This window comes from Hermetia illucens, chromosome 5 (genome assembly GCF_905115235.1).
Source record: "Hermetia illucens chromosome 5, iHerIll2.2.curated.20191125, whole genome shotgun sequence".
In the NCBI taxonomy this organism is placed as follows: Eukaryota; Metazoa; Arthropoda; class Insecta; order Diptera; family Stratiomyidae; genus Hermetia; species Hermetia illucens.
In genome coordinates, this window is record NC_051853.1 from 89,742,043 (window position 1) to 89,865,887 (window position 123,845).

Here is a 123,845-nt window from a genome sequence, read left to right on the forward strand (position 1 = left end):
AAGCAAAATTAATGAATAAACAATTATTAGTCAGTTGAAAATTCTAAGCCTTTTTTTCGAGTCGTCTTGTGGGGCTGCAATTCACACCGCAACTCTGATCGAATGAATGTCCTATACTTCAGTAAGGAGTCTACCAGTCTGATCCCTATCACCTGTTTTGTATCACAAACTAATAACGTGTTTTCGAAGCTGAATTCTGCCTTAATGAACAAAGAGCTTCGACATATATAACAAAAAGAAAACAATCAAATATTTTGAATGACGTTTATTAAAAAAAACGATAATATTTACATGGTATTTTCGATTCTTTGCCAAGTTAAAGGATAATTCATGGATCCTTCAAATCTACAGCGTAACGACTATTCCAGTCCCTTTCGAAAATGCTTGCCAATTGTGTCCTTATTGTTTCCTCAGTTCCGTTCCTTTCATATTCAGGATCTTCCAGGACGAATCCAATACCGGCTGTATTGACGAAGTAGTCTCCAGACCAATTAGATGTTCCAATGTAGGCCGTATTATCAGTCACCATGTACTTGTTGTGATTAACGCGACCAAACGGAATTTTCGCCTGATCTTCAGTGGAGGGAACGATGAAACGTCTCTGTAAATAAAAACAATGTTCGCTGAATAAATATTGCATTCTCTAAAAAACCCTTTGCGTAATCATTCACTATCCTTTAGATCCTACTGCCAGAAGAACCTATCTACTTACCACTTGGATATCGACTCCTTTGTAGGAGCCAGATAGACTTTGTAAAGAATGCAAAAAGTGATCTTCAGCTGGTCGGGAGTGATTCCACCAGGATATTAACAGCTTTATGGAAACTTTATGTTCGATAGCAGCTTTTCGCAAGGCATCATCGATAAGAGGCCAATACCTGAAAAGACGAATATTGTTAAACGTTTTCTATTTTATTGTATGTATATGTGTCAGGTGGGCGACAGGCAAAGCCTCTGAGCACTCGGACCCTATATGTCAAGCTAGTGAATTATGGCCAGCCAGAATGCCTACATACTTTGCAGTATGTTTGTTTGGGTCTGACAGGAAAAGTTTGGTGTATTTAGCAGCGTTAAGGCTCTACGGCCTACCATTATGGGAAGCTAGTTCCCAGTTTTTGATAGCAGCATTAGTCAATGCTACTTAAACCCCAATTGAAATTTCCGGTCCGGGCATGGTAGAATTTGAACTCTCCTTTGCTAAAGTACCTGAAATTTCATTTCCCTCTACATCACAATCATCGGGTACCTAGAGTAGTTCCACCGTATTGAATCTAGAAACAGAATTCAATCGGTTCTGATTTCCTGATTGGTTTTTGAAATCACCAAAGGAGTGTTCAACGCTCTCACTGCAGCTTGACAATCGCTCAGATTGCGATGGGCCTGCCTTTCAACCGCTCGTCAATTACCCAGGTTGCGGCCCTTAGGATCGTATACACTTCAGCATGATAGACCGTTAAATATTGTCCGAAGGGAAAAGCCCACTTCTCGTGTTTATCGAGATGTAGACTTCTGTTCCAGAGCCCTGTACCTCCTGGTGTTGAAGACCTCCGAATATCCTGGCACGCATTCTTCTCGTTCAAACCAGTTTCCCCCACATTTCAATTGAAAGATATTGTGAAAGCTCGATTCAGTTCTCCAAATAATTCTTCCAATGCTCTGTGCGCCCATGTCCATTGCTTCCCCGTAGATCTATCGAATTAGTTTATGAGTCACTCATTGCATAAATCATCATCAATGGTGCAACAACAGGTATCCGGCTTAGGCCTACCTTAATAAGGAACTCCAGCCATCCCGGTTTTGCGCCGAGGTTCACCAATTCGATATCCCTCAAAGCTGCCTGGCGTCCCGACCTACGCCATCGCTCCATCTTAGGCATGGTCTGTCTCGTCTTCCTTTTCTACCATAGATATTTCCCTTATAGACGATTCGGACTGAATCATTCTCATCCATACAGATTAAGTGACCCGCCGACCGTAACCTATTGAGCCTGATTTTACCCACAACCTGACGGTTATGATATCGCTCATAGATTTCGTCCTTATGTAGGCTACGGAATCGTCCTTCCTCATGTAGGGGACCAAAAATCCTTCTAAGGATTCGTCTCTCGAACGCGGCCAACAGTTCTCAATTTTTCTTGCCAAGAACCCAAGTTACGTTCAAGCGAACAGAAACCTTCGGGCCTCGGCGTGGTGTTGCGTTTTAACACCGGCGCTGTACTCCTTAATTCTGTAGAGATTTAGGTAGGTCTTGCATCCACCAGTATGAATACTGAGCCATGCATTCGGTATAGACTGTAGGTTGCTGCAGCGGGGCTCTGATCAATCCGTCTCTTAAGAAGGCCATGGCATTAAGTCCCCGAGACAAGTACCCATGTAAAGCACAGTGATGTAACTGTGCCTTGTAGCTCAGCTTGGTATTGATCGATCTCCCATAGACCACCCGCTAACTCGACTCCAATATCCTCCTCATAGTGTCTAAAAGACAGTTGGGGTGATATGAAGAGGGCGCGCCAGGTGGCTTTTGGGTAGCACAACCAACCTCTTCCATTGCGCGGGAAACGCTCCCCCCACCACCTACCATTTCAATTCCGGAGCATTATTATCCTCAATTCCAGGTCCACTTTCTTCCTGTTGTTAGAGAAGAATTGCAATTATTTTGAACAAGAGTTGCGAGCATGTTACTTAGGGTGATTTTAAGCCACAAATGATGTTAATTACAACCCTGGAAGCAACGCTCCACAGGTTCGTATTTGGCTCAAGGCACAGCTGCCTTCCGCTTAATTTCCCATATGGCCTTCTTACCTTTTACCTCGAATATCGCGGTATTCTTGCCCCGTCTGCCGATGTTCTGGTTCCCCTCTTGTCCTTCGGCAAAACCTCCTCGCTCGCAACCACAATGAACTCAGGAGCGAGATTTGCTGATTCCACTAGTAGTTTGGCTTTCTACTGTGCCTCAGTTACTTCCTGACATAGCTGACTCACCCTTTCTGACGCCGTTCCCTCCTTTTTCCCTTCCTTCTAGAGTCGATAAGAATGTTTCCTCCTCGAAAGCTCTAGTGATCCAGCCAGCTATCCTAATTTTTCCACTTCTGCTGCGTATTCATCTGTCACCTATTCCGTTTCTGATGCCGGGAAAGAAGACCTGGTGGTCACTGTGGGTGTAGTATTCACTCCCCGGCCAAATCATCCCTCTCGCCAATAAGGTAAGGGAGATAAGTCAGATCGACGATTAAGCCGGTGGGCACGCGTCCGCGCAGGTTTCAAGCAGGAGTTGGCCCCAGTGTTCGTCAGTCGAATTCCCCAGCCGAAAACCCATGCATTCATATCACCACCAATAATTTTGGGACTGTGGTTTCTAATTCCAACGTCCAACATATTGCGCTAATGTGGCACTAGGAGGAACGTAACAGTTGTAAATATGCACGCCGTTGACTTTTTCCTTTACAAAGCCAGCTCCTGGGAATGCCATTGTTTCTTGTGTGGCGCCATTGTTTGTGTATGGCTTGCCTTTCGCATGGCTAAATCGAGGCATTTCCAGATGAGTCTTTCACACACGTAGCACTACCATAATTTCGATAATGTTCGCAGATTACCGGCGCGTCCGCATTCGGCTCTCGAATGGTTTGCGAGAGCAAGTCTTTAGATATCCCGCAATGGTTGAGGTTGATTTGTATCGACCCTCCTACAAGGTGACCTTGCACAACATGCATCATGGATCCAGTGCAATCTTTGATAAGATGGCCTTCTCCACACATCCTGCACTAGTACATGCTACTGCAAAGTGAACGAAATCGAGGCATGTGAAGCATCTCTTGAGAGATTTGTTCCCTAAGTCGGCACACGATTCACCGCTAAGCTAATAATAGCGGCCTGTGGACCTCCATAAGCATTTTTCATCCTCTTTATCGCACTCTCTTCTATTGAGAAGATTGAATTTATCCGTTAACGTAACAAAGGTAGCATGCCGTAATATAACCTCGTCTAGATCTTTGTACTCGATTACCATCTGTTGTTTTCGAGCTTTTAGTTCTACTTGCTCACCTGGCCACGAAAACTATTCGCTGCCTTCTTGTTGTATTTGCTTAGTTCCAGCATCAGATCCCCTTCTGCGTATGACTCAAACTATCGCCCAGGTGTATCAATTTCAGATCGGCATTAACTTTCCGGAGGATACCGGCATAAGACATATCTCCTGTTTGCTGGGTAACGAGAGGTTCACTTTGTTTGCCAACGTTTTCGCCTACGTTACGCTGAGGAGGCACCAGCGTTTCTCCCGTGATATTACTACATGATGCTTGAAAGCTTTTTCCTTTCCACGGCCTTATATGGGACAATGTTATGCCTCATATCAGGGCGCTGATATTTCGGTGGATATTCCGTCTTTCCTTAATGAACTCACAGAGTTAATTTATGCGATCTCCCAGTGAAAGAAATGCTGTTGCAGTTTGATAACGTGGATGCTCGTCTTTTACAACAGCAGCATTTATATTGATCCGGGAACTATATGCATTCCTTTCTGGGTCCTGCGACGAATCTCGACCGAGAAGTAATGTTGTAACGTTCATGGTAACGTTCTAAGGTTTGAGCTTTTACGAAAAGGATCCGCTGTGGATCTTATTTCCGCTTCACCACTATATCTTGTAGGATTAAGTGCCAAAGTAGCCAAGTTCTCTCCAACTGAGGCACTGCGGTCGCTGGATATCGACGGCCGGGAGCCCGCTTGCCTACCCCCAAAAACTGTCAAAACTGGGTATCCATAAGCCTTACCCCATAATCAAACTTCTGACTCTTTCATCTAGGAGGACACTAATCTTAGCCTGCTACACCTTTGATATTATAAGCGACTCAGTTAATGTTGATGCTCACACATATTTGACAAAAATCTAGCATAGAGAAATGTGTTAAATAGTCTAGCAGTGAGGGAAAAGCAGCCATCATTTGATTAGTACATATAAGGCTGATGTAACAACGTCGCAAGAGATGCTGTTATCGACTTTTTTAAACGAAATGCTATGTACTCTGCGTTTGCGAGGAAAATTTACAAATATAAGCCTCATAAACGTTCACACCCCTAGAGTGGATACTGCAAAGTTTGGAAACGAGGCAATTGAATGGACCCTCGAAGTCTGCCCCAAGTATGTCAGTCAGCCCTTATTCAGGTGATGCGTCCGCTCCCATGGCTTACAAAAGGATACCAATGATAATGATGTCCGGGTAGCTGAGTGGTTAGAAAACAAGGCTGTCGCACGGAAGGTCGCGGTTCAAACCTCACTGGTGGCAGTGGGATTTGTATCGTGATTTGACGTCAGATATCAGTCGACTCAACTGTGAATGAGTACCTGAGTCAAATCAGGGTAATAATCTCGGACGAGCGCAATGCTGACCACATCGTCTCTACAGTGTACCGTAGTGTACCATTACGGTCTCGAATTGGATTGTTGCACCAATGATTATTTAGTTATCAGTATCGCGCGAAATGGAAGTACCTGGTTTATGCGGAAAGTGGTCCACAAACAACAATGTCAGAACAGATAGGGGAGCAAATATAGACCCGGATCACTATCTTGTTGGCATAGTGCTCCGGGATCGAATTAAAACAACGTCTACAATCCCTTCTGACAATCAGGTGAGAGTGAATACTGAAGTCATCCACAATACAACCCTCCATGACACTATAAGGGAGAAATGGATGCCGCAATAGCCGCAATACCTGCTAACAAATGTTCTGGAAATGAAGCATGGACAAATGATCTTCACAACCAGCCGAAGGGCGTTATCATTGGTACAGCCGCAAACATACTTGGCCCAAGCCTCAAGAAAAGTCGGAGCAGCTGGTTCGACGATGAATGTAAGCTAGCAACGGAACAGAAGAATTCTGCATACCGAGTAATGTTGATTTCTCAAAGAACATGGGCACGCACAGAGCCTTATCACGAACTCCGTCGAGCGACGGAAAAAGGAAGTCTGGGAGAACCAACGGATCTGTGAAATCGAAAAGTGCAGGAATCAACTGCACCAGGCACGCAAGTTTTATCAACAAGTCAGCAGGATGAAGCCTTTTACACCTTGATACTCCCATACGCCACAACATCATTGGCCCATACTAAAGAGGCTTCACTCCAAGCAAATCAGTAACAGATCAGATCTGCTCTCTACGGCAAGCGATGGAAAATCTGTTGGAACATGGACATCAGTTGCACCATCTTTCCATCGACTTTAAAGCCTATGGTCACTGGTCAAACGGGAAGAATAAAGAAAGGAGACTACAACTTTGCGATCGTTGGAAATTTCTCCTATGTAGGGTCGAAAATCATAACCGATAACAGCTATGACGATGAAATCCGCGCACGGTTGTTGCCAGCCAACAGAGACTATTTCAGCTTACAAAAACTGTTCCGCTTGAAACGTCTCACCATGTGGTCAAAGCTCTTACTGTACAAGACAATGATTTTGCCAGTCCTCATGTATTCCCCGGAAACTTCAGTTCTTAGGAAGAAAAATTGAGAACTCTTGGCCGCGTTCGAGAGAAGAAATCTCGCAAGAATTGTTGGCCCCCTACTTGAGGATGGACGATTCCGTAGCCTACCTTCCGTAGATAAAATCCGGCTCAATACGTTGTGGTGTGCAGTTCACTTAATCTGAATGGATGAGGATGATCCCACCCGAAAAGTCTATAAGGGCAATATCTATGGTAGAAAAAGAAGACGAGGGAGACCCTGCCTGAGATGTTACGATGGCGTGGGCCAAAACGCCAGGCAGCTTTTAGGGATATCGAATTGGTGAACCTCGGCGCAAAACCGGGATGTCTGTAATTCTTTATTAACCGATTGTTGCGCCGTTGATGATGATGAATTGAGTCGACTCGCATCTCTCTGAGCGGGATGTGCAGCGTGCTCATTGTGAGCGGCGGTTCGATGCCGGTGACTCTTCTGAGGCGGTTCAATGTCATCGACTCTTCTGAGTGGGCACGTCTCTTTTGTGCTGAGTCGACTCGCTTACATCAATGGGCTGAATAGCACAGTCGAGTCGACTCACTCATGAGTTATCCATCTCCACTCGGTAGTTGTAGGATAAGCAACAAGGGGAAGCTAAGAAATCTCTTTAGTTGCTACATCGATTTTGCTAACGATTTCGACAGCATTCCGCATACCTGGCTAATCGATCGATCCCCAACTAATAAAGTTTTTGACGACTCGGTAGAGTGGTTGTAGTTCACATAATATTATCGGCTACGGATAAATCCTTCACGGCTTCCCTTGATTCCCTGGGACTCTCACACAGTCTGGTTCAAACGTTCAGAAATACACGATTCTGCATACGTGTTCGATGTTGTGGGACGAACCATCACCATCAGAGCGCCTTTATCTTTTAAGTAGATAGGATTGTCCGGGCTTAAATGCTCAGTAACCAGTCCTAGTATTAGGTGAAATTCGGCATGTACCGAAATTGTGACAACATGGAAAATGTCTTAGGAAGGCTGGATATCCTTCACCCAGAGCTCTGGCGAAGCCACAACTCGTCGGTTAGAGAATGCCAAATTCTTAGTACAATTTTAATATTACGGTTAATATTTAAATCTTGTTCTGTAATTAATTGCAAGTCTTCACTGCATCTTCAACAACACATTAGCGGAAAAAATGGGAGGGGAACCAGATTATTTTTCTGTGTGGACGTCCAGGGACACTACTGCTGTAGCTCGCTGAGACAACTGTGCTCCGACTTCAATGGAATCCGCTCAATAGTATCCGATCCTTCTCCTTTTTGAGTTGCGGGAAAGAAAAATTCGCTCAAGGCACTCGAATAGAAAACCTTCTACCGGCAACGCTAAAATGGAGGACGAAGGCCGAATTTCACCTGACTTAGCTACAAATTCATTTGACACGGGAACACTTCGGTGTTTCAATTTCAACCACTCCGTCCAGGAGCTGTAAACCGACGTTGACCTTGGACGTTCAATGTCGCAGCAGCAAAAGCAAAAATTATTTTTAAATTTCGCTGGTTCTTCAGCTTCGGAATTTAAAGTAAGGATTAATGTTGAAGTTCATACTATGACAAAGGTTCCGTACGTCTGAGAGAAAAGGACGAAAGCTTAAAATGCAATACTCACTGAAGTTTCGGTGAATAAATCATCAACGGAAAGTAGTCCATTACGGAGATATGCACAAACTTTTCAGCTCGTAAGATTGTTTTCACTATGGCTTCTTCGTCCTGTGTTCGCCCACGTGGACTCATTGGAGGTGGTGAACTCTAAAAAGGCATATGAGGGCATTTAGATGAAGAAAATGCAAATGTAGTCAAATGAAAAATATTATGTCTTACCGAAAGAAATATTTTAAAATCATATTCGCCATTCACTCGTACACGCAACGGAGTGACTATGTTTATTTTTGTGCTGAGCTCGTCGGGCCAATGTGCTGGTATATGCGAATTATTCTTTCCCATTGTCCAGTACACGGTGAAAATTTTCATTATATCTTTTGCCAGACATGTACAGTTCGTTGCTAAAACACCCAGTTCTTTTACCTGTAACGACATTCAGTAATTGACATAAAACTACAACTCTAATTAGATAGAATAGTATGCGAATGCTTCTCTTAAAATAATCAAAATTAAATGAAAACGGTCCGACGCCATGTAGATATACCGAAAGACAACTCGTGAGACCTGCATACACAGCCACAACAGGAGCCTCGGACTGGACGGATAACCCAACGACGAACCCGGCAACGACAAAGGAATAACGATTTGGGCATTTACTCATGGAACCTGCGCTCCCTGTATAGAGATTCAGCTGCCAAGCAGCTAGCCGATACCCTGTCCCAATATAGAGCTGATGTAACAGCGCTACAGGATATGCGTTGGACAGGGATCGGTTTGGTGGAGAAGACTCGCTACACCCTATATTATAGCGGCCATCCAGTAAACCATGTACTCGGAGTAGGTTTCTTAGTCAGCCAAAGAATGAAACTTGCTGTTATTGGCTTCAAAAACATAAGCGAACGGCTATGCACACTGCGCTTGCGAGGCAAATTTGGAAATATAACCCTCATTAACGTTCAAGCCCCTACAGAGAAGACTGCAGAGTCGGAGAAGGATACCTTCTACGAAGCAGTAGAACGAACCCTCGGAGCCTGTCCCAAATATGATGTCAAAATCATACTTGGGGATCTTAACATCCAAGTAGGGACGGAGCCCCTATTCAGGCGAGACATTGGCTCCTATAGCTTACAGCAAAATACAAATGATAAGGGACTGCGGATTATTCAATTAGTAGTATCGCACGGAATGGTTGTTGGAAGTATCTGGTTTGTGTGGAAAGCGGGCCACAAACATACGTGCGCCTCTCCAGACGGGACCACTTTCAACCAAATTGACCACGTGTTGATCGAACGCCGCCACCTCTCAGTCTTGATGAATGTCAGGGGGCAATATAGACTCGGATCACTATCTCGTTGGTATGATGCTCCGAACTCGAATAACAACACCACCCAGAATCCCCTCTAACAATCAGGTAAGAGTTAACACTGAAGCCATCTCCAACATAGCGCTCCGGAACCGCAGTCAACAGAGATCCTGAAGATGAAGCATCAACATATGGTCTCAAATACGACCACAAACATACTTGGCCCCAGCCACAAAAAGAGTCGGAACGGCGATGAATGTAAGCTAGCAACGGAACGGAAGAATGCCGCAAACCGAGTAATGTTGTATTCTCAAAGATCGCGGGCACGCGCGGAGACTTATCACGAACTCCGGCGAGCAGCGAAGCGACTTCACAGACGGAAAAAGGGAACCTGGGAGTACCAACAAGTCTGTGAACTCGAAAAGTTCAGGGAGCAACTGCACCAGGCGCGGAAGTTTTATCAATGGATGAAGCTTTACAGACCTCGATGTTCATCCTGCCGAGACAAAGAGGGAAATCTGATTTCCGACAGAATGGGCATATTGGAGCGATGGGTTGATTTCGATGAACTACTGAACAACTAGAACATCGGCGAGTTGGAGGTCCGGCCAACTGAAGACGACGGACAAATGCTGCCACCATCAGTATAGAAGAAACAGTCCGTCCAATTCATCGGCTTAAAAATCATAAGTCGCCAGGAGCCAATGGAATTACTGCCGAATTGGTTAAATATGAAGGCGACCAATTACACCTAGTGGTTCGTCAACTTGCGCTCAAAGTGTCGGACAGCGAATCAATGCCTGATGACTGGCAAAGAGGCATTATTTATCTCATACATAAAAAGGGAGATATCACACAGTGCAGCAATTATAGAGGTATCACGTTGCTGAGTAACATCTATAAAATATTCTCCGCTATCTTGCTAGGCCGGATAGCCCCATACGTCCCGAACATCATTGGCCCATACCAAAGAGGTTTCACTCCAGGCAAAAGCAGCAACAGATCAGATTTTTTCTCTGCAGCAAGCGATGGAAAAACTGTTGGAATATGGACCTGAGTTGCACCATCTATTCATCGACTTTAAGGCCGCCTATGATAACGTAGCCAGGGTAAAACTGTACACGGCCGGAGAGAATTTTTTATTCCAACGAAATTGATAAGACTGACTATGCTGACCTTGACCAGCAGCAGGATCACTCTCAAGACCATTCAACATCAAAAACAGTCTACGATAAGGGGATGCCCTATCATGCGTTGCGTCCTTTTTAACCTGGCCCTAGAGAAAGTGATCCGTGATGCTGAGGTAAATGCGAGGGGTCCGACCCTCTTTAAGTCCATCCAACTACTGACCTATGTTGACGATATCGACATCAAGGGAAGAACCACCCGATACCTACAAACTGCCTTCATCCAGATCGAGCAGACGACGCGAGATCTTGGGCTGCACATCAATGAAGGCAAGACAAAATATATGGCGAGAATGTCAGAACCAAAAACCAACCAACGACATCTAACCGCACTCGTCAAACGGGAAGAATAAGGATAGGAGAATACAACTTTGAGACCATTGAAAATTTCTCCTATCTAGGGTCGAAAATCACAACCGATAACAGCTATGACGATGAATTCCGCGCACGGTTGAGCCTATTTCAGCTTACAAAAACTATTCCGCTCGAAACGTCTCACCACAGGGTCAAAGCTCTTACTGTACAAGACAATTCCTGGGAGACTTGGGTTCTTAGCAAGAAGAATTGCGAACTCTTGGCCGCGTTCGAGAGAAGAATCCTCCGAAGAATTTTTGGCCCCCTACATGAGGATGGACGATTCCGTAGCCTACATAACGATGAAATCTATGAGCGATGCCATGACCGTCCGGTTGTGGATAAAATCCGGCTCAATATAGGTTACGGTGGGCGGGTCACTTAATCCGTATGGGTAAGGATGATCCAGCCCGGAAAGTCTATAAGGGCAATATCTGTGGTAGAAAAAGAAGACGAGACAGACCCTGCCTAAGATGGAGGACGCCAGACAGCTTTTAGGGATGTCGAATTGGTGGACCTCGGCGCAAAACCGGGATGTCTGCAGTTCCTTATTAAGGTAGGCCGAGACCGGATACCGATTGTTGCGCCGTTGATGATGATGTGTACACTATAAGAGTAGTTAGTACTTTTCATTCTTGTTGGACAAAATCGACCATAATATTCACATAATATGTTAGACCTTAGCAAAGATTAGGGTAGATGTAATATATCCAGGGTTATCATTAGTAAAATAAAAGTTAAATTATTGAGAAGAGTAAAAGCGAAAAATTAAGTGTAGGCAGGGTTATTCTACTACGCTTTACTCTACCTAGTTTCCCTGGGGAGCAGGACCAGAAAAATACCTTGGAGAAGGCAGCCATCATACTTCACGATGTGACATAAACAAAGTAGCCAAAGCCATAAAAGCTATACAAATACGTGTCTGCATATTTGTTATTAATACGCTTGTAGGGAATACAAAGGGAATTCTTTGAAGAGGTGCCTCGCAATAAACTCGATAACAACGAACAAGGATTCTTGAGACAAGGGCATCGTAACGACTTGAGCAACTAGTCCAAGACGTACAAATTTAGACACCGAATGTTGTCACCCTTAGAACTTGCTCCAATAGCTGCGCTAAGTCTGGCGAAATGTCCATACTATATGAGTTCATTGTTATCTCATAACTGAGGGTAATCTTCATCACCGTATTCGCGACACCGTTCAAATTACCGTGAACCAAGCCAGTTCTATCAAGAACTGTGAAAGTACTGACGCAACACGTATTAACCGATTACTTACGGATAAAACACGCCAGAACCATCGTTTATGTGCCCCATAAGCTCATCTGGTATTGATTACGAAAGCACTAAGTATTAGAGGAACTCTTGTGCTGAGTTAAAATACTTGACCGCGATCCGAAGTTTACACTTTGGCTCGAAGTGTGGCCTATATAGCAAAATCTTTCTTTCTCTATGTTAGTGTTCATTAAAAAAACGGCCTCTCGTTTTTGTCATGAACATAGTCACGTTTACCATCCACATCATGTTTTCCTAAAGTCTTCGACAGCGCTTCACAGGCAAATTCCATATAAGGGGGAGAAAAATACACTGGAGGAGAGCTTCACTGAAACAGCCCAGGTAAACCCCCTCCATACGAAACCTGCACATACAGTAATTGCAGGAGCAATCTCCAAGGGTGACATTGGGTACCCCGCATTTACCGGGGTCAAATTTGTGGTCCGCAAAAAAGAATTTAAATAATTTAGCACTCCTCTTGAAAGAAATGATGCGCCTGCATGGCACAGTAGTGCCTTCGACCCAATTCCCGCTAGACAACACAGGGATTCTACTGGAACACGTTGTCAGGCGAGTGCGGCGCTGCGAGAGGAATCTGCTACAACGTCTTCTCAGTTGTGATGACCAAAGAGGTAAATACTTTCTTGAGTTGATCCTGTGTAATAAATCAGAAATGTACAATGCGGAAAATACGCATACATTCGTATCTAGCACTAGCCATGGTGCCTTTGGAAATACCACTGTGAATGGGCTAGTTGGGAACTGGAGAGGTTCGGAGGAACAGAGTAAAAAGATTTGACATTGAGTTGGCATGGTGGGCTAATCATCTGAAATATGTAACTTGTAAATTTTGGGGAAAAGTACCATTTCGTTTTGTTTTTCTTCTTATTTTACATCCATTTATTTTCATGATTAAAATGTGGGGGAATTTAGCAGCGAAGGTAGGTAGGTAGGTATCAGTGGCCGCTCCGAGGAGCCGTTTTGATGCCACTAACTCCTAAGACCGTGACTGTTGTTATGGGACCAGTGAAGCAGAGTCCAGCCTGCTCGGATCTTCAGAGCCAGCCCGTAGCATTCACGAAGGAAAGCAGCTCTCCGACCATACAGCTAGAAATCTCTCTGAGGACCCCAAAGAATGGTTTTACCTAGTGTCCGCAGCCTGACTCTAGCCAGAATTGGGCAATCGCAGAGAAAGTGCATGAGAGTTTTCCCTTCCTTCTCCGCAGTTTCGGCAATGCGAGTTGTAGGGTATGCGGAGCCTAGCGGCGTGGTCTCCTATGGGCCAGTGCCCCGAGCAGACCACCGTAATCTGGAATGCATTTGCACGCGTCTGGCACAGGAGCTCTCGTGATCGGGCTATGTTATAAGCGGGCCAAATTCTCCTTGACTTGGCACAGCTTGTAACCTTCGCCATCTCAGGCCCGCGGCTGCTAGGTAGTGCGAGTAGACTCTGCCCCCGACAGCCGCCAGCGGAACACCGACTGTATTCGCCGAGGGACTGCCAAGAGCAGAGCCTTGCCTGGCCAATCCATCAGCCCGCTCATTCCCCTTTATGTTCCTATGCCCGGGAACCCAGAGGAGAGTGACCTTGAGCGTGCCGCCCAGATGGTTGAGCGCGTCTCTGCCCTGCCCTACCAACCGGGAAGATGTCGTCGTTGAGTACAAGGCCTTGATGGCCGCTTGGCTGTCGGTCAGAATAGCTATGTTACGCTTGGGGCTCGAATCACGCTCCAGCCATCGACAGACTTCCAATATCGCCAGTGCTTCCGCTTGGAATACACTGGCGAAACCTGGGAGATCACACGACTTTGATACACCGTGTGTATTCGAGAAAACCGCCGCGCCGACTCCATAGGCCATCTTCGATCCGTCCGTAAAGAATACCGTGTCATAGTCTTGCAACACGCCGCCGGTCTTCCACTTTGCCCTGGTTGGAAGGTCCACAGCAAAGTTTCTCGTGAAGTTCAGCATGCGTGTGACATAGTCCGTGGGGGATGCCCAGATTTCTCGAGGTATTTCATCTACGAAGTTGCTGTGGCCGTAGGACTTCGCTGTCCAGCATCCTGACTCACGTAGTTTGACGGCACTGCACGCTGCAACATATTTGATGTGGAGGTCTAGGGGGAGGAGATGCAGGAGTACATTGAGAGCATCCAGGCAGTGAAAAGATTATGACTTTTTTACCGATAACATCATTTGTGTTCCTTTTATGCTGGATACCCTAACTCTCAATCACCTCCACGAATCTCTGATATGTCATGGAAACGGCAAAAGCGGATCGAGTTATGGTGATCCCATATGCTGCACATTGCATAAAACCTCGACGAGACAGCGGATATAACTGGCGGGCATCTGTTCGTATGCAGCCTTGCATACACTTTCGAAGGTTATCTCCCATGGAAAGCCAAGACTTAGCCTCAACACGTGAAGTGTAAAACCTAAAAAGCGGTTATTGCCCTCTGCACCTACTCACCAACTGCAAGCTACCGTAGATGCTTTCCTCTACCATAGATCTTCACGAGATGCCTCACCACCAACTGTTTATTCCATTAGGGCGGACATCTCGCCAATTATTCCTCACGTTTCTCCGCCGGGAGAGTCGATGTCAGTACATCTAGAAACGCCCGTACAAACGGGACTGCATGAATAGTTGGCGAACCTGAACTTTTCTAGTTGCTCTTTACAGCAAACAACTAGAAGCGGACTCACTCCTACCATGTCTACTGCAAAATTGTTAGTTCCTCCGAAGCTGTTAGCTCACGTACGAAGTGGACTGTCGTCGGATGGGTTATTGCACATTATCCACTCGTGTAATGTGAAATATTTCGGCCAGCCAGAGGTTACCTCAGTCGAACGTATTATCTAAATTGTTGAGCTTCTCCCTCAGCCCAATCTAACAGGAAATTTCTACCAACTATGCCAGCATGCACACCTGCTGATTGGCCATGAGGCTCTGAGCTAACACTGAACACTATTGATTCATTGCCAGTCTCAACTGGGAGTACTCAAAAGCAGGTCTACGAGCAAGTTGCCAAACTCCCTTTGGGAACAACTTGCTGAGAAAACAGCTACCCTCAGAAGATTTTGAGGACGTCTACGAAGGAGTGCAGAAAACTGTGATATGAATCGAACACCCACCCATTGAAACGGAGGTGATTCAACTACGTCTATTACAAATATTATTTAGTCATCAGTAGGATGCATCAAACTTTGTCTGACTTTTTACCACACCCCGAGTTATCAGGCTCTTCAGGCATATTTAATAAATACATGGAAAAGAAGTTCGATAAGTACTGTAACTATTGTAGAAAACAGAAAGCACAAATGCACATCTGGGAATGTAGTAATAATGCGAATTAAGAGTATCCTAGCAACCATGATATTGTATAAGAATTAAAGAGGATGCAGTCTATTAAGTGAGCGTTAAACCTAACAAAGTCGGGAAACTGGAAGCTAGACGTGTGGCGCGGCAGGATTCGCAGCATTCGAAATTTATTTCGAATGTTGCGAGTGCGAGCAATATAGATGGCGCGGATCTATCCACTTTGCGTAGCACGCCAAGGGAGTGGAAGATTGTAGTAATTATGTTTTTCAGACCTGTCACTGATTTTTATTATTAAGTTTGGAATTGAAAAAAGAACACTGAAGTCTTTTTGATTTGGAAAATAGAATTAGAGTTGAGTTCGCTGACTAGAATTGATGTTGAGTTCGCTGATTAGAATTAGGACTAATAATATGTAAAACCATTAATAGTAAATGTTCGCTTAAATATTTTAATAAAAATATAAGTAATGTTAATTACTTAATTGGTGACCCCGGAACTCGCACCAACAGCATCAACAACTAAGATCCAGAATTCTCAGAACCTGCAAAATTGAAAAACTCAAGCACATCACTTAATTAGGATCCCGAATTCCCAGAACCTGCAAAATTGAAAAACTCAAGCACATCATCATCCCCATCAACAAATCGCAGTCTGCGCAAGCACAATCGCTCAGCAGGCAGCCGCAACAACCGATTGGAGATAAGTAAGAGTTCCGCAGCCGCAGCCGCCATCGCTGCCGCAGCCACTTTCGCCGCCGCACTCAACTCCACCATCGCCGCAGAGGTCGAAGCCGCCGCCGTCACCGCCGTAGCCGCTACCGTCGCAGCCGACACCAATATCACCGCTGCAATCATCGCTATCGCAGCAGGAGCCGAAGGCTCCGCCACCATCGCCGCCTCCTCAGCAGGTGCCGCCGTTTTAGTTGTTATAAGTTAATTGTATTTCACTCTAAGTCAATATTAAAAGTGAATAATTGTCCACCATCGCCGACATTGGTGAAGTTCTATTAACGACAAAAATTCGTCCGAGCAACACGGCAGAAATAGAACTTCCAAAGACTGAGAAATCCTTCCAAAACATCAGTAGACCGTACGGCAAGCGATTTTCACGCGTTCGCATCTACAGTTGAGTGTGGAGTGATGTGGTAAACATCACGAAAACGAGTCGGAGCAGAGGCAAGAAAAAACGCGAGAAAACCTTCTCTACACAGAGTACTGCGCGACACACGTCGGACCCTCTCCAAAAGTAGATTTTCACGCGACTTCCCGTACGCACGCCCTCCTGCACAACACCTTTCACGCACCGGACTAGTCATCATTGCCACAACGATCAACAACAGCAACAAACGATCGGCCCCAGCACCGCCAACGCCGCAGCTACAGCCGACAAACTCGACCAGCGCCGCCGTCAAGGAGTTATACTTAAGTGAAATTATTATTCATTTATATATAATATTTATTTATTTATTCAGTTAAAAAAAATAGTAATAAAAAAATTGAAATCGCTGCAAGAGACGGCGTGCAGGTGTTTAGCATCGCGAGTCCTCCATTCTCATTGGTGGTGTTTTTGGTCTGCGCTGGATAGCGTCCGCTTCGTTTTTTCTCGTTTCGTGCGTGCATTTGTGGGTGCGACCTGCCGTGTCGGTATAAACTCACCGCGTTTACATCTCAATCTCGTACTTCTCTGTAAGAAAAATGTCTTTTGACAATAAAGACACGGCAGGCCCATCGGACCCGCAAGTGACCGCCCTCGCCGTACGCGTTCCTCCGTTTTGGCGGCGGAACCCCGAACTGTGGTTCGTGCATTTGGAAGCACAGTTCCAAATGTCCGGCATCACATCGGACGCGACCCGTTTCAACTACGCGGTGGTCGGCCTGGACGAAGAGTCCATACTTCTGGTGTCCGACGTGGTGAAGTCGACATCGTACGTGCAGCTCAAGAGCGAGTTGATCAGGCGCCTGTCGGCAAGCGAGTCGGCAAAATTAGACCACTTGCTGGCAGGTTTAACGTTGGGTGATCGAACTCCCAGCCAATTGCTTCGTGAAATGAGGCAATTGGGTGGGAGCAAGATCGGCGACGACCTGATCAAGTCGCTCTGGCTGCGTCGGCTCCCGGAGGGCACCCAGGCGATCCTCGCTTGCGTCTCCGGTTCCTTGGAGGAACTGGCAGCGACGGCCGACCAGGTTCAGGAGGTGTACGTACGCCCAACCTTGGCGGCCGTTCAACCACCGTCGGATGAGGTGGGTGAATTGAGGCGCGAAATTGCTGCTTTAACAGCCAGTATGGCCGAGATGCGGGCGACGTTGGACGCTCAGCGTTCGGGCGCCAGATCGCGAGCACGCTCGCGGTCTGCCATCCGAAAAGGGCGATCAGGTAGCAGGTCGTCAAGACAGTCCACGGACCCAGGGATTTGCTGGTACCACCGCAGATTCGGGGATAAAGCGACAAGATGTACGCTACCGTGTAGATTCTCTTCTACCGCAAAAAACTAGGTCCGCGGGGGGTCTTGGCGGCGGCCACCCAGAACGCAGCGCCACGTCGCCTAACTATTTTCGACCCCCTCAGCAGGCGCAACTACCTCGTCGACACGGGTGCGGAGGTTTCGGTCCTTCCCGTACCCCAGCATCATCAACTTTTCCCTCAACCGCTCAAACTTGCGGCAGCAAATTCCTCCCGCATCAATACTTACGGGTATAGGCAAGTGGACGTGAGTCTTGGCTTGCGTAGGACGTTTTCGTGGCGTTTCATCCTAGCGGATGTCAGCTTCCCCATACTAGGCGCAGACTTCCTGTGTCACTATGGATTGCTGGTGGACTTGCAAAACAAGTCTCTTATAGATTCCACGACCAACCTTAATTCGTCGGGACATATGGTATCTCACCCAGGCAATAATCTTTCCGTTCTTTTAGAAGACATTACCGACTCTCGTGTTCGGGCACTTCTCCAAAAGTTCAGCCAGATTACTACCAACTGTAGTCTCTCCAAACCAGTGAAGCACAATGTGCAGCACCACATTATCACTACTGGTTCCCCGATCTTCTCGAAGGTGCGTCCTCTACCATCTCAGAAACTGGCAATTGCACGGAAAGAGTTTGAACAACTCGTTCAACAGGGTATCTGCAGGCCCTCAAACAGCTGTTGGTCTTCCCCACTGCATATGGTCCCTAAGCCAAACGGCGAATGGCGCCCATGTGGGGATTACAGAAGGCTAAATGCACAGACTGTTCCAGACCGATATCCAATTCCACTCATCCACGACTTTGCGCATCACCTCGCGAATTGCCGCATCTTTTCGACCTTGGACTTAACCAAGGCTTATCACCAAATTCCAGTAGCTCCTGAAGACATTCCAAAGACGGCAATATGCACACCCTTTGGACTCTTCGAGTTCACCCGAATGACTTTCGGATTGTGCAATGCGGCGCAAACCTTTCAAAGGTTCATTCACTCAGTCCTGCGAAACCTCGAATTCTGTTTCGTATATTTGGATGATGTTTTGGTCGCTTCTTCCACTGAGTCTGAGCACTTAGCCCATCTCGAGTGCATTTTTCAACGTCTCCTTGAGGCCGGTTTAGTCCTAAACGTTGAGAAATGCAAATTCCTTCAACAACAGGTGAGATTCCTCGGCCATTTCATTTCCCCTGAAGGAATACAGCCCGACCCAGACAAGGTGCAAGCGATAACAAGCTTCCCGCGTCCAAAGACAGTGAGGGAGTTGAGGAGGTTCTTGGGCATGCTAAACTTCTACCGTCGTTTCCTGCCCAAGGCCGCCCATCTCCAGTCCATTTTGAACGCGTACTTGTCTGGCCCCAAAACTAAGGACACACGAGAGATCGTGTGGTCTGAAGAGGCTATCTGCGCGTTTGACAAATCTCGTCAACAACTGGCTGACGCTACGCTCTTGGCATTCCCTCTGCAAGATGCACCCCTAGCCGTTTTTGTTGATGCCTCTGACATCGCAGTAGGTGCTGCCCTTCACCAAAAGGTGGACCAAGTTTGGCAGCCGTTGAGCTTCTTCTCGAAGCAGTTGAATCCCGCTCAACGGAACTACAGCACCTACGATCGCGAACTGCTCGCCGCATACCTGTCCATCAAATACTTCCGTTTCTCCCTAGAGGGCCGGCCGTTCACAGTGTTCACGGACCATAAGCCTCTCACGTTCGCTTTGAAACAGAAGCCCGACAAAGCGTCCCCTCGTCAGCTTCGACACCTGAGCTTCATAAGCCAGTTTACGTCAGACATCCAGCACGTGTCCGGGAAGGACAACATTGTTGCTGACGCTTTGTCTCGTGTCTCCGAAGTTAACATCCCCGCCTCACTCGATTTCTCGGCTATTGCCAAGGCGCAAGTGGATGACGCAGCACTTCAGAGCCTCAGGTCCAACCCCAAATACAAATTTCGGGAGTTGCCCATCTTCGGCTCAAACCTCTCGCTCTGCTGCGAAGACTCGGAAAAGGGACCTCGGCCATACATTCCGGCCACATTTCGCAAGGAAGTGTTCCACGCAGTTCACGACTTGGCGCACCCCAGCATCAGGACAACAAACCGGTTAGTCACCGGAAAATACTTCTGGCCCTCCATGAACAAGGATATTAATTCCTGGGCCAGAGAGTGCATCGCATGCCAAAAGTGTAAAGTCTCCAGGCATGTTAGGAAAGAAGTGGGCTCATTCCCCCGCACTACCAAGCGTTTCCACACCATACACCTCGACATAATAGGGCCTTTGCGAGACTCGCACAGTTATAAGTATTGCCTCACAATCATCGACAGGTTCACGCGGTAGCCTGAGGCAATACCTCTGAAAGACATTACGGCGCAATCATGTGCTGAAGCCCTCTGTCGAGAGTGGATACCTCGCTTTGGCGTCCCTGCAATGGTCATCACTGACCAGGGAATGCAATTTGAGTCCACCCTTTTCTCCGAGTTAGGCAAACTCCTTGGTTTTAAACGCCAGCGGACTACGGCATACCACCCACAATCCAATGGGATGTTGGAACGTTGGCACCGGACGCTGAAAGCCGCCATTATGGCACGCGACGACCCGTCCTGGACGCAAGTCTTGCCTCTCGTCCTACTCGGCCTTCGTACAACCCGCCGAGAGGAATTTGCTGCCAGCCCCGCGGAGCTGGTTTACGGGGAGAACCCAAGACTCCCAAGCGATCCGGTCTTCGACAAGAGATCGGGTCTCACGGAGTCGGGGTTGGTGCGTCTGCTGAGGGACAATCTCCGGCGCATCAAGGCGCCACCACCCACTCGACACTCGTCCATACCTGCTTGTTCGCCCAAGGAACTGGACACATGCACGCATGTGCTGATCAGAACGGATGCCGTCCGGAAGCCGCTGCAGCCTCCATATGAGGGCCCGTACCGCGTTCTCGAGCGGGGAGAACATTTCTTCCAGCTCGAGATCGGTGGTCACAAAAAGGCGGTCTCTTTGTCCAGGCTGAAACCCGCGTGCGCCCCGAAGCAACGTCGTGTCCGCTTTGCGGATTAACGGCGAACGAAGTTCGGGGATCAGTCGCTGAAACCCCTAGGTTTCATCTGGGGGCGGAGTGATGTGGCGCGGCAGGATTCGCAGCATTCGAAATTTATTTCGAATGTTGCGAGTGCGAGCAATATAGATGGCGCGGATCTATCCACTTTGCGTAGCACGCCAAGGGAGTGGAAGATCGCAGTAATTATGTTTTTCAGACCTGTCACTGATTTTTATTATTAAGTTTGGAATTGAAAAAAGAACACTGAAGTCTTTTTGATTTGGAAAATAGAATTAGAGTTGAGTTCGCTGACTAGAATTGATGTTGAGTTCGCTGATTAGAATTAGGACTAATAATATGTAAAACCATTAATAGTAAATGTTCGCTTAAATATTTTAATAAAAATATAAGTAATGTTAATTACTTAAGACGCTTCAGGTGTGGCGCGACAGGATCTGCGGCATTCGAAATTTATTTCGAATGTTGCGGATGCGGACGGGTAGATGGCGAACTCTCCACTCACTCATTTTCCGAACGCACCGGGGGAGTGGAGAATTAGCGGCGAAAAATATGCCGTTGGTTGGGACAGTAAGGACCGCATGGAAATAAGTCGGTCTCTTGTGTTCCAACCGCGGCGGTGTTTCGCATCGCGGGTTCTCCATTTCCTTGGTGTTTTTGGTCTGCGCTGGAGAGCATCCGCTTCGGTCGTCGTTTTTCTCGGTTCGTGCGTGCATTTGTGGGTACGGCCTGCCGTGTCGGTGTAAATTTCACCGCGTTTCAGTATAAACTCACCGCGTCTGCATCACAAACTCGTACTTTTCGGTAAGAAAAATGTCGTTTGACAATAAAGACGCGGCAGGCCCATCGGACCCACAAGTGACCGCCCTCGCCGTACGCGTTCCTCCGTTTTGGCGGCGGAACCCCGAGCTGTGGTTCGTGCATTTGGAAGCGCAGTTCCAAATGTCCGGCATCACATCGGACGCGACCCGCTTCAACTACGCGGTGGTCGGCCTGGACGAAGAGTCCATACTTCTGGTGTCCGACGTAGTGAAGTCGGCATCGTACTCGCAGCTCAAGAGCGAGTTGATCAGGCGCCTGTCGGCAAGCGAGTCGGCAAAATTAGACAACTTGCTGGCGGGTTTAACGTTGGGTGATCGAACTCCCAGCCAATTGCTTCGTGAAATGAGGCAATTGGGTGGGAGCAAGATCGGCGACGATCTGATCAAGTCGCTCTGGCTGCGTCGGCTCCCGGAGGGCACCCAGGCGATCCTAGCCTGCGTCTCCGGTTCCTTGGAGGAACTAGCAGCGACGGCCGACCAGGTACAGGAGGTGTACGTTCGCCCAACCATAGCGGCCGTTCAACCACAGTCGGATGAGGTGAGCGACTTACGGCGCGAGATAGCGGCTTTAACTGCCAGCGTGGCCGAGATGCGGGCGACGTTGGACGCTCAGCGTTCGAGTGCCAGGTCGCGAGCTCGCTCACGGTCTGCCACACGAAAAGGGCGTTCGGGTAGCAGGTCGTCAAGACAGCCTGCGGACCAAGGTATTTGCTGGTACCATCGTAACTTCGGAGATAAAGCGACAAGATGTACGCTACCTTGCAAATTCGCGCCTACCGCAAAAAACTAGATCCGCGGGGGGTCTTGGCAACGGCCACCCAGAGCGCAGCGCCACGTCGCCTAACTATTTTCGACCCCCTCAGCAGGCGCAACTACCTCGTCGACACGGGTGCGGAGGTTTCGGTTCTTCCCGTACCCCGGCATCATCGGCTATTTCCACAACCCCTCAAACTGGCGGCAGCAAATTCCTCTCGCATCAATACATACGGGTACAGGCAAGTGGACGTGAGTCTTGGCTTGCGTAGGACGTTTCCGTGGCGTTTCATCCTGGCGGATGTCAGCTTCCCCATATTAGGCGCAGACTTCTTGTGTCACTATGGGTTGCTGGTGGACTTGCAAAATAAGTCCCTTATAGACCCCACAACCAACCTAAATTCGTCGGGCCAAATCGTATCTCACGCTGACAATAACCTTTCCGTTCTTTTGGAAGACATCTCCGACTCTCGTGTTCGGACACTCCTCCAAAAGTTCAGCCAGATAACTACCGAGTGTAGTCTCTCGAAACCAGTGAAGCACAATGTGCAGCACCACATAAATACTACTGGTTCTCCGATTTTCTCAAAGGTGCGTCCTCTACCACCCCAGAAACAGGCTATCGCGCGGAAAGAATTTGAACAACTTGTTCAACAGGGTATCTGCAGGCCCTCAAACAGCTGTTGGTCTTCCCCTTTACATATGGTCCCTAAGCCAAATGGCGAATGGCGTCCCTGTGGGGATTACAGAAGGCTAAACGCACAGACTGTTCCTGACCGATATCCGATTCCACTCATCCACGACTTTGCGAATCACCTCGCGAATTGCCGCATCTTTTCGACCTTGGACTTAGCCAAGGCCTACCACCAAATCCCAGTAGCTCCTGAAGACATCCCAAAGACGGCAATATGCACACCCTTTGGACTCTTCGAGTTCACCCGAATGACTTTCGGATTGTGCAATGCGGCGCAAACCTTTCAAAGGTTCATTCACTCAGTCCTGCGAAACCTTGATTTCTGTTTCGTCTATTTGGATGATGTTTTGGTCGCTTCTTCCACTGAGTCTGAGCACTTAGCCCATCTCGAGTGCATTTTTCAACGTCTCCTTGAGGCCGGTTTAGTCCTAAACGTTGAGAAATGCAAATTCCTTCAACAACAGGTGAGATTCCTCGGCCACTCCATTTCCTCTGAAGGAATACAGCCCGACCCAGACAAGGTGCAAGCAATCACAAGCTTCCCGCGTCCAAAAACAGTGAGGGAGTTGAGGAGGTTCTTGGGCATGCTAAACTTTTACCGTCGTTTCCTGCCCAAGGCCGCCCATCACCAGTCCGTTTTGAACGCGTACTTGTCTGGCCCCAAAACAAAAGACACACGAGAGATTGTGTGGTCTGAAGAGGCTGTCTGCGCGTTCAATAAATCCAGACAGCAACTGGCTGATGCTACACTCTCGGCATTTCCTCTACAAGATGCACCCCTAGCCGTTTTTGTTGATGCCTCTGACATCGCAGTAGGTGCTGCCCTTCACCAAAAGGTGGACCAAGTTTGGCAGCCGTTGAGCTTCTTCTCAAAGCAGTCGGTCTCTTTGTCCAGGCTGATACCCGTGTGCGCCCCGAAGCAGCGTCATGTCCGCTTTGTGGATTAACGGCGAACGAAGTTCGGGGATCCGTCGCCGAAACCCCCTAGGTTTCGTCTGGGGGCGGAGTGATGTGGCGCGGCAGGATCTGCGGCATTCGAAATTTATTTCGAATGTTGCGGATGCGGACGGGTAGATGGCGAATTCTCCCCTCCCCCGGTGCGTTCGGAAAATGAGTGAGTGGAGAGTTCGCCATCTACCCGTCCGCATCCGCAACATTCGAAATAAATTTCGAATGCCGCAGATCCTGCCGCGCCACATCACTCCGCCCCCAGACGAAACCTAGTTCGCCGTTAATCCACAAAGCGGACACGACGCTGCTTCGGGGCGCACACGGGTTTCAGCCTGGACAAAGAGACCGCCTTTTTGTGACCACCGATCTCGAGCTGGAAGAAATGCTCTCCCCTCTCGAGAACGCGGTACGGGCCCTCATATGGAGGCTGCAGCGGCTTCCGGACGGCATCCGTCCTGATCAGCACGTGCGTGCATGTGTCCAGTTCCTTGGGCGAACAAGCAGGTATGGACGAGTGTCGAGTGGGTGGTGGCGCTTTGATGCGTCGGAGATTGTCCCTCAGCAGACGCACCAACCCCGACTCGGTGAGACCCGATCTCTTGTCGAAGACCGGATCGCTTGGGAGTCTTGGGCTCTCCCCGTATACCAGCTCCGCGGGGCTGGCAGCAAATTCCTCTCGGCGGGTTGTACGAAGGCCGAGTAGGACGAGAGGCAAGACTTGAGTCCAGGACGGGTCGTCGCGTGCCATAATGGCGGCTTTCAGCGTCCGGTGCCAACGTTCCAGCATCCCATTGGATTGCGGGTGGTATACAGTAGTCCGCTGGCGTTTAAAACCCAGGAGTTTGCCTAACTCCGAGAAAAGGGTTGACTCAAATTGCATTCCCTGGTCAGTGATGACCACTGCAGGGACGCCAAAGCGAGGTATCCACTCTCGGCAGAGGGCTTCGGCGCAAGATTGCGCCGTAATGTCTTTCAGAGGTATTGCCTCAGGCCACCGCGTGAACCTGTCGATGATTGTGAGGCAATACTTGTAACTGTGCGAGTCTCGCAAAGGCCCTATTATGTCGAGGTGTATGGTGTGGAAACGCTTGGTAGTGCGGGGGAATGAGCCCACTTCTTTCCTTACATGCCTGGAGACTTTACACTTCTGGCATGCGATGCACTCTCTGGCCCAGGAATTGATATCCTTGTTCCTGGAGGGCCAGAAGTATTTTCCGGTGACTAACCGGTTTGTTGTCCTGATGCCGGGGTGCGCCAAGTCGTGAACTGCGTGGAACACTTCCTTGCGAAATGTGGCCGGAATGTATGGCCGAGGTCCCTTTTCCGAGTCTTCGCAGCAGAGCGAGAGGTTTGAGCCGAAGATGGGCAACTCCCGAAATTTGTATTTGGGGTTGGACTTGAGGCTCTGAAGTGCTGCGTCATCCACCTGCGCCTTGGCAATAGCCGAGAAATCGAGTGAGGCGGGAATGTTAAGTTCGGAGACACGAGACAAAGCGTCAGCAACAATGTTGTCCTTCCCGGACACGTGCTGGATGTCTGACGTGAACTGGCTTATGAAGCTCAGGTGTCGAAGCTGACGAGGGGACGCTTTGTCGGGCTTCTGTTTCAAAGCAAACGTGAGAGGCTTATGGTCCGTGAACACTGTGAACGGCCTGCCTTCTAGGGAGAAACGGAAGTACTTGATGGACAGGTATGCGGCGAGCAGTTCGCGATCGTAGGTGCTGTAGTTCCGTTGAGCGGGATTCACAGGTATGGAAGGTTTTGTGTATTTCTTATATTAAAATATTTTAGTGAACATTTGTTCCATTTGTAGCACGTAATATATATGCATATATTATGTCAGAATTTCCGCTTTCACGTGATACTGATATTCAAAGTCTTAGAATTTGCACCGAACGACAACTTTGACCTAACGTAACTTTGTTAATGATTGCATTTCTCACCACACTTGGTAGCATTATGCTTTATATTACAGCCTACCTTCTAGGTTGAACTTAATGTCTGGGTGCTTGCCCAAAGATGAGAGTTGCGTGGACCACAAGCGTGAAAGCATGTTGCTTTCCAACTGGTCCGTTCCGAGATTAGGTGGTCTTATGTTAGCAATCCCTTGATTCTAAAAAAAATGTTAGTTTAGCCTCGGCCGGCTTAGGCCTAAAATTGTACAAGGCGGTTTTATTTTCGTTATAATTCATACACATGATGTGTTTTTGAATTAATATTAGAGAGCAAATACCACCTTGTAACCACTTCGATCACGCTGCTCCCAGGGCAGAGGTGAGGCAGCGTCTGATGAGTTGCCTCTGTCCTGGAAGAAACCGCAAGTCATAAACTTAAATATTAACTTTATTTAAACAGATATCGGTACGGCGGATATCTCAGATTTTTCCCGTCGGGTAGATTCTGAGAATGGGTCCGTGAGGGAAAGGACCCTTTTCCAGCCCCGCCCTACCTCCTTTTGCATTAAGGGGTGATCCCGTGTGAAGGCCGTTTTTAAGGTTTTGTGTGAAACAAAACCTTATTAGAATGGTGACGGTGTCTGTCTGTCCGTCTGTCCGTCTGTCTGTCTGTCTGTCTGTCTGTCTGTCTGTCTGTCTGTCTGTCTGTCTGTCACACCCGATTTATTCGGAAACGGCTAGACCGATTGTCACGAAAATTGGTGAGAGTATGTAATCTGGTGATCCCTTTACATGCAGTAAGTGGCGCCATCTTACGTTAAGTTTAAGGGGGGCTCTCCGTACATGTGAATGGAGGGTGCAAATTTTTTTTTCACAGAATGTAGCCAAGTAGGGTATCAAATGAAAGGTCTCAACTAGTACTTTTCGAATCTGGTTCAATATTTGATATTAGATGAAACATAGGGGAGTAAGGGTTGAAAATATGACCCACAAAAAGTGTAACAGGTCTCGTTCTCAGAACCTATCCAACCGAAAAATCTGGAAAAAATCACAGTGGTGCATCTCTACGAAATCTAGGCCTCAAAATATATCCGGTTCCGATATCTGCACAAATAAAGTTAATAATAGTATATTTCCACATTTTAGAAATTTACCCGGCACCCCCCCTTATGTTCATCCCAGAAATACAAAATTTGGCATGAGTGTAACGAAGAATATAATGCACAGTTTGGTCAAGTTTGAAGAAAATCCAACTATTATTAACAAAGTTATTGGGGGTGAAACTTTACAATTTTTTGTGAATTTCGTGCACTTTACAACCCGCATGACGTCATCATCACATATCAATTCGTCAATTCCACAACGAAATGAATTCTTATGAATTGGGTCGCAGACAATTATTTTGTTTTAGTTTTTTAGTTATTTGTCAACCAGACATGTGTATATGTAGGTATATAATATATGCGTGCTAATGAACTTTGCGGCTAGTGCCTAATTCAGATAGATATAAGACGTAAATCGGAAATATGGGTACGATAAATTTAGATACGTGCATATATGTGTACAGCAGGTAATAGGCAGTTTGTTTGTTTAGGGTGAGCGTGATATCTATGGCTCTAATATGTACGTATGTCTCGTAGTTTGGAAAAATATGAAGGATTATGTTGGATTTGTAGCTATATACGGACAGAGAAATGTGCGTCTCTTACATAAGATGAACACAAAACCTTTATACCCGAAGCGCGAGCTTCCGGTATTCCGACTTGTTTTTTCTTTCTTTAGAAATTTTTTGTGACGAACTGGATAAAGATCCAAATACGAATTTATATCTATTTATTAATATCATCTGCGTGCCCGGTAATTTTTCCAATCCGATCGCATAGTTTCTTATTGAAATACAGAGCAATTTATGCACTCATCTCCAAAAAAGAAGTGTTCCTGCTTCCACGCTAGAGGGCGCTGCGATCATCTTAAAGAAAAAAAGTAAACGGCATTTTAACGTACAGAATGAAACTACTCTGTATCAACTGATAGAGGAACTACGGGATGCCATAGAAACAAAAGAAATTGCACTGTGCGCGTTTTTGGATATCGAAGGAGCATTCGACAACACATCGCACACAGAGATACAAGATGCCCTGAGCCGTAAAGGGGTGGGAAACATTCTGGATGGGCAAAATACTAGAAAGCAGGCAAAAAGAAGTACCGACAGGTACAAATTCTATTGTCATGAACACCACTCAAGGCTGTCCACAGGGTGGGGTACTATCGCCACTGATGTGGAGTATGGTAATGGATGAACTCCTGGACGTGTTAACAAATACTGGAATACAAGTCCAGGGTTACGTAGACAGTCAAAACTAGCATAGTACCATTCAGTCAAAACCACCATAGTACCATTCACTAGGAGGCGTCAGCTTGACCACCTGAGAGCCATAACATTACATGATATTAAAGTGAAACGAGAAACAAAGGTCAAATATTTAGGAATTACGCTAAACCAAAAATTACTCTGGAAGACACATGTCGAAAACACTTGTCGGAAAGCCACGAGGGCTCTGATGACTTGCAGATCCGTAGCAGGAAAAAAATGGGATTGCAGCCCGAAAGTACTACTTTGAATATATACTGCAATAGTAAGGCCAATGATTACCTATGGAGCGGTAAACTGGGCAGAAAGAACCAAACTCAGCACACAAGCCAGGAAATTACATAAGCTCCAAAGGTTGGCTTGCGTGTGTATCAGTGGGGCAATGAGGACATGCCCAACGGCATTTCTGGAGGTCCTTCTGCGATTAACACCTCTCCATCTACACATACGGATGCAGGCAAGGAGGGCAATATTCAGGATGGCCGGTAGTATGAGTGAGGCGGGGAGCTGCCTAAATTGAAGGAAAATTTATATTCTTTCTAGGCGGTATCCCGACTTACTGATACCAAGGGATAACATGACAACGAGGTTTCACTTCGATAAGAAGTTTGAAACACGTTGGAGTAACAAGGCAAACTGGGAGAGCGTGGCTGCGACATACGGCTTAAACCAGCAATTGATTACTTGGTACTGACGGATCCCTTTCAGTAGAGGGAGCGGGTGCCGGTGTCATTGGTCCAAGGAAAATGTACTTTGAGCCAATGAGCAGGTACACTAGCATATTCCAGGCGGAAATATACGCCATAGAAAAATGTGCCTCCTTTAATCTGCAAAGGAACTATAGGGGGCAGAACATGGCTATTCTCACCGATAACCAAGCAGCGATCAAAGCACTTAGGTCCAACCAGATGAACTCTAAACTGGTATGGGAATGCCTTGAGAGACTGAATACATTCGGCTCGTCCAACAAGGTCTGGATACTTTGGGTTCCAGGTCATGCTGGGTTGGAAGGCAACGAGGCAGCGGACGAACTAGCCAAGAAGGGAGCAGGGACGCTTTTACACGGGCCAGAACCCTTCTGTGGAATTGGAAACGGTTTCATGGCTATGAATCTAAGAAATGAAGAGGAACGGTTAAGGGAACTACACTGAGCGGGCCTACTAAGGATGGAGCAGTCCAGGGTGCTTATTCGGGGATACGAACCCATACGCACAAAGGATTGCTTAATCCTCACCAAAAAGAACCTCCGAATCATAGTGGGAATTCTCACTGGTTATTGTCGGCTGAACTATCACCTAGGGAAGCTAGGGATATCTGCGGACACTGCCAGCAGGTTTTGTGAGGAGGAGGACGAAACCTCTATACACGTCCTGGGACAGTGCCCGGCACTTGTGCAAAGTAGGTGGAGGCATCTGGGAGAACACTTAATACCAGGTACAAAGTTGAAAGATCTGGAGGTAGGGGGCATACTAAAGTTCCTAACGGTTATAGCCCTGCTTGAGATACTATGATCAATAGGTACACTATAACCAGTAAAAGGGGCACAATAGTTCTTCAAGGACGCGGTGCGACTTTCCCTTAATAGAATAATAATAATAACGTACAGAATTAACTACAGTCTGCAAACTAGGATTATTAAAAAATATTAAAAGCTACATTTTTGGTGCCATGTTCAAGTTTTTTTTTGTGAATTTTGGTGTTTTTTTAAGGCGTCTTTAATGAATAAAAAAAACTACTGAATGGATCGCAATTATCCTAGTTTGCGCACCGTAGAAATCGTGAAAATTTCAAAGAATTTCGTTGGATAGATTTTGGTCTACGGTGGCAGCCGATTTTCAACATGCATAAATCGACATAAATCTGGCAAGTGACTTATCACGTGTTTAACGCTTTAATTTTCGAACGACTCCGAATATCAAAAAATCACTTTGCCCTTATATTCTATACTATATCTGAATACAATTGATGCTAAAAAAAATTCGATTTCGCGGATCCGACACACGGGATGACCCCCTTAAATGTCGAAGTCCTAACTGAGACCTTTCATTTAATACTCCCCATGACTATATTTGGCGAAAAAAATGTTGCCGCCCCCTTTTGCATATGTGGAGACCCCCCCCTTCTCTTACTTTCCATGTTGAACGATGTAACTCTCTATATGCGTGAGCGTTTACAGTTTCCGCCCTCCCACCAAATTTAGTATAACCATTTCTGAGTAGAGTGCACGTGACAGACAGACACAAAACCTTAAAAAGGGCTGGGGAGAAGTATTGTGCTTTATGCTAGTACAAAGTTTACTACTCGTAGAATGAACTTAAGTGGGTTTTTCAGTCAATTTCTAAAAGTTAGTAATACTACCTGGCCCTCGAGAAAGTGACTGCGCACTGGTCAAATACAAACACGAAGAAGAATAAGGATAGGAGAATACAACTTTAAGACCGTTGACAATTTCTCCTATCTAGGGTCGAAAATCACAACCGATAACAACTACGATGATGAAATCCGCGCACGGTTGTTGTCAGCCAACAGAGCCTATTTCAGCTTACGAAGACTGTTCCGCTCGAAACGTCTCACCATAGGGTCAAAGCTCTTACTGTACAAGACTATGATCTTGCCAGTCCTCATGTATTCCTCGGAAACTTGGGTTCTTAGCAAGAAAAATTGCGAACTCTTGGCCGCGTTTGAGAGAAGAATCCTCAGAAGAATTTTTGGCCTCCTACATGAGGATGGACGATTCCGTAGCCTACACGATGACGAAATCGATGAGCGATACCATGACCGTCCGGTTGTGGATAAAATATGGTTCAATAGCTTACGGTGGGCGGGTCACTTAATCCGTATGGATGAGGATGATCCCACCCGGAAAGTCTATAAGGGCAATACCTATGGTAGAAAAAGAAGACGAGGCAGACCCTGCCTAACATGGCGCGATGGCGTAGGTCAGGACGCCAGACAGCTTTTAGGGATATCGAATTGGTGGGCCTCGGCGCAAAACCGGGATGTCTGGAGTTCCTTATTAAGGCAGGCCTAGACCGGATACCGGTTGTTACGCCGTTGATGATGATGAGTAATACTATACTATTAGCAAACTTATTTGAGCAGATATCGGCATGGGACATATTTTGAGGCCTAGATTTCACCTTGATTTTTTTAAATTTTGAGTTGAGTAATTTCCGAAAATGTGTCTTGTCTCATTTAAGTTGCATATTTTGTCTTCTTGCTCACGCACTTTACAATTCACGCCAAAGCTAATGTCAGTTTGGGAGAGCACTCACCGAGACCGTTCACATGACTATATTCAGTGAAAAAAAATTTACATACCCCCCTTGATTGTATGGGGAGCCTCCTTTAAACTCCGTCACTCACTGTATGCATGGGATTTCATAGTCCCGACATATGCAACAAATTTCGTTCGGATTGGTTTAACCGTTTTGGGGACAGACAATGAATCGATTTTAAAAAGGTTTTGTTTTAGACAAAACCGTAATAAAGAATGGACTCTAATTTCAAACATTGACTGAAGTTTTATAAATATTAGTGGATGATTTTTTATGTTACTTACTTGCGTTAGTGATCTCCAGTCCATATTAGCACTACCAATATAAAAATGTTGTTCATCCACTATCCACACTTTCGTATGAAGGACACCACCGCCAAGTAATTTTAGAAAATTAACTGACCTCACTTCGGCCGCTTTGCGCTTAATTAAATATTCGGTATCTAAGTTTGGCTGCTGTTGTGTTGGAGCATTTTGCGCTATACGAATCCGCAATTTCCGTTGCGTACCACTATTCAATATCTGCTGGAAGATTTTTTCGCCTTGCCAGGCTGACGAATGGTTGTAGACATCCGATCCGCGTAATGTCCAATAAAATGACCCTATATCGATTGACTTGTTCGCTAAGCCTATAAGAGTTTTCCAGGCCTCATACGTGGACGGAAATTTCGGGCTTCCGTCAGGATAATCGAGACCTTCTGGAATACTTTCGACTAGCTGCATACTGCAAAGGAGAGTGCATCTTTTGAGCGATTTCAATAATGAAGATTAATTAACAACTTACCGGCAAACATCAGTACAAACGTATAAGGACCCATTTGCTTTCGTATGCAATAACTTATCGTTAGTGTGTTCTAGTAATGGAAGTAATACGACAAGTACTATCAGCGTTAATATCACAGTGATGGGGATGCATGACGGCTTGCACCATGTTCCATGATTCCACCTAGAGAAGAGGAAGAGAATTGCAGGATTTGAGACTTCCCTACTTCAAAATATGGAGACGATGCTTACTTGTTCCCATTTTCTGTGCGGAGCATTTGCATTTGATCAAAATCAAAATCGTCTTCAGCGCCTTGCGTGCCACTCTCTAATACCGTCTGAAAAAAAAAACAGAATATATGAAGATACTGAAACCACTGGATAAAGGTAATATTCAATGAATATACTAGAAAGGAGAAAGGATCACATCCTATAAATACCAGTTTTGCGTTATACTAGGAGTTTGCATCCAGTGTCGATGTAGGGATGGTCTGAAAGAACATCCAGGTTGACTTTGGTGAGCCACGAGGGCAGACCTATTAATTAATAAACCAAAAGAAAAGTGCATGTTCGCTCGTAAATTCAACTCCCTTCAAGTGTCTTGTCGGCACTAGCTTGAGCACCTCTATCCTAGCCTGATTCGAAAAAGCAGAAATGTTGATTTGAGGGAGATGAGGGGGTGGGGATGTTGGTTTACTTTTGGACACTTCAATCCCTCATACATTATCTATAAGCAAGCCGAGAACCAAAAGTTCGGCGCTTCAGGTATGAAAGCTTTTGTGTATTTGTTGTGGAAGTATATTTGAGGGCAGAACTATATTGGGAATGTCAGTTTACTCATTTTAGTGTGATGTGTTGCGATCAATTTACACGCTACTCTAATTTTGTCAGTAATAGTAGGATTTTCACCAAACTTAAAGATATAACGCTTCAAATGAAGGATTAACTTAAAGGGGGTTTCTAGTAAATTTCCAAATTCATTTACGTGTACCACTCTAAAATTATCCTCAGCTTCTCTGAGAATGCTGTCCGGAAAGAGCTTCCCTGTACCTGTATAAAGTTGCTAACGAATCCCATCCCACCTTCCGCAAGAAAGAAATATGTAATCGGTGTTGTCCTCCCAGTTGCAGAAAACAAGGTCAAGAAATGGTTCCTTCTGGGTAAGGGAATAATCGATCTCACAGCGCGGCTGTCACCCGCAAAACTGATAATATGTACACTTCCTTGTTAAGAGCATAAGCTCAAACCTCAGCGCGATAGACTGGAAAATGGTCACCTTCGAATCAAGAGTCAATCCAAGGTATTTAACTGTTCAACACGAGATACAGGGTCGAGATTCTCTTTTTAGCCAGGGTGACTACATCGATTTTCTGAATGCACAGCTTAGACCATGAGTAGTCATCCACGCATTACCTATCGCAACAATATGCCAAGTGTTTTTTGGGCCTGTTCGAGCGTGCATCCAGTAACCAGTGCCGCAACATTATCTGCATAACCGCCCGGACGTAAATCTTTTGGCGTTTCGAGACGTAGCAAATTATTGTGAGGTATTTCAGAAGTCTGGCCCTAAGACAAGTCCTTGTGCAGAGATATTTATCCTCATCTAACCCTCCAGTTTCTTATACTGCAGGGAGCGGTCCCTCAGATAAGCATTTGATATCCGGAAAAGGCAGTATGTAGAATTAATTTTCTAGTGTACTCAGAATATCAGCTCCATGAACCACAGTCAAACCTCAATGACAGTAACAATACTAGATTTCTATATTCTTAAATCGAACTATCTTAGAGATAAGTTCCCGGTAGTATTTATTGTTTCAGCGACTCTACTCCCAATGGGTTTTTCAAGCATTTTCCGGCTTTGCTAACAATATTCAGTGGTCGGAATGCAGACGATAGCACAGAGTCGTTTTTGCCTTTGCTAATCAATGCAAACCTTGCCACCTTCTAGCGACGAATAGATCTGGCCGTTGGTGAAACACCCAGTTTATATAACTTTGCCGGTATACTGTTGAGTCCTAGCGCCTTCTTATCTTTCATATAAAGGAATGGGTCTTCCACCTCTTTCATAATGAAAATTGGACAATCTTCGGCACCTTCCATCACCCCAAACCGGCTTCATTAGGAATAATGTCCGTAAATATCAGCCAATCTGTTTGGCATTAAGTGAATAAGATTATGCATTTTGTTTATCACGCTGCAGAGCTTCCTTTTAGCTGGTCTGTGACGTATCACTATGATGCATGTCTGTTCCCGGTCGTTTGAACATTGTGCCAAACGGCGGAGCTTATAATACTTCCTCTGCAGATCGGCAAATTCTGCACATCCATCAGTACATAGAGGGCATGTCAGCTACAGTGCCATCATGCTCAGAAGTGTCCTCCAGCGCGGCCCTACCCGTTCCAAGAGCTTTGACGAATCTCCCGATGTTCACCATTGCGACATTCCATGCGGAGCGAAACCGCCAGGCTGGTGCACGCCGAGGCATAGTGTCAGCCATTTCACGGAGTGTATTAATGATAGCTCCCCGGGATGTCTTCCAGTGCATTCACGGCAGCTTTGATTCTGACGTGGTTCAGTTCAATATAAAAAATTTAGTAAAATACCGTTTTTGGACGGAGGGTAGTATAGGTCCTAGGGCGAAAACGGGGATTTTTACCCACGATGGACTATAAAACCTGGTAAACGGCTTCTCAACCAACACTAGCATCTCTGCCATCAAACTCTATCTCCATCTCCACGTAGAGATCGTTCGAAAAGCTTCAGGCAGAAAGTATGAAGACGTGTCTCCCGTGACTAAAACGAACGAGCCTGGATGGATCTTATAACGACGGACCCAGAAACGAAAATGGACAAACCATTTGCTCATTTTCTTAAAGAACTAACTATCTGCCAATACCTTGTCCTAATGTAAAGCTGGTGCCATCGCCTTACAAGAGATGCGTTGAGTATCGACCGGTTTCCGGAGAAGAGCCACAACTCATATATTACAGCGGTCATCAAGTAAAACATGTGCTTGGAGTAGGTTTCCCAGTCCGCCAATGAAATCTTCTATTATAGGCTTTGAAAGCATAAGTGAACTACTATGCACATTGCGCTTGGAAAATTTCGAAATATAAGCATCATTAATACTCATGCATCTACAGAGAAGACTACAGAGTTGAAGGATACCTCCTAAGAGGCATTAGAACGAATCCTCGAAGCCTGCCCCAGGTTCTAATCAAAAACCATACTGGGCGATTTTAACAGCCAAGTGGGGACGGAGCCCATATACGTTGGGTCCCATAGGTTGAATGAAACCACAAATGCCAACAGACTGCGGAGTATTAGGAACAATCTCTTATGAAATGGTGGTTGGAAATACGGACGAAATCACTTACAACAAAATTCACAATGTGTTGATCGAACGCCAGCACCTCTCATTTTTAATGAATGTCAGAATATATGCATAGAGGAGCCAATATAGCTCGGACCACTATCTCGTTGGCATGGTGTCCCGGGCTCAATTAATAGCCCCCCCCCCCCCTCTCCGAATACCTCTCAAAATCAGGTGAGAGTGAATGCTGAACCTATCCATAACAAAGCCTTTCGTAACACCTATAAAAAGGAAACCGCAAAACCGGCAACTAACAGAGGTCCTGGAAATAAAGCATTGACAAATGACCTTCGCAACTATCAAAAGAACGTTATTATTGGTACGGTGCACGTCGATACTCTACCTTCTACCTACCGTGGATATATTGAAGCAGTGGGTTGATTACTTTGATGAACTGCTCAACAACCAAAAAGGCAACGAACAAATACTGCCTGATAAGTGGCAATGAGGCATTGTTTGTCCCATACATAAAACGGGATATATCATTCATCTATGAGATACTCTACACTATCTTGGTAAGTCAGATAGCTCTATACGCCCAGAACACAATCGGCTCATACCAAAGCAGCTTCACTCCCAGAAAATCAGCAACAGATCAAATTTTCTCTCTACGGCAGTCGATAGAAAAACGGGTGCTTATGACCGTCATACGAAGAACCTGTATTTACCTGCACCTTCAAATCCAGTAACATTTGGCCAAAATTCGCAACTCGGTTAAAAGCAAGCAGATGCCATCTGGCATCTGAGAGTTGCCCGTTCTCTATCGATCGATTCGTTTTCTGATGAGCCCTAGAATTACTTTGGCTAGTATCTACTTGTCGTTTGTAATATTCACGATCATCTTTTACTAAGAGTTATGAATGTGTGAAAGTACCAACTTTGCAGAGACGACAGATATGGTGTGGTATAGTGCGAACTCCGCCAAGCATGCTTGCCAAAAACGGAGGGTTGGACTCAACGTATTTTATACTATCCTCAGTAAAACGGGAATAAAGTGCTGAGATCAGCAAAGAGATAAATAAAGTATGGTTGCAGTTATCCCACTATGCTAAATCCTACCTAATGTCCCTTGATGGCAGGTCCTGTGACAGTAGACCAAAAATGCGATGGTTTTAAAAGCAAAAATGATTGATTGATTGTTCTTCGCCCACTTCCACTGCCGACATTTGCAGCAATTCTATCTGTCTGTGCCACTGAAGTCGAGGAAGCAATTAAATAAATGAAATCGGGGAAAGCAATATGACCTGGCGATCTCGCATCTGAGCTCTGCGAAGAGCTGGGAACCAACACTGTAGGTCAATGAATTTTTCAATTGGATGATAATCCAATAGACCATCTGATTGGCAAGAAAACACCACGGTTTCAATATGCAAATAGAAAGGTAGTTCCGCAAAATGTCCAAATTATCGTCCGATCCGGTTGTTGTCCAATACCATGAAGATTTTTGAACGCATTCTTGAAAACATATTCGCGACATCATCAGATTCACCACGAACAAAGACGGGTTTATCAAGAGCTGCGGAATTACTGACGCAATGCACGAATTTTTGTCGACCGATCTCCATAAAACAGGCATTACTACCGTCAGTGGCAGTGACCTGCGAAGAGCTGAGCGATTAAGATATCTCGGGTTAATGCTATCAGCGAATGAAGAACTGCGTTATGAAATTGCTTCACGCATTAGCACACCTCAGATGAATTTGCGTTTCACAACTTGTATTCTTTGTGATCGATGTATCGGCGCACGACTCAAATCTAAAACTTACCGCAATTTCGTCCGTCCTGTCACTCTCTATGGTTCTGAATGTTGGCTGACTATAAAAGACAATGACCGGCGTCTTGCGGTAATGGAGACGAAGATGCTGCGTTGGACTAGTGGCGTGACACGTTTTGATCACATCTGAAAGGAGGATATCCCCCAGCGATATGGAGTTCCACCGATCGTGAAAAAATCCCGAGAGACGCGCCTTCGATGGTATGGTCATGAAATTCGCGCTAACGAGAATCCATTTGCCAAGATTTGTCTCAACATCAAAGTCGATGGTTAGCGACTAAAGGGATCTGCACTGTTATGGCACCGGTGCAATACTTGAACAGGCATAACGCTGGATGTAAGGCGATTCATTGAAACTTTGTATAAAAGCATGAGCTGATTATAGGAACATGTCCTGTTAAGCGATATGATCCGCAGGCAATACTCGATAATTCTCCCTAAAGCATGTATTGAGAGCGGCAAAATCTAACTGATCCCCATATACCAAATAACAAGCCTGACGTGATGTTTGTTGACAAGATGAATCGCTTCACGTATATTATTGATGTTGCTCTCCCCCATCATAGTCTCCGGAAGATGGTTGTCGTTCCCATAATACTGTCGGCTACAGTTGGTTTACCTAAATCCTTCCCATGGAATTTTCACACAGTCTGGTTTAAACTGGGAGGAAGTACACCATTCTGCAATCGTGTTCAATGTTGTGGCGAGTTCTTGACAGATTCCCCAATTAGCCTCGAACCCCTTTATATTTATTTTTAAGTAGGCAGGATCGTCTAAGCCAAAATGTTTGGCACATAGTGCTAGTATTAGGTGAAATCCGGCTTCGGCCGAGGTTGTGACAACTCCAAGATAAATAATAACAGACAAAGCACTCATATACGCATCATTGATATAGAGCAGAAGATTCCGCTGCAAAGAAAGAAATTGACGTCCCGGCTTTTTTTTGTTGAACTTTGCACGACTTTTGGGAAATTTGCCTTCCAATGAGAATTTCCGCAGAAAAAAGAAAGGATAAAAAAACAACCACGTTTTTCACTAACTACGCAAATTCTTCAAGTGTACAAAGACATCTTTTCATTTCTTTTTTTAGATAAAGCTCAAAATTATTTTTTTATTACCGTCATCCCATTAGATTATTCTCCGATAATGGACCCTTCGCTCCAATTAACAGTGTCACAATGGTCACAAATGGTTGTTGGAAGTACCGAGTTTGCGCAGAAAGCGATCGACAAACATACATGGGCCTCTCCAGATGAGACCACTTACAACCAAATTAACCACGTGTTAATTGAACGCCGCCTTTATGAATGTCAGAACATACAGGGGGGGCCTCGAGCCCGAATAACAACGCGACCCAGAATCCCCTCTGACAATCAGCTGAGAGTTAACACTGAAGCCGTCCACAACACAGCCTTCCGCGATGCCTATAAGAGGGAAATGGATGCCGCAATAGCTGAGATGAACGCACGCGCAGAGACTTATCACGAACGCCGTGGAGCGGAGAAGCGCGTTCAGAGATGGGAAAAGGAAGCCTGGGAAAACCAACAGGTCTGTGAACTGGAAAAGTACAGGGAGCAACCGCACCAGGCGCGGAAGTTTTACCAACAAGTCAGCAGGATGAAGCCTTATACACCTCGATACTCATCCTGCCGAGACAAAGAGGGAAATCTGATTTCCGACAAACTAGGCATATTGGAGCAATGGGTTGAGTACTTTGTTCAGCTATTGAACAACCAGAACATCGGCGAGTTGGACGTCCCGCCAACTGAAGACGACGGACACTGCCACCACCAAGTATAGGAAAAACAGTCCGTGCAATTCATCGGCTAAAAAATCATAAGTCGCCAGGAGCCGGGGGAAATTAAAGCCGAATTGGTTAAAAATGGAGGCGACCAATTACCCCAAGTGGTTCATCGACTGATGTTCAAAGTATGGGACAGCGAATCAATGTCTGATCATTGGCAACGAGGCATTATCTGTATCATACATAAAAAGGGAGATATCACATAGTGCAGCAAATATAGAGGTATCACGTTGCTATAAGATATTCGCCGCTATCTTGCTAGGCCGGATAGCCCCATACACCCAGAAATCAGCAACAGATCAGATTTTCTCTTTGCGGCAAACGATGGAAAAACTGTGGGAATATGAGGAATATGAGAGAATTCGGTATCCCGACGAAACTTATCAAGACTGACTAGGCTGACCCTGACCAATGTGCGAGATCAGATAAAAGCAGCAGGATCACTCTTAAAACCATTCGACATCAACAACGCTCTACGACAAGGGGATGCCCTGTCATGCGTCGTCTTTAACCTGGTCCTCGAGAAAGTGATCCGTGATGCTGAGGTACATGCAAGAGGTACGATCCTCTTTAAGTCCACTCAACTACTGGCCTATGTTGACGATATCGACATCATGGGAAGAACCACCCGAGACGTACAAACTGCCTTCATCCAGATCGAGCAGGCGGTGCGAGATCTTGGGCTGCACATCAATGAAGGCAAGACAAAGTATATGGTGGCAACGTCAGCACCGAAAACCAACCAACCAACAACATCGAACCGCACTGGTCAAACGGGAAGAATAAGGATAGGAGAAACAACTTTGAGTCCGTTGATAATTTCTCCTATCTAGGGTCGAAAATCACAACCGATAACAGTTACGATGATGAAATCCGCGCACGGTTGTTGTCAGCCAACAGAGCCTATTTCAGCTTACAAAAACTGTTCCGCTCGAAGCGTCTCACCATAGGGTCAAAGCTCTTACTGTACAAGACTATGATCTTGCCAGTCCTCATGTATTCTTCGGAGACTTGGGTTCTTAGCGAGAAGAATTGCGAACTCTTGACCGCGTTCGAGAGAAGAATCCTCCGAAGAATTGTTGGCCCCCTACATGAGGATGGACCATTCCGTAGCCTACATAACGATGGAATCTATGAGCGATACCATGACCGTCCGGTTGTGGATAAAATGAGGCTCAATAGGTTACGGTGGGCGGGTCTATAAGGACAATATCTATGGTAGAAAAAGAATCTTAGGCATACCCTGCCTAAGATGGAGGATGCCAGACAGCTTTTAGGGATATCGAATTGGTGGAGCTCGGTGCCGTTGATGATGGTGATGATGAATGGATCCTTCGCTGTTCCGAAATGAAATTCTTTAGCTTCAAATTTTTCTTTCTCTCATTTTTGTGGTGTAGAAGACAACCTTCCTCTTCACCTCTTAAAAATTTCACCAAGTTAGGTAGATAATTTCGCCTCCGACACTTTCTTCTCCAGGTGGATGTAGTGTTAAACTCCAGCTGCTGAGGAAAACACCGTATGTTCAGAGGGGAAGTTTAGCAGCATAAGCGGTAATATATGGTGAGACAGACTTCAGAAAAGGTCAAATTTCGCATATCAGGTAAATTTATTGCACCCTAAAACGCGTAGGACGCCATCATCATACAAAGTGAACTTATATGAACGGGGGGAAATAGTGCATAGAGAGTTTCACACATTCACACATAAGGTAAACACAAAACCTTTATACTCGAAGCGCCCAACTTGCGTTATCCTCATGGCAACGATCTTTGGGTATCGAAAACGGATTATGATTGGTTTATGTGGTATGTGCGCACACTCCTCGACAACGGTAGCGAAGGTCCTTAGAATGCTCGCTTTCTCCGATTTGAGTGGGAATTCCAACGATATAAACTGGACACTGGAGAGTATTCTTCTCCCTCTCGCGTCAATGTGCTTTTGTGCTGTGGAAAACCAACTGGTAGCAGACGCGAATCCGGTGTCGGTTGCTTCTGACAGCTACCGCAAGGTGCGCTCTCTTCACCTGGAAGCCGATTTCGGATAAACTTTTAACTGCAAGATTTCGGTCCAGGTTAAGGAGCATCACCACTGTACAATGCTATGCACCAACGAAGACTTCCAATGCAGTGGAGAAGGATGCTTTCTACGAGTAATAAAACGCGGTTCATGGGAAGCTTCTTAAAGATGACGTTAAATCGTGATGGGTAATCTGAACGCCCAGGTGGGATCTGACAATACGTTACCCGGGCATTACCGTAACGGTAATGGTGGGAGGTCTCGTCTTTCGTGGCACATTGTTTAAGCTTCGACCCTGCCCTAAAGTCAGATGGGTTTCACCTGACCAACGCCGTACGAGCAATTGCATCGACCACTTCGCGATCAGGAGGGGGCGTAACGCGCTCGAATTCCCACACCAAGCGAAAAACCGAGGAGAACAACGTAGTGTACGCAGTGACAAGAGAGAATTTACAATTGCGCTGGTTTGGGAAGCGGAAGAAGCCGCAAATCGCACTGATTTCAGAAATGTATACGGCATCACGAACGAGCTCGCACGTGGTCGAAAATCTTTCGATGTCCTGTGAAGAATGTCAACAGTCGACTTCTCATCTATGATGATGAACTACTGAAGAGGTGGAAAAAACACTTCACCATGGTTATTAACGGTATTACATCCGGTGAGGTTCCTCCTGTTGTGGATAAAATGACTAGTCACCGTAAGAGGAGAAATCGTTTCGGCCATCAATGTACTCAAACGGAATAATATCGCTGTAGTTACTGCAGATCTGCTGCTTTCACTCGTACGAAAATCTTGGGAATCTAAGACCTTTCCCAAAGAGTGGAAGAAGGGGATGATCGTTAAGATTACAAAAAAGAGCACCCGTTTTGAGTGTGACAATCAGAGGTTGCAAAGATAATAACTAAAATAAACCTGAAACGCATTAAAGAACATCTCGAAAGCTTGATCAACAAGAAGCAGGCTGGTTTCTGATTCGAATCCTTCTGTTTCCACCACGTCAACACCCTACGGATCATCGAGCTAGACATTTCCCGACGCATTAACAGATCCGCTTTCGCTACCCTGTCTAAAATATGTGCTAGTGTTTTTTCCGTGTTGCTATATGGGATAAGCACATAGAAAGTGAACCCCACTGTTACTCAAAAGCTCTAAGCCCACTCGTATGCGATGTGATAGGAGGACGGAAGTGGCAGTGGATAAGTCACACATTGAGAAGGGGCGACAATTATGTACATTGTAGACTATGCCATGCAGCGGAATCCACTCTCCCAAGACGGCCGACGAGTGGGTCGCCCCAAGGGCATAGCATAGTAGAAGGCGAGTGAAAGCGTCTCGGGAAGTCGTAGGGGGAGCTAAAGCGCATTTCAGGAAACCGCCAGTAATGACTCGTAGGTGTGGTTGACGCGCTATATATTGGGAAAGCTAAGGAGTGTTAAAACGTGCAAAAAACAATGTTGCATATCACTGAAGGAACTATCTCGACAGATTAACAATGAACAAAGCGAATGAAATATTGCACATGGCACGAGGCCACGAATACTATTCGTTGTTGCAAATGAAATGGCCGATTTGGCAATTAAGTGAAGTTACTTGCGATTTTCCTGTATCAAAACACCACTAGGTGGCGCTGTTGGTGTCGGATAATGAAGTATAACTCCTACATTTAATCAAGAAGTCATTTCAGTTTTGAACCTGCTGTGATAACAGTGAATAGAAAGGAAAAAAGGGTAGAAAAGAGCCAAGAACGTACACTTTTTCTATATGGGTTCAAACTCGGTCATAAAGTAGCGGAGGCGACCAGGAGCATTCACAGCGCATTTGGAGCTGATAAGCTAAGCGAACGAATCACATGGCGATGGTTCGAAAAATTCCGGTCCGGCGACGTAAGCCTTCAAAATGAACCACGTGGACATCCAGGACCATCGATTGATAACGACGAGCTGCGTTTGATAGTCGAATTCGACACACGTCAATCTGTGAGAGAGATTGCAGAGAAACTGGGCGTACACTATTCGACAGTTTCCCGACACTTGCAACAACTTGGAAAGGTGAAAAAGCTCGGGGTTCCGCAAGCCCTTACAGAGCAAAACATGGCGTTTCGAATGGAAATTTGAAACTTTTTGCAGAGAGTAGTGGCATGTGATGAAAAGTGAAAAGACAATCGTCGCCGATCAGCACAATGGCTAGATGCTAATGAGCCACCGAAGCATCTGCCGAAACCGGGCCTCCATCCAAAGAAGGTAATGTTTGGTGGTCTACAGCTGGAGTTATCCACTATTCTTTTTTGGCAACTGGAGAAACGATAAATGCACAGAAATACTGTGCCCAACTTGAGAAAATGCACCAAGAATTGAATATTCAACGGCCGAGGTTAGCCAACAGAGATAGTGTGATGCTCCTTCACGACAATGCACGACCTCATGTATCCAGAACAACGGTTTAAAAGTTGATCATCATCATTATCATCCACCATATTCACCAGACCTTTCGCCAACTGATTACCACTTTTTTAAGCATTTGGATCATTTTTTGGCGGAAAAACAATTTAGGAATGAAGAGGCTATCAAAATTGCCTTCGACAAATCTATCAACGCCCGACAGTCGGACTTCTACGAAACTAGCATACATGCTCTTGAATCTCGCTGGGAGAAGTGTTTTGAATCGACCGACACCTATTTTGATTAAATAAATACATGTTTGTAAGCATTACAGTCGTTTCAAATTGTAGTACCCAAACGGCCATTTCATTTGCAACAACGAGAAGCACGAGGAGATCCTTTTTGGAAAAACGGATTCTGCCGCACTTCTTCGTGCAGATAAGCCCAGAGAGCCGGGGAAGCGATCTGATCGGCATCAGGTCGCTTTATTACTAGGCCATTCGTTTTGAGCGCCTACTAAGGGGCAAAATAGTCCAGTGTCGAAGATGCCAGCGCTATGGACACTCGACAGTGAACTTTCAAATGACCTTACGATGTGTAAAGTGCGGGAAAGACCATACCGCAGCCGAATGTTCGCTGACTGAAGCAGAGGGCAAGGAAAAAACTTTCTGTGTCAACTGCGGAAGCGGAGGGCATCCGACTTCGTACCGTGGATATCCTGCATACCGCAATGTTACGGTCACAAGGCAGCAGGTACCGAGATCGGCCCAAAGGACGAAGGTGTCAGCGGCGTTGAACGGTACCGTCCCTTCCTCATCAATCGTCTCGGGGATCCCATTTGCAGAAGTAGTTCGACAAGGGGGAGCTAAGAAGCCCCAACAAGATGTAAGTGGCGGGATGAACACCATCTCAATAAAATACTAACCATGTGTGAAAACATGCAGCATACGCTACACGTACACAATACAAAAATAAACAGCATAACAGCATATTTACAAAAACAGCATGCCCGCTAGGTCTGCAATCACAGCGGTACCACTGGATGGTCGCCGGATCATCGTGATTAATGTGAATTCCATCGTAGGAATCCATCGAAGAGCGAAGCTCCTTGATTTCGCTGCTAGGCAACAGCCTGACACTGTCTTCATTTCAGAAACCCACCTCAATCCGAGGCATTGGATAACATTCAAGGATTTTGAATTCGTAAGGAACGATAGACGAAATTGTGATGGGAGAAGTGGTACCGGAATACTTGTGGGTCGCCATTATCGTTTCATAGGCCTGAATTTCAAACCTTTGATTGTATCGAAGTCTCTTGTATTCTGTTTCCACTGCCTAGAGGAGGAAATTTATACATTCTGTCAGTCTATGCAGTGGGAAACAATCGAGCCAAGTTCAAGGAGGAATTCCATTCTCTGTTCACGATACTCGAACTGAATAGGCTGTATAATTATAACCTGGCCCAGGGTAAATTCCTAACTGGATTTGTGCATCGCTGACACACGCTTGAACTTTAATTTCAGGAATCCTCAACGGAAACTACAGATTCTTCCTTCCGATAGCGACCCTAAGGCTAATCTTATTGAAGTTCTGTTTGATGGACGAAGAGTTCGCCTTCTGCCGATGGACAGTGGCGTCCACAGGCTGAACTTTAAATAAACAGATTGGAAGAAATGCCCACCTCTTGATGGGGAAAACGATATACAATTGCACCAGGTGACAGGAACTTGAGTAACGAGGAAATACTTCAATATCTTCTCAAGCTGAAGAACTTGATGCTGGAAACAATTGAACAAGTCGTCCCTAAGATTAAACCTCGCAATAATATGGAAGGATATGAAACTGCAGCCATAAAAGGGATGAAAAAAGTGAAAAGCCTTCTACTCACTCGCGTCAACAAAATCTATCGGAGATATGACTATCATCATCCCATATTGGTTGAGTTTAAATCACTTCTAAAGATCGCGTGGGATCTTATCCGTCAACATTACGTAAATGAAGTGAACTCCCAATGGCGGGAGAAGTTAAAGGGTATTTCACCAAGCAATTCAGAATCCATGTTTACTAAGATAAATACGTTATTCCGGAAGACGTCACGAGTAACTGTGCCGAGAATTAAAATCGGTGGCAGCGAGATACAACACCTTATTGACTCAGGTATAGACACGAATAGTGAAACTGCTGATGCGCAAGGCAATTACATCGTGATGGATGATGCTCTGAAACTCGTTGATCATTCATTCAGATCACTCATTCCAGATTTAATTACCTCAAAAGTCAATCAGCCATTCGCTAATTAATTAAGGGTAAACAATAAGAAATCATCTGGTATGGATGGCGTTCCCGACGTGGTCCTCAGGCATTTACCAGACATTGCCATTCGTAATTATTGCATTTTGTTCAATAATTTATGGAACAATTCCTTCTTTCCAGGACAATGGAAGAAAGCCCGAGTATTCCCGATCTTAAAGAGAGGGATGGATTCATCCGGTGCTAAGAGCTCCCGCCCAATCAGTTTGCTGCCTAACATCAGCAAGGTATTTGAGTTTTCGGTATTGAAAGCCTTGAACGGGCATATCAAGAAGAAGGAATTATTGCCGAACGCGCAAATCGGATTTCGATCTGGACATTCGACAATACATGCAATAGCGAAGGTAACGTCCGATATTTGCTGGCGGATTAACAATGGTGAGTGCGTAGGCGCTTGCCTTATAGATATGGAGAAAGCCTTTGATACCGTCTGGTTGGATGGACTGATAGTCAGGCTCCCGAAGAATGAGTTTCCCAGCCACCTCATAGCGATGATGTGTAGTATGCTGTATGGTAAGTGCTTTGTCATTACTGACGGAAATCTCACTACTAGCAGAGAATTTCATGTTCTGAATGGATTACAACAAGGGACAGTGACTGCGCCTACACTTTTTGCGGTATTTGCCAGCGAATTACTGAACTGGTCCGATTTTAATAAATCTCCTAAAATGTCGTTGGATGCTTTTGCTGACGATCTGATAGCCTACACGGCACACAAGAAGGTAACTGAGATGCAAGTTGAACTTCAGAAGATGTGTAGGAAATTGAAAAGGAATTGGAGAGATTTCCACATTGTCGCGAACGAGGATAGTTCTGAGCGCATTCCTCATAAGAAGTGCATTAGATATGTGGGTGTGCGTCTTGACGAGCGTCTCCAATTTACCGAGAACGTTAAAGTCGCGCTAGAAAGCGCTCGCAGGGCATTCATGTCTCTTCGAAGACTCTTTCATGCTCCACATCTTAGCCGGAAGGTTAAGATTATTTGTTATCTTACTTTGGTTAAATCGGTGCTCACCTGCGGGTGTGCTATCTGGTTTAATTTGAGTGCTAGCCAAATGGAGAAAATAAGGATCTTTGAAAGGAAATGTCTGCGTGCTTGCACGGAGCTTAATAGGACTGCTTCGTCAAACTATGAGCACTATGTAACTAATGAAGTGATGTATGCAGCTGCTGCTGTGCCAAAAATCGACACAGTTATCGTCAGATTGATTCGGAATCATCTAGTGCGATCTGCTTCGCATGGTGAGAACCCTTGGGTTTCGCAGCCGTTCTACCCAAATGGTGGGTATTTTGAGAAAACTCTCACGACAGGCTTCATTCCTCCCGAAGCGTTCGTGTATCTTGACAGGAATAGTCTAATTCTTGATTCTGCCGGTGATCCGGTTATGTATCATATACATAGACGGGCCACGGACAAAAGGATAGAATACCCCCCGAATTTGACAGTGGGGGCTCCGGGATTCGACTGGAGATACTCCAGAGCGAGAGCAATTGATATTAAGTGGGACGAAAAAGAAAAATCCTAGGATGGCGGTTAGAGGTGCCCGTGCTCAGTTCTGCCATTTGTTTCTTGGTGGGGCTTTATAAATATGTACATTTTGACCGGGTGCTGATTTTGCCTCCAGTTGTAACTTATAGATACATACGTTATTGTTCTTTGTTTCATTGTAAATATTATAACTGTTATTATTACTTTTTCTAACTATGGATGTTATTGTAAAAAAAATAAAAAAAAATATATATAATATAAAACTTTTATATTTCTCTATTTGCCACTAAGGCCAAGTGAATTCTGTCGGGTTTTTGACCATTTCCCGACAACTTATTGTAAAATTAGATTTTTATTTTTTAATGTTTCTCTTCTCTACCTGTAAATTGTTATTCGAAAACTTTGAGAGCCCACAGTGGCCATTAGATTTAAGTTTTTTTTTGTTATTTTAAAAGATTGTTTTTTTATTGTTCATTTTTCCAATCTATATATTATTGTTACCTATTTTTTAAAAATCAAAAATGATTTTAAAAACAAAAAAAAAACAACCAGAAGTACCGAGCTTCCGATTTCCAGATTTTTTTTTGTCATTAACCTACATTGCGGCAACCATCAGCAATATTCTACCACAGGATTTGGAACTGATATCACTAGGCCCTCCAGAGCACAAGAACCCAGTGCTGTGGAAAGAAGTTGTCGTTAGGTCAGTTCCTATACGTTGATATTTCGGTACCAAGAAAATTTTGCAATTCACAAGTCGCACAAACAGATAATTTTATCTTTGGATATATTTAAAACCCAGCCCAATGGGTTGCATAAAGTTATAGTGGGTCAAATTTCATTATTTCATATAAAGTTGCTGCACCCTAAGAAATAATGGCATATTAGTCATAAGTAATTTTATCTGTGACCTAGTAGCTACGTATTGCCGTGTAATGTAATATTCTCACATGTGAAATACACATACTTGAAGCACCGAGTTTTCGATTTCCGACAAACATTTTCACAGAAGGTAAAGAAAATATATATAAACGGCATGAACCACTTTTGGAAGCCTTGCAACGATACTGCCAGTGCACGAATTCATTGGACGACATCCTATTTTACAACTGCCCCCACAGACGTTGCATTAATTTAAATCAGGGGGTCGTGTCGACCGCTTTAAAGTGCAAATCCCACTTGGCTCTAACCACTATTTAACAGGGTAGATTGTGAATGTTTAAGGAAGGATCGGGGGTTAGGATGTCCGATCTCCCGGCATTTTCCTCCCAACATATTCAAGCATCGTTTTCTTAACTAAATAGCAGCCGAAATTTAATAAGTTGAGTGAAAACACTGTCTTAGAAGCCACTAAATGTATTTGATGAAATTGCCATTTTTCTTCACAAATCTGCGTAATAAGAATTCAATCTTTTTTTTTATAAATCACTAGAACAAAACAACTCTTTACACCAAACATGCATGCAACATAGGGTTAATTCAAAACTAATCATATCATTTAAAAGTGTAAGATTTCGTTTTGTTTTGGAACAGCCTTATCAACTCTTTTAGCTAAGTCTCTCAATTTACACCGAAATTGTTTGTATTTTTAGATTCAGATTTGGTGGACGCCAACTACTTTGCCCTTTTTTTGTTGTTCAACAACTTATCACAACTTACGAAAACTCCTCAGAGGCTTGTGTGTTTCCACAAGATTTCTTCCGAAATATATTTGTATCATTAATTATAATATATTAACTCAAGCGATTGTTCGGAATTTTGACCACTACTTCGTTATTCAGAGATCGATAGCCCGCTCGCGAGCTCCAACCTGCGACACTCAGAGCAACTAAACTGATCACAAATTACTCGCGACTTACCGGCTTCGACTCATCGACGGAATCCTTTTCTTTGTTGCTTTTTAGTTTCACCTTCATTTTCAAGAACTTTAATTATTTATCAATTTCACAATTAGAACACGAAGGAAGACGCATGCAGTAACGCTCACACCCCTGCCTTTCGAAGTAAGTCGCGCCACACACTATCCTCACTCTGCAGCCTGATATTAGCCGTGGCCAGGTAAAAATTTCTCTGGGAATACTTAAGAGAACATACCTGGCAAATTGACCAGGTGTTCCTATGTATCTAAACGACTAAATTAAGCAAGACGTCCGGAACTGTTTGACTGATAAAAGCCTCACGCCAAAACTCAGTCCTCACTCCTAACTATAGTGAGTGAAGCCCATAAAGAGAGCTAAATTAATGTTTTTCTTGATATGATCTTCCCTCCAAGTACATGCTTTCTTTTCAATAATTTAAGAGACCCAGATGTGCTATGACAGTACGAGCTCATTTCTTCGAAGTGTGAGCTCTCAGCAATGCCGGTTTTGTGTGCTCAGATAGTCGCAATGAATGCAGATACGAACAGATGTCTGCTAGAACGATTAGCATTTACTTTTCGGGTTACTGTCTCCGATGTACTCACCAACTGGTCAGAAGCCAACAAATATTATTTTAATACAGCGAAAACAGAAAGTAATCGCCCTCTTGGCGAAGCTGAAGGCAGTTTTGGTTTCCGAAACAGTATTACGTAGATTGAAAAAAATTACGAAAAAACAATCTTACAATCTAACGAAAAAATCGGGAACCCGGAAGCTAGATACTTCGGCTATAAAAGGTTTTCTGTTTCCCTGAGAAGGATGAGTGCATGACAGTTACGTGTATACATCGTAAGAAATTTAATTCAATTCAATTTACAGAGCCATTTACGCAAAAAATTTAATTTGGAAAGCACTGGATCCATCAAATCAACCTCACACGCTTCACACTAGGAGTTCAGTATTGTTAGCAAATATAAAGAAATTCACGTAAAACAGATACAAACAAGATCGGAAGAAGATCGGCCTTTGATGCGAAGGAGCCAACTGTGACCTACTATAACTTTGTTAATAATAGTATAATTTCCACCAAACTTCCCAGTATACAGTCATATTAAAACACTATACTACTGCAAAACACAAGGAAGGTCGCGGTTCAAATCTCACTGCTGGCACCAGTCGGTTCAGCTGTGAATGAACACCGGTGTCAAATCAGGGTAATAATCTCGGACGAACGTAATGCTGGCCGCATTGACTTCTATAGGGTATTGTAATCCTGGAGTGTACTGTTACGGTCTTGAATAAAGTGTTCTAACACGCTTCAAGGCCCTGAGCCAATTGGATTGTTGAGTCAACGATTATTATTATTATACCACTGCAAAATTTTATGAATCTAGGATGAGCATTACGTAAGTTTTCAAAATATACTATTATGTTTTAACTTTACTTGAGCAGATATTGTGTTTCACATTTTTCGGTTGGATAGGTTCTGAGAACGAGACCTGTTACACTTTTTGATGGTCATATTTTGAGCCCTCACTCCCCTATATTTCACCCGATATCAAATATGGAATTACTTTCGAAAAGCACTAGTTGATCCCTTTCATTTGATACCCCACATGGCCACCTTTTCTGAAAAAATGTCGCACCCTCAATTCACATGTATGGAGAACCCCCCCCCCCCCCCCCCCCCCTTCTTAAACTTAACACAAAATGGCGGCACTTGCTGCATGTAAAGGGAACAACAGATCATATGCTCTTACCAATTTTCGTGCAATCGGTTTCCGAACAAACCGGGTGTGACAGACAGACCGACACACATCGACTCGATTCTAATAAACACAAAACGTGGAGAGCAGCGGAAACGATTGGAAAGCAAAAACAGCAGCACTCACCGCTGAGAACACTACTTACGCCAAAAGGACCGCAGATAACCCATTGAAAAGGGAACTACTAAAAAAGCGAAAAGAGGACGACGTGCCTGAAGGACACTTTATCAAAGTAGTTTCCAGGGCCCAAAAAAGAAGACGAAGAAGGATAAAAGGAAACACTTGATTTCGCCACCAGAGACCTGTTTGTCCAAAGACAAGGAGCCTGCAAACCAAAACCCAGAAAAGACGAGAAAACGAAGAAAGACTAGATCGTCGGCTCTAGTTCATCCGCTACAGGATGAAACCCGAAGACAACGGAGTAAAGGTGTCTTCCATACGGAAAACGAGGGTAGTGGAGTCCTCGTCCAACTGGGCCTGAAAGCGACTAGCAAGAGTACGTTCTGCGAAACGGTCAAGGGATTATTGGTGGAGAAGTCTCTTGTTTCTAGCCTAGAGTCTATGTACTCTCTAGAAATCCACAGAAAATGTCGAAGTGGAGAAGGCCATAAAGTGTGAATGTCCAGAGGAAACCACTGCCCGAATGGGTATCACCTCTGTAAATGCTCGACGCCAAAAAATCGCCGTGGTGAAGTCCCCGAGCAATATGCGAGGAAACTCCTTAGCAGCGGGAAAATTAAAATTGGATGGGTTTCATGCAGGGTACGAACGCGGATAATCTCCACCAAGTTCTACAGGTGTCTGGAATATGGACACACGTGAGCAACTTGTAATGGACCGGACAAGAGGACAGCATGCCAGAGATGCGGCTTGATAGATCATCAAGCGAAGACCTGCAATGAAAGCGAAAATTGCGTTCCCAGCAGGGATCGTGGAGCGTCTGGCGAGAGCGTCTCTGGCAACATAGGTAGACGGATGGCGAGCCCTGAAGACTTCTCGGTAAGTGATCACCAGTACATCACGTTCGAAGTGGTTGACGCTACTTGCCAGCGAGCACCAATCCGACGCTCCCCTGCGTGTAGAATATCGCGAGGGTGAACATCGGGAAGTTCGTCGAAGCTCTTTAAGCAGGCAGAGCGTTACAGGTGACACTGTCGTACATCCAGTGATGAACCTGATAACGAGGGCGTGTAAGGATTCCATTCCGCGGAGCAGCCCCAGCCATGACAACTCTTCTATGTACTGGTGGACGGCAGAAACTTCCGACCTACGGAGGCAGTGTCATAAGCCCCGCCGTTTGGCACAACGAGGAGGCATACTTCATAAAGGCAGAGTATAGATCAGCAAAAAGGAAAATCCACAGCGCGATAAATAAAAACAAAACTTGCGGTCGACAGAACCTTGTCAACGAGATGAATGAGGACCTGTGTGGACTTGGCTATAAGCTTGTCACCCGGAAAATCGGGGCTCTGCGAAAACCCTGCATACTAAGTACTGACTAGATGGACTGTATTGTACTGGTATTATTCCCCAAACACCCCGTACGGATTGATGTCAATAGCCCGGAAAGCGTCGAGAATTACCCCATTTTTACAACAAGAGAGCCCGAAGAAGCGGTTCTGACTATGAAAAACAAGAAGGCGGCAGGTCCTGATGGCACCCGGGTGGAAGTTTACATACTGGTATTCAGCCAACGGCCAGACTTGCTGCTTGGGGCGTTCAACGCTTGCTTGAAGTTGGGCATTTTTCCTTGTCGCTGGAAGGTGGCCAGACTCACTGGGGACTTATCCCCAAGGCAGTTCGGATAGTGTTCCTCATAACGCTTCATGTCTGAAATGCCTACAATTCCGTAAGATGGACAGACATGCTAGACACATTAGAAAACTGATTCCACGTGCCAGACTATCTGTTGCGGATATTGAGGGGTTATCTGAAAAACAGCTCCCGAGAGCCAGAGGAGGATGCAAATCACGTCGGGAGTATCACAGGGATCCATCCTAGGGCGGAACCTCTGGAATGCTTTCTACGATAGTCTGCTGAGACTCGATATTCCAGAAGAGCCGCGCCTGGTGGGTTATTCAGACGACGTTGGGGCACTTATTGCCGGATGCAGACTTGGCATATTGATGTAACGGGTAAGCGGATGGATGACTGCTCATAATTTCAGCCTTCAAAAACAGAAGTAGTCATCTTGACCATGGCCGCAGCTCGTCGATAATTTAGACCCGTGGCTGAACCGAACGCACGATGAGATTGATCACTTCCTTACCCAACTTCTAAGCGGGCATGGAGGTTTTCAATCTCACCTGCACAGGATTGGGTTCTGCAATGGAGTAGCGGACGATGCTGAACATACCTTTTTCTCTTGCGAAAGGTGGGACCGCCTGCAGACACAGGGGAGCTCTCTCTAGACAACATTGTCAGAGAGATGCTGAAGAATGCTGACGGTTGGAGTCATGTTGCACATTATATACTTACTGCGAAGTAGATTGAACTCGACCGGCAAAGGGACTGGATGGCAAGGGGTGCCCTCAACTAACAACTCCCTTACTTCCCTCCCATTGGCGAAAGGAATTCCCTCACTTCAAGATTCCCAAAGCCGGGAGAGCGTGAGGTCTAGCCCGAAGTAATGTGTCAAACGGTTCCGGGCTAGTTCTCTGATGACAGGGACTTATTTTGTTAGTAGTCCGACAGCGTACTATTGTGCGTAAAAGCATTCACCTACCCTACTCCAAAAAAAAAAAAAAAAACACAAGTTTTTCAAATTTTTCGGCTGAGTAGTTTCTGAGAACGGCACCTTGAAAGCACTGATTGCGAGAATATCACCAAATATAAGCGGCCAAGGCCGACCCGTCGACTCCTTATTTCGAGGATGGTCAATTGAATTCCACTATATGCAGCCCCAGTACGGGTAGATGTACTGACAGACAGTAAGAGAAAAATTGGGGCTGTGTATAACATAATTGATTCCGAACATGTTGCGTTTTCAGAACAATATCCGACGAATCACCCTGGGTGGGATGGTAGGAATGATCCCGATTAATATTCTGGCGAGTTTAGGACAAGGTCTTTACGATGGAGCATATCACACTGGAGAATCTGCTGCCCGCTGGACTCAGTTTCCACGAACGTGAACACGAGTGCAATATAAATTCTAACCCAGTCCTGCGACCTATTACCATATGGAAGTCCAGCTGGAAGAATGGAATGAGACGAGGTAGTTTTACTGAGCAAGAGTCCTACATAACCATCTGGCAGGAGCCAGCCGTAGCTTTTGAAAGCCATCATCTATCGACAAAAAACAAGTCGAAAACCATTTCCAATTCATCACGCTTTCTCCGTAAATTGGATCTTTTACTAACAAAATTGTTTCGATATTTGACCTCATTCAAACTATAAACTAGAAAGCAACAAAAGTTGGAAAATAATTTAAATAAATTTCTTCAAAACAGGCGAACCTAGTCGGAAAACCGAAGCTAGACGCTTCAGGTATGAAAGACTTTATATGTTTCTTATGTACGTATCTTTCAGCGCGGAACGATCCAATTTCCATGTGGCCTAAAATGTATATTTGTATTTAGCTTGTCAAACTACGCAATGTGATATTGATATTTGATATTTTGGATTGCAGTAAATTTCCTGGCGGTCAAAGGGTAGTATAGATCCCAGGGCGAAACGTGAATTGGTACACACGATGGAGCATAAAACCTGGGAAACGCCTCCTGAACTAACACCAACAGCTCCGCTACTACTATCAAACCCTATCTCCACCTCCACCTGGTAATCGCTGGGAGTTCTTTCTTAATGAAAAACTGCAGACGGAGAAGGATGAAGGCGAGCCTCCCGCGCCTAAAAACGGGACAATTGGTCCTCTGGGGATGGGTAGGACTGACAACCCTACACGGAAAACAACTTCTTACGAAGTCAGAAAAGGAGTTTCTGACTGGACTGATTACACAACGACGAACCCGGGAATCCGTTATCGTTCGTACGATTTGCACATTTTCTCATAGAACATGCGATCCCTGTACAGACTCAATGCTGCTCAGCAGCTAGCCGATGCCCTGTCCCAATATAAGGCTGATGTAACAGCCTTGCAAGAGATGCGCTGGGCAGGCACCGGTTTCCTGAAGAAGAGCCACTACTCCATATATTCTAGCAGCCATCCAGTAAACCATGTGCTCGGAATAGGTTTCTTAGTCAGCCTAAAAATGAAAACTGCTGTAATCGGCTTTGAAAACATAAGCGAACGGCTATACACTCTGCGTTTGCGAAGTAAATTTAGAAATATAAGCCTCATTAACGTTCAGAGGAGACTGCAGAGTCGGAGAGGGCTACCTCCTGGGAGGCTCTCCAGACGGGACCACTTTGAACCAAATTGATCACGTATTGATCAAACGCCGCCACCTCTCAGCCTTCAAGAATGTCAAAACATATAAGGGGCCAATATAGACTCGGATCATTATCGCGTTGGCATAGTGCTCCGGGCTCGAATTACAACATGACTTACAATCCCCTCTAAGAATCAGGTGAGAGTGAATACTGAAGCCATTCCGAACACAGCTCTCCGTAACACCTATAAGGAGGAAATGGATGACGCAATAAACATAACTAGCAGATGTCCTGGAGATGAAGCATCAATAAAAGATCTTCATAACCACCTGAAAAGCGTTATCATTGATACGGCCATAAACATACTCGCCCCCAGCCAAGTTTTGCCAACAAATCAACAGTATGAAGTCTGATACACCTCGATGCTCACCCGAGATAAAGAGGGAATTCTGATTCCCGCCAGAATGGGCATGCTGGAGCGATGGATTAAGTATTTTGATGAACCACACCACACCACCACAATATTGGCGAGTTGGAGACCCCGCCAAATGAAGACGACGGACAAATGCTGTCACCATCAAGCATAGAAGAAACAGTCCGTGCAATTCATCGGCTTAGAAACCAGAAGTCGCCAGGAGCCGATGGAATTACAGCCGAATTGGTTAAATATGGAGGCGACTAATTATACCAAGCAGTTCATCAACTGATGCTCAAAATATGGGACAGCGAATCAATGCCTGACGACTGGCAACGAGGCATCATCTGCCCCTACATAAAAAGGAAGATAACCACTCAGTGCGCAATTATAGAGGTATCACGTTGCTGAATACCGTCTACAAGATATTCTTCGCTATCTTGCTAGGCCAGATAGTCCCATACGCTCAAAACATTATTGACCCATACCAAAGAGGCTCACTCCAGGCAAATATGGACATCACCATGCACCATCTCTTCATTGATTTTAAAGCCGCCTATAATAGCATAGCCAGGGTAAAACTGTACACGGCCATGAGAGAATTCCGTATCCCGACGAAATTGATAAAACTGATTAGGCTGACCCTGACCAATGTGCGAGGAGAGATTAAAGCAGCAGGATCACTCCCGAGATCATTCGACATCAACAACGGTTTACGATAAGGGGATGTCCTATCATGCGTCCTCTTTAACCTGGCACTCGAGAAAGTGATCCATGGTGCTGAGGTAAATGCAAGAGGTATGACTCTCTTTAAGTCCACCTAACTACTGGCCTATGCTGACGATACCGACATCATGGGAAGAACCACCCCAGACGTACAAACTGCCTTCATCCAGATCGAGCAGGCGGCAATCGGAGAGAGATCTTGGGCTGCATATCAATGAAGGCAAGACAAAATATATTGTGGCAAACTCACCATCAAAAACCAACCAACCAACAACATCAAACCGCACTGGCCAAACGGGAAGAATAAAGATAGGAGACAACAACTTTGAGACCGTTGATAATTTTTCCTATCTACGATGATGAAATTGGCGCACGGTTGTTGATAGCCAACTGAGCCTATTTCAAGCCAATGATCTTGCCAGTCCTCATGTATTCCTCGGAGACTTGGGTTCTTAGCAAGAAAAATTGCGAACTCTTGGCCGCGTTCGAGAGAAGAATCCTCCGAAGAATTTTTGGCCCCCTACATGAGGATGGACGATTCCGTAGCCTACATAACGATGAAATCTATGAGCGATACCATGACCGTCCGGTTGTGGATAAAATCCGGCTCAATAGCTTACGGTGGGCGGGTCACTTAATCCGTATTGATGAGGATGATCCAGGCCGGAAAGTCTATAAGGGCAGTTTCTATGGTAGAAAAAGAAGACGAGGCAGACCCTGCCTGAGATGGAGTGATGGCGTAGGTCAGGACGCCAGACAGCTTTTAGGGATATCGAATTGGTGGACCTTAGCGCAAAATCGGGATGTCTGGAGTTCCTTATTAAGACAGGCCTAGACCGGATACCGGTTGTTGCGCCGTTGATGATGATGAACTGCCCAAAGTAGTAACAATTATTGATTTCGCAAACGACACCGAAGTGACTATCGTGGCGCAAGATATTGGGGAGATCGAGGTCCTCAGAAAACGTCGGTCTGACGTTCGCAGACCATAAAACCGAAGTAGTTTTGACCACCAAGCGAAGGAAACAAACGTCAATAAAGATTCGCAACCAACGCTTAAATGCCTATGAGTCATGGTTGACCAAGCCCCTCCTTGAGAATTTAGCAACAAAGGATTCCGGGGGCGCTATATTCTTGGCAAGAATGTTACCAAATGTAGAAGGTCCCTGGCATAGCCGTCGGCTGCTTATCTCGAGAGTTATTGGCTCCATCTTGCTTTATGCAGCCCCTTTATGCAGGAAGCGTTTCAGAGGCCCGGCCCTTGGATCCCTGTGTTACTCCCGACATAAACAGCATCCTCCTATGATCTTCTTGCATCACATACAACAGGGCGCGGTCTCTCAGATAAACCCTTAATATCCGCAAGAGAGCTGCACCGAGCTGTGAGTCTGGCCATTGAAATACTAGTTTACAAACTTCAATCGGGATACCACCAGGACCTGCGCCTTCTTATTTTTCATGATGAGGCCCGCCTCCTCGATAATGCATTCGGCGCGTCAACTATTTCGAACACATTGTATCGTAATCACTTGGCGACAATTCTTCTGAAACTCGCCAACCGTCCATCAATGGTGCCAAAGATTTCGACGCAAAAGTTACATCAAGTATGCTTCCTTCATAACCTGGTCACCGAAGCGTTCGACATGTCCAGGATCCGTTTCTCCCTGGAGTCTGGAGTCTGGCATGCATCTTTCAATAGTTCTAGCATTAAAGTTACCTTCTGTCTGAGTCTTCTGAGTCACACTCCTTGATCAAACCGGCATCCTTCAAAGCATCGAACCTATGTAGAAAACGACATCGTCTCATTTTTAATTAGGTAAATGCTAAGAAAATGTTATTCCTAAACACTGGATCTAGATAAAGCCATTCCTTTGGTCTTAGGCAAGAAATCGATTGCCATCCCAAACCTAGCTGGGAGCAGTACCCGACAGGTCGAGATGCCATGACGTGAGGTCCTTGTTCCGATGCTGCCCGCTGATTAGCACTCGATCATCTTTTACCTCCGCAGCAAACTGCGCTAGCAATTCGTGAGCGGTTGCACTCCGGTGCATATTAATTTGTGGAATGGGGATCATGTTAGCCGCATCCTAGTCCTTTCCATTTCCGCCCTGAAGACTCGACACCTTGAACGTAGTCTGTACAACGCTTTCACCAGATGCATCACGATCCTTGCGAAGAAAGCAGTTCTCTTTGTCGTTGTCTCTTCGCTTGATTATCCACCTAACCGCATCTATGGCTGTCCTCCTGACGGATCCTTGGCAAGTTGCAAATGTGCCTCGATAGTCCAGGTACATGTACTACTTGGTGGGGGTTATGCACATTCGTACCCCATCCAATTTTAAGTTTACCATTGTTAAGCAGTTTCCTCGCGTGGTGCCCGACAACTTCCACTAGAGCCTCAAATATTCACAAAAGTGATACCTATCCGGCGCCTTTGATTACTTTTGGACTTTCTCGTTTTATGGGCTCCTCCAGTTCGACCTATTCTGTGCGGTAGTCCAGATCTTGGATTTCTAGGGAGCTTCGTAGCACGCACTCTTGCTAGTTATCTTCGGGCCTAATTCAATCTCCGTTTTCCGTATGGGAGACACTGCTGGTCTACTGTTTTCAAAATACATCCTGTAGCGGATATCACTGAAAATTTCCGCAAATGTCTTGCCTTCCGTTAATTTAATGAACAAAGCCAACTGTCTAGTCTTTCTTCGTTTCCTCCTCTCGCTTGTTAGTGATTTACGTAGCTTGTCGTTTCCTTTTGTTCTTCGTTACCTTCTTTTTTGGGCCCCGGAAACAATTTAGATAAAGCCCCCTTCAGACGCATATTCCTGTTTCCGCCTTTTCCCTAGTTCGCTTTGCAGTGGACTGTTGTGATCCCTTTGACTGTGTTCTTAGTAGGTGCGGCTGTTTCTGCTTTTCTTGCGTGTTTCGGTGCTGCCCATGTTCACCTGTAGAAAGAAATATCATCTAGTAGTGGTTGCAAATTCGTCAACGAGTTTGCTGATATTCTTCTGAAGAAACATTGCAAACAGCATACGGTCCACCACTGACGTGCATTACCTGATGAACCTTTCCTCTTCGGCTCTAGCTGGGAGAGTCGACTGTGCTTCCACTTGATTGGTTCCCGAATCCACCTGCCCAGGTCCACCGATTATTTAGGCTTTTATTCAGAGCAGGAACTTTGCATTGCCGCAATTGTCGTTGTTGCGCCGGAAACCGCGTCACTTTTCAAGGCTTCTTCTTAATTTTGGAGTTCCAGTGTCTCGTCTGGGTTTCACCCCTCGCTGCCTCCTTTGCTTGACGCTGCGATGAGCAATGCCTTTTCGTGCAGCGCACAAACGTAGGTTCTTCTCTTCTACTCCATCGATTTTTTTTAATTGTTTTGTTATTGTTCTCCATGGGAATTTAACCAACGGATTGTGTGCAAAGGAGTGGACTGGAATAGTCAGAAACGAGTGCACTCTCAGGCCCTCTTCATTCCCTTGAGACCTGACCTACTTTCAGCTGACTCTGACCCCGTTCAGGGCAACGTGGCCTATTAATACCGGTTTAATGCGCTTTACCCGACTAGGGTCCCGACTGGGACTGGCTGTTGATGCACGTCACAGCTGCCATAAGCTAATTCCCATTTAGTCATTGCGAATGGCCCCACATTAGGCGGCATCCTGAATGGTTGAAAACGACCAAGAAGGGAGAGCTAATCCAAAAGGTTTTGTCGATTTTTTATATATGAATACTTGGGTACACGATGATTCCGTTGAATATATCCAATATTCCATTTGATGTGGTACTAACATAATAGCAAACTGCAATCGCAAACTGATCGTTACCAGGCAAGATTTTAATAATCTTGTAACTTATCAGCAATTGAAAACTAACAACCACCAAAAGCCCACATATAGCATCATGACACTGGCAGGAGAGGCCTGTGGCGGTTCTAATGATTTTCAGACACGTTTGCCTGGGACAAAAAATAGGAAACTACCTCGATTATTTTAATTACCTGTCTTTTCTACGGAATTGATCTCCTCTCTCTCTCTTCTAGGTAGAGAGGGGAATCTACTCCGAGCTCCCACATTGTAAACATCACAACGTAAAGCAGGTTCGATGTTATGTATATATACATAACAAACGTAGATTAAATCCATACAAAAGGGCGTTCGTTAGTTTTTTTATAACGCTACTTCTGGTCTGCCTGAAGACTGTCCTGCTCAGAAAAAGGGTCAAATCGAGGCAACTCCATATCGATCGCAGATATTCTCATTTCGGTTATGATCAAAAGGTGTCACGTCAAAAGTCCAAAGCTATTTCTTCGTCTCCATTACCGCGAGACGCCCTTCATTGTCTTTTATAGGCGACCAACACTCAACACCATAGAAGGCGACAGGGCGGACGACACTGCAGTAAATTTTAGATTCGAGGTGTTAGTTGAAATGTTGATCTGAAAGAACACTAGCTCTGGACCGCCAGTTCATCTGAATTGTGCAAATACGTGAAACAATTTCATAACGCAACCAACCATTGGTTGAAAGCATTGATTCGAGAAATTTAAATCACTCAATTGTGGGTAGTTCACTGCCACTAACAGGGATAATGCGTGTTTCATTAGGCAATTCAATTTTAATTAGATTCAATCTGAGGCCTTGTTACATGAGACGATCATTCTACTTTTGAACCCGTCGCACGAGTTCTTCTGGTGTTACTTCAGAATATATCATATGAGTTCAGGTGGCACGTGGTCAAGCGCGGGACGTGTTTCTCTATGAGTAACCGCGCAGTGAGTATTGCGTAGTAATAGGTTCGCAGTTTTCGACAAATCCGGCTCCGTTCACTGTTATGTGAGTGATGTTGCGAATACGTTTGTCAAAAATACTTCTTTTGGTATTTATCGAACTGAAAGGTAATTTCAAAATTCTGCTTTCTGCTTTCTGCCTTTCTTTTTCCACATTGGAATGGTAGGGCTCTCTTGCCAGTCAAATAGAGTTCTACCTTCCTCAATATCCCGATTAATGAATTCCTGGAGATGCAGTGTTGGGTTGCAGCTCTTCGCTTTCCAGAGCTCAGATGTCATGTCGTCAAGTCCTGTTGATGTCCCCGATTTCATTCGTTTTATTACTTCCTTGGCTTTATTAGCGTTGACAGTGCTTGTGGAAATGGAGGGCGGACAAATTTTTCCGTTGAAATCTGAAATATTCCCCCCATCTATTCGTCAAGCTCGTTGATCGGTAAGCAATTTCTTTATCGATCTGTCATGGGACCTGTCACCTAGTGATTCCCAAGAAATGAATTGCAAAATTTATTTGCCGCCAATTCTGTATATGTGTATCCTGCTCACTTGTTTGTGGAACGTAGGGCAACCCAATAACCTTTCCTCGCTTACTGCCGTTTGTTATCCCATTTCATTTTCCATAAGACTTTGCTTCAGTTTTATTGCTGTGTAAATGATAAACCTACAGCAGCGAGATAATCATAAAGTCAATCAGAAACATTCATGACAAATCGACATTTAAACCTAGACAAAGAGATCGAGGGTCTCACGCTCAACCAACTCTCTTGTTGCGAATGCTAGGATTAACAATAACGAATCCTGAAGAATGAATTTTCGAAAACAACAGTAAAACTAAAGAGAAACTAAATATCCCAGCACTAAACTTTAAAATTCGTTTTGCTGTGGCCTCGTTAATTTATTTTATCGTAATTAGTCCACTACTCACAACAGAACAGCACGAGCAATCCCAACGACAATTCGATCCATCATCAGTCATTAGTCCATTGCAGTCATATTCCTGGAAATTATTGAATATCCTTTTTTGCTACATAGGGAAGCACTCAACACAATTAGGTTCACACTTTCAAGCGATATCAAACCAGTGCAGTGCACACGTTAGGGTGCAGTTCCAAACCTGAAGCAAGTTTCAACGCAACAACTAGCAATTTACCATTAACCGCATCTTTTCACTAATTTCTTGAAACACTTAGGAAGGCCACTTGGCACGACCAGTCTCGACTGAAGCTAGAATTCAAAATTCACACCTTAGACAATTGACAATTGATTTTTAAGTCGGCGGCTGGTTAGATTTTCACCGGAAACGTCGCTATAAGCCAATTAGCGAAATATATATCGAATGCTGAGGGAGGATAAGGTCATGAAAATTCGTTAGACCACTATGGAAACTTGGGGACCGGATTCGACGGAGAACTTCAGCACCTTCGCGTATATTGCACAACGTGCCTTCCTCCATAATTTATGGAGCACCGGTGGAGTAGCGTAATCCGTTTATGGTATATAAGCGAATTTTTAATTTTCGATTGGACTTGCAACAATTATTCACTTCGAAGACACAACACCAAGCGGAATATTTGTCGCAATTCACTCAAGCCATGCCTTCCATTGTCATCAAGTTTGCGCTCCCGACGTGGTATTCATGGCGCATTAATTGAATACACTATTTTCGAATTGCTCCCACTTGTTTTTCCGAGCCCCCGGTAAAGTTTCAAATATGTAAGTATCCCCTTAGAGCAGGGATGCCCAACCTGTTGGTCGCTGTCCGTGGTTGCACATGGGATGAAATGTCTATCCACCTGATGTACTTTGGTCAAAAGTAATTCGTCAGGAAAACGTATTTCTGTAGCAAGAAAAATTGACATTAACAATCGCGACTACTAAGCCGATTACGCGGCGAGCGAGCTGTGTATTCATCATCATCATCAACGGCGCAACAACCGGTATCCGGTCTAGGCCTGTCTTAATAAGGAACTCCAGACATCCCGGTTTAGCGCCGAGGTCCACCAATTCGATATCCCTAAAAGCTCTCTGGCGTCCTGACCTACGCCATCGCTCCATCTTAGGCAGGATCTGCCTCATCTTCTTTTTCTACCATAGATATTGCCCTTATAGACTTTCTGGGTGGGATCATCCTGGTCTATACGGATTAAGTGACCCGCCCACCGTAACCTATTGAGCCGGATTTTATCCACAACCGGACGGTCATAGTATCGTTCATAGATTTCGTCGTTATGTAGGCTACGAAATCATCCATCCTCATGTAGGGGGCCAAAAATTATTCGGAGGAGGAGCTGTGTATTCATGCAGAGTATATTACTCTGTTAAATTATTGATATCCTGGGCTTTACAAATCGGATAATCGAGACCTTTCATGTGATACATCACATGACTATAATGGGTGAAAAAAAAGTCAAACCCCCTTTCGTATGCAGACCCCTAATTAAATTCAATGTAGAACAATGTTACTCATTGCATGCATGGGGTTCACAGTTCCCATCTTCCCATAAAATTTTGTATCAATTGGAGTTTTTGAGAAAAGTGCTTGTGACAGACAGACAGAGAGGAAACTAGGAATGACATATCGGCTAAGTGCACTTCTAACATGCCGCCTTTGCTGAACAACATCAGGAGAAGTACCGTGCGTATTAGCAGGAATACTCCTCATAGACATCCTAGCGAACGAAGACTGGCGCGGGTCTCTACGATAAAGCATGTACACGTTGACAGCAGCTGACACGGCGGGAACCTCTCGCAGACTGGAAAAAGAGAGCCTCAAACTGTTCGTTGGATATACTACATCATTCCGAACATTCGAGGATAGATTGGACGAAGTCAGGGCAATTAAATATTGTGCACCGAAGAATATTGGAGGCTGCCGCAGATAAACGCTTATCATCTGAAAATATAGAAGAGTTCATGCTGGAATCAACGGGGAAGCAAATCCATAAAGTGTTAAGAACTACTCACAAGCAGCTTAGGGAGGAAAAATGGAGTGAAATACAACGAGCCGCTGTTAAAAACTGATTCTACCCCATGGCAAAATGCGGTTCTGCAGGAAGAATGGAAGGAGAGTGAGGTGGTTTTAGTGAGTAAGAGTCTCACATAACTGCATGGCAAGAGCCAGCAATAAATTTCAAACCTTTCCACCTTCCAACGAAGAAACAAAAGGACAAACAGACAGACGACCAAACATACAGCCAAGCAAACTTCCCTGTGAGAAGTAACCAGATCTCCCATCAGGTATAAGCCCAGCTGGCGAATAGGGCATACCTATTGATGTGTAAATATGAGTTTATGTACTTCTTTTCGGACTGTGCATGGGCACGTGTTTGCTCATCAAAATGGCTATGTGAAGCATACCCAGAAAATAAAATTGGAAAATGAGAGAAGGTATAAAGTCCCGACGGGACTTGGCCCCTGCCACTTGACATTTCACGGACAAGGTCAGATAGATTTCAACTGACCGACCCGTACAGGTAATCAGCTTGCCCGCTTTCCCTTTCCCCCGTTCGGGGGACAGTTCAATTGGCCATGACATCTTTCTTCAAATATCTGTTTGTTTTTTCACCGGAGCATTGACCTTGGACAAATGGTTCTGGATTTAGAAGGAGAAGTAAGGAGACTTGGACTGAAGATAAGCACCAACCAAGGTTCTCTATCAGTGTGAACAGGCAGAGCATCGAAAGTATTGATCAATTTATATATCTAGGAAGCGTTGTTTCTGCTGACGGTGGCACCGGACTGGATGTTGCCCGATGCATTAACAAATCAAAATCACCAAGATCAAGTTGAGGCTGCTCTGTGGGACGTTGAAGTGGCAGGTCAAAAATTAAGGAGGCGCAACAATTATACTACTGGTTATACCATGTAGTGGAATCCCAAGATAGCCGACAGGTGGGTCGCCGCAAGGGCACTTGGCACAGAACACAGCAAAGAGAGCCAATCTGGTGATAAGTTACAAAGTTGAAGTATAACACACACTTGGAGCAACAGAGATGCCAGCGAAGGACCACACTGTCTTTTCGATTTTATTATAAGTTACCAACCTACATATAAGTGTGTAACAGAGCTAGTAGTAAATTGCAGTGACTGGGAGGTAAAATCTATCTTATTACCTTATTTATTAACAATGAGACTCAGAATGGAGAACAGAAAATATCCTCCATACTTATATCTATTCAAAAAAGTTAATAATAGTATATTACTATAATTTTTGCTAATTGGCTGCAAAACTCCCCTTAATCACCCTTTTGCAACATTGTAGGCTATAACATAGAGCATTATCCTGCCAAGTTTGGTGGAAATCGCACTATCACTAACAAAGTTATAAGAGGTCAACATTTTTGTGCAAGCTCTAGACTGGATGTCAGTATCACGTGAAATACATGCATATATTACGTACTAGGTGCTAATGGGACAAATGCACACTCAAATGGCTTCATCAAAGAAATACACAAAACCTTTCGTACCTCAAGCGTGCAGCTTCCAGTTTCCCGACTTGTTTACTTTTCAGAATAGCTTTCGAGAAAACGAAATTATAAAATTTTCGATATTTGACCAGTTAGCACATGAATTGACCGGTTTAATTAAGCTTTTTTCCTTTTTTTTCATAAAGAATTGCCATCTTTTAAGGTTTGCTGCGGATCCGAAAAATGAAACTTAGGATTTATTGAAAACAATTTGCTAAAAATCGAAGAAAAATGGGCTAAATGTGTTCGTCGTGGTGAAAACCTTACAAGAAATAATATGATTTGGTTATCTCCCGATGAACCATTTGGCGAAGAAGAATATATACTAATTTACCTACGTACAAATATAATTTATTCAAAGGCAAATCAACTAGTTTCAGGTATGAAAGGTTTTGTGTCTTTCTTTTATGGTGCTCAGAGGTGGCGGCGAGGAAGATGGGGCGGCAACCCTATCGGCCAAACCAAAACCAAGTGGCCGAGGAGAGCCTCCATAGTGGTGGCACCGGGAGACGCTGTAATCACTTTGGTCTGCCGGCCGTGATTCAGTAGGCGAATGTTCCAAAGGAATAATCAGGGCGATCAGACCCGAGTCTGCACGGGGACTCATCTGAAGTGGCAAATTGGTCACGAAACCTTACCAGGGGTATACTGGTACCATGGGAACCGAGAAAGCCCCTGGACTCACATACTTCGGGTGAACTCCTGTTGTATGTGAGGACAGCTCGGTTATTTGCGGTTGGCCCACCTCTGATTGTGGTCACAAAATCAATCCGTGTCTGAAGAGGACCGTAGGATTAAGTCTCACGACAGGTGCCTGCGTAAAACACCATGGGCTTCACTGTCTTTCTTTTATAAAAACATTTGAGCGAACATTTGTCCCATTAGTACCTATCACATTTCACGTGATACTGGCATTCGAAGTCTTGAATTTGCACAGAAGCGACATCTTTGTCCTATTATAACTTTATTAACTTAAGGACGGTTTTGCAGTCAACTACAAAAAATCATAGTAATATATGGTATATTAATGAAATTATTAACTTTATTTGAACAGATATCAGTATGGGGGGTATTTCGGAATTTACACCGCCTTTTGCATGTATGGGGACCATCCTTAAGTTCGACATAGAATGATGCAACTCACTGTATGCATGAGCGTTCACAGTTCCCATCGCTATAACGGTTTCCAAGAAAAATACGTGTTACAGACAGACAGTGCCGTTCGAGCCAGATGTGAACTGCGAACCCTGTGGGAGCTTATAAGAATAACTCAGAATAATTCATAGTGAATCGATTGTTGTTAAAACAACATTGGTAAAAACTGTAAATAGCACGTGTGAACCATAAACAGCCGTTTTTAAGGTTTTGTGTAAACACAAAATCGGTTTACTGTCTGTCTGTCCGTCTGTCTCTCTGTTTGTCCGTCACATGCATTTTTCTCGGAAACGGTTATAGCGATTGACACCAAATTTGGTAGAAAGATGGGAGCTGTGAACCCTCACGCATACAGTGAGTTACATCCTTTTCCAACGAATTAAGGGGGAGGGGGTCCCCATACATGCAAAAGGGGGGTTTACAATTTTTTTTCGCCGAATGTAGTCCTGTAAGGTATCACATGAAAGGTCTCGATTGGTAGTTTTCGAATCTGGTCTTAGTTTTGAGATTGGTTAAAAAGCGGGGGAAGTGGGAGGGGTGGAAAGTGATGATTTCTTTAACGGACCCATTCTCAAAAACTACCCACCGAAAAATCTGAAAAAATTCTTGAAGCTGCCTCTATATGATTCCCAGGCCTCAAAATACTCTCCATACTGATATCTGTACAAATAAAGTTAATAATAGTATATTACAATAATTTTTAGTAATTGGCAGGAAAATCCTCCCTAAGCTCCTGCTAGCACCGCGGAATAATATAGGGTATACTGACAAAGTTATAATACGTCACAGTTACCGCTTCTTTGCAAATTCAAGACTATGAATGTCAATATCATCGGAAAGTGGATATTCTCACATAATATATGCATATATTACCTGCTACTTACTAAGAAATACCCAAAAAAAAACCTTTCATACCTGAAACGTCCAGCTTCCGGTTTCCCGACTTGTTATTAACTATATCGGCCATTACAAACGAACAGCTGTAATGGCCCAAATGCAAAAGCAGGCGCCGGCAGTGAGTATAGCCCAATGTTAGATCGTCTGCCTCACGTGCCTACGACCGGAGCCCGATTCTCGCCCGGTGTGCAACATTAGTCGCTTAATTTATTTTCCCCGTGGACTGGGCGTTATTGTTATTTTTACTAAGTATAGTAGCAGCTACAGATTACAACAGCTCCATAAAAAATCATATTCTAGTTATGACTCTAGCTCATTGACGGTGCGCCGGCTTGTGAAATACCGGAATTCAAAACTTGGAGAGCGGGGATAAGCCAACTCATAAAAATTATTTAACGGAGCTCAAGAAGAGCTGTGCGCGACTATAAATTTGCGAACGGAAAAGGATGATTAATAGGCATAATTATGGAATGGAAGAACGCGAAGCCCAACCCGGGGTAGGGAAGCCACTCCAATGTCGGAGGTAGATGCGGCCTCCGACAGCCCTTCCATTTATTTAAAGAAATCCACCGAGAAGTTGTTGATGCCAAAACACAAAGATTCATTAAAAAAAAGTAGTAGGATAATAAGATCGCCTCCAAAAATATGCAACAGTGAATCGAATCAAAGGAGTACCTCAAATTCCAGTAAAGATAACGTGACCAACGAAACAGAAGAAGAAATCGAACCGAGGAAAAAGAAACAACCCTGTCCATATGCGACCGCCACAAATTCAATCAAGTAGGAGAAGTTTAAGAGACTGGGTCGCTGATTATGCAGCTGGTGGATTACGTCAGGACCAGGAATAATGTGTACCACACCATCAAAAACCAGGTGCGAGCCATCGGAACTTCCTACAATAAATCCCGTGAAAAGAAACGACGATGGAAAAAGCAACCCAAACAGTCGAGATCTGACTTCAAAAAGAAACGTCGCAGCCAAAAAAGGAATCACAAAACCGTGTGGAAGAAGCATCTGACGATCCAATTTTACATTGACAGGTTCAAAAGAAACACAAAGAAGGATCTGACTAGTGACTAATGTTGGAGCAAAAGGAGCCGAGAGGCAAAGGGACCCAAACTAAACACTAGTTAAATCCGAAAAGGAGTGAAGCAAAGCCGAGGGAACAATTCGGAAACGAAACCGCCAATAATGCTGCCATTCTACGCAGGGTGAAGGGAGATGCACTTAAGGAGCTAAGCGACATTGTGACGCGAGTTAGACGAACACAAAAAGGAGGACTGCTTTTCGAATTATCGAAGAAGAAGAAGGATCACGACGACCTACAAAAAACATCGAGGCTTAACTAGGCGAGCAATCCATCTTCCAAGCACTCAGAGACCAATTGAAACTGGAAGACGTACAGGAAATGAATGTAAAGAGCCTTAGGCGCATACGGGGTGACGTCCACAAAGACTCTTGCTATGACTGTTGTCTCAGCTACGAAAGCATTGTCTGCGGGTAAAGTTGGCGTAGGATGGGTCATGTGCAAGCCACCGAACAAATTTCCCCAAAAAAGTGCTCTAAAGCTCTCGGATCCCATTGCACTAGCACCATCGATAGATCGGAACTGTGTCGGAGATGTGAAGGAGAAAATCATTTCACGATTGATTGCGCCAAGGACCCTCATTATCTTCTATACAGGGAAACTATAGATCGCGATTATAATTATATAACAGGTAGTACCAGGTGTCCAACCTACAGGATTGCCGTAACTAGCTTACATAAATGAGAATCATCCAGCTGAATTTAAATCACTGCCAAGCTATTCAGGACCTACTATCGTAAAAAGTATTGTCTGTGAACAATACAGAAACCTCGTCCAAGGCATTTGCTAACCGGATGCAAAGGGAAAGGCGGTGTGGGCTTGCGGAAACCGAGCTTTGCAACAAGCAATGAAACACCGCGAACACGGCTTTGTCAGGGTTAAGATCGATGACCTCTACATTTACAGCAGCTATGTTGCACCAAGTATGACAATATCAGAATATTGCAATATTCTAGACAGACTAGTGAGAGGCGCCAAAGAGCACGACTCCTATGTTATTGCTGGTGACTTCAGCGGAGTGGGGAAGTTGCGAAACAAATGAAAGGGGAAGAATCCTACTCGAGCTGTTCTCCTGCCTAAACATAACCCTGGCTAATGTCGGAAGCGTTAACACGTTTAGGCGCGGAAAACTAGGCTCCATTGTAGATCTTACTTTCGTAAGTGACTCGCTGACATGTTAGCAGGAAGTATATGCGTAGTGACCAAGAGGCGATATATATCACTATTAATAAACGTCCCGAAACAATAGTCTAACCTGAAGAGGCCTGAAACAGGTTGACATAAGTATCACTTGATGAGGATACATTTCTAGAGGAATTGCGATGGCGTACTGACTTTACTGGAACGGCTACAGATAAGGCATCGCGATTGTCCCAACAGATATGTTAGTTATGGCAGCAGTAAAAAGTAAAAGTTCTCCTTCAATTATGTGTCCCAGATTGCTGCGCGAGATCATTTCAACACTGTTTCCCCAACATCCGGAAACTATATTTCTCACTTCACTAAGTGCCAAAGATATCCCTCCAGTATCCGCAGACGAAGTTCTGGACGCAGTAAAACCAGTCCGAGATAATGGGTGTTGATCGAATCCCCAACAAGGCGCTGAAACTGACAATAAGTATGGAATCAAAAATTTTCGCACGAGCATTCACAGACTGTCTAAAATAATGATATGCATATCGGCCTACTTTGCATGAGGTCGCATTCGTGATTGCGGGGATGTTTCCAGTGGATATTTTAGCCGATGAAGTAAGCCGCTTGCACGAGAAGCAGGAAACGAGCCTTAGCAAGCAAACTGAGCGAATGAGTCCATTGGCTGTGTGGAACTAGGTGAAGAATGGTCAGTGTATATACAGGCTAATCCCGAAAATAAGGATGTGGACTACACGAAACCATGCCGAGAGGAGTTACGGTTTCACTCAATTCTTAAGCGGACATGGAGAGGACAGAAAATACTATAGGTTCGGTTTGGATGAATCGCCAGATTGTCCTACATGTGAAGGTACAGTAGAAGATGCAGAACACGTTTTCTTCGTTTGCTCAAAATTGGAATGCCCAAAGAGAAACCTCGAGAATGATCTAGGGTCCCGTTAACGGTGGAAAATCTGATTAGCTACATATATGGTAAAATCGGATACCGCATGGAATGGAGTAGTTGGAGCGGTGAAACGGGTGCAACAACAGCTAAAAAAAGCAGAAGCTGAACGGAGATATACAACCGAAACTAATGCAACTAACACTACATAAAGCAGAAGCAGCTATTCCATGAACAGCTAATAAACTGAACAGCCCTGCAAAACAACACCGAAACGGTGGTCCCGCGGTAGCCGAAATCCAAAAGAACACCAGAATGGTCCTTAAAAGCTATTAATAAACAAACATTCATGGAGGTGCGGTTGGACCTGCCTCCCTACCACACAAACCATCTGTAAAGCATGTGACGCGTCGATACCTAGGAGATGTTTATTCCCCACTAGAAGACCGAATTATTGGTGGATTAGTGATTCGCCAGCCTTCAATCAATTTGCCACCGAGTCAGACGGCTCGGAGAGCAGTAGGTCGCAAAGCACCTCGCAGATGCTGAGTTGAATCCAAGCGAAGCAATCAGTACTGTTAAGGCTTGATTAGAGGGAGCTGGACTGGCACTCGACGGTGCGCCGCAAAGGAAATTACGCTTGCATTAGAATTGAGGAGTGATGATAAACGAAAAACTCAATTTTAACCAGCACATAGAGCATACTTGCGAAAAAGCATCCACCACGAGTATGGTTCTGGCAAGGATGATACCGAACTATTTGCATGCTGCTCACAGCCAGGGTTTTGTATTGCTGTATGCAGTCAAAGTTTGGGAAAAAGCGCTGCATGTTTTCAGCAATGCACATAAACTGAATGCGGTCTACAGAAGAACAGCCTTAAAGGTGTGTTCCGCCTTCAGGACCGTCTCAGATGATGCAGCGTTTCGTCATCTCGGAAGTGATGCCGATTGACATCCTGGCAACTAAGATGGTGAAAAAAGCCGAAAGGTAGAGACCAATAAGAATATGGCAACAGCGGTCAGAAAATGGTCGTTGGATTTACAGGTCGATTCTTTCCATCGGAGAGTGGCTGGAGAGAAAGCATAGGGAGATCAATTATAGTGTTACCCAGTTTCTCACCGACCATGGAGAATACTGTCAATACCTGTACAGGTTTAAATTGGACACCTCACCTGATTGTTTAAACTGCGACAAGGTCCCAGAGGGCCCAGCGCACGTATTCTTCTAATGTCCTAAGCTCGTGGAAGAAAGGAGGAACCTAGGTTTTAGTAGGTAAAAATCTCACAATCTGCCGTGCCCAGGTTAGAGTCTTTTGAAGATTTCCACCTCCTTAAAAAAAGACAGACAGACATTGGAATGATTTTGATAAGATTTTGTTTCACACAAAACCTTAAAAAGGAATATTACAGTAGGCAATGATCTGGTCACCTCTTTTGAAAGGTTCTGTAAGCCATATTATTCGTAAAATTGTTATACATAGTTTAGGGGGGCTAAACAATTGGAGATGAATAACTTTGGTCTAATTCTGAGGAAAGTTCTTGATGCACCGATGCACCCACTTCATATAATTTAAAGGTATCTCGAATCTAGGTTTATGATTGATTCAAATGCTTTTCATATTTACGCGAAAGATAACAGGAACTGTACTTTCAATAAATTTCTTGATACAATTTACCTCTAAGTGTGCATAAAGATGTGATATCGTCATGTAATCTTCTAATCGGCTTATTATCTCAAGAAACCCAAGCGCCCAAAATAATAACAGCATAATCAGAAATTTTCCACGAGAAAAGTCACGCGAGTTGATATCACCAGCTTCTCCCTACTTACCAAGCTTAAGGAGAGAGATACCTATAGACTTCAATAACCAATTCAATTCTAAGATTTCTTTTCTTGTAGATGTGGATTTCCACTTAAAATTTTTAGGGTTTATTATACGGAAGATCGCTAACACATATAATAGAAAAGGAAATTCTAAGTTTCTTGAATTGGTGACAGGTACCTCCCCCTTAAATGCTAGAGTTCGGAGTCTACTCATACTTCAGTTCATACTACTCATAGATCACTTGTTGACTCCAGATTTCGGAATTCGGAACAGACCCCTGTCCGATCCATCCAGATAACAGCCATGGCCTTGGAAGTTCTAGCATCAAAACGGCGCGCAACACCCCTATTTTTGCTTCGCGGAGTGCTCGCTTTTGTTCACCTACTTAGCGACCTTCTGAATTGATTCTTGTCCGCAAATCACAAAAGGTTTCCAAGCCACTACTCCTTTATTAGGAAAATGCTAATAGCGAACACTGCACTGGAAATATATTGCTCAAGGTTAAAGTTTGTTTGGGAAAATATTCACTGCAATGTTTTAAGCTTTCCGTTCGGAGCACATGATCCGTTCGTTTCGCCTTAAAGGGATATCGCACTGCAACGTTGCATGCTAATATGCAATTTATTCCTGGCGGATGAATGGCGATAGTGGAATAGCATGTGAACCAAATGCATATATTCATAGCTTATGCGTTACATTATTAAAAATCTACTATGAGTTGCGGCTTGTATCTATTGGTAGTCATTTCGCATGACTTGATTCACAAAACGATTAGCTACAAGATAGGGTGCATAAAGTTATTGTTTATATATGCATTCTGATTGCCATGAATGGTAGGCTATGATTGGCGAAGGAGTAGGAGAGAAACTGAGGATTTCCCGGCGGTGACGTGATGTAAACTGTGCCAGTTATTCAGTGGAATCTAATCCAATTTTACGTCTGGATTATCCAGTGGAATCGATAGACTAAATTACTCAATCCGTCAGCTATTTAATTGATTGGGATTGCTCCAACACCCATCACTTTAAATCTGATGAACAATAGAAACTAACCGTTATTGTCTATCTTTCTTCATTTGCAATGAAACAATCAATTATCAATTTCCAAGCAGCCTTTTATCATTACAGGTGTCAGTGACGTTATGTGAACGCAGGTTGACCTAAAACTTTCTATCTTAACTAATATTTATCACAGGTCATATTCTCGCCATCTGGGAAAGAATTAAGGCCTCAATGATTAAACTGATGCCCCCTTTGGGTTTCCTACACATGCAAGGAAACTTTAACTTTGGCTCCAACTCCAACAACTTATTCCTTGACTTGTTGTAATCACCGGCATCCCGCAGCCACCAGTACCAGGATTTCTCTTTTTCAACCCGCTTAATATCTATTGTTTTCGCTCTGGAGTATCTCCAGTCGAATTTCGGCGCCCCCACAGTCAAGTTCGGGGGGTATTCTATCCTTTTGTCCATGGCCCGCCTATTTATATGATACATAACCGGATCCCCAGCAAAATCAAGAATTAGTCCATTCCTGTTAAGATACACGAACGCTTCGGGAGGAATGAAGCCTGTCGTAAGAGTTTTCTCGAAATACCCATCATTTGGGTAGACCGGCTGCAAAACCCAAGAGTTCTCGCCATATGAAACAGATCGCACTATATGATTCCGAATCAATCTGACATACATCACCTCATTAGTTACATAATGCTCATAGTTTGACGAAGCAGTCTTATTAAGCCCCATGTAAGCACGCAGACATTTCCTTTCAAAGAGCCTTATTTTAGGATAGGATAGGATACCCATAGGTAAGCACCGGTCTAACGAAAGTAAGATAGCAAATAATCTTAACCTTCCGGCTAAGATGTGGAGCATAAAAGAGTCTTCGAAGAGACATGAATGCCTTGCGAGCGCTTTCTAGCGCGACTTTAACGTGCTCGTTAAATTGGAGACGCTCGTCAAGACGCACACCCAGGTATCTAACGCACTTCTTATGAGGAATCCGCTCAGAACTATCCTCGTTCACGACAATGTGGAAATCTCTCCAATTCCTTTTCAAGTTCCTACTGGCATACGCCAAGGAATTTCGAAACAGAATCGTTTCACACTTTTGCGCATTGATTTTCTTCCGCCAGCTGTTCGTGAATAACTTAATATCATTGAACATCTCCTGAAGTTCGACTTGCACATCAGTTACACCCTTGTGTCCCGCGTAGACTATCAGATCGTCAGCAAAGGCAACCAACGACCTTTCAGGAGATTTATTAAACTCGAACGAGTTGAGTAACTCGCCGGCAAATACTGCGAAAAGTGTAGGCGCAGTCACTGTCCATTGCTGTAATCTATTCAGAACATGAAATTCTCTGCTAGTAGTGAGATTTCCGTCCGTAATGACAAAGCACTGGCCATACAGCATACTACACATCATCGCTACGAGGTGGCTGGGAAACTCATTCTTCAGGAGTCTGAAAATCAGTCCATCCAACCAGACGGTATGAAAGGCCTTCTCCATGTCTATAAGGCAAGTGCCTACGCACTCACCATTGTTAATCCGCCAGCAAATATCGGACGTTACCTTCGCTATTGCATGTATTGTCGAATGTCCAGATCGAAATGCGAATTGCGCGTTCGGCAATAATTCCTTCTTGATATGCCCGTTCAAGGCTTTCAATACCAAAACCTCAAACGCCTTGCTGATGTTAGGCAGCAAACTGATTGGGCGGTACTACTAGATGAATCCTTTCCTCTCTTTAAAATCGAGAACACTCGGGCTTTCTTCCATTGTCCTGGAAAGAAGGAATTTTTCAATAAATTATTGAACAAGATCCAATAATTATGAATGGCAATATCTGCTAAATGCCTGAGAAACCACGTTAGGAATGCCATCCACACCGGATGATCTCTTATTGTTTACCCTTCTAAATATGGAAGTTACCTCCACACATCAACGGCGCAACAACCGGTATCCGGTCTAGGCCTGCATTAATAAGGAACTCGAGACATCCCGGTTTTGCCCTGAGGTCCACCAATTCAATATCCCTAAAAGCTGTCTAGCGTCTTGACCTATTTCATCACTCCATCTTAGGCAGGGTCACCATAGGCAACACGCTTGCCAGAAAGGCGAATCCACGGAGACAGCACTCCATGAACTTACGGCAAAAATTGAAAAGGCGATGTCCGAAAAAAATACGCCTTAGGCGCATTCATGGACATCGAAGGTGCCTTCAATTATGCCTCATTCGCGGCAAGACAGAAGTTTATTGAAGCAGGATGTCTCAGGGAGAGGCTCTCTCTCCACTGTTATGGCTCTTGGTAATGGATACCCTGCTGTGGCTCCTGGAGAACAAAAAAATCTTCGTGTAAGCATTTGCGGACGACCTACCGTAATAATTACAGGCAAGTTTGCGGACACAATATGTGACCACTTGAATGCAACTCTGCATGAAATCCACAGTTATTGCCTCCGCAATGGACTCACAGTAAACGCTAGGAAGACTGGACTAGTTATGTTCACTAGGAACGTGAGGTGCGGTAGCTATACGCTACCCAAATTAGCAGGGGCGGAAATCCAGCTGGCACAAACAGTCAAGTACGTTTCGACTCCAAGTTAACGTGGAAGCATCATATCCGGGAACAATATCAGAAATCCTGCAGATTGCTCTGTTGCTGTAGGAATGCGATAGTTAAGACCTGGGGACTTTCACCAAAACGGAAATACTGGATGTATCCATCCATAATAAAACCCATTGATGTATGTATGCATCGTCTGGTGGCCAAGACTGAAGTTTACTAACAGCAGGAAACTGCTAACGCAGATTCAGAGACTTGGTTGCCTAAGTATTACTGGAGCAATGAGTACTACGCCGACTGCGGCACTTGAAGCTATCCTAAATTTACCCCCCATTCACTTGGAGGTGAAACAGAAAGCAGCCAACGACGCATATAGGCTCGATACCATTGGGGCGTGGAAAGGCGGCCAATCACACGGTCATGTGTCTATCTGGAAATTCTGGAAATGCCGACCGATCATATGGTTTCCAGATTCGTTTTTGAAAAGACATACACTGTCGTAATCACTAAAAGAGAAGAATGCAGACTACAAACCTAATAATTTTCACCAACGGGTCAGTCATGGAGAATGAATCGGGCGCAGGGGTGTTCTCGGAGAATCCGATTATAGAACTGGCCCGACCCCACGGAGAAATGACAACCATATTCCAGGCGGAGATATATGCCATTTCATTGGCAACAGAAGAATGTCTGCGACAAAAGTGGAGGGGTCGCACCATTCGAATCGAATGGCAACGACATATCAAGCCAGTCGGTGTGGAGTTGTCATCAGGTGCTGCTGAACTGGCCGACTGAACGAAATATTCCTGATGTGGGTGCCGGGGCACTCTAACATCGCCGCTAATGAGGAGGCTGACAGACTGGCTCGCCGAGGGTCTGGATCCACAATGGTGGGACCAGAACCAGCTCTTGGAATCCGACCATCTACTGTCAAATCTACTCTTAAGGGTGAAATTGCAAGGATTCGCGCAATCGAGTGGATAAATTTGGACTCTTGTCGGCAAGCAAAAATCCTTGTGAAAGAGCCTAGGGCCACTAGAGCAGCATTTTTGTTGTCCCTTAAGAAGTGGAACATATAAGCCCTAGTAGGGCTTTTAACGGGACACTGCTCCTTAAACTACCATATGGAAAAGATTGGGGTAGTGGTTTCGGCTATGTGCAACCAATATGAGGAGGAGGAGGAGACGGCCCTGCACTTTTTATGCAGCTGCCCGGCATCCTCAAATCTCTTCAATGAAGAATCTGCACACTCATTGCCTCTGGGGAATGTTCTCAGATTCGCTAAAGCCTGCGAACACTGTAGGCGGGAAGCCATTGAATATTCAATTTACGGGGATAGTACAATGGGCCTAACAATGGCCTGAGTGCTCGGAGCTGTGGCTCCCCCCAGTAAACTAAACTAACTAGCTAGGCAGGGTCTGCCTCGTCTTCTTTTTCTACCATAGATATTGTCCTTATAGACTTTCCGGGCTAGATCATCCTCATCCATACGGATTAAGTGACCCGCCCGCCGTAACCTGTTGAGCCGGATTTTATCCACAACCGGACGGTCGCTCATAGATTTCGTCGTTATGTAGGCTACCGAATCGTCCATCCTCATGTAGGGGGCCAAAAATTCTACGGAGGATTCTTCTCTCGAACGCAGCGAAGAGTTCAAAATTCTTCTTGCTAAGAACCCAAGTCTCCGAGGAATACATGAGGACTGGCAAGATCATAGTCTTGTTATCACTCAGTATGAGATCAGCCTGCAACGCAGGCTATATTTAAAATTGTGGACATCTCGTTCTACAATTTCCGAAAGCCGCGTTGGTTCAGGGCCGATACACCGATTCAAAGTACTCCCCTCTAAGTTCGAGTTTTAGAGCATCATCCATGACGATGTAATTGCCTTGCGCATCAGCAGTTACACTATTCGTGTCAATACTTGAGTTAATAAGGTGTTGTATCTCGCTGCTACCGACTTTAATTCTCGGCACAGTTACTAGTGACCTCTTCCGGAATAACATATTTATCTTTGTAAACATGGAATCTGAATCGCTTGGTGAAATACCCTTTAACTTCTCCTGCCATTGGGAGTTCACTTTATTTATGTAATATTGGCGGATAAGATCCCGCGCGATCTCAAGATGTGATTTGAATCTCCGATAGATTTTGTTGACGCGAGTGAGCAGAAGGCTTTTTTCAACCGTTTTATGGCTGCAGTTTCATATCCTTCCATATTATTGCGAGGTTTAATCTTAGGGACGACTTGTTCAATTGTTTCCAGCGTCAAATTCTCCAGCTTGAGAAGATACTGAGGTATTTCCTCGTTGCTTAAGTTCCTGTCACCTGGTGCAATTGTACTATCGTTTTCCCCATCAAGAGGTGGGCATTCCTCTCGATATCCCTGAATAAACCTCTCTTGGAATTTCTTCCAATTTGTTTGTTTAAAGTTCAGCCCGTGGACGCCACTGTCCATCGGCAGAAGGCGAACTCTTCGTCCATCAAACAGAACCTCAATGAGAATAGCGTTATGATCGCTATCGTAAGGAAGAGTCTGTAGTTTCCGTTGAGGATTCCTAAAATTAAAGTTCACGCACGCGTTAGTAATACACAAATCCAGATAGGAATTTGCCCTGGGCCAGGTTGGACTCTCTGACCCGTATAATTGGCATTCCTCCTTGAACTTGGCTCGATTGTTTCCCACTGCATAGACTGACAGAATGTATAAATTCCCTCCTCTTGGCAGTGAAAACAGAATACAAGAGACTTCGATACATTCAAAGGTTTCAAATGCAGGCCTATTAATATGCCTGAAACGATAATGGTGACCCATAAGTATTCCAGTACCCCCCCCTCACCTGTTTGTGTAACTATTCTGTTATACTGTTTATTTTTGTATTCTGTACGTGTAGTGTATGCTGCATGTTTTCACACATGCTTAATATTTTATTGAGGATGGTGCTCATCCCGCCACTTACATCTTGTTGTGGCTTCTTAGCTCCTCCCACCTCCACCGCATTACTTTTGCAAACGGCATCCTCGGGACAACTGGTCCCGGAGGGACAGTACCGTTCAACGCCGCTGACACCTTCGACCTTTGGACCGATTTTGGCGTCTTCTGCCTTGTGACCTTAACATTGCGGTATGCAGTTGACATAGAAGGTTTTTTCCTTGCCCTCTGCTTCAGTTAGCGAACATTCGGCTGGGGTATCGCCTTTCCCGCACTTTACACATCGCAAGGTCATTTGACAGTTCACTGCCGAGTGACCATAGTACTGGCATCTTCGGCACTAGACTATTTCGCCCCTCAGCAGGCGATTAAAACGAACCGCCTGGTAATTAAGCGACCTGATGCCGATCAAATCGCTTCCCCGGCAGAAACCGTTTTTCCAAAATGGATCTCCTCGTACTAAAACGTGACACTGAGAGGAACTTGACTTCAGTTCCCGTCTCCCGGAGCATTTTGAGCACCACATCGGGCTCTTCCTCCGCATCCAAGCCTTTCAGAAGGAAGGTTTGCACCTTCTCTTCCTTGGGAGTGTATATGAAGTGAGGAGCTTTCACTCGCTCGAGATCCTCCCGTGCTTTCTTGTAATCCGCTATTTTTTAACATTTGATTTAGACTCTCTCGACCCACGTCTTTTTAATAATAAAATTCGAAAGCCCCGCGCTCCCACTAAGTAGAGTGGCTAGATCTCTACCACCTATACATAAATGGGGCACCCTTTCCCCCTTTTTTTTATTTCGGATGCTACTTGTGGCCCTGGTCGGACCATTTTTTAAATTTTCAATCCTACTTCCTCTATAAATCTTCCAAACTACCGACTTATGCTAACAATATGGACATTATGGGAAAAGCAACCAGAGACGTACAATTTATCTTCATCCAAATCGAGCTGGCGGCACGAGATCTTCTACTGCGCATTAATGAAGGAAAGACGAAGTACAGGGCCGCAACGTCAACACCAAAAAATAAAAAAGCAACAGCATCTGTTCTGTTGAAAACAGAGACCAACACTTTGAGACAGTTTATAATTTCTCCTATCTAGGGTCGAAAATCCTCGAAAAGCCTCGATATTGTAACTTGAGAAAGATGACTATTCAAAGCCAAAAAAGAAGCAATTGGGAATATCAGTATTAACTGTGAAGAGCTGTCTGCCCCAGCTACAGCAGGGCACTCACGTGTACAACTATAAAATGCAGATTTTTTTCCCAACAAAACATTTTCATTTTGGGAGAATGCTTTTTAGCTAGTGCGTGACTCACCGATCCAAACAAAGAGCAATCGGAAGGAGCCAAATCTGGCCGATCAGCGCCATGGGGTAGAACTTCCCAAGTGCGTGCTTCCAACTGGTTTTACTGCATGTGACGGAGCATTGCCATGAATAAAAATGGCCTTGGGTTGCCGATTTTTGTATTCGGTCATTTTTCAAGCAGCGAATGGTTCAAATCAGTTAATTGTTATTGGTACTGGCTAGTACTCGTATTAACGATTAGTCCGAGCTTTAACAGACTTTGGCTTTCCGGTCTCACCAAACACAGAGCATCGCCTTCCTGCCAAAGCGATTACGGTCGATATGCATGGTCCACCTGGGTCTACCTATGATTTTCGAAGATTCTCAAAGGGAATCAAGTTTTCATTGCCAGTAATGATTCAATGCGAAAACCACTTTATTGCGAGCAAAATTTCAGAAGTGCTTTGCGCCTCTCTACCTCTCTCTCGTTCAAATCATGTGAAACCCATCTACCGATCTTCTGAATCTTCCCTATCTTCCGTAGTTCACAGCATCGAAATAACCACTTTTGAAATGTCGAAACCATCTTTCACACATATCTAGCGATGAAGCATGGCTAGCATAAGCCTGTCGAAATAATTGGCATTGGGATTCAGCAACATTTTCTTCAAATGTAAAGAAAAAATTAATAATGTCCGTGTTACACTGCTTGGTATAAAATGCGATATATTAAACATAACAACACACCACTAGGCAACAATTTTTAGTTGATCCCGTATGCACACTGCATTGGTGGTCCATCTGCTTTCTCAAATCCGCATTTCACAGTTGTACGCTTGGTATATGTATATCTAGAGCACTCCAATGAAAGCAGTTCATAGACTGATTCGTGGCGGAAAAGAGGGTTGTGAAGGGTTCAGGACATTGTAAGATATAAAGTTAGCCCCAGGCGCAAAGAAAATAGGGACAGACCAGAAGAATGCGTGGTAGACTATATTAAGGTCTTCTATATACGCCGATGACGCAAAATAGGTCAAAGTTCTGGAACAGGAATCTACCTTTCGGATAATATAAAGCACTCCATACTAGTATATGCATTCCTAAGGGTATCAATCTGGGTTACTGACGAGGGCTTGAAAGACAGCCGCATCGCAATCGGTAGCAGTAGTCAAACAGCCTGGAACGCGTTGAGCAGCGCGTTGCTCATTTCAATCATTCAGAAATTGAAATTGAAACTCATTTGAACGCCATCTCTAGATCCAATATTGTGGAGCTCATCTGGGTACCTGGCTACTATAGCGTAAAGGGAAGTTAAATCTTGCATGCCTCAATATAGGAGGGTTGACTTTCTTCCATACCAGGACTGGAACCAGCTGTGTGCGTTTTAGCAGTGACGAATTCTGCTGCCAGGAACTAGGAACAGACTTTTCAAAAGGACAAGCGACAGAGCTTAAATGTCGCTAGTTATGTGGCGACCACATCCGTCCTAGTAATTACTGCCAGAAGTGGCAGCGGAAACGGCTATAAGCACCAAATTTGGTGGGAACTGTAAATGCTCACGTATTAGTGATTTACGGGGGAGTCCCCATACATGCATAAGGGGGGTGCAATTTTTTTTGCCAAATAGAATCATGTGGGGCATCAAGTGACAGATCTCGATTAGTATTTTTCAAAACTGGTCTCAGCTTCGACATTTAATTCACATAGAGGGAGGGTAGGGACTGGAAAACGGTCATTTTTTCACGGGGCCATTCTCAGAACCTACACTACCAAAGAATCTGAAAATAATCAGGAAGCTGCCACTTTATGGTGCCTAGGCTCCCAAATGGCCTTCATACCGATATCTGCTCAAATAAAGTTAATAATGGTATGTTACTATAATTTTTAGTAATTGACCGCAGAAACCCCTTAAGTCTATTCCAGAATCATGATCATAATTTTAAGCTTGGTGGAAATCGCACTGTTACTAACAAAGTTATGGTAGATCGAAGTCTTCATTGCAAATTCTAAAACTTTGAATGTCAGTAGCACCCAAAAATGGATACTCTGACATAATATATCCGCATACATTACATTCTGGGGGAGGAAGAAGTGTTAAATACACAAAATCTCTCATACCTCCAGCTTCTAGTTGCGCGACTTGTTGTTGGTAGTATGCATGCATCTTACTTGTATCAGCATGTAAGTTGTTGATCAACAATGCCGATCAACTGCAGAATTAAGGTAGCCAATAAAAACTCCACCATACTGGGAAAAGCACCGAAAGTTATGGCTGGCCCAAATAAAAGCCATCTTTGTGAGGACCGACATCATCAGCGAAAAGACAAAATGACGGTGCATCGTCGTCAATTTAGACCACCAAGTGCTTTCATATGTGATCGATGTCATTAATAATCAATCAGAAAACAAACAAGTTCGCAACCGTAAGAACGAGTTTTTCAAAAATATTATTGCTGAGTGGTCAAAGGAGAATGTAGTAGAATGTTGTAACTCTTCAAAAACCGTCTATAACTGAAGCTAAAGCGTTTCGCATTCCTCGTTGGAACGAAATTTTGAAAGTGTTCCCAGCCAACGTGTCACGAGTGAAACAAGGGGAAGAAAGCTCATCTGACCCAGCATGAAAAAAGACCGCAAACAATATGCACGGACTGGTCAGAACATCCACCTTTAGAGCTCGTTCAACAGCCTACCATACGAGTCAAGTCACCACCCAAAAACCTTAGATTAACGGTGGGAAAATTAGAAGTTTAAACTTCAGGCATGCTAGCTTATGGTGTAGCAGCAGGAACACCAGCCCTCGTTCTGGTATAGTGATTTCAAAAAATGTCAACGCTGACCAAGTTAATGATTTTTGGGGCGGCGGCGCCACAATGATCAAATGAGCGGTTACGAATCGTGGCGAAGTGTTCTTTCTACATCTTCAACTGCTTGCCATCGTTGATGAGGAATCGACCGCTAACATCCTTCACAGGATCATCGAAATATTTACGACCACTTGCAAGTTCTTTCGTGATGCGGTATACACTTCTGAAATCTTTATTTTCTGCGGAATGTTCCGCTTCCTTGGAAAGCGCTATAAAGATTTTCTTTTTGCCGCGAGGCACACAAGTTTGAATTTTCCTGAATTTTGCGAGTTGGAACGTGACACATTCACCATCACTCACAGTGGTCAGTAAAGCCTTCAAACCCTTCCTTTCAACGCTCCACTTGGATGATTCCACAGTCTCATAGCACATAGCCAACGACCTGCGTAGCAACACGCAAATGAAGGTGGGCGGCCATCAGATGGCGATCCCCTTCGAATCCGATATCTGCGTCTCTCTTGTTACGCACATCCAGAAGACAACTCCTAAATCTACTGCTGATCGTAAAGTGGTTAATGTGATTGCTCACACGGTGTTGGTCAGTTCAAACCCAACTGACCTTATGGCAAGCTTGGTGCTCGAACAATGTACCACCATTGATGAAACGATGAAAGCTACAGAAATCCACCATCATTATTGTTACAGTTATCAAAACCATGCTTCGCCATTCCACGTCCGAACTAGGTGTTGTCGGAAACTGCCTTGGCATTCAGATCACTCATGACAATTACAATGTCACCTTTTGGAACCATTTTCTAAGAGTAATTGCTCGTAGAAAGCGCTCTTCTCAACTATATCGGAAATTTTCGTTAGTGCATAGCACTGCATAATTGTGATGCTCCTTAACCTGGACCGAAATCTTGTAGAGAGCTCAAAAATGCGCGCCTTGACGTATATGTCAGAAACAACCCGACACCGGATACGGGTCTGCTACCGCTCGGTTTTGCAGAGTATGAAAGCACATTACATCAAGAGGGAAAGGAGTACTCCCCAGAGTCCCATCATCTTACTCAGCTTAGGTCCAGCTTATGTCGTTGGAATTCTCGCTCGAGTTCGAGAAAGCGAGCATTCTGAGGAGCCTCACTACCGTTTTCGAGGAGCTCGCGAACATTCCGGAAACCAATCATAATTCATTTTCCATAGCCAAAGTCAGTCCCTATCCGAGCCGTTGTCGACGTTTCGGGAGCAACAAAGTTTCAAACTTTGCAAGTCACTAGCTCCCAAATTTCAATTCCTTTTAGTCGCAATTACTCAGAGGGTAGAATCAATCACTCTTCCTTAGAGACAAGCAAAATTTTACGACATTCATAGCATCCGACAGACTTCATTTGCGACATTGATAGCGTCCATTGGTCTCCATACTCATATCAAAGCTTACATCAACAAGTAGACCGCTTTCAGCAATGGAAGCCCAGCAGACAAATCAACAGAAATATGGGCAGATGGGCTGATAGCATTTCGGTAGATCCCTTAAACCAAACAAATGCATTTATCCCGAAAGAAAAGAAAAGAGAGCTCAGAAAACCATTAGAAACTTAACAGCGAAGCTCACTTAATCCATCTGTGACAGTTCCTGTTCCAAATTCTCAACCAACAAATCTCAATATGCCATTTGTATTGAATTCATCCAATAATTTATTGGTAACAGGTCATTTATTCCCCGCCAATATCAACGAAGAATGGTTCAAATAAAAGATTCGGCCATGTTAATGGATCGCTTGTACGCTCATGCAGCCTTCGTTCACTCGGTCGTTCGACTTTCATGGACAAATCAATATGAAGGACATTTCAAAATACGTCCACGCTTTTCTTCACATTCTACACGATTTATGACCTTAATTTCAAATTTCGACCTTCCTTCCACATGGCCAGCTTCTTTTCCTTTTTGAACCTCCGCAAGGGAGGAGGACAAAAAACTACATCAGCCCCACATAAAGTTCTTTGTCTATCGGAAACAGGACCCGAAAATCGATACTCACGAGTCAACCAACTGCGACAACCAGGACGTAGTAAATACTCGATAAAATAGAGTACGAAATTCCCACTTTTATCGTCATTAATAAAAATCAAGAATGAAATATCTTAACGAAAGGTGGAAGCCAGTTTCATAGCTCAAACATTTGCCAGAAATCAGGGCGTACTTGGCATATTGATCTTACCCGCTAGTGGTATGGGGCAACCATGAACGTAATTAGGACGTTGTGAGGAACGAATTACCGCTGGTTACTTACGGCATTAGTGCTGTTTGGAATCCTCGCGTTTGCAGAGATTCAATCTGATGAAGAGGTGATAAGGACTCCAGGACGAGGATAATTGCTTGATTGGAGCCGTGGATGGAGTCATCAGGGCAGGAATTAAATTGGTTTGCGTGTGAATTTGTTTCTTTCGACGTAGCTATCAATTTTCGAAACGGCTTTCCCGGAATTTTATAAATAAAGCTTAGTTTAATGCTCGCAAAAGTATGTTGTTTGATTTATTACTCATTTTGTTCTACGGCGCGCCTAAAGGAGGTAACAAGGCGTTGGGCGTCTGTTCTAATGCCATTTTTGGAGTCACGTCCGTTTCAGTGGAACATAAAGGTCAGATGAATGGAATAAATGATATTTAGGCTAATTTCGATATGCTGCGCATTTTGAATGGATATTGAACTCTAAAGTGAAAGATGTTATTGTATTGTATGATAAAAATTTGAAAATAGTGATTACGGAAATGAAGGCCAGCCACGTAAAATCAGCAATTTTTTTTTGTCGAGCAGAGATATTCGCCAGGCATCAGAACATTCAGAGCTGTCCTTCGTCACTTCAAAGGAATCAACGGTACACTTCTGGCACTAAGAAAGTAGATTTGTAGATCTGTCTTTTTTGAATGACCCAAATCGCGCCGATCCAGGAGCATGAGCCTCATCTTTTATTCACATAGCACAGCAAAGCATCCTTGCGACGTGGAAGTCTTGGCTCCAGCTCCATTACCCTTGTAAGAGAATGTTAATTCCGTTCTTTGCATAGCTCTATTCATGAAATACCGATTTAAAGTCGCCCTATAAGTAGTTTGTAACCGAAAATTGTGTATATAAACTGGTAACAATCAAATAAATGTCATTCAGTCGACAATGACCAGTGAGAATTCCCACTATAATTTGGAGTTCTTTTCGGTGAGGTTGAAGCAATCCTTTGTGCGTATGGGTCCGTATCCCCGAATAAGCACCCTGGACTGATCCATCCCTGGTAGGCCATTTCTTAGAGTCATAGCTATGAAACCGTTTCCGATTCCACAGAAGGGATCTGGCCCATATAAAGGCGTCCCTACTCCCTTCATGGCTAGTTCGTCCGCTGCCTCGTTGCCTTCCAACCCAGCATGGCCTAGAACCCAAAGTATCCAGACCTTGTTTGACGAGGCAAGTGTATTCAGTCTCTCAAGGCATTCCCATACCAGTTTAGAATTCACCTGGTTGCACCTAAGTGCCTTGATCGCTGCTTGGCTACCGGTGAGAATAGCTATGTTCTGCTCCCTATAGTTCCTCTGCAGATTAAAGGAGGCACATTTGTCTATGGCGTATATTTCTGCCTGGAATATGCTAGTGTACCTGCCCATTGGCGGCTTGTTTGCAGTATGTCGCAACCACGCTCTCCCAGTTTGCTTTGTTACTCCAACGTGTTTCAAACTTTTTATCGAAGTGAAACCTCGTTGTCATGTTATCCCTTGGTATCAGTAATTCGGAATACCGCCTAGAAAGAATATCGATCTACTTTCGATTTTGGCAGCTCGCCGCCTCACTCATACTACCGGCCATCCTGAATATTGCCCTCCTTGTCTGCATCTGTATGTGCAGATGGAGAGGAGTTAATCCCAGAAGGACCTCCAGGAACGCCGTTGGGCATGTCCTCATTGTCCCACTAATACACACGCAAGACAGCCTTTGGAGCTTATGTAATTCCCTGGCTTGTGTGCTGAGTTCGATTCTTTCTGCCCAGATTACCGCTCCATAGGTAATCATTGGCCTTACTATTGCAGTATATATCCAAAGTAGTATCTTCGGGCTGCAACCCCATTTTTTTCCTGCTGTGAATCTGCAAATCATCAAAGCGCTCGTGGCTTTCCGATAAGTGTTTCCGACATGTGTCTTCCAGAGTATTTTTTGGTCTAGCGTAATTCCCAAATATTTGACCTCTGTTTCTCGTTTCACCTCCATATCATGTAATGTTATGGCTCTCAGGTGATCAAGCTTACGCCTCCTAGTGAATGGTACTATGGTGGTTTTGGCTAGGTTGATTCGCAGTCCCACCTTCCTGCATCAGGAAACCTGGTTTTGCCGGGTTAAAGAATTTTCGTGCCTCTATTCTCATTCTGGCTAGGTTCTTGTTCCACCATGGTACATCCCTTGATGACTTGACTGTCTTAGCCGGACAGCTGGCCTCATATGCGTCCATGACGATTGTGTTGAGGTTTTCCACCACCGTTTCTAATTCCAGTTCGCTCCTGATGTCACCGCCCCCTTGAAGGTGGGCAACTGTAAGAATTATCTGAAATAATAAAAAACTTGTTGTTTCTTTTTCGTTGGTGTGGATATTTCGGGAACCACTTGTTAGCACTGATGAAGGGAACAAGTGGTTCCCGAAATATCGGTTTTTGCAAGAATAAATATCCACACCAACGAAAAAGAAACAACAAATTTTTTATTACTTCAGATAATTAATCATTGGAAACCCCGCATAATTTCACTCAGATGTAAGAATTAGTTTAATTTCGAAGTATGTTTCAAAAATTAATGACCCTTCAAGGGTGTTTCAGACTTGGATCATTTTCTGCGTCTAACGAAATTGTGTTCAGAACGTAGCCAAATCTAGAATCGCCACCGACAAGCTAATTTAAGGAAGAACAAGAAATTAGCCGACTTTTTAAGCACCACACGGATGAGGTGAAATCACGCAAAAGGTAGGCTTAATTTCGATTACTGCAAACTACGATTACAATATCATCCAGAACTATCGACAGCATGCTTTGATGCTTACCAGGACGGCCACGAACCCTGACCAACGTAGGTCGTACCCGGACGACTTTGAACAGCACGAGGACAATTATTCCCAGTTATTGGCAACGTTCAAAGGTGATATCAGGCGAAACCGCAGTAACAGAAGCGTCAGCAATCCTATTCTGAGGAGGCATAGCGAGATCCAGTTTGGTAATTCCTAAATTTTACAAGAATTACAACCAAAGGCGAACATTTATCGTCATCCCACATATGAATGTTAGCACCGAGAACTACAAGGCAGCACTGAAGACTTTCGGTATTCGTCTCAACTACAAGGGAATAGCATAGAACTATCTACACATGTGGCACTAGTTACCAACAGCCAAGGAAGAAGATTCTTCCATAATCAAAAAATTTGTCGACATTACGGCAGATCTGATAACCATTACAGAGTTTTGCCATCAAAATAGAGCAGTAGCGTATTCTGATAGTATTTCGATTATTCAGAAGTTGAACCCCAAGACGAGGCAAATCTAGGAAACATCGATTGAAGCATCGTCGTCATTTTTGAGTTTCCTGACAAGCCGCTTCGAAACAATAGAAGCCTTAAATTTACCCACAAAAAAAGTTCAAGACTTGATCCGTTTACAGTCCGTGAAGCAAAGGCATTGAATATTTGCAGTGAACCTAACAATGTGGCACCTTCAAAGCGATAAGCTTGGAGCAGCGACGAGTGGACTTGAGAAAACCACGGTTGTATTACAACTGCTAACGCAAAGAACGCACCACTAACAATTGCGGAACAAGTCCAGAGCCTGCACGGTGCTAAACGCCACCATACATTGCTTCATATAAACTAGATGACCCAGCCCAATGTCACCTTAGTAACATCGACTACAAAAATGCAACTAACTAAAGAAGATTCACATGACCCGGTATTATTGACTACACTCAGGGTAAAAATTGAGAACACCTGTTCCGAATTAATGACATTGAGAGCAATAATTGCATCTCCTTCTCCTCACCTCTGAGTCAGCAGCTCAATTGCTGGGTCAGAGACGCAAGGGCAGGAATGCACGAATTTCTCGTCTTAGAGCAACTTCGAAGGGGTAGTGGCGTTGCAACTTAGGACCATAACTGAAGAAAAGTTTATCAATTTGGTAGCATTGGTGGTACCAAACATACCCAGCATTCATCCACCAGTTTCCACCAAAATCAAGTTGCGCAAAACATTATCCCTCAATCATTTAGCTAACCTTTTATGTGGAACGGCAAGACGCGTCAACATCTTGCTCGTCGCGGACATTTTCATTTCGATGATTGCACCTGGTTTCAAGCAAGGTTCTCCTTGTGCACTCAACCCAATATTCAGATGGGTTCTTCTCGACACTTGCCAAGTCTTTTGAACACAGTCCTGTACGTGTCATTACAAAATTTCAGGTGTCCTTATACCGATGCGTGGGTCCTCACCGGAACGAGAAAAACAAACAAACATTGGAATATCGCGTGAACCTTTTTAAGTTCGTCTCTGGTTACTTAGGATAGTCTTCGGCTATCACTAATCACATACATCAATGCATCAATTCGAGCTGCATCCAAGAATACACGTCATTTATTGGCACGGAAGACAAGCCAGGACAGCTAGTACGGCGATTCAGCAAATCAACAGCTAGTCAATTTTTGACCCCAGAAGAAGGAGCTACAGTCGAATGATGCATGAAAGTTCTGGGGGTTTAACGTGAGTACCTGCCGTGTAGGCATAATCCCACAATCCTCTTCGGACAGGGATTGATTTTGGGACCACAATCAGAGCCCCGCCATGACTAGCACATTTATACTGAGTGCAGGCTCAGCATTCATATCAGTGGATGCGAGGCTTATCTTACACCTCTGCCGCAAGTAAGGGGTACGGCACCCGAGTTGTACAGAGCAACTCCACGCTTGAGCTCCGAGGAGCTCTACCCGCAATGTAGGCATACCCACAATCACCAAGAAACTCCCACTAGGGGGCCAACCGTAAATAACCGGGCCGAGAACATATCATCCAGGAATTCTCCTGGAGCATATGCTCTCAGAGGGCCATCCCGGTTCCCATCTTCTTTTTCTTCAGCCTTTGTCCCGTTCACAAGCGGGGTCGGCTCGTCGTGATCGGCTTCGCCATTTGGCTCTATCGAATGCCTGATCTGGGTGCAATCTCGAGGCTTTCAAATCCCCATCCAGCGTATCAAGCCACCGTTGCTTAGGTCTGCCTTTTGGTGGTTTACCATCGACTTCGATGTTCAGACCAGTCTTTGCAAGTGAATTCTCGTTTGCACGAATTGCGTGACCATACCATCGAAGACGCCTCTCTTGCAACTTTTCCACGATCGGTGCAACCCCATAACGATCGCGGATATCCTCATTTCGGATGTGATCTAAACGTGTGACGCCACTAGTCCAACGTAGCATCTTCGTCTCCATTACCGCGAGACGCCGTTCATTGTCTTTTATGGTCGGCCAACACTCAGAACCATAGAGAGCGACTGGACGGACGACGTTGCGGTAAATTTTAGATTTGAGACGTTCGTTGATACGTCGATCACAAAGGACACCAGTTGTGGAACGCCACTTCATCCAGGTTGCGTTAATGCGTGAAGCAATTTCATAACGCAGCTCTCCATTGGCTGATAGCGTTGACCCGAGGTATTTAAATCGCTCAGTTCTGGGCAGATCACTGCCGCTGACAGTGCTTGTGCCTGTTTCATGGGGATCGGTCGTCAAAAATTCAGTTTTGTTTAAATTCAATCTGAGACCATGTTGCATGAGGCGATCATTCCATTTTCACACACATTTTCACACATCATCTGCATAAAGCAGTGTGTAGGGCGTTGGACGTTGGATATCCCGTGTGACGGTGTCCATAACAAGGACAAAGAGGAGTGGTGAAAGGGCACTTCCTTGATGAACTCCAACACAGACACGAAGCGGTTTTGATACACCCGCCATACTTCGAACTTTACTTTTCGGATCGTGGTAGAGCAATTGAACCCAGCGCACGAGTTCTTCTGGCACCAAGTGTTGTCGTAAAGCATACCAGATGAGTTCATGTGGTACACGGTCAAATGCTTTCTCTAGATCCAGAAAGGCAATGTAAAGAGGGCGATGCTTCTCACGGTGTTTCTCCATGAGTAACCGCGCAGCGTGTATTCCGTCAGTAGTTCCGCAGTTCTTGACAAATCCGGCTTGATTCACGGTTATTTCAACGTACCAGATAACCTCCGGTGAGGCTTCGTGGCGGAACCACTTCAAATGAGTCCCTTGCAGACTCGGGTCTGATCACCCTCCTCGACTACATGGAAACGGCACTCCCCAACAGGGTCGAAACTGAAACCGCAACGGAGCCTTTCACCGGCTAACTACCGCTCTGCGTACAATAAAACACAAAGGACATCACAAGACAACACTAACACTAAACACACAAGACTGGTGGCTGACCACTAGGCCATTTGCGCATCATGCTGCAGGCGAAGCAGCGTCGAGGAACTCCCTTCTTCGTCGGAAGGCAGCACGCGCGAACTCATTAGCACATTTAAGTGTCCCACTGCTAGCAAGGCACTGGCTAACATCGAAGATACCGTTCACCACGTGAACGTCCATGTCGTCTAAATTGCGGATGTCACGGTACGCTGGACAGACACAGAGGACATGTAACCAGCCCTCCAAGTCTGCCCCACATAAAACACAGCCCTGACTGGAGGCAAGGTTGCACTTGAAGAGGAACTCATTCAAGCTACCATGCCCCGTCAGGAGTCGAATGATACAGAAAAACAACCAGACGTAAAGAATCTCGGTAATATAGAGTGAGGCATTCCATTAATTCCACGAAGCCAACTATTGATGAGGCTTTACGGCGACAAAATACCGATTTCATAGAAGTATACCAACAGCTGGCACACATGGTAGAAATCCCTGCACAGGAGAAACATATGGTTCGCAACTACTATTTTACGCACCACAACATATACAGGCGAGCGATCGAAAAACTGTGGGAATCTTTTCATCTAAGACAAGGGATGTCCTTTAATGTGTCCTTTTTAACTTGGCTCTTTAAAAGTGGTATGTGATGCTCAAGTAAATGCAAAAGATGCCGTCCTTTTCAAGTCCATCCAACTACTGGTCAATGTTGACATTATGGTCTATCTTGACATTATGAGATGTACAAATTGTCTTCATCCATATTGGGATCCTGAGCTGCACATTAATGGAAGCAAGGCGACATATATATTGACAACGTCGTCGACACACATCGGGTAAAAGCTCTTACTCTTGCAAGGCAATGATCTTGCCAGTCGTCATGTATTCCTCGGAGATTTCGATTATTAGCAAGAAAAATTGCGACTATTGCCTGCATTCAAGAGAACAATCCTCCGAAGAATTTTTGGTCCCTCTCAGGAGCATAGACGATTCTGTAGTCTACTTAATGACACAATTTGGTAGCGATACCACGACTGTCTGATTTTAAATAAAATTCGACTTAATAGATTGCGATAAGCGGTCACTTAATCCGCATAGATGAGGATGTTTCAGCCTGTTAAATCTATAAGGATAATATCTATAGTAGAAAAAGAAGAAGAAGACGTTGCCGACTCTATCTGAGGTGGAGCGATGGCGTAGACCAGGACGCCGGACAGTTTTTAGAGATATTGAAATGGTGGTGTCTGGAGTTCCTGACTATACCGGATGCCGTATGTTGCAGCGTTCAAATTGAAATTGGAATTTAATAGGTTGGTAACAGTGGATTGACTTTTCGTACCTTGTTGCCTGTAGCAATATAAGTTTCCCAGGATGAATAATCAAACAGTAGATTTTGTAACTAGAGGACAGAAGACAAGTAGAACGGCAATTCTCAATGAGGGGAGGCCACTGCACATGACAAAATGACAAGCTTGGAGGCTTCTATGAAAAATTATGCAAAGAAGCAAACCAATGTTTTGAGGTTTGGAAGGCCATCGGCAAGAAAGCGGAGAGTATTCATATACCCAGGTAAAATAATTTCCAGAAGGGATTGAAGTTTCTACAAAAAAAAATGTATGCCAGAGACTGGATTCAGTTTTCCTCTGTCTGATGTTCTGATTGCAGTACTTTATAATATAATATATGCATCCAAGGGCTGCAAACTGAGTAATGCATCTAGAACTGGGCCGAATGCTGTGATCATGGCACCAGCAATACCCAGGCACACAGTTCTTTGCAGTGAGGCTAGTTTACAGTGAAAACTCTTTTGTTTCACCCTATTCCTCAACACTACGGATAGGAACATATATCCACATTACTACATGAAGTCTAAGTCCCCACCTCGAGGCAAAGGTCCGCCTGTACAGCGTATAAACTGTGAGAATTCGTCTCATCTTTACCTCAACATGTTTATTGCAAAGAGGCTTCTTGTCTGCAATGACTCCCAAATATACCACTTTCTCAAAGAGTTGAAAGGTTATACCCCTTATTTCTGGAGAGCAAAAGCCATTCAGTTTCCTCCTTCTTGTACATAATTCCATTGTGATTTCATTTGGATTTACTCAAAATTCATGCATGAGGCACCAAGTGTTAATGAAATCAACGGTACATTGCATATTTCTACACACCGCTCCAAGATGACCAAAAACTAGCACAGCCACATCATCAGTACAACCTTATTGTTTTGGCACATTTCATGTCCAAGAGAGACGAAGCAACGGTGGCTTGATAGCCTAGATGGGGGATTTGAAAGCCTCGCGATTGCATCCAGATCAGGCTTTTGGTAAAACAAAATGGCGGTGGCGGTGTCCGGATAGCTGAGTGGTTAGAGCACAAGGCTGTCATACGGAAGGTCGCGGTTCAAATCTCGCTTGCAACAGTGGGATTTGTATCGTGATTTGACGCCGGATACCAGTCGACTCAGCTGTGAATGAGTACCTGAGTTAAATCAGGATAATAATCTCGGGCGAGCGTAATGCTGACCACATTGCCTCCTACAGTGTACTGTAGTGTACCGTTAGGGTCTTGAATGAAGTGCTCTAACACACTTCAAGGCCCTGATCCAATATGGATTGTTGTGCCAACGATTATTATTATTATTATTATTAAAATGGCGCAACCGATCACGACAAGTCAACTACGCTTGTGAATGGGACAAAGGCTGAAGAAAGAGGCACTATGACTGTCAATGGAGGTGACCTGCCCGGAACTCCGCAATTTAAATATCTAACGTCAGTGCTATCAGCCAATAACTGCGTTATGAAACTGCTTCACGCATTAACCCAACATTGATGACGAAGCGCCCCAAAACTCGTGTTCTTTGTGATCGAGTTATCAACGAAAGTCTCAAATTTAGCATTTACTGCCGGCCTCCATGCTTCTGAGCATAGACGCAATACACGCTGCGCGATTACTTGTGGAGAAGCACCATCCTCTCTACATTATATTTCCGAGAAGGCGTTTGCCTATGTACCACACGAAGTCATCCGCTATGCTCTGCAGCAGCACCTAGTAACAGAAGAACTCGTGTGCTGGGTTAAATTGCTCTACCTCGATCCAAAAAGTAAAGTTCGAAGTGTGGTGAGCATATCAAAACCGTTTCTCTGTCGGTGTTCATCAAGCAAGCGCCCCCACCACTCCTCTTTGTTCTTGTTATGGACATTGTCACACGGGACATCCAATGTTCGGCGCCCTATACACCGCTTTAGGCAAATGATATTTTCCTAGCTTTTCATAGCCGTGCTGATCTCAACCAACTTATTCAAAACTGGAATGATCACCACATGCAACACAGTCTCAGCTTGAATCTGAATAAAACATCATTTTTGACGACCAATTCCACAAGCAAAATGGCGCAACCGATCAAGACGAGCCAACCCCGCGTCTGAACGAGATATAGACTGTAAAATAAGTATAAAACAACTCCCTGGACTTCATGATCGGTGACTTCATTGAAGTTCGTACAGGAAAGGAATTGAGACGAGCGATTTGTACATCGTAAAGGGGAGGAAATAACATTTTGGATTACCAATAATCTGTTGGAGAATTTCTCTTACTGGCGAGAAGGACTAAGGACAGGAGAAATATACACATGAAATAACAAATAGACTTTCTGCCCAAGAAGTATGTAGGGTAACACAGTCGCAAACGGAAAAGGAGCAGGAAAATATGGGTTCAAGACACACTTAACCGCAATCAGGACACCTTCGGAAGTAGTATTATCCAAAGCAGATAATTCTCTTTCGCAATGAGAGTAGCCTTTAACGAGTTTAGAACCCTAAATCATATTATGCAATGTGGCGCTGGAAAGCCGGGGTAGACAAACTAAAATGCAACAGCTTGGATCTTAAACTTCCTACATTTCAGCAGAAAAATGTTAAACTTATAAACATTTCATTTATATTGGTGAGTACACAAATTTTCCCGTAGTTTGCTCCTCTGGTAAAGTTTGATGAAACAACTCAGTGGCCAAACGAACGACATCGAAGTCATAATTCCAAAGTTTAATACTTTCTGGAGACACAGATTTTCGTCCTGCAACCACTTTTGTTTACATAATAATTCGGTCAAGAGGTTATGACATGCACTAAAATCGTTGGAGTTACTTTTATTACTCATCATCATCATTTACGGTGCAAAAACTAGTATCCGGTCTAGACCTGCCTGTTTTGGACGCAAAACCGGGATGTCTGGAGAACGAACTCCAAATTCTACTAATTCGATATCCCTTACTATCTGTCATCCTGCCCTACGCCACCATAAACAGGGTCTTCGACATCTTCTTTTTGTACCATATATATTGGCCCTTATAGACTTTCCGCGCTGGATTATAGACACTCATATGGATTAAATGACCCACCCACCACAATCGAATAACAATATTGAACAGCATTTTATTCACAGCGGTCATGGTATCGCTCAATAGAGTCGTTCATCCTCTTGTAGAGAGCCAAAATTCTTCGGAGGGATTCTTCTCTCGAACGCGGATTTCGCAATTTCTCTTGCTAAGAACTCAAGTCTCCAAAGCATGCATGAGAACTGGCAAGATAATTGTCTTGTATAGTAAGAACTTTGGCTCAGTTTTTGTAAGCTGAAATAAGCTCTGCTAATACCAACAATGCCCACAACGGTGGGCGGATTTCATCGTTGTAGCTGTAGCAGTATCAAAGTTGTAGTCTCCTATCTTTATTGTTATAATTTGACCAAGGCCATTTGATATGTTGCTTCTTTGATTTTCGTCTGGCCTTCATTAATGTGCAGCCCAAGATCTCGCACCAATCCCCGCCTGCTCGATCTGGATGAAGGCAGTTTGTACATCTCCACTTGATGTCGATATCGTTAGCATAGGCCGGTAGTGTGGTGGACTTAAAGCAGATGGTGCCTCTCGCATTTACCTCAACGCCCTCCAGGGCCATATTTGTCAGGGTTAGCGTAGTCAGTCTTATCAATTTCGTCAGGATATCGAATTATCTCACAGCCGTGCAGTTTTAAAATGGCCATGCTATCATAGACGGCCTTAAAGTCGATTACTGATGTCCATATTCAAACAGTTTTTCCATCGCTTGCGCAAAGAGAAAATCGAATCTGTTTCTGATTTGCTGGAAGCCTCTTTTGTGTGGTTCGATAATGGCCTGGGCGTATGAAACAAATAATGGCTCTACGCCAATCATCAGGCATTAATTCACTATTTCACACCTTAGGCATAACTTGATAAACCGCTTGGTATGGTTGGTCACCACAATATTTAATCAGTTTGGCTGGAATCCCATTGGGTTAGGTTGCACAGAGTGACAGTATTTATCCGCCGTTTGCAATTAGCTTCACCTCCAACTCACTGATATTCTAATTCTTGAGCAGTTCATCGAAATAATCAACCCATTACTCCAATATGCCCATGCAGTCGGTGAATGCATTTACGCACACAGTATTGGGCTCCTGGTTCGGTACGTCGTCGGACTACCAACTAAACACCTCCCCATCGTCAGAGAGCTAGCCTGGAACCGTTTGTCACATTACTTCGGGCTAATTTCTGAACTCTCCCGCCTTGCGGAGCCTTCAAATCAGGGAATTCCTTTCACCAATGGGAGGGGAGAGGAGGAAGGGAACTGTCAATTCAAGGAACCCCCTGCCACCCGGCTCCTCCACCGGTCGAGTTCTATCTTCTTAGCAACGAGAAGGGCCCGAACATAATGGGCAACACGGTTCCCTGGAAAGAGATCTCCTGTGTTTAAATAGAGCTACTGACGAACCCCATCCCACCAGTGTGGTGGGCGTCGTCCACAACTCCATTGCAAAACACACAATACGGAGACCGGGCCTTTCCAATCTTGTGCAAGTAAGACTGAAAACTTCCATGCCCTCTTAAAAATTGGGTAAGGAAATAGTCAGCATGATGAGACTTGCTTCCGATTCAGCCACGCACCTAAGTTTCATTTTGTCACGAAGGCTGACACTCGTCTAGAGTGCGTTGCCGTTCTTCGCGAGCAACCAACTCCCTTGGCTCATCTCCCTTGCTCTTGTATATGGCTTCACGATCCTTGGCAAGAAAGGCAACGGGGATTCACTCCCGCGATCACCATCACGGCCAGTTCAGAGACAGCGCAGTACGCAGACGCCACCCACATACCTCCCCGTCTCTGTACTTGCGCGAGGCGTTTCCAATATACCTCCATGTTAAGAGCCCCAGCCCATACCTCTGCGCCGTAGAGCAGGACAGACTGCGTTGAACTCATTAGGAGACGTCGCCTGCTAGACCTAGGACCCCCAATGTTTGCCATTAGCCTACTTCACGCCGAAACTCCAGCTGCAGCCTTGTTCGCTTCTGCTTTGATTTGCTCAAAAAAGCTCATCTTTGAGTCAAGAGTCAACCCGAGGTACTTTACCGTTGATTTTGACTCGATTATCGACTCGCTGAATGATATGGGACGAAGGGTCGAAATTCTATTTTTAGTCAGGATGACTAGTTCGGTTTTTTCCAGTGCAAGGTTGAAATCATGAATAGTCATCCATCCGCTTACCCGTCGCATCAATATGCCGAGTCTGCTTTGCGCCTCTTTGACAGTGCGTCCAGCAACAAGCGCTGCGACATCATCTACATAACCGACCAGGCGCGACTCCTCTGGCATGTCGAGTTTAAGTAGACTGTCATAGGTAGCGTTCTAAATGTCCGGCTGGATCCCTGTGCTACCCCCGATGTGACCTCCATCCTCCTTTGACCCTCTAGTGTTTCATAGAGCAGGGAACGGTTCCTCAGATAGTCCCTCAATATCCGTAAGAGATAGTTCGGCACGTTGAAAATATTGTTTAGTGTGCCTAGAATGTCTTTCCATCTTACGGAATTAAAGGCGTTTCTGACGTCAAGTGTTATACCAAGACCTCTGTTGGTTGCGGTTATTGCGGCATCTGTTTCCCTCTTATGATCATTCTCACCTGATTGTCAGAGGGGATTCTGGGCGGTGTTGTAATTCGAGCCCGGAGTACTATGTAAACGAGATAGTGATCCGAATCAGAGAAGGTGACGAAAAGTGGGAGCCTTCGATTACCACGTAGTTAATTTGGATGAAAGAGGCCCACGTTTGTTTTGTGGACCGCGCAAACCAATTACTTTCAACACCCGACTGTTAAAATCTTCAAGTATGATTTTTAAATCATACCTAGTACAGGCTTCAAGGGTTCATTCTACTGGCTCGTAGAAGGAATCCTTCTCCGACACTGCAAACTCCTGTGTAGGGGCGTGAATGTTAATATGGCTTATATATTTAAATATTTCTCACAAGCGCAGAGTGTATATCCTTTGACTTATGTTTTCTAAGCCGATGACAGCGGGTTTCTTTGGTTGACTAAGAAACCTACTTCAAGCAGACCTCACGAGAGGGGGTAGAAGAAGAGGGGGGGAGATGAAAAAATAGTCGAATTATTCTTTCGCCCAATCTGGAGGACCAGTTGGTACGATTTGTACCGTCTTTGAACAGCGGAAACTTTCCATCATCCTTCCCCGTATACAGCTTTTCTTTAAGAAAGAACTAGCCATCACTGCGTGGAACTGGAGTTAGGTTTTGGTAGTAGAGCTGTTAGTGTTTGTCTAGCAGACAATTCACAGGTTTTATGCTCCATCGGGTTTTCGCCCTGGGACCTATACTACCCGTTGACTTACTTAATTCAATTTGAAGACAGAAAATTGGCCAGAGGCGGATTCTTTAAAGTAGTCGGTAATCCTGAAAAATGCTGATAAGTAGGAGGACTTTTCTTATCCAAAGTAAATTCGCCATTTAATATGGCCTAACATTTTATACACATAAACCTATAAATATTAAACTAGAAAAATTTCATTAATTTTCCCCCTTGAATTGATTATCAATAAGAAGTTGATGAACCCAAAACATCTGTGTGCGTATTTACCAAATTGCTTTATTGATCAATGGCACTCAAAAAAATTGTGAATTTCATTCTTATTCATCACCTCCCACAGTTCATTCAGTATCGAATGCTATTGCATTTGTCGAGCAATTTCTGCGCAGTCAAGGCATTAAAGGACTCAACGTTACTAGGTTAAGGCCATCATTGAAAAAGTTAATGGACTAAATACGTATTAGAATTACATCGAGCTTCTATTAGACGTTTGATCACGTTCCACAGGACTTAATATCCTACAACACGCAATTAGTTATCGCGTGATGAATTCTTTGATTGCAATTCTTAAGGTGAAAGCAAAAGAAATTTTACAGCTTTCGGAATTGCCGAGAAGGGAATTTGATGGCGTGACCCTCTTTTATTAGTTTTATCGTTCTAGAAGGATATTAAGTAGGAGGAGTGTTAAGATGCTAAACAGTGTATCTAAATGCCTCCCCCAAAAAACAAATATTTGGGCATATTATCTACTCGTAAAATATTATAAGTTGGAAATGACGATCGAAGCGTTGCCTCCACATTAAAATTACTAGCGATGAGGGTGCAGCGCGTGTCCTTGCCTTTTGTACATGAGGTTATCGTTAGAGACTTAAAGTAAGTACCCTAGGATTATAGCCCACGTCACTGCTAACCTGGGTGGATCCTGAACCGCAGACAGGTAAAGCTTCGGAAACTCTCTTCCCTAGAATGAAGCATGGAACTTGGCTGTTTATAATAAGAACACGTTGCTATTCGTTTCACCAAATTTTTATTCCGTGTTGATAGGTACTTCGGGAGTTAATTATTCTTTCTTCAGTACTTCAGCTACTCCTACTGCTACTTTAGCTAAAGTACTGAAGGAGAGAGTAAGTAGCTCCTGGAAAACGTACCTACATAGATTAAAAATATTTAAGGATGGAAAACTACGCGATTTTTTGACGTAGATCCTAACGAAACATGCACTATCAATGTCACTAAAAGGATCATTAATCTGTCCTCTCTACAAAAGCGAGGATCCTTTTTTCATGCATACTTTCTCTTCAAGCAATATAATTATGCATAGGTCAATAGCATTATTATAATATACGTAACTTGCAATGATCACAGCCTTATGTTCCTGACGTGCGGCTTGTGAGGATCTTGCACTACTTTTATTTACCCGTGCCCTCTAACCTCTAGCTTTATGTTTCCATTTGACAATTCACAAAACCCTCTCACTTTTTAACCTCCCCCGAAATGATAAAATCCACTTAAATATTTCCAACGCTTCTGTAGCCCACATAACGACGAAATCTATGAGCGATACCATGACCGTCAAGTTGTGGATAAAATCCGACTCAATAGGTTACGGTGGGCGGGTCACTTAATCCGTATGGATGAGGATGATCCAGCCCGGAAAGTCTATAATGGCAATATCCATGGTAGAAAAAACAAGTCGGGAAACCGGAAGCTAGACGCTTCAGGTATGAAAGGTTTTGTGTATTTCTTTTATAAAGAGATTTGGGTGTACATTTGTCCCATTAGCATGTAACACGTAAAATATGCATATATTATGTGAAAATATAATAGTTACTTTCAAGTGATATTGACATTCATAATCTTGAATTTACAGCGGAGCGACAGATTTTACCTAGTATAACTTTGTTAGTAATAGTGCGATTTTCACCAAATTTGGCAGGATCATGCTGTAGCCAACATTGTGATTATAGAGTGAACTTAAGGGAGGTTTTCCTGTCAATTACTAAAAATTATAGTAATGTACTATTATTAACTTTATTTGAGAAGGTATCGGTGTCGAAGGTATTTCGGAGCCCAGGCCCCATATAGTGGCAGCCTGCTGATTTTTTTTAGATTTTTCGGTTGGGTAGTTTCTGAGAATGGCCCCTTAAGGAAATGATCACTTTCAACCCCCGCACTCCGCACCTTTCCCGCAGATGTCAAAATTAAGACCGGCTACCGAGACCTTTAATTTGATACCCCACATGACTATATTTGATGAAAAAAAAATTTACACCCCCCTTTTGCATGTATGGGGACCCCCCTTAAATTTATCGTAAAAGGATGTAACTCACTATGTGCGTGAGCGTTCACAGTTCCCACCTTTCTGCCAAATTTGGTGTCAATCGCTACAACCGTCTCCGAGAAAAATGCGTGTGACGGATAGACAGACAGCAAACCGATTTTAATAAGGTTTTGTGTTTACACAAAACCTTAAAAAGACTAGACAGACCCTGCCTAAAATGGAGCAATGGCGTAGACCAGGACGCCAGACATCTTTTAGGGATATCGAATTGGTGGTCCTCGGCGCAAAACCGGGATGTCTGGAGTTCCTGATTAAGGCAGGTCTAGATCGGATACCGGTTGTAGCGCCGTTGATGATGATGAAGGTTAATATACAAATTTTCTAAAATTTCAAAAATGATCGTTATGAAGACAACGGTGCTAGTGGGCAGCTTTCTTCGTTATTCCAACTGAAGAGGAATTTCGGGATCAATATCTGAACAAGTCGGGGAACCGGAAGCTGGGCGCTTCAGGTTTTGTTTGCTTCTTCTGTGAGTATATTTAAGTGTAGAACTATCCCATTTGTACGTAGCCCGTTATGTATATGCATTTAGTATGCCAGACTATTCACTTTAGTGCGATATTGATATTTAGTTGCAGTAAATTTACTTGGTAACGTCTAATTTGAGCTACTGTAACTTTGTTACTAATAGTATGATTTTGATCAAATTTGGGGATAATATGCTTCATATTATGTTTTATACTACTACCAACTTCTATCACTCTATAAAGGGGGGGGGGGGGGGGGTTTAATCAATTACCCCGGGTCCGTTACAGAAATCATCACTTTCCACCCATCCCACTCCCCGCTTTTTAACTAAGACCGGATTCGAAAAGTACTAATCGAGACCTTTCATTTGATAGCCAACATGACTGTATTCGCTGAAAAAAAATTGTACAACCCCTTTTTCCATGTATGGGGCCCCCCTAAATCTCAACATAGAAGGATATCACTCACTGCATATCTGGGGGTCCACAGCTCCCACCTTCTCACCAAATTTCGTGTCAATCAGTATAGCCGTTTCTGAGAAAAGTGCGTGTGACAGACAGACAGATAGTCGCTACCATCCCAAAGTAATAGCCGGCGACTTAACGCATGGGCAGAAGAATGGGGTAGCAGAGAAACCAACGCAAGAGGACCAATATTGCTGTAGACATTCTCGCACTTGAACGTGGTATTTGTCAGCTCTGGAGGAGCCAACACATTCCGGAGGGGAGAATTGCAATCGGTGGTAGACCTCACCTTCGTCAGTGACACTGTAATCAGAGACTTGCAGTGGCGTGTCAGCGAGGAGTACAAACACAGCCATCATCAGGCTATCATCTTTGAAACCTCGCAAAGGAATAATTTGCCATTAAAACGAATAACGATGAGCTGGGTAACTAAGAAATTCGACGCAAAAATGTTCAAGGAGGTACTTCTGGAAGATACATTGCTATCGGGAAACGCACAAAACAAAGTTTCACAGGTCGTGGAAAAATTGCAGCAACATGCGATGCCGCTATACCTCGACGTAACACTTTCAAAGGACGAAATTCAAATTTTTGGTGTAATTCCGAAATTGAGGAATGCCGGAAAAAGTACCTCAAAGCTAAGGGGCGCTTCCAGCGCAAAAGAAACTGACCTGAGTTCGAGGAGCTACACGTGCAATATAAAAATGCGAGAAAAACATTACAAGTAGCTATCGCAAAGAGCGAATCCGGGAGGATGTGTACTGAAGCTGACCCCATGGGGTGGCGCATATAGGTCGGTGATGTTATCACTAAAAGAGGAACGCTTCCCACCGATTACTTGTCCAGAGTTGTTGCAGAATATAGTGAACACTCTATTCCCAGTAGATGTGAATTGTACAAGTCTGGCTGCAATACATTTAAATCCCGACGAAGTTCCGATAGTCGTAAATGAGGAGGTTCTAGACGCAACAAAAAGATTGACCGAAAAAAAGACTCCAGGACCGGATGGAATCCCTAATATTGCCCTGAAAGTAGTCGCCAGGACAACGCCAAGTATGTTTGCCAAAGTTTTCACGACATGGCTTAGGGAAGGAGAATTCCTCGAGCAATGGAAGCTACAAAAGCTAATACTCATTCCGAAAGTAGGTAAACCATTGGGTGACCCCTCCTCATATAGACTGATATGTCTGGTCAATACCATTGGCAAACTATTTGAACGAGTAATATATAACAGACTGCTCGCTGTTGCGGAAAAGGAAGGTGGCCTTTCTGACAAACAATTCGGATTTCGTAAGGCGAAATCAACTGTCGACGCAATCAGCATGCAGACTGGCTTGGCTCTTGCTGCAATAGAAGAAGGAAAATGCTGCGCAGTAATAGCCCTCGACGTAAAAAATGCTTTCAATAGTGCAAAATGGAAAAAAATCATCGAGGCACTCGGCAAGATACAGGCCCCGAAGTACATTGTGCGCATTGTGGTTGAGTTTCTCCTTGGGAGAAGACTTTACTGCAACTCGGACGATGGGCTAAAAATACTCCCGACAACTTGCGGAGTGCCACAGGGTTGTGTCCTCTCCTATCGGAGAACGTGATAACTATTGACTTCGCCGATGATATCGGAATAACAGTGGTTGTAAAGCACCAAGACGAGGTCGAGATCTATGCAAATGAAGCGATATGGGAGATCAATTCCTGGTTGAGAAATTCTGGCCTTTCACTTGCTGAACATAAGACAGAAGTAGTTCTCCTTAGCAAGAGAAGAAAGAACACAACTGTGAAAATCAAAGTTGGCGAAAAAACAATTTACTCCCAACCATCGCTCAAATACTTGGGAGTAGTTATTCCAGGCTAGTCAGCTCCGTGCTACTATACGCAGCTCGAGTTTAGGCAACTGTTCTGAATAACAAAATGAACTGCCGAAAACTGGGAATGGCGTATCGGCTAAGTGCACTCCGGGTATGCAGTGCGTATCGGACAACATCAGGAGAAGCAGCATATGTACTAGCAGGGATGCTCCCCATAGACATCTTGTCGAATGAAGGACGGCGACTCTACGACAAAACGTATGCAGCTGGGGAGTCTAGTGCATTTGGACGGCCGCTGGCACGGTGGAAATCTATCGAAGGGTGGCAAAAGCGATGGGACGAGTCACAAACTGGTCGTTGGACATACCGTATCCTTCCGGATATTCGGAGATGGTTTGAATGAAAACATGGGGAATTAAGCTACGAATTAACACAATTTTTAAGTGGACATGGAGGTTATCGTGCTTATTTACATCAATTTGGTCACGATGAATCACCATGCTGTCCCAGATGTGGTAACGTGGCTGAGAATGCGGAACATGTCATATTTGATTGCCCCAGGTTCACCGCGCACCGAACAAGAATGGAAGCGGTCGCAGACAGGCGTCTAACACCCGAAAACATTGTGGAGTTCATGCTGGAGTGAACGGATGCCTGGAAATGCTAGCTATTCACCAATAGCTTAGGCAGGAAGAACTACGACGAAAACAAGGAAGGGAAGCTGATCCAGCCCCGCGACGCAATACTTTATAGGAGTTCCGTGGGGAGAGTGGAATGAGAAGGAGGTGGTTTTAGTGAGTAGAACTCTCACATAACTGTGGCAGGAGCCAGCAGTAGGTTTTGAACATTTCCACCTTCCAACGTCGAAAAAAAAAGACAGACAGACTTACAGACAGGCAGACGGACAGACATTGAACCGATTTTAATAAAAATTATCGAGATATTGGACAGCTAAACGAAAATTAACCGGCAAGTCAGCTGACTAGGAGACTAGTTTCTTGTCCCATGTGAGAAGAGGATATTCACTATTAGTTGGAGGATTTGAAGAACTCAAGGAAAGTGTTGTTTTTGTGTCTGCTGCTGGTAAGGCAAAGATTTATTTTGGATGGAAGTGAAGTGATTTAATTTGATTTGAAGACAGAGCCACTTAAAATATGAATTATTCGGGTGTCTTGAAAGGGGTGGGTGGAGTATTCATATTTTTATTATAACATATTCCAATGAAAAACGTGTAATGTATTAAGTCAAAAAATGTTGAAAATATGGCAAAAGAGAAAACAGTTCACGTGCGTCCGAATCCTATTGTATTGTTGTGAGGAAATGAAGTGAAAATCAGAAGATACAATGCAAGAACACCATAAAGTAATAATCTAATGTAACATACAAGTGATATCGCCCGTACGTAAACCTAGCGGAAAGATGGAAAATGCTTTTTCTAAGCGAGCCGTTCCAATCATGCCAAATGCTTCGAGCTGCGAAGAAAACCCCAGGAAGTCGCAACTTGATGAAAAAGCTTGAGTGGCGAAACTCGGTCCTTCTAGAGACCTCGTGCTAAAAACCAAGAACGCATTCGAGAGTTGAAAGAAGATTCATTTGCAGAGACATCGTTGAAAATAAAAGGAATGTAGTAGAGATAAAGTGATGCAGACGGCCGTGACTTAGTCCCATTAGTCAACAGAAAAGTGGGCAGTTCAAGTGAACTATTTGCTAATGACCGGCCCACTATGAATGGGAGGATAACATTTCACCTATCTTGGGGAAAATGCGCCCTTTGACTTGGAGCTTAAAAAGACCCTCAAAGCCTTCCCTGCTTGTTATAAGAGGCGACTAGAAGGGATTGAATTTTGTGGGCCAACTACCTACAAATGTTGAAACTTTATTGCTACCGAAACGTCAATAACACTTCGTATAGACACCCACCTCACGGCAAAAATTTTTTGCGCTATCAAAAACGGTTTATGATTTGTTTCTAGAAAATCCACACGCTCCTCGAGAACATTAGCGAAGGTTCCCAGAATGCCCACTTTCTACAATTCGAGCTGGAATTCCAACGATATAAGCTGGGAATTCTGGGTCTGATCGAAGTAAGATGGTGGGATTCTGGAGAGTACTCCCATCCCTCTCCTCTCACATATAACAATATGCTTTTGTACTCTGGCAAGTCAAGTGATAGCAGATACGGATCCGGTGTCGGGTTATTTCTGATGACCACACTACGCGCTCTCTTGACCAGGGAGCCGGTTTCTAACAGACTTCTGACTCTACGATTCCAGTCCAGTCCATCTGCTCGGATGTGTGTTGGAAATAAAAACACGGTATTGGCAACCGCAATGATAATGATAGGAACTGTGTGGATTTCTGCAGCTTTCATCGTCATATCATTGGTGGCACATTGTTCAAGGACAAAGCTTGCCATAAGGTCAGTTGGGTTTCAACTAAACGTCACCGTACGAGTAACCAAATAGGTCACTTCGTGATCAGTAATATATTTAGGAGTTTTCTTTTGGATGTGTGCCACAAGAGAGACACTGGCATTGGCCTCGGAACGGATCACTACGTGCTGACCGCTTACGTTTGTTTCCATATTATGTCGCCGCTTCTCGTAGGGTTTAAGAGCTGCCTCAAGTTTAACATCGACCTCTTATACAAGGTATCTCAAAAGAAATTTTATATTTAGTGAATCGATTGAAAAAAAGTAAGCCATATAGAAAAAATGTTTACTAATTATTAAAATACACTTTTTTGGGGATTTATTTAATATCGTCTAAATGTAGACCCTTGCGTTCTTGGCACTCATTTAATCGAACAGTAAAATTACTTATGACGTCTCGGCAGGTGGACTCAGAGATGGCTGCCATTTCGTGATGGATATTTTCTCTCAAATGCGCCAGTGAAGTTGATTTATTGGCGTAAACTTTAGATTTAAGATAACCCCATAGGAAAAAGTCCATAGGGGTTAAATCTGGACTGTGTGGAGGCCAATTTATGTCACCTCTCCGGGAGATCAATTTGCCTGAGAAAATTTCGCGAACACGTGGCAGAGACATATTGGACGTGTGTGAAGTTGCTCCGTCCTGTTGGAACCATGTTCTTTGGTTATAACCAGGAAAGTTTTGCAGTTCAGATACCAAGAAGTTGTCTAACATCTCCACATAACGCTCTGAATTCACTGTAACTGCACGCCCCGTTTCGTCTTCAAAAAAGTAAGGGCCGATAATTCCTCGCGCCGATATCGCAGTCCATACGGTCACTTTAGGCGAATGTAGTGGTTTCTGATGTTTGCGTTTCGGATTCGTTGCACTCCAGTAGCGGCAGCTCTGCTTATTTACGTGGCCATTAAGATGAAAATGGACTTCATCCGAAAACAGAATGTTGGTAAACGTTGAAAACCGCTCAATCACCTGATTTACGAAATTAAGCCTCTGACTAGCATCTTGGGGCTTTAATTCTTGCACCAATTGAATTTTGTAGGGGTGCAGCTTTAGGTCTGTAATGATGATCCACGCACATTTAAAGCACTTCCGAATTGAAAGGTTCGGGACGGTTGCCGAATCGCCGTTTTTGTAAAACTCTCGCACGCACAACGCGCGGTCTGCTCCCGAGAAACGCTCCATAGCGACAGAATTCCCAATAGCCAGGCTACCGATTGACATAACCCCCGCGCCCCTCGGATACGTTGCGTTCACGCAGTAAGCTAAATAAATACAAAATTTCTTTTGAGACATCTTGTATGATCCAACTGTCAGTGGGAGTCCTATCTTGTTGATCGACCGGCGGATATACTGACGCTCTTTCTTTATGTTGCGCCGTTGATGATGATGATGATGACAATTCTATTGTTGGTTACGCTATACAGTGGAATTCTTTCTCCGAAGATGGCCGACGGTTGGGTTCTATCGCACTTCTTGATGCAAAAATCCAATTTGAAGTATATACCTATGTACTCCAATTTCCTTTCCAGCAGTCGTGGTATCACCTATTTCCTACTTACCCCTTATTTCCTACTTACGGATCGGCTGCCAAGCCAGCGCGCATAACGAGGTCTAAGGATGCAAAACACCTTGAACTTGGATTGGATATATCGATGATAAGAAGCTAGATACACATAGGTAATAAATATAAGCCTAAGGAATATTATTATTAGTGGAATGTTAAGAACTGGAAAGTGCTTAATAAGCCTTCTATACCAAGTTAGAGAACAATTTGATTTCACACCGAGAATAATTGCAACAATAAAGAATCCAAGTAGATTAATTCTTATGATGATGACCCAGCTAATGGTAAGTAAAGGCATCAGGAACGAATTATAGCTGAAAATAATTTCAGAATACTGCAATAGATGCATATGAAGCCAGCTGTCCAATTAAGACGGGATGTACTTTGGTGGAATAATAACCTAGCCAGGCAAAACAAACCAGGTATTGGCCACGGTAGAAAAATGTATTGGCAATATATAATAGTGAGATCAAAGGCACATGGTGAGGTCATTCAGGAAATTCTATGAGAGCATTAAATAAACCACAGAAGCTTTTTGACCGACCAAAATATTACCCAAGGGCGGAACACAGGACAGTCTATCTGAAAAAGAAAGACAAGGTATTTACCGAGAAAAGTGAGAGAGGCCCGTTGTATCCACGTCGCAACACGCATTGCCTATGCCCCGCCTCTATAACGAAATACAATACACCCTGATATCAATTACGGGGGGGGGGGGGGGGGGGGTTCGGTAACAAGGAAAATTAGAATCGCGAAGAAGCATGTTTTGAATCTGCATTAAAATGGGTAATGAGAACTTTTGAACCACTGAAATTAAAGAAACCGGATGCCTTCAAAAAGGTCATTATAAGTTCTCTTTTGGAAGTGGTAGCTCCAGTTATACTTAAATCCTGAGAATCTGAGAGAGTGTGAGAGTGTAACAAGATTCTGAAGTATAAATAGTTCAAAGAAAGTCGCGAAAGTGGTGAGACCAAAGGGCGTTCCGAGCGACCATAAATCTACCGATGATCAACACGTCAAGAAAATTCAAAGAGCTTGGGCTTGTCAATCGTCGAATCATTGATGCTGTTATTATATCAAAAGGATCTGTCAATACCATTTTGAAATATATTTGAGCCTGGAACGTATAAAGTCTCGACTAATATCAAAACAACTCAATTTCTTCGAAAAAGAGCACTCGTTCTTTGTCAAAAATTCAAGGCATATCATATCACAACCACCGCATTCGCCTGATTTACCACTGCCGGAAAATCATTTTGAGACGACAGAAGAAATATAACGTGAAAGGCTACGGGCTCTGGAAACCTTCCCGGAAGGCGAATTCAATTCTTGTTCCGAGAATTGGAAAATACGTTGGAGTAAGCGTATTTTTTCCAAAGGGGATTACGTTGGAGGTGACGAAATAGATTTGCAAAAATAAATAAATGCATTTTGAGATAAATAAAAATTGGTGTTACTTTTTGGACAAAGTAATATGCTGCTTTCCACCCTGGATTTTCTGTATCGACCACATTAAGTCTCTCCAAATCGTTGTGGAGCAATACGGGGTCTAAATCCCCACTTTAACTGCTCCTTACCGATTTCAGGAATGGTTGCAGCCGATTTGGCGGTGGAAATGACGGTATAAACTTTTCCCAAATAATTAGAAAACATTATTGCTACTCTATCATCAACTCATTAGCCTTGGTCGACTGGCTTTGGATTTCGTGAAAGAGGAAAGCATAGTCGAACTGAAGATAAATACCAAGAAAATCAAAGGTTCTCAATCTAATTGATCAGCGAACTTTCCTATTCGCAATGACAGACAGAAAATATTTAGGGCTTCGCATAATTTCTATATCTGGGAAAGCGTGATTCCTGCCGACGGTGGTACCAAATAGAATGTCGTATGACACATTAACTATTTTAAATTCCCCTCACTGTTTTGTCCAAATTTCGGGAATGCAAATATTGTAACATCAAGTTCAGGTTAATCTGCACTCTGTGATGTTATATGGGAGTGGCAAATGGCCATCACTGTCACTAGATAGCTCCCCGCTTTTATCAACTCTAGATCGTGTCATCGGGGTATTGAGACCATCCCCAGCGTCCATTCCAGATACCCGGGGAGGTGTTGATCAGCAGACGGAAGCGGCCGTGGCTAACTGCCAACTGGCGGAAAAGCTGATGCAACCTAAAAACACCATGATTGATATAAGTATAAAAAAATTACACGACGCGGAGGGAGCAGACCTCAGCACAATAGTCAAGGAGATATAAAAAACTACAAAAACTACATCTACATCATGAGAACACGACCAACGGCGCCCTTCGGGACCCTTTTAGAATTGATTCCTCTTCATATCTATACATTGATGCAGTCGTATAGGACAACTTTCGGAATGTAAATAGGGAAGCTGCCCAAAATAAGAGAAGAATGGCATTCTTTCCAGGCGGTACCGATATCGAAGAACGACGTGGTTTCATAATTGCTGATTTTACTCTCTTCTTCAAAGCTTTCTGAGCCCCCTTGTACCAATTCCAGCTCAAAGTTAAAGCGGTCTTCATAGTTCAATTGGGGAATGTCTGAATCTGAACTTTGTTCTCTCCTTTAACGTCCAGAGGGAATGCCTCTCTTCGGAAGTTTCCCTCATACATATGGATAGTAATCATCTAGCTTATTCTCCCAATTCCCAACCTGTCTTCCGCGGATTTCGAAATGAACCAAAGGGATATGGTTCCATGTCGAAGTCAGCCTGTTGAGTTGCCGTCTTCATCCAGACCACTTTGTATGGGAAAATGCTCGAAAAGCTCATCAGAAGTAGACTCGCTGAAGCCATACGTACTGCCAGAGGCTTATCCCCACGTCAGTTGGGCTTTAGAGCCTGGAGATACACAGTTGATGCTGTCATGCAAGTTGTTGATGTCGTCCATCAAGCGGAGACACACAGCCGCCGAACTCGATAGTTGGTGCTTTTCGTAACACTTGCGTCAGAAATGACTTTAATTCCGTAAGAAATAAAAACATTGTAGGCACACTAGACAATACTTTCCACTTGGCGGACCTTCTCATGCTGAAATTGAGAGATTATCTAAACAACCACCCCCTGTTCTATGAGACGCTAGAGGGTCCCAAGATGGAGGCCGCGTTGGGGATAGCGCACGGATTCATGTAAGGGCCGGGCCCCTGGAACTCTTCCTATGATAGTCTGTTTAGACTCGACATGCCAGAAGAGTCGCGCCTGGTCGGTTAACCAGATGATGTCCCGGCGCTTGTTACTGAACGCAATGTCGAACAGGCGCAAAGCAGACTTGGCATATTGATGCGACGGGTAAACGGATGGATGACTGCTCATAGAAAAAACCGAAGTAGTCATCCTGACTAAAAGAGAGGTCCGACCCCACGTCCCATATCGATTCGCGATTCGTAAATCGAGTAAAAACCAACAAGAAAGTACCTTGGACAAACTTTTGACGCAAAGATGAGCATTTTTGAGCCAATCAAAGCAGCGGACAAGGCTCCAGCTGGAGTTTCGGTCTTAAGTCGGCTAATAGCAAATATTGGGGATCCTATGTCTAGCAGGCAACGTCTCCTGATGAGTTCATCGCAGTTGCAGTCTATTCTGCTCTATATGGGCAGACGTACTTGAAAAGCAGGTATATCGTAAGCGTCTGGCACAAGTACTGTCTCTGAACCGGCCGTAATGGTGATTGCAGAAGTGAGCGTAAAGCCATATACAAACGCAAGAGAGAAGAGTCAAGGGAGGGGTTACTCATGAAGAACGGCAACGTACAGTAGATGAGTGGCAACTCTCTTAGCAAAATGAGACTGGAGACAGATGGGCTACGTGGCTCATTAGCAACTTAGTAATGAGGCTGAATCAGAAACATGGTGAAACTGACCATTTCCTTACCCAGCTCCTAGTGAGCATACACTGATTATGTACATCTTGAAATAAGTCGGGAGAAAACTCAGAAAATTACATTACTACCTAACATAGTTCCTTACGTGACACGGCGGTTATAAGAAATATTTTCATGGCTTCGATTAAAAGTAACAAATAACGAAATATCCATGGAGCTTTTTCTGACATACCAGGAACAAACGCATGAAATTTTCTAATATCCCAAATAAAAAATCTGTTAAACTCTTGTCATGGAACCATTGCTATAAAAATTTATAATTTATATATTTCGTACCAAACAAAATGATTTTAATCAGCTCAGAATACTGAGAAGCTTCGGAGAAAAACTCTCGCTATTTTATCCAAATGTTTCCATATGAGGAAGCAGTTCATATTACACTATGACCTTTAAATATTTACATTTCCATAATTTCTAAACTGTCGGCATACACTCCATATTAAGGACTATCTCCCAAATTTCCCCCATCTCGCACCCATCAAATATAGTTTTCACAGGACAGGATTATCGACATTAATTAGAAGAAAATCTAATAAACATATTCACTAATTTCCGCAGTAATCAAGGAAAACTCATACGTCCAAAGGGCAAAATATTCTTGCTTACCGATAAACGGTGCTTATAATTAGTAAATAACTTTCTAGCACTCCCACTCCGACTCGGTCTTCGGAACGATGGCTTTGGCACCGAAGTCGAGGCCAAGGAACTGGAGGGCAGCAGGACAACCCGCTGCTCCCCCTCCTGCCCGTTATCACTGTGAAAGCTCGCAGCATTATCAGCACTATCACCATGCGAGCGAAAGTTATTGTACTGGACATTTGTTGCATTTCCACCATAACTTATGTTATTCGTATTATTCACTTGCACAAGGATACTACACGTTTGCGATGCGATTTGAAATAACCCCTCCTGGAGGTTGCGGTGAGCATGTTCGTCGGTTGGTCTCCCGATGTGAATGTAATCCCAGAAAGATGGCATTTTCAGTTCCCAATCAACAGAAAGGCTTTCCAGTCGTTCATATCCGTAAGGACTACATGTAATTTGAACTCGGCGGACTTTTCACGGAAAATATACTAACGCACGACCGTGGCCACGTCTGATCCTTGCGACGGTTGGATTTCGACTAGAAGCTCGAAGAAAGTGTGCTAGCGTGTCCTTTTGGGCACTTCTTTAATGAAATTTCTGCGTGTCATTGATCCAATTGGGCTGTGAAAAAATGAGCTACGACGGAACATTCATCCTTTCAATATGGTTTTCATTTAGGGGTTGACATGGAGGTGAGAAATACATGTAAAAATTGAAATGTGCGGTTTGATGCAAGGATAAGCCACACAAAGAAGAACAACAGCCTTTTTTTCAGTTTTACCGCAAAGGAGGTGGACTTCTGGAAGGACGTAACTAGGAAGTTAAGTGAAATGGGATGCCTAAAAATTTCCAATTTAGACGCAATTTTCGAACTATTGAAAAAGTTATCCGAAACATAGAAGTATACTAAGGACTGCAGAGATTGTACAACGAAAAGCGTACCTCATGTTTGAACTTTTCATTTTCGTGCAACATATGGTTGCCGTTCGGGACTTTTGATTGGGCGACTTAACTGTCGAATGACCACATCAATTTTATATGACCAAGTAATTGCTATACGTTGAAGAAATACCCACTTATGGAAACATCCAACAGTTTTCCATCTTCCACTACTTCGCCGCTGCCTGTTAAGCTTTAGCTTTTAGTCCAAGTAGTTTGTTAAATACTTAATGAGCCTCACAGTCCTGGACAAGACTTCATCCATCACATGAAGGCTGCACATCATAAAGGTTTCCAAGTCCTCCCTAACCAATTCGTATTGAATAGTGGATTGTAGTTTTCCATTTGAGCGCTTTTTTTCTGAGAACAAACTTGCCTCACTCACACCTGACTGTTGTCGGTGCTTCACTAATTACTTCCACATGACCAACGAAAAAAGAAACTGGAACATGCCATTACTAAGGAGTCAATAAACGAAATGTTTCGGAGGACATATAAATATTTAATCGGTTTCAAAAGGACAAAAATATGGGAGTTTTATGCAATCAAACCAATTTACCAGAATGGTCCCATTTCGAAAGTTTTACTGGAAAGTATCAACATTGACTGGCAACATGATCAAAACGGGACATGTGAACGGAGAGTGGAGTAGGAAAAGCAAACAAATAATAAACTTGATGATTTTTCTAACATGCAAGAGAAGCGTCCCCTCTCGCCTGTAGACTAAATACATGAAGTTTATTTCATTTAAAAGCTTAGCCTTTTCACCAGGCCTTGGTTCTACTTCAAGCTGGCCAGAAGCCTCGTAGTATCCAACTTTCAGAATAAATTCTAAGTATGTGGAAATACCCACAGACAGGTCCCCCAGGAAGATAGTTTCTCCCCAATTGGTCCGGGGATTCCGTCCCCACGTACTCGAGGAGGGCAATTAGACCTGAGTCTGCAAGGGACTCATCTGAAGTGGCTTCGGCCACGATGCCTCACCGAAGGTTATCTGGTGCCATGGGAACCGCGATTGCCCTCTGAGAACATATGTTCCAGGAGAATTCCTGTAGGATGTGTTCTCGGCCCGGTTATTTGCGGTTGGCCCCCTAGTGGAAGTTTCATGGTGGTTGTGGTTATGCCTATATCGCGGGCAGAGCTCCTCGGAGCTCAAGCGTGGAGTTGCGCTATATAACTCGGGTGCCGTACCTCTTAGTTGCGGCAGAGGTGTTAGATAGGCCTCACATCCAGTGGTATGAATGCTGAACCTGCACTCAGTATAAACCAGTACCGCTATGCTAGTTATGACGGGGCTCTGATTGTAGTCACCAAAATCAATCCGTGTCCGAAGAGGACCGTGGGATTATGCCTACACGGCAGGTACTCACGTTAAACCCCCAGGACTTTCCCCAATTGGTCCCGTCCATCATTAAGCCAATATCAACCCAGGACTTTCTCTATTCAAAATAGAAAATATTTTACTTCAGTCAATTTTGACTTGAACTAGGCCATTTTAGCTATATATAACTCTCAGGGTAATAATCTCAGGCGAGCGCAATGCTGACCGCATTGCCTCCAACAGTGTACTACTGTAGTGTACCGTTATGGTCTTGAATGAAGCGCTCTAACACACTTCAAGGCCCTGATCCAATATGGATTGTTGCACCAACGATTATTATTATTGTTATAAATCTCAGTCATGTAATTTTTGCGAACGTTTATGAGAGAGCAACCAACACGTTATAACAATTTTCCTCTCAGAAAATCGTTGAAGACTTGGAAGCTCACTCGTCTCAACCTAGGCGAAGACTATGAACGTGGTTGCCATTCACTCCTTAGTGGGCCATGGCGTATCAACCACGCCTATGTACCATGGCTTGCGAAAATCTAAAACGCACTTCAGACCCAAAGGACTTCCCTAGATGTCTGCACTCCTACTCTACTATTCTGCAGCAAGTGCCTCTGGGGCAACCCACTCGTCGCCATCTTGAGAGAGCAGACTCCACTGCATGACATAAGCAGCAATGCAATTGTCGCACCTTCTTTATGGGTGACCTATTCACGACCACCTCCGCCTTCCGATTACATCGCATACGGGTGAGAGGCCTTTGCACCGACCAACTTTCTTGTTTGAAACTCCAAAATGTTATTAGCACAGCATGCTATTCGCAAGCCAAGGGAAAGGAAAGGGTTTGAGGCAACGTACTTTGTACTATTCTCAGTAGAACAAAAACAAAGTGCTGAGATCAGGGATAGAAATAAAAAAAGCTAATTGAAGTTTTTCTACTATGTTAAATCCTACCTGATCTCTCTCGGTGACAGTCTTTAAAAACAACATGATCGGATTGAGTAACAAACCTTCGAAAAATGCAAGAGCATCCACCTCAGTCGACGCGGCAGGACGGGCACCGCTGTGACTTAGAACGGCCCCGCTGCGGCTTAGAACGCGAACGCGGTAAAAGTGGCTATAAACTTCACTATTTTGATAGCCCACACACTCAATATGGTGTTAGCATTGCCATCTCAGAGGGTTTCCATAACGCCATTAAAAAAGTCACACGATTTGATGAGCGGCTAATGAAGCTCACCATTATATCAGCTGATCACAATGTTCACTTCTTCAGACAGGTCGACCTGATGCCGAGAAAGATGCCTTTTGGCAACTTGTCGATGCAAAGACCTGCAACTTGCTTGCTGATGACAATATCATCATTGTCGGCGAACTTAATGGCCATGTAGGCGAAAAGATGCCATGGGGGAAAGGGGTTTGGAATGTGCAATGACGGTGGCGAAAATTTAATCGATTTTGCGGGCACCCATGACCTTGTATTTATGAATACATGGCTCATCAGACGATTGTCTCATCTTCCTACATTTTATAGTGGAAACAGTAAGACGCAAATCGACTATATTCTCATAAGACGCCAACATTTTACCACTGTCACTGATTGCAAAGTCGTTCCTTATGAGACCATCGCACCTCAACATCGGCCGTTGATTTCCGTCCTGCGAATCAAGCCACCAATAAAACAGCGTGAGGAACGCATTGACCCACCGCGCATTAAATGGTGGCGGTTTTGTGACAAGAAAGAAGAAATGATTTCTCTTAGGCGATTACCAACCATTACGAATGTGGAAGAATCATGGAACCCACTTCAAGACATCAAGGGTCAAGCCAGGTAAGCGGTACATCAACCGAGATACTTGGTTGTGAAATGACGGTGGGGAAATGCATGTTCGTGAAAAGAAACGCCTCTACCACATGATAAAACGCCCGCCAATTAGCAAATTTATAAGAATTCCCACCAGAAATCAAATAAAGCGGCCGCTGTCACCCGAGCAGTCCATTACAAAGATCTTTACGATGAACTGGATACTCGGAATGGCAAGAGAGATCTGTATCGACTTGCCATAAGCCATGGACACACTGTTGCGTAAATCACAAGAACGATACTACGACGGATAGATGGAGAGAATATTTCGAGCAAGAAAAGAAGAAGAATTTGTTCGTTCTCCAATTCCACAATCATTGACGACATTTGGAGTAGTTTCACCTGTCAGCGCAACTGAAGTGAAGCAAGTAATAAAACAAATGAGTTCGGCGAAAGCAAGAGAACCTGAATAGATCGCATCTGAACTCTGGAACGATACGTTTTGGTCACACCCGAAATGAGGATATCCGCGATCGATATGGAGTAGTACCGATCGTCAAAAAAATACGAAAGTGGCGTCTTCGCGGTAACGAGAATTCACTCGCCAAGATCAACCCCCCCCCCCCCCCCAAAACGACCAAAAGCCCGGGCGAAACAAGGGTTGCTTGAAAAGCAACACCGAAACTGTCGAGCTCAGCGCCTTTACTCCGATTGTATACATTTATGGTTGATAGAATTCCTCTTCTGCTTAGAGGAACAGCCCGTATTCGCATGTTACGGTGACTAACCATTTCATCCACAAGAGGATGCAACCTCACGGGATGTAATACGGTTAAGAAACGTGGTGAAATGCTCTTTCTACCTCTTCAGTTCCTCGTCATCATGGATAAGAAGTCGACCGTTAACATTCTTCACAGCACCATGGAAAGATTTGCCGCCACATGCAAGCTCTTTCGTGATGCAGTACACACTCTTTCTTGTCACCCCACAAATTTCTATCCCTTTTTGTTACCGTTTACGACAAGCAGGAAAGACTCATAGTATATTCTTAAGCCTCATCTCTAAGGAACTATGAACGCCTCTTTCAGCAAATTTAAAGCATCAAAACCATTCAGTTTACCGCAATGAATTTAAAAAAAAAAAAATTGAAATAAACAAATTTTGCAATGTATAAACTTCAAAGGTTCAGAGATTGCGCTAATGACCTAAAACACGTGACTAAACACCAAAGTGATTCAACTGTGGAGAAAATATTTATCCTCCAGCTGCCAAAACTGCCAAATTTTCGAAGGCAAAAAGGAAGATTCTAATACCGCGGCCAAACACTTGTTATTTGCCGCAAACTGCAAACCTTCAACAAATATTTACCTTGATTTTGCGTATCAACATCATCACCGTGCGCAAGTGCGTTGCACTAGCAGACGAGCAACCAAGTTGTCAAGCAAGTTATTGATTGACGCGAGATCCTGATCGACCAACCGCAACTTGTCCACAGACATGCAATCTCGCTGCAACCGCAAGTTGCCAACTTGCTTGCACGTGTGTGCCTAATATTAAACCAAAGGCAGAGCTTCCTTAAAGATTCATTTACATTGCGTTGCGAGTGTTTGTTGATGATTGGCAAGTGCCCACACACTTGGGTTTGAAGCTTTTTCTTAAGGCTTGGCAAATATATAGACAGCATTTAAAATGAGTATCACCCCGATGTTCTGACCCAACTCAAAACATCAAAGAAGTCGCCCCATTCCATATCTTGCTTCCACACGACCATCTGTGTTTTTCACAGAGGCCGTGCAGAACGGTAATACAAGGTGTCTCAAAAGAAATTTTATATTTATTTAGCTTACTGCTTGAACGCAACGTATCCGAGGGGCACGGGGGTTATGTCAATCGGCAGCCTGGCTCTTGGGAATTCAGTCGCTATGGAGCATTTTTTGGGAGCAGACCGCGCGTTGTACGTGCGAGAGTTTTACAAAAACGGCGATTTGGCAACTGTTGCGCGTAGACAATTCTGCAGTATTCGAGGTTTTTGCCACTTAAATAATGCGCCAAGCATTCCTCTCATTCGACATTGAGTTAAAAAGTTTGAAGAGACTGGTACAACGCTGGATAAATCAAAAATCCGAGCGGCCTAGGTCGTCAAGAACGGTAGAAAACGTGGAGAATGTTAACCCGACCCGAACCTTTCAATTCGGAAGCGCGCAAGTGCTTTAAATGTGCATAGATCATCATTACATCGCATTATGCACAAAGACCTAAAGCTGCACCCCTACAAAATTCAATTGGTGCAAGAATTAAAGCCGCAAGATGCTAGTCAGAGGCTTAATTTCGTAAATTAGGTGATTGAGCGATTTTCAACGTTGTTTTCGGATGAAGTTCATTTTCATCTTAATGGCCACGTAAATAAGCAGAGCTGCCGCTACTGGAGTGCAACGAATCCGAAACGCAAATATCAGAAACCCCTACATTCGCCTAAAGTGACCGTATGGACTGCGATATCGGCGTGAGGAATTATCGGCCCTTACTTTTTTGAAGACGAAACGGGGCGTGCAGTTACAGTGAATTCAGAACGTTATGTGGGGATGTTAGACAACTTCTTGGTATCTGAACTGCAAAACTTTTCTGGTTATAACCAAAGAACATGGTTCCAACAGGACGGAGCAACTTCACACACGTCCAATACATCTCTGCCACGTCCAAATTGATCTCCCGGAGAGGTAACATAAATTGGCCTCCACGCAGTCCAGATTTAATCCCTATGGACTTTTTCCTATGAGGTTATCTTAAATCTAAAATTTACGCCAATAAATCAACTTCACTGGCGTATTTCAAAGAAAATATCCGTCATGAAAAGGCAGCCATCCCTGAGTCCACCTGCCGAGGCGTCATAAGTAATTTTACTGTTCGATTAAATAAGTGCCGAGAACGCGAGGGTCTACATTCAGACGATATTATTTTTAAGAAATAAATCCCCAAAGGCGAAATGAATACATTTACATCGGACTACCAACTAAACACCTCCCCGTCGTCAGAGAGCTAGCCTGGAACCGTTTGTCACATTACTTCGAACTAGGCCCAAAATCTCCCGCCTTGCGGAGTCTTCAAATCAGGGAATTCCTTTCACCAACGGGAGGGGAGAGAAGGAAGGGAACTGTCAGTTCAAGGAACCCCCTGCCATCCGGCTCCTCCACCGGTTGAGTTCTATTTTCATTTGGCCACAAGAAAAATCCTATATTTTGACAGGGTATCGGCTAGCTACTTGGCAGCTCCACCTCTGTACAGGGAGCGCACGTTCCATGAGAAAATGCACCATCATCCTTCTCCGTCTGCAGCTTTTCGTTAAGAAAGAGCTCCCAGCCGTCACCACGTGGAGGTGGAGATAGAGTTTGGTAGTAAAGTTGTTGGTGTTGGTTCGTCGCTTCCGTTGCCAGCTTGTTTGTAATCTTTTCTGAGGGTGCCTATTATCTATAATTAGCGACATAATCAACTATTATTATGTAGAGTCCATAATTTCAATCTTAGATTAACTTAACTTCAATTCTAGTAGGTTAAGTACCTTTGAAACTATGATATTCATATTTTAAAGTTTATAGGATGGTCGCAGACCTTTATAGGAAACGTATTATTCCAGAAAACCATCGATTTAAAGTCCATCCAAGCTACTTAGAGTATTTTACACAGAACGACCAAAAACCCTATTCCCAGAGTAACATTTCCTCGCAATGTCGTAAAATTCATTCATTGAAATGATTATTATGAGATCACCGCCAATTCCCCGTAGCTGATGCACTGGATGCACCCGCGAGCTGTTGCACGGACATTACTACCTGCATGCTTGCACAATGCATCAATGGAATGTGAACACATCAAATACAAAATACCTTCAAGACTCGATACCTTCAAGGTACAAACGACCTACGAGATAAATCTTTGGGATGCGCCCTGTCCCATCTGCGCTTGTGAGTCATGAAGCATTTTAGCTCCAGGGCAGAACGCATCAGAATGTTGTCTTCGATAGAAGAACCACCAAAGAATTTATTCACAGGAAATATGTAAACTTGGTAACTCGAGGAAGGATGCAGCGGGCCATCATCCGCCTTGTTAATTGATTGTAAAGTGGAACAGTTCACATACTCCCAGGTATGACGCATTCTCTTGGTATGCGAGGAATTCTTTACACTAGCGATGTGGTCAATGAGAAGAGACATACATTCTGATATGTACACACGTTGGATTGTTTCTGGTAAGAAAAGCATGTCAGTGAACAATATGGAGTTAGCAATATAGCCCAACAGTAATTAGATATACAAGGAAATATAGTCTTTTCAAAAATGCTGTTAAAAATGTTAAACTCTGAAGGTCTCCTGCTTTATTATTTCAAGGCCTGCAGCCTCAAAGTCAGCAGAGTCAACAGCTACCCCAAACGGCCAAGTAATAGGCTGCACATAAATACACATGTACCATATGAATGCATAGTATGTTCCTTTTCATTATATTCATTCGGTTAATTAATGATCTTATTTATCTAATCTGTAAAATATTTTCACTGCTGCCCATGAGTTTGCTAATTATCTCGAGGCTTACATTAGAACTCCAAATAAATTTGCAAAAACAGGCGCAACAGGTGCATTCAATCCGAACAAATTTATAGATTTAGATTGTTAAGGACTTATCTAATTCTTAGACATGATATCTTCTTTTCTTCTTTTTTTCAGCTTTTGTCCCGTTCACCAAGGGGGTCAGCTCGTCGTGATCGGTTTCGCCATTTGGCTCTATCGAATGCCTGATCTGGGTGCAATCTCGAGGCTTTTAAATCCCCATCCAGCGTACCAAGCCACCGTTGTTTAGGCCTGCCTTTTGGTCGTTTACCATCGATTTCGGTGTTCAGACCCATCTTAGCAAGTGAATTCTCGTTAGCTCGAATTGCGTGACCATACCATCGAAGACGCCTCTCTCGCAACCTTTCCACGATCGGTGCAACCCCATAACTATTGCGGATATCCACATTTCGGATGTGATCAAAACGTGTGACGCCACTAGTCCAACGTAACATCTTCGTCTCCTTTACTGCAAGACGCCGTTCATTGTCTTTTATAGTCAGCCAACACTCAGAACCATAGAGAGCGACAGGACGGACGGCATTGCAGTAAATTTTAGGCATGATATGTCCTATGAATTTTAGAAATTCTCTCGGACATCGCCTTCTCGGGTTTGGGGTCGTCCGCAGTAGTTCACTAATACACTAAGAGTGTACAAAACATACAAAGATGAGAGCAACAGATTTTAACTCTCCAAGTGGTAAAGAATTACAGTTTCTTCAATATTAAGCAATCAGCTCGCGGCAAAGGCACGAATTTTGAAGGCCTCACAAGATCCATGTTCCCTTAAAGACTACAGCGGGTTCAGAAAGGAGAGTACAGCAATTTCAATAATAAGAGGAACTAGAAACCCGACTACGGCCGGTCTGTCGTGGCGATGCTACTTAAATCTTTCAGAAAACGAGGAAAGAAACTTCTACCGAGGCGCCGAGGGAACTTCAGCCGTAAAGGAGAAGGGACTCCAGACGAGATCTTGCCTGTCATAATCTTTTTTCCACCTCTACGAGAAAAAATGGAAGGAAGTGAAGCTGATGACTTCAATACAACTGGGCTAATACCAGTATATGGAAATGGATCCATGTTGACCGGACACCGAGAACATGGGAAGGCTCCCAGCCAACGACAGCGAAAGATAATGTGAAAGAAGGTGAAGCTTCTTAACAATAAGGATATGGCCTTTACTGGAAATATCCAGAGGAATCCGACGGAAAGAAGCGGGATTTTCGGCGGAACCTCAAGAAAAGCTGGTAACCCCATAAGACCCGCACTGGAAGCAGTAGAAACTTCAGTTAGTGGCAGTTTTCATATCAAACAGACATACACCCTACCCCAAACTTAACTGTTTTTCTTTTTATATAAATGAATTGAATTAGATATTTTGAACTATGTGACTCTTATTATTATTATTATCTAATAATAATAATAATAAGACGCTTTATAACCTCAATAACCATAATTGTACGTAAGTTAACTAAATAAGTCGTTGTAGACGATTGAAAGTTAAAAAAGTTAGTACAAATTTAAAAAGTTTAATTTTCTTTACTGGATATTTCAAAAAAAAAAATATGGCAACTGCTTTGCGGATGCGCCTAAAAATATCTACGTCTTATCAGTCATCCAAAGAGGTATAACAATCTAGGGTTTTATTTAAACTCATAGAACAAACTTAGCTTCTTATGCTACATGGAATTTAAAAATAATGCCGGATGTGACCGTGCTCGATAGAATATATCGAAGACTTCGGGAAACTGGCTCTGTTTCAAGACGACGTACAGACTTGGGAAAACCACGTGTCATTGATGACGATGAAGAACAAGATA

The 123,845-nt window shown here is 44.2% G+C and overlaps 1 protein-coding gene across 5 annotated transcripts; it reads right to left on the reverse strand.

Moving 5' to 3' along the window:
• Positions 1-250: 250 nt before the first annotated feature.
• Positions 251-113,862, reverse strand: LOC119657648 (5'-3' exonuclease PLD3-like). Of its 5 annotated transcripts, none has more exons than XM_038064655.1 (8): positions 113,376-113,862; positions 32,814-32,899; positions 32,584-32,745; positions 32,085-32,523; positions 8,319-8,522; positions 8,107-8,246; positions 713-878; positions 251-601 (listed from the first exon to the last, which is right to left on the reverse strand). In XM_038064655.1, exons 1-8 carry the CDS (start codon positions 113,745-113,747, stop codon positions 329-331), a joined length of 1,842 nt encoding a protein of 613 aa, XP_037920583.1. In that variant the 5' UTR covers positions 113,748-113,862; the 3' UTR covers positions 251-328. The 5 variants fall into 5 exon arrangements, with proteins under 5 accessions (XP_037920583.1, XP_037920587.1, XP_037920586.1 ...); XM_038064659.1 differs by lacking the exon at positions 113,376-113,862 and adding an exon at positions 62,738-63,228; XM_038064658.1 differs by lacking the exon at positions 113,376-113,862 and adding an exon at positions 62,513-62,731.
• Positions 113,863-123,845: the final 9,983 nt, after the last annotated feature.

Bases quoted from the DNA above. Each gene is read 5' to 3' on its own strand.
- LOC119657648 (XM_038064655.1), bottom strand. From the start codon at position 113,747: ATGCCATCTTTCTGGGATTACATTCACATCGGGAGACCAACCGACGAA. The intron at 32,524-32,583 runs GTAAGTTGTTAA...TCTCCTTTGCAG, and splicing joins GTTTGTACTGATGTTTGCCG to TATGCAGCTAGTCGAAAGTA. The intron at 8,247-8,318 runs GTAAGACATAAT...ATGCCTTTTTAG, and splicing joins ATTTTAAAATATTTCTTTCG to AGTTCACCACCTCCAATGAG.